Source organism: Marmota flaviventris, chromosome 10, assembly GCF_047511675.1.
Source record: "Marmota flaviventris isolate mMarFla1 chromosome 10, mMarFla1.hap1, whole genome shotgun sequence".
NCBI lineage: Eukaryota > Metazoa > Chordata > Mammalia > Rodentia > Sciuridae > Marmota > Marmota flaviventris.
The window spans coordinates 102,890,663-103,034,841 of record NC_092507.1 but is presented as its reverse complement, the minus strand read 5'-3'; the positions used below and the strand labels follow the sequence as shown (position 1 = coordinate 103,034,841).

Here is a 144,179-nt window from a genome sequence, read left to right as displayed (position 1 = left end):
AGATCACCAGGCCAGGTCTGCCACACTGCTGAGTGGTGGTGCCGATGCAAAAGTCTCCAAATTTTGCATATTAATTAAATGAAGATTTAAAATTTTAGAAGCTGGAAACAAATTTAATGTCCAAGACATTTTTAATAATGATTAATAATCATGGTTGCCTAATTTTTCCATATGATATTTGGGAAAACCAGTAAAATACAATTTTATGTACACAGAATGATCACAACGGTGTTAAAAGAGTAAACTTATGCTTATAAAAGGACTGGAAGAAAAAAACCTTAAAAATGTTAAAATGTTAATATGCAAAGGTTAATTTCTTTTGGGTTTCTACTTTTATTTTTATGACCAACATGCATTTTTAGCTGGTCTTAAAGAGCATTTTGAATGTCCTAATATGCCTCACAATGAAGCCTATTATTCTACATAATTAAAATGCACTAATAAAAATATGTATATATATATATATATATATATATATATATATGTATATATATATATATATATATATATATATATATATATATATATATATGTATATATATGAATGAATATAACATTTTGAAATGAAGACTTCTGAGGCCAAGAATATGGACGGACTTTCCTGAGATGATTTTCAGAAATCATTTCCAAAGAGGATTTTCCATTATTCACTGATTGTCTCAGTATAGGGGAAGTTGGAGTATGCAGAGGTGGCATTTTTAAGGAACTAAATGGGGACCAGAAACTTCTATCAAGTCTTGGGTCTGGTCCTTCTTCGCAAGGGCTGTAGCTGTTTTCTTTCTAGCTGCCAAAGCTGTATTAGCCTTATGTCTTCCCACTTCCTCTTGAGATCAAGCTTTACTCTTGCCAAGTCATGGCATCTGGTTTTATCCTTATGCGGGATAGGGGTGGGAGAGCTACAGGACATAAAGCCATAGACTGACACCAGCCCCAGCTGCAGGGTCAAGTGAAGCGGAACAGGGCTGGTGGCTTAAACCTCCAAATCAACCAACGTTGTTTTCTTCTGTTTTAAAACTAGTGCCTGAACTTCCTGGTTTTGACCTAAAAGAGAACCAGACAGCTTGTGATCAAATCCTGTCATCCTCATGATCTGAGACAACTTATCTCAGGGGACATTTTGTAATTTTTTTTTCCAAAAGATTCTCCTAGTAGTCGTATCACATTAACAGTCCTAGATGCATCCCAGCCCTGCTCCCTGTACATGTGTTTTTTCTCTCTGGCCTCTTGTTGTGATAGTTTAAACATCTCAGAGAAGGACTGTGGGGTGGCCAAGCACATTTCCATGAAATCAGAGCATGAGATATGTTCCAAGGGCTCAGCCTACTCCACTCCTTTTTTACTTAAAAAACATATAAAAAATAGGAGTCATGTCCTAAGCTATCCCAAACTACCTAGTATGTTCTAAGCACATTCAGTCCTGATGGGGCAGCACCCCACGATCTCTCAGCAGAACCAGTGCCCCCTGATTGCTCATCATGGTCACCTCCAGTATTGCTCAGTTTTGACCTTGAGGTGGCCGTTCCAACTCTACTATTATATTCCAAGTTAAAGTTTTGGGGAAACGATGCTCTTGAAAATCTCAAAAGACAAAACAGAACGCAGTAGAAATTTAAATTCTGCCTTGATTCCTGGTACCTAGATATCATATAACTCAGGAAGGAATGACCCTGGAGCAATAAATACTATTTTGGGTTTCTGATAAGCAGCTTTGCAGCAACTTGAAGAAAAGAATTTCAAGTCCTAGGTCTCAGAACTTGTACACAGAAGGGGACAGCAGTTAGGTGGCTTGTCTATCTGGGTTTTTACTAGACAGCCCAGTGTTAGCAATTCCTGAGGGGCCTGGGTTTGGCTTGAGTCAGCCTGGGCGTGACAGGCCCTAGCGCTGATCTCACCTTGCAAGCAAACCCAATTCCCGCCCCCTCCACCCACTCAGCCTGCTGTCAACCACCTCTGCCAGCTTGCTCATTTTGCTTCTATTTTTCTCCTCTCTCTCTCTCTGGGCAACCACCTCCTCTGCTGTTTACCCCCAACACACCCGCTTATCATCAGAGCTCTGCTGTGGAAGTGCGGTGACTCATTTGTTACTTAGGTATTTCGGGTTCATTACTCTTCAACCACTTTACTGAGAAGAGCCGCACTGAGCCAAAACAGAGAACGGAGGAAATGGGGGCGTGCAGATGGGAGCGGGTGGAGCTGGAGTCCAAGGGCTGCTATGGAAAAGTTCAGCTGAGGTGCTGTTGTCAAAGCTAGGACTCCCAGAACAAGGCCACTCCAAAAGCAACAACGGGAAGGAAATGGGGCTTTGATCAAAACTTCATTGAGAGGCCTGGACACATGGCCCAGAGTTCTCCCACAACTGAGAGGTGTGTTCAGGAATCCAAAAGAATCATCATTGCTCTTTGGGAATATTTTTGAACAACCACACCCAAACTGTGTTGCCTTGGCCAAAGCAAAGTGGAAGGGTGCAGTTCTAGGACGGTCAAGTGAGGCCTTGAAAACACAATCCTGCCAGGTGTGGTGGCACACACTTGTGATCCCAGCAACTGTGGAGGCTGAGGCAGGAAGACCACAAATTCAAGATCAGCTTGGGCAATTTAGTGAGGCCCTGTCTTAAAGTAAAAAAACAAAAAGGGCTGGGGATGTAGGTTGATGGTGGAGCACCTCTGGTTCAATCCCCAGTGCCACCAAAAACAAAAACAAAACAAAACATAATCCAATCACTTGCCCTAAACGTCAGGCCCTTATTTCCCAGGATACAAGTGCCTTTGGCTCAACTATCTAGATTTGCTCTATAGATAACATCTGGTATGGAGTGCCTGCTGTTTGACAGACACTGTTTTGCTATGAATAACACAAATCACATGTGACAACTGGACCTGGTGGTACATGCCTACAATCCCAGCAGCTCTGGAGGCTGAGGCAGGAGGATTACTAGCACAAATTCGGTGTCAGCTATTTAGCAAGGCCCTAGGCAACTCAGTGAGACCCTGTCTCTAGATAAAATACAAAAAAGGGCTGGGGATGTGACTCGGTGTTTCAGTGCCCCTGGGTTCAACCCTAGGACCAAAATAGAAAGAAAAAGAGAGAGGGAAGGAAGGGGGGAGGAGAGAGAAAGAGAGAGAGAGAGCGCAAGCACGAAATCACCTGTAACAGGCCCATCAAAAGATTTGTAAATATATGTGTTTGAGAGTCTTCAGAATGTTACTATTTAGAAATTAATTTTCCTTAAATTATTCTCCCCAAGAATGAGCTGTACATGGTACTTCTACTTGCATCATCAGCTTGTGTGTTGAAGGATTGGTCCCTTATTGATATCCTATCTTGTTAGGGAGAGTCCTGAGTTACTGTTTGTGACATTTGCCATTGGTTTCTAGTTTAGGGTCTGTAAGATTAGCTTGCCAGAAGAATTCATTCTTTTCTAATTATGCATTCTTTCATACAACAAATATTCCCCAAATGCCTAATGTTGGAGCCAGCCCTCCAGGTCCGGAGCTGAAGCATGGGATAGAGCCCAGACTTCTGATAAGCAATGCCAGAATGTGACGCTGAACTCTGAATTCTGAATTCTGAGACAAAGAAGCTGATGAGAATGATTCATGATGAATTTTGTGATGTTGAATTTAGGCTGCTTCTCCCTTTTTATGCATCATGGGTGTGCAAGCAGTAGGGTGTGTCTTACAGTCACTATAAGCAAACCATTTCACTGGAAACAGTAAACAATATAAAAAGGGCACCAGATGGAATCCATGTATTAAGATAATGGAACGGAGTGATAGAAAGATCCAGGTCTCTGATAGCATCATGCCACCATCTCAGCCCAGGTAACAAGAAGTCAGTCTCAAACAGATCACATTTCCAGATCAACTAAAATAATAATAATAATAATAATAATAATAATAATAATAAAAACAACAACAACAACATCTTACATTTGGAAATTTTAAAACACTTCTAAATAGATTTGGGAATAAACATGAACTAGGGGGGTAGCTCAATGGTAGAGCACTTGCTTAGTGTATGGTTTAGATCTTAAATGTCTCCCAAAAGCTTGTGTGTTGAAGGATTGGTCCCTTATTGTTAGCACTTTAGAAAGTGATGGGATCTGGTAGAAGGAAGTGACATCATTGGGGGTGTGCCCTGTAGAGGATATTGAGACCCTGGCCCCTTCCTCTCACTCTCTCTTTTTGTTTCCCACCTGCCATGAAATGAGCAGATTTCCTCCATGGTTTGCTTTTTTTTTTTTTTTTTTTTTTTTGGTGATGTACTGCATTGCCAAAGGCTCAGAAGCAAAAGGGACAAGGAACCATGGACTGACATCTCTGAAACCATGAACACAAACAAGTCTTTCCTCCTTATAAATGGATTATCTCAGTTATTTTATCACAGTGGCAGAAAGCTGACTAACATACCCAGTATGCATGAGGCCCTGGACCAAAACCAAACCAAACAAAAACATACTTCTAAACAGCTTCTGAAATTAATCATGATTGATAAGTCAAAGGATAACTCATAGCTAACATTGAATAATATAGAGAACTAAATCACAAAATATATTTCACAACTTGTGTAGAGAAATTTACAGAAGTTTAAAATGCTTAGTTAGAAAAGAGGAAAATCTAGAAATTACTGTCCAACTCAAGAAACTGGATAAAGAAATAATACATACACACAAGAAAGCAGAGTAAGGGAAATAATAAAGAGCAGAAACTAATAAAATGTAAAAATGAAGTTATAATAGAAAAGATGAAGGAAACAAAAAGCTGAGGCTTTGAAAAGACTAATAAAACTGACAGTAAGAGAGAAAATCAATACATAGGTAAGAGTTTTTTTTTTTTTTAAATATGAGGCTGGCATAACCTTTATACAACTAAATTTGAAAACTTATGTAAAAATACTCAGTTTCCTAGAAAAATGAAACTTACCAAAATGGACTCAAGAAGGAAATAGAAAATCTAATTAGAGAACTATAGTTATTTTTAAAAAGTCGCATTGGCAGTTTAAAATCTACCTACAGAAACAAGACAAACAAAGCACATCAGGGCCAGAGGGGTTTACAAGGAAGTTCTGCCAAACTCCTAAGGAGGAAAATAGTACTCTGTACAATCTATTTCAGCATACAGGAAAAGGAGGAATTAAAATGAAAAAAGAAAAAGAAGGAATGACTTATTTTATGATGTTAGCAGACTTTTGATACCAAAATTAGATTGAGTATAAATGGGAAAGGAACATTATAGACCAATCTCTTATAAATGCAAATGTAAAAAATCCTAAACATAATAATAGAAAATTAATTTCAACAATGCATTATAATTAATATCTGTTTAGGCTCATCTCAGAAAACAATATTAGAACATTAGAAAATGTACTGATATAATTTACTGCATTTATACATTAAAGGAGAAAAAAACCAAATAATCATTTCAATGCATGAAGAGAAAACATTTGATAAAATGTAATTCACAGGATACATTCTTAGCAAGTTCATTATAGAAGTAACTTTCTTAACTTGATAAAGGGTATCCATCCAAAATTTACAGCAAACGATATTCTTAGTATACTTAATGGTTAAATATTTGTTGGAAACATTCCATTAAAGTTAGGAAGGAAAGAAAAATATCTACCGTTATTCCACTGCTATTCAACTTAGCACTAGAGGTCCTAGGAAGCAACTATACAATAAATTGAAATTAAATATAAAAAAATTTGAAAGGAAGAAACAAACTAATACATTCACAATCAATAACTCACAAATAATAATTATCTACATAGAAATTCAAGACAATCTACAAATCCAGCAAAATCCATAGTAACAGATTAAAAGGCAAAAATCAATCTTGTTCCCATGTAGGTGAAACAAATCATCAGAAACTATAATTTAAAAAATGTTTCCTACCTACCCAAAATAAAACTCTATAATAAAAATCGGAGTAATACATCTAATCAAAGGTATGCAAAATAACTGTGGAGATAACTATAAAGCCAAATTGAAAGATAAGAAATAATACCTAGGGTTGGGGTATAGCTCAGTGATTGAGTGCTTGCCTAGCAAGTATGAGGCCCTGGGTTCTATCCTTAGCCTTGGAAAAAAGAAAAGGTCTCAGCTTCATTGGAGTATAGATGGAGTACAGAATAATGGTGAAAGATAAGTTGGGATAAATATTGGAGAAGTTTAAATACCCAGTTAAGGTGCTTGGTGAGAAAACAAGCTGCCTAAGATGTACTGCAGCACCTGGATCATTCATATTTAAAGTATTTCAGCTCCATTTAAATTTATTTTACTGATTTTTTCAGATTAAGATATTCTCCTAATGAGCTAGGTTTTTCCACTGCTATTCAACTTAGCATTGGAGGTCCTAGGTCACTAACACCTGGAAACATTAGTAATAGCTGTATTAATAACTAAGTGCAGATAAATTTAGAGAAAGATGTAAATAAATATAGATATCAATTTATAATAAGGTGCCTTTTTTCTACAAAGCTTTTACTGCCATTACTACTTACTCTACCTTGAATATAAAACAAGCCTTTATTCACTTGACCTTGTGTTTAGACTTAAAAGCTCAGTGCTTCCTTCATTCGTTTTTATTCTACTAATATTTATAACATCATGAATAATAATAGATATTTCTTGTTTTCATGGAGTGCATAATCGAGTGCAAAACCTATAAATAAATCAATGATGACAGCAGAGGTGATAGTGGTGTATGTAGTCGTTTTTGTAGCACAAACTAGGGCATCTCATTCATTGAGGAAGGTAAGGAGGGCTCTCTAGAGGAAGAGGTGTTTAAGAAGATGTTCAGCAGGTAGTTAGCTGGACCGGAGATGAGAGGGTGACAGAGGATCCCGGGAGGAAGCTCAGGGGCATAAATCAGCACATGCATACAGTCAAATAGGATCAGAAAAATAAAAAAGTGTTAGGAATACTTGATAGAATAAAGGGCTAACAGTGTAGGCAGGGGCATGTTATGGGGTATCTTTCTTGTTAAGGTGTTTTAACTTTATTTTGAAAGCTACTAGGGGAGCAAATGAAGTATGTTAAGCAGAAAAAATAACATGCTCTGATTTGATTTGTAATTTTGCAAGATTCCTCTTGCAGCAGTGTGTCCCCTGGCAGTAGTGTGGCAGGTAGGAGAAGAAGCAATTAGCAGACCACAGCGATGATTCACGTGACAGAGGGCAAGGGCCTCGGCTACTGTGGAAGCAGTGGAAAAGGGTCCCGGAGATGGTGGACTAAAGACCCCAGAAGACTAAGTGACTGATCAGATAAGTGGAGGAGGGAAGAAATGAGTCCAAGGGGATGGACACGTTTCCAGCTTGACAGCCATGTTAGTCACTGAGGCGGGAAGAGAAGCAGGTTATAGGGGAAGATGATGGGGTTGAGAGCCGTGATCACCAAAGTGGAGAAAAATTCTAGTCAGACTTGTAGATTGGAGGCTGTGGGTCATAAGTGGAGGTTAAGTAGTGTCTTTGGTTGAAGATCATCAAAGAGAGCTCAGAAGTCGATGGGGGAGAGCAGAAGGCTGAAGACAGAGCTGCCTTTTGTCTGATGAAAGAACAAAGCAGAGAAAGACATGAATAAAAAAGTAGGAGAATGGTTTTACAAAAACCAAAAGGGGAGAAAAGTCAGGGAGGAGGTTTTCAATAGTATTAAATCTGTGGGGAGGTCACGTCAGGTAAGGGTAGGCCATATGGAAGTAATTAGTGACCTTTGAGAAGCATTTTATTGGCATGGTGAGCGCGTTTGTCAGATTGTAGTAGACTTTCAAGAGAATGGGAGGTCAAAGTAAAGACAACAATAATAGGAAGACTTAAAAAAAAAACTTGGTTTTGAAGGGGCAAGAAAGGGGTAGAGCAACAAGAGAAAAATGGGGGAGTGGAAGTATTTTTTTAAAGAAGTAGATACGTTAATATTTATCTGCTGTCAGGAAACATCAAGTAAAAGTGAAGCTTGGAATAAAGGAGATAGGATAATATTTAGAGTAAGAGCTTCCTGAGGTGTAGGCAAGACTAAAGTGGTTTTGAAGCAGAGAAAAAAAAAAATTATCCTGAGACAGGAGAGAAAGAGGAAAGGTAGAGTTTTTAGGAGCTGTAAGGGAGCTCAGAGAGTTTCAACCTGATGGCTTTAATTTCATCACCAAATAGGAAGGAAGATGATTTGCTGAACTCGAAGGTGAAGATGTTTCAGGCTTGGGAAAAAAAAAAGAGGGAATGGGTAAGTCAGCAGTTGAGAAGGGTGGCAGAAGGAGCAGGTTAATGGCAGCTGGAGGGCCACCTGAAGACGTGGCTGCTGACCAGCTGGCCACAGGAGTGGGTAGTCAGTGAGCAAGGATGGGACATGATAGAATGGTTGAAAACAAGGATGAGGAGGAAGAGGGCTGCAGAGAGGATAAGAGGTCAAGGCCAAGATCTTGGTGAAACGCAAGATCTTGTTACCTGGAGTCTTCCACATAGGACTTTGTAGTTTCTTACTAGAGGCATAAGAAGTAGAAGGGAAAAAAAAAAAAAGAAAAGAAATGATAACCAGATGCCCATATCCTAGGGGAAGCTTGGGAGACTCATGATTCCAGCCAGCTTTGATACATCAAGACCAAAGTGAGATACCTTTTCAGCGTTCCCAACTAGCTATGCACTTGTTCATTTCTTCTTTCATTCAGTCCTTCAGCAAACTAAAGATATTTATGAAATGCTATCTGGATTCGTCAGTTCTGAAACACACCTGTATCCTCCTCCCACCCCAACCCTGCCCCCATATTTGTAACGTCTCTGAAGTCAACAGGGTTGCTGCTTACACTGACGTAAGTCAGACTTCAGTCATGATGTCATGGTCTGCCCAGGTTCAAACTCAGTCATGGCTGCTCGAATTTGTCATCACTCCGATTGAGTTAAGTATACTGTTGGTAATAACACGGTGAGCTCAGTCGCTGTTTAAATTACCAAAAATTGCACTATGATTTGGCAGTGAAATGCAAAGTTATTGTGTTTTCAGAAGCATGGAAACGGTGGGACATGAATCTTATATTAGGGAAGAAATAGTCATCGTTGGACAAATGATTGTAATCTCACATATTATTGTAAAAAGAAGGAGGAGGGGAAGGAAGAAGAAACAAGAAGAGAGAGAGAGAGAGGCAAAAGGAAGGACCACCAAGTGTTTTATGGGACCTGAGAAAGAAAGCTATGTTTTGTTACTGAGATACATACTTAAGAATTTCCTAGATAAACTGAGCAGTTCAATAAAAAGCAGGAGGAATTTCTGCATGTTTCAAAGCACAAAAGGTTGGAGTGAATGATTCCTGGGTCACAAGGCCTAGTTAAAGCATTGTGTCACAGTCTTGTTGGCGCGATTTTTTAAAATATGTATTTTTTTTAGTTGTAGATGGACACAATACCTTTATTTCATTTATTTATTTTTATGTGGTGCTGAGGATCAAACCCAGGGCCTCACATGTGTGAGGCAAGTGCTCTGCCACTGAGCCACAATCATCAGCCCTTGGCATGATATTTTTCTTTGTTAGTGGTACATAAATAATGATGTGCTTTATGATTTAATGTGTTCCAGAATGGATGCTATATTACAATTCATGTCCTATAACTATCTAAATATTCTTCTTTAGATAGACAGAGTATCAAAAATGACAAGAATCAATTTTTCCTTTTCTCAAATGAGAAAACTGAGTCCCAAGAGTTGGGCGGCTGGTCCAGGATTGTACCCTACTGTTTGTTAAAGGCAGAGGAGGTTTATTTGCTACAGAAGAAATTGTCTTGCCTTGTGGAAAAAATGAGCAAAATAGATAAAAGTTACATAACGGCTTGATAGTTTAGACCTCCATTAAAAACCCTATGATTGCTTCCCCCCACCCTATTGGAAGGATGATAAACAGCTTTAGTAAATACTAATCTTTGACAATGTGCTTCTGATTTATGTCCATCATCTATATCTATTTAATCTCCGTAATCACTGGCCTTACTGGCTTTATAGTTTAAATATTTCACAGAGCAGACTTCTCACTGTCCCATTTTATTTTCTCCATGATATTTTTAAGTTACATACTTTAAAAATAGATGAAGATAGCAATTTATTATTTGATGTGATTTTCCCTCCATATCTAAAAAAAATTAAGTTGCCTGACTGTTAGGCCTCCCCTGGAGGTTGGCTAGTTAATGAAAGCAGGTGTCCAAACCTGAAAGGGAAGGATTAAGCTGAGAACAGAGGAGATATCCATCCTATCCAGTGGATGAGACACCTTGGAGCAGCTAGCAGACTTATCTCTGCCTGCTCATTCCTTCTGGTCCCTACTATCAGAGAAGCCATCTCTCTATTTACCACCCATTGCTCTCAATATTGGTAAGAAAATAAAGATGACAGATGCCTAATTTTCTAGCTTTTCAGCGGAAAGCTGCAGACCCTTGCAGTGAGACTTCTGTGGTCAGCAGCTAGCGTTCGTTCTCTGAGGTTCAGTATTTCAACTGAGTAAGACTCAAATCCATTCCAAACCCCCACTCCTGGGTGACAACAGCTGCTACTCTTTCTGTTCTTATAAAAGAATGTCATTCTGGTCACCAGGCACACAACTCAGTCATAAATGATTCCCTAATAATGAATGAACTGCACTAGAAGCATGGGAAAGACGTAAAAGGCACGACGGGTGAGTCCATTGCTCTCTTGGGCTCCTTTTGTCTTTAAGCATTAACAATAGAGAGGGTGCTCTGGCCTGAAGATTGGTGTCTCCCACAAATCAGAGCTTGGAATCTAATACCTCATATGATAGCATAAAGAGGTGAGGCATTTGGGAAGTGCTTAAATCATGAGGGCTCCACCCTTGTGAATGGGATCAGTGCCCTTCCAGGTTAGGAGAGTTCCCCTTCCCCTTCTGCCTTATGAGGACACCCTTACAGAGGGTGCCAGCTGTGAGGAACGTGTCCTCCTCAGATGCCGAGGCTATAGGCACCTTGATTTTGGATTTTCCAGCTTCCCATCTGTGAGCAGTATATTTCTGTTTGAAAATTCTAAGATATTTTGTCCTAGCAGCCCAAACATACTAAGACAGAGATATTTGGCCTTTTCTGATAGTGAAATTAATCCAAAGTACATCTTGTTGCACATCTTTCCTATCATTTCCTATGTATATTTTTACAGTTAAAATATCAATTGCATATGTGGCTGCGTACCTTGTTTTGCTTATTAAACATGATGATGATGATGATCATTATTATTATTTTTGTGATACTGGAATTGAACTCAGGGCATCATTCATGCTAGACAGGCGCTCTGCCACTCAGCTACATTCCCAATTCTTTTTTCAAATTTTATATTGAAACAGGGTCTCACTAAGTTCCCTAAGCTGCCCTCAAACTTGTGATCCTCCTGCCTCAGCCTCCCAAGTATCTGGGATTACAGGTGTGTGCCACCATGCCCAGCTTCAACATAAATTAATATCATCATTTTCTTTTAATACTAACATTTCCTTTTAATACTAATACTAGGATCACTAATAGTTGAGTAATGTTTCACTGTCAATGTACCACGTATTTTTTTTTTCACTCATTCACCTTACATTTAAGTGGACTCTGTGGTGCATACCTATATGGCAGGAAAGTCATTTGAGCTTATGAACTGGAGACCAGCATGGACAATATAGCAAGACCCTGTCTCAAACAAATAAACCAACAAACAAGCAATGTAGCTTAGTGGTAGAGTGCTTGCTCAGAAATAAGTAAATAAACAAATAAAAATAAACTTACTTTTTTGCTATTTTTAATTCAGTTTTTTTGGACTTTTTTCTTTTTATGCTACATAGACTTTGCCATTATAAATATACTACAACGAATATATTTATACATTAATCTTTTCATATGAAGAGATTTATTCTTTTTTAATTTTTAAAAAAATATCTTTATTTTACTTATTTCTTTTTATGTGGTGCTGAGGATCGAACCCAGGGCCTTGCACATGCTAAGCGAGCGCTCTACCAGTGAGCCATATCCTCAGCCCATCTTTTTTGAATTTTTTATTTATATATGACAGCAGAATGCATTACAATTCTTATTACACATATAGAGCACAATTTTTTATATCTCTGGTTGTATACAGTATATTCACACCAATTTGTCTTCATATCTGTACTTTGGATGATAATGATCATCACATTCCACTATCATTAATAACCCCATGCCCCCTCCCTTGTGTGAAGAAGAGATTTACACAGAAATCGTGAAAATATGACTAGGTATTTTTAAATGAAGCAAAGTGAGAATTAGTGATTTAATGGCCCAAAAGTGATAAAAATTGTGTTTAAATGAACTGTACTTAAAAGAGAGTGATTTTGTTTTTAAGCATGAACATTTACCTATCACCATCAAGGGTGGGATCCTTGTCCCAGAAAGTAATTGGGCATATGTCCAGCAGCCTGGGCTGCATCCTGCCCTTTTGTACTTTCCTAGGGCAGGGAAAGAGTTTGGGTGCAGGAGAGAAGAGCTGAGAGGTTCAGCATTGATCTGTGCTCGGCAACCTCTGTGGTGAGACCAGGACATACAAGAATCCCTGAAAAATACTATGTGAAAATCATTCTTTCCTGCTTTTTCAACTAAATGACATTATCCATGAAGGTAGAGTGATGTCCTGACCTCCATGTACCCTTTGTCCTTTCACAGTTATTACAGGACTCTCTGGCTTGTAGGAGCCGGGGACTCAGAACTGCCAGGAGGACTGGTCTGGCCTGGGTGGGAGTAATCCCCTAGCTTGACACCTAGGAGCTTCAAAGGACAATTTGATCCAAAAGCTCTTAGGTCATGCTTTCTAGCACAGCTGCTCAAACACACACCCAGTAAACAGGAAACGTCAGGAAATACAACTGAGTACTGGTTATTTTTTATTTTTGGAGAACTATTAAAAAGCTTGAGCAGAGGGTGACATTTATCTGGCATTCCCCTTAACAAGGGGAATGAGTTTCTCCCTAATGGTCTTGGTTTTATGTTCTGGTCAACTGTGTGCCCACTGCTGCTTAAACATTCCCAAATTAATCCATAACTCATTATGCCTTATAAAATGAGTGTCTCAGTCAAGGGGGTTGTTTGTCACTTAGCTTGTTTTTGTTGTCATGGAAAAGAAAAAGATTTACTCAACTCTGAACCATTATTTAGACCCCTCTGTGCTTGGAATACTGGGGAAAAGGACAACCATGCAAAACCGAGCATAGAGGAGGCTTTGGTTGAATAGCATCAGCAAAGGCTGCCTTCTAGAAAAGTCTTAGCTGTGGTCCACCCCTCCCATGTGCCATTGGCTTTCATCACACAGACTCCCCAGATAGACTTTCGCACCCCAGGGTGGTTGAATGTGCTCCACATCCGGAATGCCCCCATCGCTCCCTTCTCCCCAGTCTGGCAAACTCCTGCGCATCTTTTAAGGCTGAGATGTCACTTGATCTGAATTGGAGAAGGAAAGCATCAAGCAGTGGAAAGAGCTTGCACTTTACAGTGAGACATAACTGGCTTCAAACCTTGATTCGGTTGCTCACTAGAATGAGTGGCGTAGTCATGACTCGACCTCAGTGAGGCTGTTTCCCCCTCAGCGAGCGAAGCTGGTACCTCTTCCTGGAGTGTGGTGCATAATGTCAGGCAACCATGTAAAGTGCTTGTGTGAAGTGGACACTCAATAAATGTGCACTTCCTTTTTGCCTTCCCATGTTCCCAACGCCTTCTTTGCGTTCTCTGGGCAGCACTGTTTTATTCAAAACTTACTGTGTCTTATCTTTGAGGCTGTAGCATTTACGTAATATTCCAATTCTTGGTGCCATGGTGAAGTTATAGAATTTTCCAGATGGAAAGAGGTGGGAGGGAATCTACTTATGGAATTGCTAATTCACTTATTGATTTGACAAATGTTTATCTGATGACATGACATTTATCAGATGGCAACCAATCCTATCATTTATGTTCTGGTTTTTGTTTTTGTTTTGTTTTGTTTTGTGCTGGAGATAAGACCTGCGGCCTCACACATTACACAAGTGCTCCACCTCTGAACTACCTCCCCAGCCCTCATTTGTGTCCTTGATGTGATTTTTCTTCCTTTAGAATGAGGTTTGTTGACCTCACCACTGTTGACATTTGCCTAGATAGCTCTTTGTTGTGGGGGGACTGTAGGAATGCTGAGTAACATTTCCAGCCTCTATGAACTACATGCTAGAAACTACTTCCTTGCCCCAATTGTGACAGCCCAAATCTCCAGACATTTACTGCTCCTGGTTGAGGAAAGCGGCTATAGAGCTTTCCTCTCTTGGTTATTCCTTCTCTCCAGTCTCCGTATTCAGCCTTTGTTGACTCCCTTCCCTTATAACAATATGTTATTTCATTCATTCTTTATAAATGAAACAAATCAATTAACTGAAAACCCCTGTTTCTTCATAGTCAAGCTCTCCATAAACGTAGAACCCGCATCGACTGTCACTTTTGTCCTTTTTATTTATTTATTTATTTATTTAGGGGTACGAGGGATTGAACTCAGGGGCACTCGACCACTGAGCCACATCCCCAGCCCTATTTTGTATTTTATTTAGAGACAGGGTCTCACTGAGTTGCTTAGCGCCTTGCTTTTGCTGAGGCTGGCTTTGAACTCGTGATCCTCCTGCCTCAGCCTCCTGAGCCGCTGGGATTACAGGCATGAGCCACCACACCTGGCATTTTCATCCATTTTTGTTCCTGGTGAAGGCAGGCTCCTCCCATCCACTGCATGAAATGCTCTGGCAAAATTCCTGCTGATAAATGGCAACCCCCGATTCCCCCCACCAACCCCCATGGTGTCCTGTCTGCAGTGCTCACCTGATTGCCCTCAGATGGTCAACATTTGGTGAATTCCAGGATGTCTCTCTTTCAGGGTTCTTTGATCCTTCTTCACAGATCCTAGTAAGGTCTCCTTCACTGTTCCTTGAATTCTCGCATTCCCTGGCTTTTTCCTTGGTCTTCTCTCCTCTCTCTTCCTGGGGCACATTCACTGATTCTCATGGTTTTGATTCTAATCTAAGCATCGATTCCAAAGTTTCTGGTTCAAGCCCAGATTTCTCTCCTGGGTACTAAGCCCATACATTCCCTGCGTGTCTCACAAACATCTCAAAGAGAACTCACTGTTCCCGCTCTTCTTTCCAAGTTGCTTCTCCTGCCACCTTCCCCGTGCCCCATCTCATCCACCCAGTAGTGCACAGTGGGTACATTAGGCCCTGGTGAGGCAGATCCCTGGTACTTTAGCAAAGGTTGTCTTCGGTTACCTAGTAATGCAAGGCTGAGCTTGCCCTTCCCCTCCACAGGCCCTCTTCCTAACCCTGTGTCTGTGGGCACACTCGAAGCAGCAAACATTAGTATTATAATAAATGAGATAATGTCCATGAAGTTCCTTGCACAAAATAGGCACTTAGTAGTACTTGTTATCTCCCTTCCCTGTGGAGTACCATGTAACATATATCTGGCCTTTGTCCCTGGCTCTCATCAGAGAGCTCCTAAAACTCCTGGAATCTTCTGAGCCATAGGAGTATTTTTGTTGTTCATAACAAGCCCCTTTAATAACACCTGAATTTAGGCTAATGATATGATGTAGGGTGGGGCTCCTAGACTGCCTCAGGATAGGACCAGTCACCAGAAAGACCTAGTGATTAGAGGATTAGAGGTTTGGAATTTTCAACTCCACCCACCATCCTGCGGGAATGAAAGGGCCTCAAGGGCTGGAGAGGAGCTCTATGTAAGCTCTTGAACAACAAGACTAGAATGAGCTGCCCAGCTGAACAGGTGGAGGTGCTGGAAGGTGCTCAGAGATACTCAGCATGCATCTACGCCACCCTGCCTTGCCCGATCATCTGGCTGTTCATCACTGTCCTTTATGACTTCCTTTATAATAAACGGGCAAAGTGTTCCCTGAGTTCTGTGAACCATCCTAGCAAATGAATCTAACCCAAGGATGGTGTCCAGGGAACCTGATTTGTAACCACTTTGTAACCACTTTGTCAGAAACATGGGTGGCCTGGACTTGCTGGTGGCATCTGAAGTGGGAGCAGTCTTGTGAGTGAGCCTCCTGATCCTGGGCTCTGATACTCTCAATATCAGAATTGAATTGAATTCTTGGACACCTAGTTAGTATCTGCTGGAGAATATCTTGCTCCTCCCACACATACATCTGGTCACAGAATTGTTCTATGTTGATTGATTAGGAGCAGAGTGGGACATAAAGTTTGTTTTTCCAGTTTATACCCTGCAGATTTCTCTGGAAGACACATTCCAGAGGGTTGTATATTGGTAGTGAGTTTCTAAGTGATTTGTTTTCTTGTGTTCTCTAAGTTTTTTTTTTTTTTCAATTGAAAAGCTGTTTTTACAATTAGAGAAAAAAGTTCCACATGTACTTGATGGTGCCACTCCCCTCCACTGGCTGTGCATTGTCCTCAAGGTCAAGCACCCGAGAGTGGACCTTGGTCTAGTTTTGGAGCCTTATCTCTTGCTCCACCACCTCCCTGCACATCTCACACTGGCAACTCCAAACCCCTTTCAGCCCCCTGAACAAGCCACATGGTTGCCTGCCTGTGCTGAGCTCACTGTCTCTCTCTGGTTGCCTCCTCTCCTCCTCCCCTTCCATCCAGTGCCCACACACAAATCCATACTTGGACACGCACTCCAGGATACCTGGCCAACTTGTTTCTTAAAATTGGTTCAAACACATCTGGTTTGAACCCTCCTCCAATCTAAATCACCAAATTAAAAGTAAACATGCTCTGCTTTGTCACCCCCTGCCCACTTAGACATTCGTCAGAGTATTTAGGACTCGTGTATTTATCTGACTCATCGTGTCTCCCTCTAAGAGCTCTAAGACCAAGAATTGCTCTTATTTGGCATGTGAGAGATGTTCAATTAAGTTTTAGCTGAGAGTTGTAGTTTGGTGGTAGAGCACTTGCTTAGCATGTGCAAGGCTCTGGGTTGGATCCCTAGCACTCCAAGAAAAAAAATTCTTTTTTTTTTTTAAACGACGGATGGAACTACTAAGCTACATCCCCAGCCCTTTTTATTTTGAGACAGGGTCTCACTAAATTGCTGAAGCTGAATTTTTTTAAAAACTTTTTTTAGTTGTAAGTGAACACAATATCTTTATTTTTATGTGGTGCTGAGGACCACAAAAAACCAGTGCCTCACAGGTGCGTGGCAAGTGCTCTACCACTGAGCTACAACCACAGCCCTGAGGCTGTTTTGAACTTGCAATCCTCTTGCCTCAGCCTCCTGTGTTGCTGGTATTACAAACTTGAGCCATCAAACGTGGCTTCTCTTTCCCTTTTTAGACTGAGAAACATGGTGGTGGACTTCAGGAGGGGAGAAGGAGGAGGATAGAAGTCCGTGGCCCTTTCTGCCTTTAGGGAGCCTGCCATCACATGGTGGGGAAAAAATGTGATTAAAAAGGCTAAAGAAGAAGAAATTGTAATAATAAAACCGTGGATTTATTTTTTATCTCTTATTTAATCCATGATTTACTTGGAAATGAATAATATAATTTTTTAAGTATAGGAAATTAAGACTTCATAGAGGTTAAGTGATTTGCCCGTGGTGAAGCAGTTAGTCAACTTCCCAAGTCCAAGCTTCTAATCTAAACACAACAATGTATTTGATCCTGTAGTTTGAATGAAGCCCTCTCAAATCTCTTCAGGGAGACATTACCATCAGGGATCCTTCTGGCAACTTAATATGTAAGACACCTGGGTTCTTGTAAAAGAATAATACCCAGTTGCGAGCAATGAGTCCAAGATTTCTCAGAAGCTGAAATTTCTACTATTTCTTCTGGATCCATCCTCCCAACTCCAATTCTAGAAAAACAGTGAAAATATTAGCTTCTCAGAGTTGCTGGATCCATTATCTGATTGCCCTGTGGGACTTCCTGGGTCTCAGGAAGGAACATCTGAGTTGTGTGTGGTTAGGTACCTGAAGGGATCACTTCTTGGAGTATAGGGAAGGCCCTGGTGGTGTAGATTTTGGGGGGGCTCTAATGAAGATGCTCACTTTAGGCCACCTCAGGTCAAGTCCATTTTCCCTGTTGGCACTCCCTCTTCCCAGAGTTCTGGCTGCAGGCCCACAGGGAGGCCTACCTCCTGATGGAGATCTGGTGGCTTGCAAGCTGGCACCAAGAGTTGTTAGTCTCTCCAAAGATAAAGAAACCAAACATTAGCTAGCAGGAGCACAAACAGGGCCATAAACACTCCCACACCTTCCTTCCCTTCCCCTCCCCCACTGCCACCGCTGTCCTTATTTGGATAGGGAAATAAGGAACTGAAGACAACCTGGGTTGGCCTAGGTTGTTGTGTCCCAGAGAGAGTGTCCCAGAGAGAGTCCCCTACAGAGGATTTTTTTTTTTTTCCCTATAATGGAGTGCCTTCCTTTATTCCTTCCTGGAATTCTCCAACAATTTCACCTGCCTGAGCACCTTAACTCCATGGCTCCAAATTATATGTATACTTCAATGGTGCTGAGAGCTATAGCCATATATACAGCTAGAGGATCCAGTTTAGAGAGTATTTTTGATATATCTGCTTTTGTGTCTTGTGTAACCAACACACAATCTCTTTAGTGTGGCCTGGTGTTGTCTTCTGACTAGCAAGGCGAGACCACTAGGGGCTTGTTAGAAGTACAGACTCTTAGGCCCCACCGCAGTCCCACACAATTTCAGTTTGCATTTAAACAAGATCCCCAGGTGATTCATACCCACCTTAAAGTTTGAGGTGCCTTGGGCTAGAATGTTGTTTAGTGACTCTTGGAGGATCCCCAGGTAGGAAATAGTATATGGGACAGCTCCCCCAATTTTCTCTGTCCCCAAGGTCCTCAGACATAGGCAATAATTCTAACCCCTTTTGTATGCTTTTTGTACATATTGAATATTTTTGAGGCCTGCTCAGATATTTTTATTAATAATCATAATAAGCACAGGAAGTACTCACCAAGCATTTATGGGCTAGGTGATTTATGTATGTTTTTCCTTTTAATCACAATTTTATTAGTGTTTTCTTGGGGTGCTATGACAAAATACCACAGATGGAGAAGCTTAAACAACATAATTTTCCCATAGTTCTGGAAGCAAGCAGTCCAAGATCAAGGTGTTGGCAGGTTTGGTTTCTCCTGAGTCCTTTCTCCCTGGCTTGCTGTAGGCCTACTGGTTGGGCTGTACCATGTCTGGTGCACATGTCTGGTGTCCCTAAATGTCCAATTTTGAGTTCTCATGAGAACCCACTGAGATACTGTGGGCCAGGACTTCAATGTATGAATTTGGTGGGGGAGACATGATTTAGAGGTTAATTATTATCATCACCACTATACAGGTGAAGAAACAGGCTTAAAGAAGTTCAGTGACTTAATTAATGTCATTCAGGGAGTAATGATGGAGCCAGAGCTGGAATTTGTATGTTGACTAATTTATTTCACGAATATTTATTTGATACCTACTGTGTGCCATGCCTTGCTGTATGTGATAGGAATGTAGAAATCATGACTCTTGCTCTCATAAAACTTACCTTTATTTTTTATTCTGGAGTCCGTTACCTCTCTCTACTGCTATAGATTTACTTTTATGTAGTCACACGTTTATCATTTATCACCAAATTCAAGAGAGCACCATAGCAGAGTTGCTTACCTTCCAATCAAAAGCAAGCTCTGAATAGGACTTCAAAGCCATTGCCCACAGTGACCAACTCATCCTACTTGGCCTGGGACTCTCCTGGTTTTATCATGAAAATTCTGTGTCCCAGGAAATTCATCTGTCCCAGGCAAACTATGATAGTTATTCCTGACTTGGGTCTTGATAGTATAGAAGATGAGGAAGGAGCAGACCTCGCATTAACAGAGCCCAGTTTCAGTAGCAGGATGGATTATGGCGTGGTAAAACTTCACCTTCACCCAGACCTTTCTCTGTGGCTTGCTCAGGCCTTTCTCAGTTCAGGATATTGCTACTCAACAGGCACATTTTGCACACTCCCTAGTATGTCAACCCTTGGAGTGATGAGTTTTGCAAAAGAGATTTTTATTCACAAAACAACCAAACCTGAGAGGAAGAGTACCCAGACTCAAATCTGCAACTCTGAGAATAGGGTTTAGGGATATTTAGGGAATATAAAGAAGCAGGGTAGTCTGAGGTGTGGGGAAAGATGTCTGAAGTTAAGGAAAGTTGAAGCAATCAGTGATCTGTGCCTGTGGAGTCAAACTTCATGGCCTCCCTAGGATGCATGTTCAGACAATAGCGGCATTAGTGATATCTGAGGGTGGAGTATTTGGAGGTCACTTACTGGATACCTGCACAGGCCCAATGGAAGGATCTGTGATTTTTAATCGGTTTGAGACAGCCAAAAGCAACCTCCAAATTCCTGAACAATCACTTGTTATGATTTGGATATGAAGTGTCTCCCACAGAGTGTTATGTGCTGAAGGCTTGGTCTGCAGTGCAGCAGTGTTTAAAGGTGGACCACCTTCCAGGAGTGGTTGGATCATGGAGATTCTAACCTCATCAGTGGACCAATCCCTTGATAGCTGAATGGACTACTGCGAGGCAGTGGAGCCTGGTTGAAGAGAGTTGGTCACTGGGGCATGCCTCGGAATAGTATTTTTTTGTCCCCAAACTTCTCCTTTTCTCCCTTTCTGTGTTTCCTGACTGCCATGACCTGAGCAGTTTTCTTCTATCATGCCTTCCCGCCACGCCATGATGTTCTGCCTCGCCTCAGATGAGCCAACAGTGAAACCTCTGAAACCATGAGCCAAAATCAAAGTTATTTATGTCAGATATTTTGATCACAGTGACTAAAAGCTGATAAACACACCACTTAAACAATTGTCACCATAGTGATCATACATCCCATGTATTACCAATAACAAAGCTAAGAGGTGTGTATCGCTTACCTAAGTAACTGCTGAAATTGGTGATAAAAGTGAGTATAAGCAACTGAAAACTAGAGGATTGTCCAGGTTTTCCTTTGCCTTCACGATTGCGTCCAAAGCTAGGAAGTGAATCAGGGGATAAACGGAACATCTCAGCATTGTTTGTTCTCAGCATAAGCATGAAACAGGTGACCACTTTAGGTAGGTGTTAGCCTGAGGATCCAGGGATTTCTGAGTTCCACATCCAACCAGCTTAGATAATCTCAGTTTTGATTGTCAACAATTGAGACACTCCAATAGTGGGAAGGCATGGGGCAGTACAGGCCATCCTCCCTGAGTTCACCACCTTGGGGAGAAGAGAGAGCCATGTGCTCCTTTAACAAGAGCCCCCGGAACGTGGTGAAAGGGGCTCCTGAAAGGCAGCCAAGTCCTAGTGCATAGTCGGGCACCATGGCGCAGCCCACTGACCTGCTCTCATACTTTCGTGTGTGAAGGCCTCTTTCTATTGCACACAGTGCTTTGTAGCACTCTCAGATGCAGCTTCTAGCAAACTCCCGCATATGGGAATGGCAGGTTTCTCAGCTGCAGGGGCACCAAGGGCCGTGGACTCCAGCCTCTGCTAGTGCCACTCTTTTGACTTGCAAAGCTGCAATGAAGAAGGTCAGGGAGCAAGGGCCAGTCAGGGAGCCTCTTAATTAGCTAGTTCTATAGAAAATGCCAAATAAGAAATTTAGCTCTTATGTGTGTGTTTGTGTGTATGGTACTGGGGATTGAACCCAGGGGTAGGGTAGGGAGACCACTTAACCACTGGGCCACATCCCCAGCCCTTTTTCATTTTTTATTTTGAGTCAGGGTCTCACTAAGTTACTTAGGGCACTTCCTAAATTGCTGAGGCTGGCCTTGAACTTGTGATCCTCCTACCTCAGCCTCCTGAGTCCCTGGGATTACATGCATGTGCCATGACACCTGCCCAAAATTTAGCTTTTTAACAACAACAACAACAAATACAGGCAAATGTATATCATTTTATCTATTCTTTCATAATATTCAAGATTATGTGTGGAATTAAACATAAATTCTCCTGGTAGAAATCAAGGATCTCACAAAATCAAAGTTATTTCACAATCTTTCTGATTTCAGAGAGGGGGGGGGTTGCTTAGCCATTTTTAGTCTCTCATCATGCTTCTTGTGTTCCAAGTTAGTCAAGGAATAAACTGGTACATGTTAAATTAAAAACCTACTCTGTGTAATTTAGGTCTAATAAAAAATATATTTGGTACATGCCTATAGTCCCAACTGCTCAGGAGGCAGAGGCAGGAGGATTGCTCGAGTCTAGGAGCTGGGGCTAGTCTGGGCAGCATAGCAAGATTCCATCTCTTAAACATTCACAGACACACACATGCATGCACACACATACACACATTCAATTACTCTTGTAACAAGGACTTAGAAGCTGCTTTTGCTAAAAGCACAAGATCTTCTCTTGGGCTTACAAATACCCAATGGGTACCTAAAAGCAAGATAAAATCTTGCCATCTCTGCCTCCATTTTGAATCCATCTCCTTTCCTCTGAGTCCTTTTCTTCTACAGTCACCCTGGACTCCAGAAACAACCGATCTAATTGATAAACATCCTGTGATAAGTCAAAACTACCCCTCTGGCAGTAGCAACATTCTTATGCACAAAATAATGATCAATAGGACCACAGACCAAGACTGCTTGATTGTGTGTATTTCTGCCCGTGCTGCCCCCGACCCCCCTCTATATAATCTGGGACCTCATGTCAGTCCCCCAAAGAAAGGGCTAAGAAGCTTGTCCTCTTTTCTTCCCAGTAGAGCTCTACTGATTAAAGTTCCTTTCCTGCCTTTCACCATTACTTTTTTGTTTAATTTCTTTGGACAAGGGGTGGACCTTCTTCATTGGGACCTCCAGAGGTGAGCCTCTGACTCCATTAACATTCTTAGTCCCTTGTTTCTAGCACAAAGTTTCTAAAACTCTTGGAATTTCCCGAGTGACAGGAGTATCTTTTGCTTTTCATAAGGAGCCTCTTCACCTACCCCTGAGTTTCTGCTAATAAGGCAACTCAGGTTGAAGTTCCTAGATAGTTTCAGAATAGGGGTTGGTCTCCAGAAGGACCAAATTTTTGTCCTACTCCCTAACCTCCAGGGAGGAGGAGAGCAGAAATGGAGTGTAAAACTCTTAACCCTGGGACCCATGGAGCTTCTAGGTTGGCAAACACAATGATGTGCTGAGATGGCAGTATCCTGATATAGCATGGATGCTCTTTGTGCTCTGCCCTATATATCTCTTCCATTTGGCTATTCTTGAGTTGCATCTTTTTTTTTCTTTTTGTTTTGTTTTAAGTAAACCAGTAAATGTAAGCAAAGTGCTTTCCTGAATTTTGATAGTCATTGGATAGCTAGTGATTGCACCTAAGGAGGAGTCACAGGAACCCTTGAATTTGTAGTGGGAGAGGCAGAAGTAAATATATTCCGGGCATCTGAAGCAGGGGAAACCTTGTAGGAAGGACCCCCTGAGCTGTTAGTGTCAGAATTGAATTGAAATTTTGGACACCCATTTGGTGCTGGAGAATTGGAGAACTGATGTGGAAAATCCCCACACATTTGGTGTCAGAAAATATCCTGCAGAAATGAAAATACTACGTTATCAAGGAGAAGGCACAAAAGAGAAAGACAGTTACTCAGAGTTTGCAATCAGTTGGGCCTTCAGATGCGCATGAAAAAAATGCATAATTCCAAGCTGTGTTGATAGGTTCCCAAGAAATGAGGCAACCTCTTTAATCCTTGGTTTTGACCTCAAAATCCCTTTCAATTTCAAGGTGGTAGTTTTATTCTAGGATTCTCAGGCATGCAGACAGTAGGGTTAGAAGAGGGAAAAAGGTAAGAGACATCTCCCTGCCGCTCACATGGCCAGAGGCTTGGTTTTGAAGCCTGCTCTCAGGAGGGTCTGCCATACTGCTCAGCAAGGTTCTTGGTGTTTGCTTAGAGAACATTTGAGATCCTATACCAGAATGCAAGGTAGGTTATCACAGGTTTGCATGACCACCTAGGATGTTAAGAAATTTCTTCCTTCTGTACATTCAGGACATAGCACTTAGCAGTTTTCTCCCCAATGATGTGCTCTTTGATTTTTCCCATTCCAGGTAGAAGGAATGCCACAGAACCTCTTATATGTGGGAAAAGACTTCTTAATATTTCTTGTTAATCAATGCCTTTCAGTGAAACCTTTGAATTTCCACATCCCACAAAGACATTTGGGTCAAAAATGCCAAAGAACAAGAGTTTCTAAGACTTTGAGCAGGTGATCCAGCTGCCTGTGCACTCAAAGGTAATTTGAAGATGTCTGGGGAGGCCTCCTGGCCAGAAGTAACTCCTTGTCTTAGAGAATGATTCCTTCATGTGGGACTTAGAGACATTCAGGTCTGAGAGGTCCTCTAGAAAGATAATACAGACATTCCCCCTAATCCAAGGGGATATTTTCCAAGACCCCCAGTGGATGCCTGAATCCACTGATCATACTAAGATCTATGTATCCTGTGTTTAATGTTTATTTTATTAATTAGGCATAATATGTTAGTCAGCTTTCTGTTGCTATGACAAAATATCTGAGAAAATAAACTTAAAAGGAGGAAGGATTTATTTTGGCTCATGGGCTCAGAAGTTTTAGTCCAAGGCCACTTGGATCTGCTCCCTTTGGGCCTGTGGTAAGCAGTACACATGACAGAAGCATGTGATGAAAGAAGCTGTTCACCTCGTGACAGCCCAGAAGCAAAAGAGAGAAATGAGGATATGGAAAATATGTAGTTTGTCCAGAAAGAGAGTGCATTTAAAGGAGGTATGATTACTCGAGATTAGTGCCATTAAAAAGGAGTCAAGTACTTTGCAGTGGGACAGTAAAAAGGATGCCTTAAGGGACATCTCAGGAGTCAGCAAGACCCTACCCATCAAATATGCAAAAGTGTTCACGTGAGAAAAGAGCCCCAGGGTAACCTGCTCACCCAGAGCCACCTAAGGAATTGCTTCCTGGGACTCAGTTCCCTGCATTTAGAAGTCCAGGCACTCAGATGCCACTGCATGGATCAAGTGCACCTGGATACTGCTTGAGATGGTGGAAAACCTTGGTGTCATCTATATGAAGCTGGTTTTGCAGGCATACAGAATGCAAGAATTGCAAGATCCTGGAGGTTTCCACTGAGATTTCAAAGGAAAGTCTGGCAGTCCAGGCAGCGTGTGGCAGGGTTGGAATCCCTGAAAGCAGCCCCAGAGAGGGTGACATGTGAAGTTGTGAGTGATTCCCAAGCTGCAATGGAGACCCCAAGAATTTAGAGATGCCAGAAATGTGGTGAACCTCCCAAGGGAAGCTGCAGATCCAGAGAATGACCATGTGGGCTGCAGCCAGCAAGACCAGACTACAGAGGCAGGGCTACACAAGCCTGTGGGGACCCACATCCCATAACTGAAAGAATTCCCCACGCAAAGACACTTCGCCGGGAGAATTCCAATTTTATTGCAAAAAGCTGTGTGCTTATATAGAACTAAGGGGGAGATGGTAGGGCTTAGATAAATGGCAGGCAACCCGTTTATTGGCAAGTTCTTCCAGATATCAGCTCCGGAGCCCAGGAATTAGTTCTCATTGGAGCTAAGGTTCCCCGCCAGCGAGATTTGAAATTGGCGCCGGCGGGAGAGTTCACACCGGCGGGAACTTTTCCCGCCACTGCAGAAAAGAAGAAGGTAGGAAGAAGAGGTCCTTAGGCGCCATGTTGGGGTTTTTTCTCTGGGGTATGGCTGCCATTTATACTTTTCCCAACAATAACTACATGCTCCAGATACTGAACATATAGCTTTAGAATTTAATGTTCGCCCTGCTGGGTTTGAGTTTTGCTTTAGTCTGTTTCCCCCTTAATATCTTTCTATTCCTTCTTTTATGAATGGTAATGTTGACCCTATGCCATTGTATCTTGGAAGTATGTAATTTGTTTTTGTATTTTTACAGGGACTTACAGCTAAGAGTTTGCCTTGGATCTCAGAGGATACTTTGGACTTGGACTTTTGAACAGTGATGGAACTGTTGACGTTGTGGGGACTCTTGGAGATGGACTAAATGCATTTTGCATTGTGAGGACACAAGACTTTGGAGGCCATTGGAGGAATGTATAGTTTATATCTCTAATGTTCCCCAAATTCTCCTGTTTAAAGTCTTGGTTGCCAGTCCATCGCACTATTAGGAGATAACAGAAACTTTAGGAGGTGGAACCTAGTGGAACAAAGTGAGATCATTGGGTGCATGTCCTTGAAGGGATATTGGGACCCTGGTCCCTCCCATTCTCTTTGCTTCTTGGCCACCATGATGTGAGCAACTTTGCTTTACCATCACATTCTGCTTTGCCACAGAAGATGAGGGTCCATTAACTAAAACCTCTGAAATGTGAGTCAAAATAAATCTTTCTTTTGTACAAGTTGATCATCTCAGGTATTTTGTCACCATGATGGAAATCTGTCTGCACATTAAGAGATTAACAACAATAACTAATAAAAAAAAAACAGAACAACTATATCAATATACTATAATAAAAATTGTTTAGAACATATAAATTGTTTATTTCTGGAATTTTTCCATTTAATACTTTCAGGTTCCAGTTGACCTCAGGTAATTGAAACTTTAGAAAGAAAACCACAGATAAAGAGTAGCTAATACAGCTTAGAATCCCAGAATCACTCAATTAGAAGGGAGGTTGGGAATAATGTAGCTCATTCCCTTCCTTTTGCCATTCAGAGACAGGTCTTTATTTGCCTGGGGTCTTGTACCCAAGCTATTTCTAAATATTTCCAATATTTTTCCAGCATCATGAAGCTGCCTCTTTTATCTATGAATATGACTCTGGGGGAGGACTCTTAATAGTAGTCTTTGAGGGGCTAAGGAAGAAGGAAGAAGAAGTAGGACCCAAGAGATGAGAGGACACTAACCACATTTCTTGCATTTCCCCTGGAAATATTGAAGGAGAGGCATGGTAATACCTCATTACTCTTGGATATTCTGCCTTGGGGCCAGCTATAGTGAGAAATAACCATATTTGTTTAGAGGTCTTTATTAGTCAGGACAGGATACTATAACCAAGTACCAGATGGGTGAAACAAACAGAAATTTGTTTTCTTACAGTTCTTGAGGCTGGATGTTCAACATCAAGGTGCCAGAAAATTTGATTTCCGGTGAAGACTCCTCCTGACCACAGATAGCTTCCTTCTGTCTATGGATTTGTCCCTCACATCATATTTTTCTCTGTGCCCTGCAGATGGATGGAGAAAGAGAGGGGAAGGAAAGGAAAGAGGGGAGGAAGAAAGAAACAGAGAGTCAGGGATTTGTCTAGTATTTCTTCTTCTTCCAATAGGCACCAGTTCTATTGGATCAGGGCCCTACCTTTATGACCTCATCTAAGCCTAACTCTTTAAAGATTCTATTTCTAACTACAGTCACATCGGGTGTTGAGAATTCAATATATGAATCTGGAAGGGACATAGTTCATCCCATGATAGGGTTATTATTTTACTCTGGAGAGAATCCCAAGCTATTAGTAAGCAGTTCATCTTGTTAGCGACATGACTTAGCAAGAACTAGGTTTGCCATTCAAGTCACTTTTACTTTTTTAGCTGATAAGGTTTCCAGCTTCATGGGGCAGAAAATATTACTCAGGTAAATGAGTACCCTTTCTCCCTGCACTCATAACCCCGTGGACAGAGGACTTACGCTTGCATTCATAATGTGCTCCCATGATGATCTTATCCACCTCCTCTCCCATGTGGTAGACTTCTTGAGGGCAGAGCCTGTGTCTGGTCTCATTCACATTTATGTTCCCAACCCTGCTCAGTGCCCATACCCATTAGATACTTGACACATATTTGATGGATGGAAACAACCTCCTACAGTTATTACTACTGAGGCAGATTTGTCATGAAGCTAATGAAGCTTAAATTTCAAGGACCTTCATTTAAAGGACATTCATTTGAATGAGACTAGATGCCTAGTGACTTCAAATTCATACTTCAGTATTCTTTCCCCAAAAGAGACCCACCCCAACACACACCCCAATAAAGCAAAAACTCAAACCCCAAAACAACAAATGGTGATGTAAATTTTAGGCTCTACAAAACTTGGGTTATGCCTCTGGGTTGCTGGGAAGAGGTGTAGTTGTCTGCTATGTTTCCTATTTCTTGTTTGCCATTGAGGTGTGTGGGGGGGGAGCACTTCAAATTCATTTCATCTTCCCTAAGACCATTTTGGAGAGATACAATCTTGCCTCTCAGGCATCCTTTGATAAAAGGAAATGAAAATGCTGGAGCTGTGTGCTTGGCAGCATGGAATACACTGACTTCCAAAAGTCACATTCATTAAAGACAAAACAAGATGCACAAGAACGATTCCAGGAAAGTATTCTTCTCACCGATTATTACTCATAATCCTTAGGGAGGTGGGAAGAGCAGCCACTTAGGTGAGCCTTTTTATCATGTTTCTTTAGGAGCCCAGTCATTTGCCTGACCTCTCAACTTGGAGGGTCATTTGTTTCTTACAGCCTGCAACATTAGGGACAAATCTTTAAGTCCGTTTGAAATTGTTTTTCAAACCTGCTCAAAGGCAAGTTGTAGCCATCCTGATCTCGCCTTAATATCTCTTAATATCCCACTTCTCTCTTCTCCTTGGTCACTGTCTTGGACTCTTTGACTCATTTTTGCACCTAGCACTAGGTAAGTGGTCTTCTTTCTTCCATTCTTGACCACCTTCAATACATGCTCCATGTGATAGCCAGAGTGACCTTTTCAGCATAAGCAGTAGATTGGGTAACTCCTGTGCTTGAATCCCTTGTAGGATGGTTTGGATCCAAGACAGACAACGCAGGAATGTTCAGAAAGTGAATGATTAGATTACGAGAGCTGCAACCGGATCAGTGGACTAATCCACTTATTGGATTGGTATTTTAAAAGGACTACTACATTGGGCGGTAACTCCAAGCTGGCAGGCATGGCTGAAGGAAGTGGTCACTGGGGTGAACCCTTGGGGATTACACCTTGTTACCTGGCTCTTTACTCCCTTTCTCTGCTCCATGAGCCGAGCAGCTTTCCTTTACCACGCCCTTCTGCCATGATCTGTGTCAGCTCAGGCCTGGAGCAATGGAGTCAGCCAACCGTGGGTTGAGACCTCTGAAACCACTGAGCCCAAAAATAAATTTTTCCTCCTCTAAGTTTTTGTCAAGTATTTTGGTTCAGTGGCAAAAGGCTGACCGACACACTTGGTAGCTCTCCATTATATTCAAGATAAAATTCAGGTTCTGTTGCATATAAAAGGCCTCAGACCTGGTTGCTCTTTGACCTTCCTTATCTCCCTCCTTGCGGGCACTTTAGTATGCAACCTCCTGAGCACCTCTCCTTCTTCAAAGGTGCTGTGGTGTTGGGCTCTCTCTGACTTCTGGACTTTGGCATGGGTAGGTTTCTACTCTCCTGACCTGTGGCTTACATTCTCCGTTTAGATTAGTTTTGTCTAATAGAAATATTATGAGAGGCACATATTTAATTGTACATTTTAATTGTAAATTAAACATTTTACAAAGTAAAAAGTTTATGAACAGTAACAAAACAGCAATAAAATCTCCATAAAACAATGGCAAAAGTGGATGTAGCCCTACCCAAACTGTGGACTTGTGTTTAATGAAAAAAAAACAAACCATTTCACATTGCTTGTTTCATATTTTAATTAAGTAATGGTAAAAATTCACTTCCTCATTCAGATTAGTCACATTTCACATCCTAAATAACCCCACTGGGCTGGTGGCCACCTCACTGAATAGCCCAGGTTTAGACATCAACGTTCTTTGACATTCCCTGCCTACATTAGGGGCCCTCATTATTGTACTATGATATTCTGTGCTTAACCTGATCACAGTACTCATTATACTGTGATATAGTTGCCTGTTTGTCTTTGTTTTTCATTAGCCTCTGAATTTCTTGACAATGAAGACTTTGTCTAATTCATCCCTGCATCGTCAGCACCCAACAATTCTGGCCTAAAATAATTGCTTGGTTTGTTTGTTTGAGTGAGTTTGAATGCCTGACCAACAACAATCCTCTATGGACCTACAAGGCACTACAAAATCTGGTCCCTTACTCGCACTGACATCATCTCTTCCACTCCCTTTTGTTCATCTATTTTGACCACACTGACCTCCTTACAATTCCTGGAATAACCTAAGTATGAGCTAACCTCAGGGCCTTTGCACTATGTTCTCTGTTCCCCGGGGAAGCCCTTGGCCAATTCGCTTTGCTTGCTCCCTTATTGCTTTTAGGTACCTCATTAAAGCTGGCTTCCCCCATCAACCATTTGAAAACAGACCCCATTGGTCATTTTCTAACACCTTGACTTTATTTTTCATCAGTGAGCCCATCACCACTTGGCATGTTATTTAGTTAACCTGAATTTCCCACTAGAATTTCATGAGAGCAAGTTGCATGAGAGCAAGCAGGTTTTTTTTTTTTTTTTTTTTTTCCTGTAGCTTGCAGCAATATATTCTCCAAACTTAGAATAGTCCCTGGCACCCAATACGTGCTCAAAAAATATTTATTGACTGCAAGGGAGACTATGCTCATAGAGGAGCCTGGGGAAAGGGAAAAGGACAAGATCCTCAAAATCAGAGTTCCAGAAATTTCAATATTTCTTCCATTTCAAATTTTACAATGTCCAATTGACTTGAAAAGTCATCCAGTGACCAGCTTTTGCCTTGGTACAAACGTTACTACAGGAGAAAAAGGATAACCATGAATTTTAGAAGCTTGAGACTTCACAAGTATGTCCAGTTGTCTGTCCTACAACCACACTGATCCCTGATTCTCTAGAGGGAGGAGGGTTGGATGGATGGAATGTGGATGACAGAATGTTCCATGGCAGTTGGTGAAGACTACCAGTTGGACGGATGGGAAGGACTCCATCAGGATCCACTGAGCAGAGAGGACCAGGTAAGAAGCTGTCAAGAAGCCAGAATGTGTAAATTCTGAGTGGCACTGAGGTGTAGCAGAAAACACAAGGCCCAGGAGGCAAAGATTTGCATTCTGACTGGTTGGTGATTTGGGGAGAGCTACTGAATCAATGCTTCATCCCCACTTGCAAAAATAGAGATAATTTACATTTCACAAGATTGCTGTGAAGATGACTTGACATGATGAATGTGAAAGTGCTCTGTGACTTTTGACAAGCACAAATTATTAGCTCTGGAGGCATTTGCCCATGAGTTAGTTCTCTCGTCTGCCCACCCTACACCTTCAATCACTGAATTTACTGATTGTATACAACCCCAAGGTTCTGTAAACATTTATTTTGTTATAAAACTCAAGCTCTTTCCTCCTTAACCTCAAGATTAAGCAAATCAAATCTCAATCTGGTCTAAGGGAACCTTCATAATTTGTGATTTTAAAAGCCCTATCTTAAAAAAAATTTTTAAAAAGCCCTATCTTAAAAATAAATGAATAAATAAAAATACAAAGCCCAATCCTGGCATTTCCATAAATACTACTTTCCCATAATTTCTTATGTGATTGTCATAAGAAATTCCCTCAGAGAAAATGTAAGCTGCTTGATATGGGCAGAGACTTCTGAGTCATTCAGTGCTAGGTTTAAAGCTTGACTTTGCTTCTTATTAGTGATCAGGACTTCAGGCAGGTTACTTCATGGGTTTAAATATTAGTCTTCTTATCTGTGGTATTACCATGGTAATAATATCCTTTGCAAAAGTGTACCTGTGAAAATTAAAAGAGATAATGCATCTAAAGTTTTTAACCCAAGACCTAGTATAAGGTAAGAGACTAATGAATTGTACCTTACTAAATGTAATTACCAGCAATAAGACTAGGTATATACTAGAAATGGGGTTTTCTCAAAATACCTGATGGGGAACTGGGAATAAAGTAATGGAGGCAGAATAACTCCAGGCCAAACTGGGTGTTAGTCTCCCAGCCTATGAATAGAAACTGAAAGGTTTATGGCTTCCTGACCCAGGCAGAGACTTAAACAGCAATAAAAGGCAATATATTTTCTCGGGTTGACAACTGATAAATCTCATTTGAAATATGACAGGCAGAGAAAGGGATTATTAACAACATTTGTCTTGAAATGTTGATCAGATGCCTGGTTGTGGGACATAGGTATGGGGTGGCATAACCCATGTTTTCGAGGACATTTCCCAATTTCAAATGTTCTGTCCCATTTTCAGACCTGGTATCTTGATTTTTGTTCAGGAAATTTGATGGAAACCAATGTAGGTGCATTACGGTACATCTCCAGAAATTTTAGCCCTGCATTTATTGGTTTGGTGTTTGTTTAATTTAGCCACACCATCAACAGTTCTTAAACTCCTGTGGGTCTCTGTGCTGGGCTCCAGGGTCAAAGATCAGGCACAGTTCTCAACCTCACATCTTGGTTGGGGAGGCAGCCACATGAGCATCTGTACTGAAGCACTGAAAGTGCTCTTTCCAGGGAATGTACAAAACGGTATGGTGCCTGGGAGGTGGGAATGGCGGGGAGAAGTGGCGGGATCAGAAAAAGCTTCACGGAGAAAATGGCAGACCTGAAGAATAGCTAAGGTTTTACCATGTCCACAGACAGAGATCATCTCAGAGAGACAAAGTGGCACAAGGCAAAGACCTGGAGACACATGTGGTGTCACTGAATTACAGGGTGGGTGGCTATCGGGGAACAAGACCAAAGAGTCAATTTGGGTTCAGACTGTGGAGGACCTTGAATTCTATCTTAAGCAGAACTTTACTCAGAAGGCACCATGGGGGTATTGAAGGAGTGAAAATAGGGGTGACACGATTCCAAGGGTGGTTTTTGTAGCAATGGTGAGGAGAAATGGAGCAGGAAAGGCCTTGGGAGGAGTAGGGAAAATGTCCGGGCCATCAACAATTGACCCCAAATTAAGACAAAAGCCATGGGAGAAATAGAGAAAGGGAATTGATTTTAGACACATTTCTAATACAATTACCCAACTCAAGGCCCTCTTCAAATTATATATAAGAGAGAGTCTGTTTCCAAGAGCAACTTTCACAAATGAAAGGAGAAATCACACAAAAATTGAACAGTAGTGAGCAGAGTAGAGAATAGTAATGGCCTATGATTGGCCATCTGCTCTGTCATTGACCTAAATATGTGGCCTTGATGTGAGCTTATGACCTCTGTACTACCTCCCTCTTTCCCCCAACACACAGATGCAGATGATCCACTTCTCTGCCAGATGGGAAATTACTAACCGTGGCCAGCTGTCACCAGATCGTCCACCCAAAGTTAAAGATTGGGTAGGGAGGACTTCTAAAGACCGAAGTCCTGTTATTTTTCTCCTGTGGGATGTGGGCCTCTTTGATCCCTGTTCATGGGACATATGGCCAAGCTCAGCATAGTATGGGATGGGCACTTGGAAGGCAATAGTGCTTTTATCTGACTTTTGGGCCACCCAGAGATCCAGTGAGTTTTTTTTTTTTTTTTTTTTATAGGAGCAGAATAGAGGTGGAGCTTATTGGGCCAGGTGTCCTGAGGCAGGAAAGCAGGGCCTCTCAAAGGTTTGGGAAAATGAAGGGAATTTGGCTAGATACTGTACATTTTCCTCTGTCTCCAAGGCAACCAACAAGTACTTTACCACGTGTTGGCAACCAAGGCCTTCTTTTATTGTGTTCCGCACAATTCATTTATTCATTTATTCAAGTATTCGTGGGGGAACCTACTGAGTGTCAGCACCTGCCTCCGGTCCTAGGAATATGGAAAACAATAAGTGAAACCATCACCATCAACTTCTGCCCTCATTCTCTTTGTTAGTTCACCTCTAAGTCTGGTATGACAAGATGGGGCTCTGGCGGGGATGGGGGTACCCTCTTTTATGAGTCTCACATGTTTAAATGTCTTGAGAGAATGCGCAGCAATTTTGTCAGCCTTGCCCATTAAATTGTAATCTCTGTGTCCGCAGCGCCTGGCTTGTTGTCCAGCACATAAGAAATGCTCAGTTAAAGAGCATTCTAAATATTAGTTTCATTGATGACTAAATTATTTCCTTCTCTTTACTTTTTGAATCAGTTTTACTTTCAGTGTTTCTCACTTCTTAATTGATGCACTCTTTAATTTTCTGGTTTTCTTGCTACTATGGTCATGACATACCTATCCCTCTAAATAATGATTCAGGTTGCACCTCTGATTCAGGTGCAGAGGTGCATGCCTTGAATCCCAGCAGCTTGAGAGGCTGAGGCAGGAGGATCTTGAGTTCAAAACCAGCCTCAGCAATTCAGCAAGGCCCTAAGCAACTTAGCAAGACCCTGTCTCTAAATAAAATATAAAAATGGACTAGGGATGTGGTTCAGTGGTTAAGCACCCTGAGTTCAAACCCCAGTACAAAAAATTTTTTTTTAAAAAAATACTGTTTTAGTAACATCTTCCAAGTTATGCTTCATTTGTTTTTTATTTTTATTTTTGTGGTTCTTGGATGGAAACTGGGGCATTGTGCATGTTAAGCAAGTGCACCACCACTGAGGCACCTCTAGTCCTGTATCCCACAAGTCTTGATGTTATTTTCATCATTTATCATTGAGGTCTACATGTTTTGTTATTTGGAATTTCAAATACATGATTTAAAAATTATCACTTAAAGGCTGATGTAGAACTGATTGCATTACATTCAGAGAACTTGGTCTGCATTAAACTGATTATTTTAAATATATCATGACACGACTTATGATCTAATATATGCTCAGGTTTTTTTTTTTTTCAATTTTTGTAAAAGGATACTCTTCAATTGCAGGGACTACATTTTCTATATAATCGGTTTGATTCAGCTTATGGTGTTGTTTAGATAATCCCTATCGCTATTTTGGTCAGCTGTACTATCAATTAATGAATGAAGTATATTTGTCAATTTTTTTGTATTTCCATTATTTTTTACTTTATATAGTTTGAAACTGTTTTATTAAGTATAGAAGAGTTTAGTAGTTTCTATCTGGGAAATGGAAATGATGATTATGTAGTACTGGCCCACTTATTTTAGTACTATTTTTGTCAGATATCAATATAGCTATACCAGCTTTCATTCAATTAGAATATTGCCTTTTTCCCTCCTGCTGGAGTCTGAACCCAGGGCTTTGCACATTTGTGGCAATTGCTCTATCACTGAGCTACACCATGCATGACCCCTTTATTGACCTCAACTACATGGTCTGCATGATCCAGTATGATCCTACCCATGGCAAGTTCAATGGCACAGTCAAGGCTGAGAACAGGAAGCTTGTCATCAATGGAAAGTCCTTCCCCATCCTCCAGGAGCAAGATCCTGCCAACATCAAATGGGGTGATGCTGGTTCTGAAGATCTTGTGGAGCCACTCACAATTACTAAAAATATTTTGTTTTCAAGAGAAGCTCTCTTACTTTACAATGTCTAAGGAAAGCATAGCTGATCTGGAATTCAGAAACTTTAAGAAAAATTAAAACAATGTTATTAGCAACAAGAGGCACTTTGGGGTCTGGGATAACCAGGATGAAAATGGATGTGCTCTTTTCTTGTTGGATCATTTTAATTACTATTCATTTATCCAAGTGGATTCCCCCACTGTGCCCTTACTATTTTTTAAAAATACTTTCCTTAAATACCTAAGCATTTAAGATTTCAGACCATTTGTTTGCTATTAGTTAGTTTATATGGCATGTTCACAATTTTTTACAAGAATGATTAGATCCAAAAATTGAGCATATCTGAATGTACTAAACATTAATATTATACTTCCAGGCCTAGGGTGGGGGGGTGTAGCTCAGGGATAGAGTGCTTGCCTAGTGGTTGTGAAGCCCTGGATTCAATCCTTGGCAAAGGAAAAAAAAAAGTTCTTCAGTCTCTTCTGAAGTTGAACTTCATATCAAGTATCTACTACAGACAAGCAAGTTGTACCTGAGTGGCTTTTTTATTTATTGTCAAGTCATATGTGGAAGGAGGGTTTGGGCTGGGAATCTCATTACTCATTCCCTTCTTTTTTGGTCGACAAGACAGCAACTGTGAGGACTTTGCATTACCTGGTTCCTTTTGTGTTAAACAGCTCTGAGCAGAGCGTGGGGAGGAGCCCGGGTGAAGGCCTCTCTTCCGTTCTGGCCGCTGAATCCCGGTTGGCCCTTCTGTGGACACCTACACTACACATTTTGTCCTACAAATATTTGCTCATCTTGATTGTCTCAGGAACCAAGCCCATGGGTATCCTTTGAGTTTAAAACCATATTATCTATAAAACAGTTGCAAGTCTACAGTCATCAAAAGGCATTTGGAGAAACATTTTCAAGAACTGAAGTTGCATAAAGCACTGGAGAATAAAAGGTTCCCAGGGCCTCTGGCATTCCTCCAGGAAAGGACAACTACACCACAGAGGAACTGGACTTTTGCCCAGTGGCCTTTGGAGTGACCTGAACTTTATATACCTTTTTTTTTTAAATAGAAGTCCTGTGTAATGACCTGGCAGCAGGGAATTTTCCAAGTCCACTCTGTGGAAGTCAACTGATACTCAGATTCCTGTCAGTGTTCATACACTCCACACCCCAGTGAGTCTGATTGAGTCTGATACTAGAGGATCTCCCCGACTTGGGCTTCCCTTTGCCCCTGGAAGAAATATTCCAACCCTTAGCAACAGGCCCTGGACTTAGAGAGACAAAATTTATTTTAGTTCTGTTAAGTTGAACACAAGTTATCTGTGTGCCAAAAGTTGTGTTTATCCACTCAAAGTTTAAGAAAACGATGCCGAGGAGGGAGAACTAGCTCCTGACTTCAGAGAGTTTCTAGAGAACTGATGTCATATAATGTCTTAACCAAACAGCATAGACTGAGGGCTGCTGGGGCTCAGAAAAGAAGATCTTAACCGAAATTGGGTGTTGGGGGAAAGTTTCTTGGAGAAGATAGCCTATCACATAATAGCTAAAGGAAAAACTGGGAGGAGTCAATCTCCAAAATGTGGGAGGGGTTTTCTGGGCAGAGAAAGCAAAGTAATATAAGGAGAATGGGCCGTGACTAGAAGTGCAAGCAGCTGAGCATTAATGAGGAAATTAGAAAATAAGTGAGAGACAGAGGAAAGGACAAGCTGACACAGGGAAGAATAAACCTACAGAAGACAGGCCACAGAGCACCTTCAGTGACCTGCAGAAGAGTTTGGACTTCATTCAGTGCACAGTGGGGGCCTATTGGTTGTGCTTTGGTTATGGGGAGGCGTTAGGGGATGCAGTTTTCTATTAAATTTGCCACTGAACTGAACTTCTCATGGTTCATGCCCGTCACAAACATGGGGGCATCAGCAGAAGATGATGACCCTTTTGGCACCACCCTTCAAATGAGCCCCGGCTTTCTCCATGGGAGTGAAGACACCAGTGGGCTCCACAAGATCATGGTGACAATATCCATTTTGCCAGCGTTGAAAGCAGCCCCGGTGACCAGGGGTGTCTTGGGAACATGGCTGGCCCTGCACGAGATGAGAAGATGCAGCTGCTGAATGGGGAGGAGCAGAGAGTTTGTAAGAATTTTTTAGTTGTAGCTCTTATGTTTAGGAGTTTGATCCATTTTGAGTTAAATTTTGTCTATGGTATAAGGCAAGGGCCTAATATCATTTTTTCATGTAGTTATTAAGTTTTCCCAACCCCATTTATTGAAAAGACCATTATTTCTTTGAATATTGCCTCCCATCCATCTTTTATCATCTTCCCTTTTAGAAAATGGAATAGATTCATACATAGCTCTTGCATTCATCCTCCATGTTTTTAAATCTTTCTTAGCTTCCACTTATTTCTCTAAATTGAATTCTGTACAGTTTCTTCAGCTCTGTTTTTCAATTTCCTAAATCCTTTTCTGGGCCAGTCTACTATTTTACTTGTCCACTTATCCTCTGAATTGTTGGGTTTTAGGGATTCTTTTTCCTTGTCATTTTTTTTTGGGGGGGGCGGTTCTGAAAATTAAATGCAGAGTTTCAGACACACTAGACAAGTGCTGTACCACTGGCTGACGTCCCCATCCCTGTCTATTGAATTTTAAATTTGATTATTATGTTTTTTTCATTTCCAGATCTATTTGCTTCTTTCTGACATATATCTTATTGACTTTAATAGTCTCTATTTTTTCTCAGAATTTTCAATTAGTTCTTTTACTTTAGACATATTATGCATGCTTATTTAATACTCCATAGGCATTAATACCTACGTTTAAAGTCTTTGTAGGTCATGTCCCCCTCTACATGTTGTTCTGCTGTCTTTCAATTAGGGAATATTGTTTGCTCACATATTTTTTGATTTTTGATTGTGAACTCACATTCTTGGAACTTTATGAGAATTCTTAGAGGCCTAAATAGACAGAATTTGTGTGTGCTTTTGCAACATGTTTTAGGCACAACCAATATGGGGCCACTTTGAAGAAAATTTTTGACTTGGGTGTTTTGGAACATAAAGGAAATCTGGATTCGGGCCCCAACCCTATTTGAATTCTCACCGTGTGGTTAAAAATTCTGAGAAAAGGCTTTTGAACTCTATACCAAGTGCCATGAATAAGGGATAAATTGCCTTTTCACTATATTGTTTTGAAGCCCACACATATGTTTGTTTGTTTATTTATTTATAGTTGTACACAATAACTTTACTTTATTTGTTTATTTATTTTTATGTGGTGCTGAGGATCGAACCCAGGGCCTTGCACATGCAAGGCGAGCTCTCTACTGCTGAGCCACAACCCCAGCCCCACACATATGTTTCTTTTAACTATTCACTGAGCATACAATTCTTGGCAAGGATTCATGAATAAATGTTTGGATTTCTGATCTTCTGAATTTATGTGGCTCTGAAACTTACTGTCCTGTCTCCCAGTGGCCATTAAAAAAAAAAAAAATGCTCTAGATTATCATGGACCAGCAAATGTTCTATAATAGCTACCAACTTTGACATTTGCTCTCCTCTTTAGATTTGTGCTCTGATCCCATTTTGACCTTTGAGTATTTCCTTTATTTTCTTGCCAAACAAAAGATGTTTGTTTTAATGTTATCTGGTAGTTTTGAGAGGTTTATAAGAAAGATTTTTCAGATAGAAATCCTCTCTAAAATTATATTCCTCCACAGATCCTCATAGTTTTAAATTCTGTGAAAATTTTAACTTGATCTTCAGTATTTTCATGTAATTTTTTTTGGTCTCTGTGTGTGAAGTACTGGTGATTAAATTCAACACATTGTACATGATGCTAGGGGTGCTCTACCACTGAGCTATATCCTTAGCCCCTTTTATGTTTGATTTTGAAATGGGTCTCACTAAGTTACCCAGGCTGGCCTTGAACTTTTGATCCTCCTGCCTTAGCCTCCCAAGTAGATGGAATTATAAGCATGTATCAATATACCTGGCTAAGTACATTCTTTCAATTCTTACAAGTTGGTGAGATGAGCATTATCATTGTCATTATGCCTATTTTAAAGATGAGGAAACCGAGGCACAGAAAAGGTAAATAATATGCCCAAGTCACCCAGTCAATAAGTGGCAGGTATTTGAATCTGAGAACTTTGACTTCAGAGTGCATGCCCTTAATCACTCCAGTCAGCCATCCATTCACTCTTCCATCTTATTTCCAACCAGAATGGGCAGGCAACCTTCACCCACTGGAACTGTTCGAAAACAATGTCATATGTACTCAATATGGATAGGTTTTAAGTGTCTAGATATTTAATATTTGCAGAAAGGGAGAACAATGGGAAAGTTCCTTGTCAGATTTGGACTTGAACTAAGTCTAAAGAAATAGATTTGACATAAGTAGGAAAAAAAAGGGAAAAGGAAAAGAATTTCAAAAGGGGATGAAGAGGGGAAATATAAGCCAAATGCCAGATGTAGACTTGAGCATGATAGTGAAAATCCTGTTCATGAAGCAGGTTTTTTTGTTTTTTTTCCAAGAAGAGAAAGACATTGGGATTGTATTGGTGGGAAGGAACCTGAAAACCAGTGGGGAAGTTTAGATGTAACAGGTAAAAATTAGGTATAAAGAAGATACTTTTGTAACAGCATACTGTTACAAAGTAATGTTGTTCCTGTGAAGTCCTAATCTGCAACGTTAAAAGCCAGAGACAACGGACTTTATTACTCACCACACAGCAAGCAGTATGAATGTCAGTTTCACATAAATTCCCCTTCCTCTCAGGTTCCGTAGGGGTGATGCAGAGTGGACACCATGAGATGAACAACTTGGAAAAATCAAATCTTTTATTTCACTTGTTTATTTTTTATTTTTATTTTTTTGTATGTGGTGCTGCAGATCGAACCCAGGGTCTCGCATGTGCAAGGTGAGCGCTCTACCGCTGAGCCACAACCCCAGCCCCTCAAATCTTTTCTAATGGGCTGCAAACATACCTTCCTGGCCTTTGCCCTGGAGGAAGAGATCTTTTATTATACTAGACAACAAACAAACCTGTTCTCGGTCCTAGATGGAGACAGTTCAAAAGTCAAGTCCATCTGTGCTTCTGTTCATAAGATAGAAAGAAACATGAGAGCCTCATGAAAAATTGTCTTCTAACAGAAGTCATCTAAGAAATGGTAAACTGCATATGAGGTGGTGGGACATTTCAGGTAAGCCGCACATAGTAGAAATCTTAGTTGTTGTCAATCTTGTTCCATGTAATAGTCCCAGGTATAAATATTCAATCTCAGTAAATGCTACCTCAGCAAATATTTGCTGAATGCATTTAGTGCCAAACAAATTTTGAGTATTTATTATGTGTCAGACCTCAAACTAATCACTTGTTAACTGTTAACTCTTTTATTCTTCATAACAATAGATATTTTCATTATTCCATTTACAGATGGTAAACTGAGGCATAGAAAATGTTCATTAACTTGCTCCAGGTCAGACTTTTAAGAAATAGTAGAGGGCTGGGGATGTGGCTTAAGCGGTAGCTCACTCGCCTGGCATGCGTGTGGCCCGGGTTCGATCCCCAGCACCACATACAAAGATGTTGTGTCTGCCGAAAACTAAAAAATAAATATTAAAATTCTCTCTTTCTCTCTCTCTCTCTTAAAAAAAAAAAAAAGAAAAAAAGAAATAGTAGAGCTGGATTCAAACATCAACACACAATTCCAGAACCTGTGGTTTTTAAGTGATAGTGATAAATGGCCTTTCAAGGCCTGCCTGAGAGGTGGTGGCAATTATGGTAAGAAAAACAGATAAAGGTGCCTTTTAAAGGAATAGTCATTCTGGGCATAGTGGCTGAGAAAAGGGGTGAATTGTGACCTGAGTGAAAATAGTGGAGAAAGGTACTTCAAAGGTCAATATCTCCATAAAAACAACTAAAACTGTTTTTTTTTTTTTTTAAAAAAACTTGTCAGAATTTTTTCATAACCCTAGAAACCAGTTGAATGTTCACAGAAAAACAGTGGACACATACATATTCACAGAAACCTGCTGAATCCTGTAGAAGAGCAAGTTTATGGCATTTTATTTATTTATTTTTACACTTTAAATGTGGTAGCCATGAAAATAGGCTTTTATATTATTTTATTGATTTTTAAAAATAATAAATGACAGTGGAATGAATTACAATTCTTATTACACATATACAGCACATTTTTTCATATCTCTGGTTGTATACAAAGTATGTTGACACCAATTCGTGTCTTCATACATGTACTCTGGATAATGATGTCCATCACATTCCACCATCATTTCTAATCTCCTGCCCCCTCCCTTTCCCTCCCACCCCTCTGCCCTATCTAGAATTCATCTATTCCTCTCATGCTCCCCCTCCCTACCCCACTGTGAGTCAGCCTCCTTATATCAGAGAAAACATTCGGCATTTGTTTTTTGGGGATTGGCTAACTTCACTTAGCATTATCTTCTCCAACGCCATCCATTTACCTGTAAATGCTATGATTTTATTCTTTTATTGCTGAGTAAAATTCCATTGTGTATATATGCCACATTTTTTTAATCTATTCACCCACTGAGGGGCATGTAGATTGGTTCCACAGTTTAGCTACTGTGAATTGTGCTGCTATAAACATTGATGTGGCTGTGTCCCTGTAGTATGCTGTTTTTAAGTCTTTTGGGTATAGACCGAGGAGAGGGATAGCTGGGTCAAATGGTGGGTCCATTTTCAGATTTCCAAGGAATCTCCATATTGCTTTCTAATTGGCTGCACCAATTTGCAGTCCCACCAGCAATGTATCAGGGTCCCTTTTCCCCCACATCCTCTCCAACACTTATTGTTGTTTGTCTTCATAATAGCTGCCATTCTGACAGAAGTGAGATGATATATTAGAGTAGTTTTGATTTGCATTTCTCTAATTGCTAGAGATGATTAACATTGTTTCATATATTTGTTGATTAATTGTATATCCTCTTCTGAAAAGTGTCTGTTCATGTCCTTGGCCCATTTGTTGATTTGGTTGTTATTGTTGTTGTTGTTATTATTATTATTATTATTATTATTATTTTGGTGTTTAGCTTTTTGAGTTCTTTATATACCCTAGAGATTAGTGCTGTATCTGATGTGTGAGGGGTAAGAATTTGCTCCCAGGATGTGGGCTCTCTGCTTACCTCACAGATTGTTTCTTTTGCTGAGAAGAAACTTTTTAGTTTGATTCCATCCCATCTATTGATTCTTGGTTTTAATTCTTACCCTATAGAAGTCTTTGCCCAGCCCAAACACAGAAACTCTTTGTGTGTATTGCTGGTATCAAACCCAAGAACAGGTGCTAGGCCAACACTCTACTACTGAGCTACCTCCCCACACTTTGTGGCATTTTAACCTGCCTTAGTGCCATCTCTAGCTCTCCAGCTCAGTGTTAGCCTTGGAAATGGAAGCCTCCATCCTAATACCAGTACCAGAGGGAGTATCATGAATGTTACTTGGAAATATTTGTCCTTGATTGATCTGTCTGGTGATTCCCTTAAAAAATCAGCTCAAAAGGCATGGCTTATCTTGCCTCGTAACTTTCCTAGCTCCAAAGCCACTACCTGGGGTCATTTGTTGAAAACATAAACAAAGGCTAAATGTTTTAGTCTTTGCTGCCAAGGCAATAGATGAAAATAGGGGAAAATAATAGGTTAACCAAGTACCTTGGGAGCTAGCCTGAGGAATGAGATGCTTTGGAGACATTTCTGGGAACATACAAGCCCATCTTCATGCTCAGTGCCGTTCACCTGTTCGAGAAAAACCAGAGAAAGTTCAAAGCTCTCACCTCCAGTTGGTCTGTACAGACAGGCAGTAAAGGCCAAAGCGGAGTCGTAAACCACGTGGCTACATGTTGAAGGCATACCCCAATCAAGACACAGAATTTATCTGAAAAGACAGATTTTTTATTGTTGTGGTTATTGTCATTGTTCCAAGTGTTTAAGGAAATCTTTGTACAATCATTAGCTAAACACTAGCAGAGTAGCAGTGCCATTGGTTGCAAATGAAAAGAATATGGAGTTTGCAAAATTAGTTTAGAGAAGTCACTAAACAAACTTGCTGCAGGTATGGTACTTACAGAAGGCTAGACATGTAAATCAATAGAATAGAATTTTAAGTCCAGAAATAAACACATCCATTTGTGAACAACTGAGTTTTCAACAAAGTTTCCAAGATTATCCAGGGGTTAAAGGACAGTCTTTTCAACAAATGATGATGGACAACTGAATCGTCACATATCAAAGACTGAAGTTGGACCCCTACCTCACACCATATATAAAATTAACTCAAAAACAGATCAGGCAGGCCTAGATGTTGGAGCTAATGCCCACAGAACTCTTGGAAAGAAAAATAGTTGTAAATCATTATGATCTTGGATTAGGTTACAGCTTTTAAAATATTAAACAAAAAGCAGCAAGAGAGTAAATACACAATCTTGCACTTTAAAATTAAAAAAATTGGGTATCAAAGGGTATAATAAAGAAAGTGAAAGTAAAACCTATGGAATGTGAGAAAATATTTGTAAATCATTTATTTGAAAAGAGTCTAGTGGCCAAAATATAGAAACAGTCTTTAATGCTCCACAATAAAAAGACAAAAACTCAATTCAAAAATAGGCAAAGGACTTGAATACCTACTTGTGCAAAAAAGTCAATAAACGCATGAAAATATGCTCTAAGAATTAGGGATTAGACAAATGAAATTGAAAACTACAATAAAATACACCTTCACATCCACTAGCATGACTAAAATTAAAAAAAAAAAAAAAAGACAAAGGGCCAATAAGAGTTGGCAAGGATTTGGAGAAATGAAAACCATCACCCATTGTTGGTGGGAAGGTAAAATGGGGCAGCCAGAGTGGGAAAACAGTTTGGCAGTTCCTCCAGAGTTATGAAATGACCCAGCAATTCTGCTTTACTCTGGTCTTACAAAGGCCCAGGTGTTCAAGGCCCAGTCATCAGCCTGTGGGTCTAATAGGAGGCGGCAGAATCTTTAAGAGGTGGGGCCTAGAGAGGGGATGTCAGGTCACTGGGGGCCTCTAAGAGGAATATTGGGACCCTGCCCCCCTTCCCCTTGCTTTTTACTTCCTTGCTGCCATGTAGTGGACAGCTTGCCACAGGCCTAAAAGCAACAAATCCATCTGACACTGAATTGAAACCTTCAAAACGGTGAGCCAAAACAAATCCTATTTCAGCTTTTTAAAGTTGCTTATCTTAGGTATTTTGTTATAGTAATGCAAAGCTGACTAATATACACTTCTCAGTATATATCTAGGATAACTGAAAAACAAATTCACATGAAAACTTGTACACTAATGTTCATCGAAGCATTATTCATAACAGCCCCAGAGTGGAACAAATCAAAATCTGTCAGTTGATAAGGAGATAAACAAAATGTGGTATATTCATAAAATGAAATATTATTCATCTATAGGAAGGAATGAAGCACTGCTACATGCTACAATGATGATTGTAAATATTATGCTAAGTTGAAGATGTCAGATATAAAAGTTTACATACTTTATGACTCCATTTATAGAGATGCCCACAAAGACCAGATTCATAGAGACAGAATGTAGATTAGTAGTGCTAGGATTCGGGTATTTGAGAAGTATCGGTTTTCTTTTAAGGCATGGGGAAATATCCTAGAATTGGAGAATGGTGATGGTTTGTACAACATTATAAATACACTAAAAGTTACAAAACTGTACACTTTAAAATTGGTAAAATCATGAATTTTATGTTATATGGATTTGGTTAAAAAGGGGAATACATCAAAGATAAGTGCATTGATTGATAGTTTCCAGTCTAGGAGAATTAGTGAATAATCTCTCTTGACAAAGATGAATAAGTTTAGAAAGGAATCTTGAATTTTGAGGACAAATGGCAAATTTGACTTTAAACATTGGCTTCAAATTGAAAATTGCATTTGATTAGTAATTTGGCTTCTGATAGGTATCTAGTGAGATTTCAGGCTAGAAATAATATTTGGAAATGTGCAGCACAGAATGCAATGGAGTCTTGGGGCACAAGGTGCTCACTACCAAGAGGCACCCTACCGGCCCCTTCTGTGCGTATCACAGCCTGTTCTCTCTCCTAGAAGGCTAAATGCTTTAAGTTAACTCAATGCTCACCAACTTGAAAAATGCCCCACTCTGGGTTGGCAAGATGAATGGTAGTGCAGGGATGGGGTAATCCTATTTTTATTTGAAGCCTTCCAATCTGTAGTAAGACTTCTTGCTCACTTTTCCTCAAGGCAGGGACCAATCTTTTCTCTTTTTGGGGAGTGTGGGGGGGTACCGGGGATTGAACTCTGGGGCACTCGACCACTAAGCCACATCCCCAGCCCTATTTTGTATTTTACTAGAGACAGGGTCTCCCTGAGTTGCTTAGGGCTTCTCTAAATTGCTGAGGCTGGCTTTGAACTCGCGATCCTCCTGTCTTAACCTCCTGAGCCACTGGGATCACAGGCATGGGCCACGGCACCCAGCGGGACCAATCTTTTAATGATGAAAATCTTTTCACTTCCCTAAGCATTCAGACACCAAGAAATGATTGTGTTAACATTTGGTAAACACTATCCTTTGGGAATTTTAAGCAGAAGAGTGATGTGAACCAATTATGTTCCAAGAGATCCCTCTTGTTGCTATGTGGGAAATGGACCAGAGAAAGTATTTGATAAGATCAGCCGGTATAGTTCCCCCCCCCCCCCCGCCCCCTTTAGACAATGAATCTCCTTTGGAGATAAAATTCTTCAGTTTTTCTTTCAAAATCAAGTTCTCTGGTTTAAAGGTCAAGAAATACATACACACCTGAGTTAACACAGAATCCCTTTAGTTGATCCTTTTTATTCATCAGTGAAAATACCCATAAAAACTACATTTCACAGTTGGGTCACCAAAGAACTCTGACCTGTGCTGTGTGTGTGTGTGTGTGTTTAACAGTAAAAATGTTTATAGAAATGTCCAGGTATTATAACCCAACAGGGGAATCTACACACAGACTTTTGATTTCAGTTTCTCATTGCATTCCAAAATATGGCTTCTATGTTTCCTTTCACCGGGAGGAAACTTTGTGAAGGAGCAGACATACACAGTCTATATAGCTCTTACCTGGCATTGCAACAGGGTTGCTTCCATTTCTTCTAGTACAAGTCCAGGGAAGTGAAATACCAAGAAACCTGCCAGCAATACTTGGTAAGACATCGGGGGAGTCAATACTGTTGTACCTGCAGTTCTGATTAGCTACTCTGGTCATGTTTAGATGAGGCCCTCAGAGAAACAGGAACTTGAAAAAAAAATGCACATAGAGCTGCTAGAAACCAGGGAAATTTCTATACATTCACTTACTACCCATGATTACTGAAAGAAATGTTCATATAATATATATTATAAATATACATAAGATATATTAAATATACATAAGAAATATTCAGGGGCACACGCCTGTAGGGCCACCAACTTGGGAGGCTGAGGCAGGAGGATCGAAAGTTTGAGGTCAATCTGGGCAACTAGAGAGACCCTGTTTCAAAATAAACTAAAAGAAAAAGGGACTGGGATGTAGCCCCATGGCAGATCACTTGTCTAGCCAGGTTCAATTACCACTACTACTACTACAAAAAAAAAAAAAAAAAAGGAAATAAATATATAAGGCAGGTTTAAATCTTAGGTCTATAAGTGAACAAAGATGTCCCATACTATAAGTTTTTACATCAGAGAAATGTTCCTTTCACATTAAAAATCAAACAAACAAACAAAAAAACAGGAAAAAAATGCATTTACGTGGCTGAGCTGCAGGAGATCTGTACTGCTTCAAAGAAAAATTCCCCCAAATTTCCCATCTTCTGTTGACTCTTCCAAAATTTCACTTCTCTCCCCCAACTCCCTACTCAGCCTGCAGCTTCCTCTCTCGGTGAGCGTGCCTGGTACTTCATCCTGTAAACGGAGGCATCAGGCAGCTTCCTGCCCTTCCTGCCTCTCAGTTGGCACAAAGCTTTCAGCCCTGTGAGGAGGAGCCACCCAACCACATCCCCTTTAACCTCTATGCATCATCCCCAAGTGAAACAGCTGTGAGAGAGATTCCTATCTAAGTAAAGGGAATGCTGCCAGACACGGGTGGCTCACACCTGTACTCCCAGTGGCTGGGGAGGCTGAGGCAGGAGGATCAGCAAAAGTGAGGCGCTAAGCAACTCAGTGAGACCCTGTCTCTAAATAAAATACAAAATAGGGCTGGGGGTGTGGCTCAATTGTTGGGTGCCCCTGAGCTCCATCCCTGGTACCTGTGCCCCGCCTCACCCCCCCAAATTCCCCATCTTCTCTTTTCCAATTGTTTCTCTGGAAGTCAGTGGATGTTTTTCATCTCTTTGAATTTTGACTAACTGAATGTCTCAACCTCCACCACATCCAATTTTATTTCAGTCACTCACAGTTTCTTGGGGCTTGGTGATGTCACTCTTTGCAGATTTTAGATTTTTTTTTTTTTTTAGTTGTTGACGGACCTTTGTTTTCTTCATTTATTTATACGTAGTGCTCTGAGAATCGAACCCAGTGCCTCACACATGCCAGGCAAGTGCTCTACCACTGAGCCACAACCCCAGCGCCCCCACCCCTAGGTCTTAGATTTTTTTAGGTTCTTTATGGGTGCCTTCGAATCCACCTGAGTGTTGGGTGCCTCAGGGTCTGCCTTAGCTGACTGCTCTCCTCCCCTCTCCTTTTTCTCATTATCTCTTTTATTCTCATACTAGTGAGGTGAGGTGGTATTAGAGTTTGGATCCGGACTGTCTCTCAAAAGCTCATGTGCTGAAGGCAATCCAGCAATGTCCAGAGGTGGGGCTTTTAGGACATGATTGGAGTATGAGGACTCTGACCTTATTGGTGGATAATTCTTTGGATGGGTTAATGTGAATGGATTACAGGGTGCCCTTGGGAAATATATCTCATCCCTGGCCTTCTTCCTCTTCTCTGTCCTCCCCCCTCCATCTTTCTCCTGGCTGCTGTGAGCTGAACAACTTTCCTCTGCCATTTCCTTTCACCTCAGGCCCAAAGCAATGGAGCTGGCCTACCAGGGACTGCCACCTCGGAAACCACAAGCTTCCTCCTCTGAGTTGTTCCTTTTAGGTATTTTGGTCACAGTGAAAAGCTGACTAGCACAGATGGTTTCCAAATGGACATGTATCCCAGGATTTCAGACTAAGGTATCTTTCAGGGTCCTCTTCATAGAAGAGTTCAGATTCCTTATATGGAAGGACCTTGAGCTAAGAATGTAAAATCCCTAGCTCAGCATTTTCTTGCCCCACGTCTTCCAGCACACTCAAGAAGCAATCAATCCCACTAGAATTCCTATTTTCACTAAAATATCCTCTGACAGCAAATGCTTGCTCTTTTAAAGCTTTACCTTCTATGGCAGAAGTCAGCAAACTCTGCCTCCCAGACAGATTTGTCTTTCTTCCCATTTTTGTAAATACAGTCGTATTGGAACCCAGCCACACCCATTCATGAATTTATTGCTTTTGTGCTACAGCTAGAGTTGAATAGTTGCAGTGGAGACCATATGGCTTACAAAGACTGAAATATTCACTATCTGTCCCTTTTCAGAAGAAATTTGCCAACCCCTGTTCTGCAGGCATCTGATCAAAGGTGTCCACGTGTGCTAATTTGTGTAACTATCTGGCTGCTGAATGCTAGATAATACTAGCGTCCCCTTTGCCATCAGAAACAGGGCCATTCATACCTTTAAGTCTAGTATAAGCAGAGAACGAATCCCAGATAACCCAGAGCCTATTCACCCGTATGCTCCCGTACCTAGAGCTCCGCCATCGACCTTTTGGGTAGCAAACACTGTGGCTGTCGCTCCACCTCCACCTTCAGAGAGAAGGAAACTTCCAGCTTTTCTCTTCCTTTTCAAGATTGTTTTGGCTATTCAGGGTCTTAGTTCTTATTTTTGTTGTTTAGGGTTTTTTTTATAAAATGAAAATTAATTTTATTGTTAACAAAACAGTAAAAGGCAAATTTAATAGAAAACTGCATCCCCTAACGCCTCCCCATAACCAAAGCACAACCAATAGGCCCCCACTGTGCACTGAATGAAGTCCAAACTCTTCTGCAGGTCACTGAAGGTGCTCTGTGGCCTGTCTTCTGTAGGTTTATTCTTCCCTGTGTCAGCTTGTCCTTTCCTCTGTCTCTCACTTATTTTCTAATTTCCTCATTAATGCTCAGCTGCTTGCACTTCTAGTCACGGCCCATTCTCCTTATATTACTTTGCTTTCTCTGCCCAGAAAACCCCTCCCACATTTTGGAGATTGACTCCTCCCAGTTTTTCCTTTAGCTATTATGTGATAGGCTATCTTCTCCAAGAAACTTTCCCCCAACACCCAATTTCGGTTAAGATCTTCTTTTCTGAGCCCCAGCAGCCCTCAGTCTATGCTGTTTGGTTAAGACATTATATGACATCAGTTCTCTAGAAACTCTCTGAAGTCAGGAGCTAGTTCTCCCTCCTCGGCATCGTTTTCTTAAACTTTGAGTGGATAAACACAACTTTTGGCACACAGATAACTTGTGTTCAACTTAACAGAACTAAAATAAATTTTGTCTCTCTAAGTCCAGGGCCTGTTGCTAAGGGTTGGAATATTTCTTCCAGGGGCAAAGGGAAGCCCAAGTCGGGGAGATCCTCTAGTATCAGACTCAATCAGACTCACTGGGGTGTGGAGTGTATGAACACTGACAGGAATCTGAGTATCAGTTGACTTCCACAGAGTGGACTTGGAAAATTCCCCTGCTGCCAGGTCATTACACAGGACTTCTATTTAAAAAAAAAAAAAGTATATAAAGTTCAGGTCACTCCAAAGGCCACTGGGCAAAAGTCCAGTTCCTCTGTGGTGTAGTTGTCCTTTCCTGGAGGAATGCCAGAGGCCCTGGGAACCTTTTATTCTCCAGTGCTTTATGCAACTTCAGTTCTTGAAAATGTTTCTCCAAATGCCTTTTGATGACTGTAGACTTGCAACTGTTTTATAGATAATATGGTTTTAAACTCAAAGGATACCCATGGGCTTGGTTCCTGAGACAATCAAGATGAGCAAATATTTGTAGGACAAAATGTGTAGTGTAGGTGTCCACAGAAGGGCCAACCGGGATTCAGCGGCCAGAACGGAAGAGAGGCCTTCACCCGGGCTCCTCCCCACGCTCTGCTCAGAGCTGTTTAACACAAAAGGAACCAGGTAATGCAAAGTCCTCACAGTTGCTGTCTTGTCGACCAAAAAAGAAGGGAATGAGTAATGAGATTCCCAGCCCAAACCCTCCTTCCACATATGACTTGACAATAAATAAAAAAGCCACTCAGGTACAACTTGCTTGTCTGTAGTAGATACTTGATATGAAGTTCAACTTCAGAAGAGACTGAAGAACTTTTTTTTTTCCTTTGCCAAGGATTGAATCCAGGGCTTCACAACCACTAGGCAAGCACTCTATCCCTGAGCTACACCCCCCCACCCTAGGCCTGGAAGTATAATATTAATGTTTAGTACATTCAGATATGCTCAATTTTTGGATCTAATCATTCTTGTAAAAAATTGTGAACATGCCATATAAACTAACTAATAGCAAACAAATGGTCTGAAATCTTAAATGCTTAGGTATTTAAGGAAAGTATTTTTAAAAAATAGTAAGGGCACAGTGGGGGAATCCACTTGGATAAATGAATAGTAATTAAAATGATCCAACAAGAAAAGAGCACATCCATTTTCATCCTGGTTATCCCAGACCCCAAAGTGCCTCTTGTTGCTAATAACATTGTTTTAATTTTTCTTAAAGTTTCTGAATTCCAGATCAGCTATGCTTTCCTTAGACATTGTAAAGTAAGAGAGCTTCTCTTGAAAACAAAATATTTTTAGTAATTGTGAGTTCATACTACCTTCCTTCTAATTCTTTAAAATAATGTGTCAAAAAAGAAAGTCTGATATCCCTCTGGTGCCCTGGGATAGTTTGTCTTAAGACGATGTTTCAAAATACCCCTTAGACTTTTGAGGCTCATTGGCTTTGTTTTCCCAAAATGGAAAGTTTCCCCTTTAAAAAACAAGGTTCTATGAGCCTCTTTTTATGTCATAATTGCTGTTTACATGCCTGCCTGCATCCCTGGGCGATGCTTTGATGTCAGCGATTCTTCACTAAGCACTTGTGGAGAACTGTGCTGGGCTGGGGTCTATTGGTTAATCTGATGAAGGCATTTACTGAGCACCTATGCCCTGCTGGACGTTAGAATACAAAATGAAAAATACATTTCCAGAGTTCAAAAGACTCAGAATCCAGGCAAGGAAAGAGCCTGTGAGCAAATAAGCTCACAGCAACTTGAGCAGTCTTGTACTAGAGGTGAGTGTCTGGGGGAGAAGTGACAGGGAGCCATTGCTCTGAGAGTGCGGAAGAAGAACTTGACAGAGTGTCGGTGGTACGTGATCCCAGGCCTTGAAGGATGAGTGCCATTTTACCAGTTAAAGAAGAGTCAGGAGGGGAGAGTGGGAAATTAAGTTGGGATAGACGAGTTGGTTCCAGGAAAACGTGACCACCGGTGGAAGAATTTGAAGCTGAATTGATAATTAATCAACAAGTAATCAACCGTAGGCTAAGGAGCAGAAGCAAGGCATGACCTGGGAGTTATCTAGGGAAACTTAGACACGGCATGTTGGTGACAGAGAAGTTGGCAGGTAGGTCCTGCAGCACCAGTCAAATGGAAGGTGATCAAGACTGGAACTGGGGGACAAAAGAAGGAGTGGAGATGTAAGGAAGGTACCCCAGCAGGAAGGGACCAGGCTTGCCACGGAAAGAGACAAATAAATGTTTGTTGAGAAAATGATCAATTTTTTAAATGAATGATTAAACAGGACTTCTTGATGTTTTAAAAAGCTGTGAACATGAAACACGAGTCCACTCTAAGGATTTGAATGCGAATGACAAAAAAGGATGGCTTATTGCTGCATCGATGGGTGCTGGAGGGATGAGAGATGAAGTGGATTCAAAGACTTCCTGGGTATGATGGTGTGCACCTGTAATCCCAGCTACGTGGGAGGCGGAGGTAGGAGGATTGCAAGTTCAAAGTCGGACTTGGGCAACTCGCTGATATCCCATCTCCAAACAAAAAATAATTTTAAAAAAAGGGCTGAAGATGTAGTTCAGTGGTAGAGTGCTTGCCTATCATTCACAAGGCCCTGGGTTTGATCCACAGTACAGGAAAAAAAAAGAAAAAAGAAAAAAGAAAAGCAAAGAAATTAACTAGTCAGTGTCAACTCCTGCAGGGTAAAGTTTTGCTCCTTCTTCTGAGTACAGACATGACTTAGTATACAGTAATTTATTAGTAAATGTTAATAAGTCAATAGTGCAAGTAAACAGGGGAAATAAGGGCATGGCTTTTGACCTCTCTGGTGACCTTAGATGGCTCATATGAAGGAGCCTTCCCAAGCACTGTTTTTTTAACCTCTTCAGCCTCAGTTTCTTCATCTAAAAGACTCAGAAGGTGACCTGTACCTGGCTAACATCATTTTAGTGTTGATCATTAGTGACTCTGTATTCTCTTGCTGATATTGATGTTCCTTCTCCTTCAAAACAACTTAAAAGATAAAAATCCAATTCTTAAGGCCTATCCCTTCCCTCCAATATGAGCTGAGGAAATGAGTGTTTGAGGCACCGAGAATCTAAAGGGCTTGGGAGCTGCAGGGCTATGTCTGGTTTGGAGGATCCCATGGCCATAAATGGAATGGTGTTTGGAGTGTTGTTTTTGCCATGTCTCCTGGACTTAAATGGAACTAAATTCTCTTGCAAAGATGGAGAGGAGAGGAGGGGGTGCCTGGGCTGGGAGCTGGCTGCTAGTCTGTGCACTGGAGGTCCAAGTTCAGATATGCTTGCGGGAAAGCTTCAGTTCAATTTTCTGTACTCACACAATGAAGCTGTTGTGTCCAGAGGCTGGAGAAGGCAGCTGGATTTCTCGAACTCAATGGCCAGCATCTTTTTGATTCCCTTTTGATTCTCCTCTGTTGGAGACATGATCCATAGGACACAAGTATTTCTATTAGGTCAGTCATGCTGTAAATTCTAGGTAACAAGCAGCATATCATGAATAGACGTCGACAGCTCCAGGCCCTGGCGAGGTGCTGAGCAATATGTGAATAAAAGCTTTGGGTAAAACAGGAGTAATTAACACTTTCCCTCCCTTTAAACATTCGCTCTGCCTTTGGTTGACCATTTTAGGAGGGTAGGTTCCTGGACTGCTGGGTCCTTTTGCTGTGTTAGCTTAATTTTGTAAACTACCCCTCCAGGAATGTGCTGAATAAATGCCCATCTGATTGCAAAAGGCCAGAGGGATTTCTGTGCCTACTGCTTATAAGATCTAATCAGATGGTTCCTGAAATGGCTCTGGCCCTCTCTTTGGGAACAATTTCTAGAGTGAGACTTTTTTCTTCCCACTAAGCCTCTTGGTGGGTGATAGTTGTTTTTTTTTTCAATTGTTATTTCTTTATTTATTTTGGAGACCAGGGATTGAACTCAGGGGTGCTTAACCACTGAGCCACATTCCCCAGCCTGTTTTATTTTTTATTTTGAGACAGATTCTCACTAAGTTGCTTAGGGTCTCGATAAATTGCTGAGGCTGGCTTTGAACTTGTGTTCCTCCTGCCTGGGCCTCCTGAGCCATTGGGATTACAGACTTGTGCCACTGTGCCCCATTGCAATTACTTTTTAAACAGAGTGAAGCTTAAGCAAATGGGCACCAAAAAAACAAAAACAAAAACAAAACAAAACAAAAAAACTGGGGTTTAGAGGTGGGAACTGGTGGATGTACTTAGATACAGTAATAATAGTGGACATTTATCTGTGACTCTGGCTAGGCACTATTAGATGAACTTTATGAATTTAATTTATTCAACCTTCAGTGTGACTCTACAAGTATCATTATCTTCATCACCTTAAAGAGGAGGAAACTGAAGGCACAAAGGAGTTCAGGTGGTTGGACCTGGTACTTATAACCAGATACTCATTTCCTCTGAGCAGGGTATCCCCCTAGCTTTTAGGCCGCTTGGTTTCCTGACAGCTATGTTGTGGTTTGGTTCTCAATATAGTTTTTAACTCCTCATTGACTTGGTACTTTTATTCCCCAGCATAAGCAGAAAGTCATGAGAGAGGAAATAGGGGGAAGAGTAAGGGAAGAATCCATGACAGCTTATCCACACTCACACACGGGCACACACCCCGTGAGTGTGCACAACAGGGGCACACCCACACCCACACCCACAATCTGGTCCCTTGATTTCATCTTCTCATTCCTCATGGGCTCCCAGAGGCTCCTTTCCTGCCAGGTTATACATAGACCTTCCCTGAGGGATCAGTTCTCCCCACTCCAGGTCATGGGAAGGGGCAGAAAGGCGATGACTTCCTTTCGAAGGGCCCCGTCGGAAAACCATGTTTGGAGAGGAACACATAAAAATTGATCAGTCAGAATAGCAACCATAAATCCCAACCTCTCAGAGTGCCGCAGTGCGGCCAAGGGCTCTCAGATCACAGAAGGAAATCAGGGCTATCCTGTAGGAGGTCAGTGCTGAGAAAAGCAAACACTAATTCTGATGTGTCTTCCCGACGTGTACGTAAAACCAGCCAGGACCACGAGAGCATCATCTTGGGACATTTTGTGAGATGCTGTCATGCATGAAAGGCCTTTCTTGAGTTCTGAATTCAAAAATAGCTCCAACTTTTATAATCATACCATTGAAGACCATGTTGTCATTGTAATTAATACGGTTATATGAATGTTGAAAGCTACCCGTGATGTTTAGTAGATGATATAAGCTTGAAGAACAGTATTTATAGAATGGTTTTATTTGTGTAACAAAAAGGAAAATACATATAAAATGCATTATCATCATCATCATCATCATCATCATCATCATCATCACCTATACAGTGCTTATTATATACCAGGCATTATTCCAAGTGATTTAATTTTATCAACTTATTAATCTTCAGAACAACTCTATGACATAAACACTAATATTATCTCAATTTTGCCTGAGGAAATCAAGGCATGGCCAGGTGTGCCTGAAGTCTCAGTTATTTGGGAGGCTGAGGTGGGAGGATTGATTGAACCCAGGAGTGTGGGACCAAAACTCAAAAAGAATTCAAAAAAATGAAAAACTATAGAGAAGTTAAGTAACTTGCTCAAGGTTACCCAACTTCGTACATGGCTAACTCAGAAGTCCATCCAGGTGCCCTGATTCTCAAGTACCTATTATTAGGCAATATGCTGGGCTATAAATGGTGTGTAAGCAGAGAACAATTCTAGATAGGTCCACAACAAACCGCTAAGAATGATTTGCCTAGAAGGTGTGGAAATGGTGGGTGGGATAAAGGACAGGAAGGGATATCTTATTTTTATAGCATGCACTTTATACTTTGGGGCGGTATTCTTTAACTATTTAATTGTTCACAATTTTAACAATGCATTAAGGGATACAGACTGGAATCTGTGGGGATCCAACAGATTCCGTTTCTAGGAGGAGGGGAGAACTGGGCTGGGTTTCTAAGAGGCAAGGAAAGGGTAGGAGAAGACTTAGAGAAGAGGGAGAAGAGGCTGAGGCCGAAGAGGAGGCATCAAAGAGGGGAAAGAATTGAAATGTGTGTCCACGTGTGGCAAGGAATATTGGCTATTTAACGCAGCTTTAATGATCCACATTTGAGTATAAAGTCTCAACGGAGGGAGACAAACCTGTGTTCTCCAGGAACAGAAGTGAAGAATTTTTCAGTTAACAGTAATTGAAATCCTTTTGCGGGGCAGTCGGAGGGTCCTGGGGAGAATGGCAGCCATAGCAGGCTCCTGAGAGCTATCCTGAGAACAGGGTTCTGTTTTGAGGGGAAGGTTGCTGTTTTAATGCAGCAATGAGCTCTTTGTCTCTGAAAAAGACAAATTTGGATGGATCCTCTTCTCTGCAGAGCATTATGGATAAACAGGGTTGCCCACTACTGTCTGGCCCACAAGAGCAGGGATCACACTTGAGCTGTTGGGACACCTTGCTGGTCTGCTCACAGGCATCTCCGAGTTGGGCCCACCCTGGCAGATCTCAGTAGCTCTTTGACCACTTATAGCCCACCCACCTTCACCCTTGAACTAGACTGAGGTTTCTCAGAAGAAGGAGCATGCTATTTCCTTTAGTATCAATACAGGGCATTCCATTTATGTATGAAGTGTCAAAATACATTCTACTGTCACATAGAACTATTTAGAACGAATAAAAAATATACATTAAAAAAAGCCGGGCACTGTGGCGCATGCCTGTAATCCCAGTGGCTCAGGAGGCTGAGACAGAAGGATTGTGAGTTCAAAGCCAGCCTCAGCAAAAGTGAGGCACTAAGCAACTCAGACCCTGTCTCTAAATAAAATACAAATAGGGCTGGGATGAGGTTGGGTGTTCCACGGTTGAGTGCCCCTGAGTTCAAACCCCCCTGCCCAAAAAAAGACAGGGCAGTGATGAATCCCCAATGGTGTGCCAAAGCCTCCTTCATCCCTACCAGCGGCACTATTGTAGGAGATTCTGAGTCTCTGGAAAAGGTGGGTTTGAAATGATGGCAGGTCCAAGGACAGCCATCCCCACTTAGAATACTTCTGACAATTTTGGTTTTCTGAAGACTTGGACATGGTTTATTTGGACAAATGAAAAGATGCCACTTCCAGATGTTCTTCCTGTGGTCACTGTTTCCTCTCCATGTAGCTACTCTGATAGTGATTACAACTGTAATGAGTGAACATTATGTGCCGGGAATCATATTACACACTTCTCGCAACAAAATGCTACCATAGGGAAGATTATCACCATTTAATAAATGAGATCAGAGAAGTCAAGAGTTCTCTCTGGGGCCACCTGTTTGTGGTTGTTGGGGGATCTGAACCTAGATCTGTTCAACTCCAAACCTGGTAACTTTATACATTATGTTAGATTACCTTTTCAAATGCAAATAGGAACTATTTTCTAACCGAGCAGCTCCCTAGGAAATAGGTGAAGAGAGCTATAACATAAACAGACTTGCATCTTGTGGAACCTAATGTCTCAGATTCTTCTTCTCTTACCATGTATGAATGGCACTTGCACATGTGTCTTTGAAAGCTACGTTTACTCAGCTACTAAATATCCTGAGGAGCTAGAAGAGTTCTTATGTCCTCAGAGATTCTCATTTGTGCCTAAGATATAACTCTAGCACTAAGAAGGATTTGCTCTGACTGGGTTCAGAGATCTGTAGAACAAGCCAAGCAGATCTGACCTCTTTCCCACTCCAAGTCCATGGCTGGCTCTCTGAGCTCATCACCACCCGAAAAGAAGGTACAGTGAAAGAAATATTGACGCTCAGTCAGGGTTGATAAGCATCTGAGAACTGCTCCTCTGCTGATAGAATTTCCTCCTGGTAAAGGGGATCTGTGTAGATTGTTTTGGCTCTTGGTTCTGCACCATTTCTCATTTTTTCTTTTGTACATGATCTTAATTATTTAAGCTACTTGAACACAAGCCCAACCTTTGCATAATTACTGACTCCCTGTTATGGTTTGGATGTGAGGTGTCCCCCCAAAAACCCACATGTGAGGCCATGCGAGAAGGAGAAATGATTGGGTTGTAAGAGTCTTAACCCAATCAGTGAATCAATCCCCTGACAGGGATTAACTGAGTGGTAACTGAAGTGGTAGGGTGTGGCTTTTGAGTATATATTTGCATCTGGAGAGTGGAGTCTCTGTCCCTCTGGCTTCTCATCACCATGTGAACTGCTTCTCTCTGCCACAGTCTTCCGCCATGTTGTTCGGCCTCACCCTGAGCCCCAAGGAATGGAGCCTACCTTCTACGGACTAAGACCTCTGAAACTGTGAGCCCCCGAATAAACCCTTTCTCCTCTACAATTGTGGTGGCCAGGTTCTTTAGTCACAGTAGCAAAAAAGCTGACTAAAACAGTCCCCTAAAAAGATAGGTTAGGGTTCTGTGAGGTTCTGTAAGAGAAGTGGTTTCGTAAAGCTGGTTGAGTCTTTGCCTGGATAGAAATTTTATTATTCAAGGAAATGTGTCATTGAAGACAGGGTTTGAACACACCTCCATAACCTACAAAAACTGCAGTGTAGACGGCCGACCAAGATGGAGTATGAAGAACCAGGTCTACCTTCCTGCCTCAAACAAGTAATACGCTGGGCAATGTATGACACGGCAGTGTTCTGACACTGATTTTATCAGATGGTGCCTGGAAGTGGTCCCTGAGAGAGGAAAAACAGATGAAGCCAACCCAACAATTAGCCCAGCCTACTTCTGGGAGAGTGTCCCATGACAGAGCAAGAGCACAGTCAGGGACGTGGGCATGGGAGTCCAGAGCGGCCCAGAGCGTCAGAGCTTGCAGAACAGAGCACGGGCCAGCAGAGAGCAGGGCCCAGAGAGAGCAAGCCCCCTGGGCCTCAAGGAGGTCTCTGAAGTCTTCAGCTGGTTGTGGGTCAGCGCAGGCCTGGGAGGGAATGCCTCCAAGCTAGAGAAAGAATCACCCAAAGGATCTGACTGTTCCTGTTCCTCCCAGGCAGAGCAGAAAACTTGGAAAAGATATTGCCTCAGTTCAAGGACAGAATTAGCCCAAGACTAAAGGGTGGCTCTGATCTCACCAGTTTAAAGGCAAGGTCAGAAAGGAGAAAACTTTCCAAATAACTTACCTGTGCTCTAGAACACATTCAAGAATATTATGGAAATATAAAAATATTTAGCACTGACAATATAAAGCCCACATGCCTGGCATCTAATTAAAAAGCTACCTTAAGCCTGTAATCTCAGCTACTTGGGAGGCTAAAAAAAAGAGGATTGAAAGTTGGAGGCCAGTCTGGGCAAATTAGCAACACCCTGTCTCAAAATATACTTTAAAAAAGGGCTTAGGATGTAGCTTATTTGGTGGAGCACTTATCTAGCATGTGCAATGCCCTGGGCTCAATTCTCTGCCCTGACAAAAAAGTATACCCCATATAATCACAATAATGCTTGATCATGATGATAAATGACTATGTTACTATTTTATGTATTTACTGTACATTCTATTGTTATTTTAGACTGTACTTTGTCTACTTATTTAAAAAAAAAGAAAGGTTTACTGTTAAACATCATGTTACACACTGATAGTCTCAAATGTCTTGAGTTTACCACGTCTCTTGACTGAATCGAGGTCATGTAGAGTGACTGACTGACTGACCCATACCATACCTAATCTATGTTTGTAGAAGTATTATCTATGATGTTCACACAGCAGGGAAGAAACTGCCTAACCAGATACCCTTTGTTAATCAATGCCTGGCTGTATATGCAATTTAAATGAGATGCTACTAGATAAACCCCTAGAATGTCTAAAATGAAGGCAACTGACCATTCGAGGCATTTGAGGGTCTATGTGGAACAACTGAAATTTTCATTCATTACTGATGGGAACGTTAACTGTTAAAGTCACTTTACACTATGATTTGGGAGTTTCTTAAGGAGTTAAACATATAGCTACCATAGAATCCAGTCATTCCATAACCACGTATTTACCCAAGAAAACACCTGCCCAAGGAACAACATGTACCATGTTTATAATGAGTAAATTTTGAAAGCCATGGTTTTTTTTTTTTTTTTGGAGAGGCGTGGTGTACTGGGGATTGAACTCTAGGGCACCGGGCCACTGAGTCACATCTCCAGCCCTATTCTGTATTTTATTTAGAGACAGGGTCTCACTGAGTTGCTTAGTGCCTCACTTTTTACTGAAGCTGGTTTTGAACTCGTGATCCTCTTGTCTCAGCCTCCCAAGCTGCTGGGATTACAAGTGTGTGCCACCACGCTTTGCATAACGATTATATTTTATGTTCATGACAACCGTATTTGTAATAGCCCCAAAGTGGCAACCACCCAGATGTCCATCAACAACATGTGAATGCCTAGCTCATGTGATAGACGCACATGGTGGGTTCTGCTCTCGATGACAATGAACACAGATGCACACCATGGCATGGGTGAGCCTCAGAATTATATAGAGTGAAAGAAACCAGATGAAACAGAGTGCCTATTTACTTAAAGACCCCATTTATGTAAGTTTCTAGAAAGTGCCAACTGGTATCTATAGTGACAGACAGCGGCTCAGGAGTTACAAGGTGGACTGGGGAGGAGGGGGAGGAAGGGATTACCGAGGGGTATGAGGAGACTTTGGGAAGCCAGGGACATGTTTATTACATTGACTGCAGTGATGGTTACGCTGGTGTCATTCATCTGCCAAAATGTCAAATTGTGCACTTTGTGTGCCATTTATTGCATGTTAATTTTACTTCAATAAAGGTGTAGAGCAAGAGAAATTCCTACTTACAATCAAAACAAAGAATAACTTTATCATCTGCAATGCCACCTGACATCCATTTTATTCCACTTCATTTAATTGAAAATACACCCTGGTCCATGATCCACTAGGTTGACTTCACAATTCACTAATGGGTGATACCTGTAGTCTGAACACACTGCTCTAAGATATATTTGGAAAGCTAAGGGTTGACATCCTAAGTGGTCTCTTAGTTACATGGACAAGTGCCAGTGAGGCAGTTTCTATGTCTTTACCATCAAACTTCATCTCCTTCTCTTTGGATGGTTGAGAAATCAGCGAGCTTTAACTTACATTGAAGTCCTGATCTTTCACATTCTTGAATTGGAGATGGAGACTCACCCTTTTGTCCACATCTTTCTGTTGATGTGTTTGGGAGATATGTTGGTTTTGCAGTTTCACAAGGGAGATTTTTCTGTGGTGACTCGAGTCAGGAGGATCACTGATAGGAAAGTGAGGAACTGGGAGACAGGTAATGGAGAAATGAAAGACAGAGACCAGGCAGAGATGCACACAGAGTCTGTCAGAGCTGACAAATGAAGGCCATCTCTCCATAGGTGGAGAGAGGCAAAACAGGCTTGGGGTTTGGAACTTTTATGGGGCAGGCTCAGGGGTGGGGCAGGCTCAGGATTAGAGCCGGGCGGGTCCTAATGCAGGTGGTGAAGGGTTGGGTTGGTGTGAGGGAGTGGTGAGCCTTTCTCAGAAACGCTCTTGGGTGAGAAAGAGAAATTTTTCTTAAAATGGCGGCTGTCACTTAAGATGGCTGTCCAGATGCTAAGCAAGGACTTTACAATCACCATGGGGAGTTGTCAGGGACCACCAAGGTGGCAGGTGGCAGCCACCTGATTGCTGACTGCATGGTTACTAAGGTAACCATGGCCTTTGGACTTTGCTAACCTGGGAGCTGTTGCTATTATCGACATTTCCCCATAAAGAAAAGCAAGCTGGCTCCGGCAGTGAACCCATCTTTGCAACAATAACTTCTTAGTTTTCTAGGAGAATTTATTTTCAGTTGTTGTTTTCCTTTATTTGGTCCTGGGGATTGAACTCAGGGGCACTTAACCACTGAGCCACATCCCCAGCTCTTTTTTGTATTTTATTTAGAGACAGGGTCTCACTGAGTTACTTAGGGCCTCGCCATTGCTGAGGCTGGCTTTGAACTCGTGATCCTCCTGCCTCAGCCTCCTGAGCTGCTGGGATTACAGGTGTGTATCACGGCGCCCAGGAGTCATCATTGTTTTTTGCCCATGCATTGAAGACATGTGGAAAGAGAATTCTGCTTGTTAAATGTCCAGTACCTTAGCTTGGCTGACTATGTCTGTGTACCACAGGGCCCAGCAAAGAAGAGAAGAAAAAAAAAAAAAAAAGTCACAGCGCTAGAGGAAGAAAGCAGAGAATAAATGATGAAAAAAAACCCAGGCTTGGGGTGGCCTCCATTCTGTTGTCAGTTAGTGTCCCTGCCTGCAACTCGGTGACTATGTGCCTAGTGGTTTCTTCAGTCACCCATCTATCTCTTCAGGTCATGGAAGTGTAAATTAGCAAATCAGATCCATTTTTTTTATTCATAAATATTTTAATAAATTAACCTGGAACCAAAAGAAGGTGGAACTCAGGCAGAATGGAGTTACAGTTCTGTTCTTGGCTCTTTTTAAATAGTGGCTGAAGATCAGCAACGGAAGAGCTGCCGCTGCTCCCCACGACCTTGGCTTTCCCAGTGATCCCAGGACCAGTGGAGTGGACGCTCAAATCAAACCTCGAGGCACACTCGGGGGACACAGGCAGGATTGTAAGTGAGAGCTTGAATTTCTAGGTTTGGCAGAGTGGCCTAGGTCACAGTTGACTTCACTCTGAAAACCTTACATCTAGATTGGGCTCTGATAAGCAGCAGCCAGCAGTTGTGAATTCAGAAATTCTAAACAGTTTTGGGGAAGGGCAATCTGCATGTGTCGATACTATTGCTTCTGGGCAGATAGATTTCAGTACTGAGCTCACATCTTCTTTTTCTTTTTCTTTTTTGAGGGGTACCAGGGGCCCTCAACCACCGAGCCACATCCCCAGCCCTATTTTGTGTTTTTTTTAGAGACAGGGTCTCACCAAGTTGCTTAGCTCCTCCTTCTTGCTGAGGCTGTCTTTGAACTCATGATCCTCCTGCCTCAGCCTCCAGAGTTGCTGTGATTACAGGCATGAGCCACAGCGCCTGACCTCACACCTCCTTTACTTAGGAGCTAAAGCATGAAAAATATTTTGGCCCGGTGTTAGGCAAACCTTGGTTTACATTCTATTTTTTTTTGTCAACCTTGTGACCTTGGGAAAGTTGCTTAACCTCTCTGAAGATTAGACTTCCCATTTAGAGAAGCAGTTCTCAACTGGGAGTGATTTTTGCTCCCTGGAGAACATTTGGTAGTATCTGGAGACATTTTTTTATTGTCCTGATTTGAGGGTGAGGGTTGTTATTTGTATTTGGTGGGTGGAAGCCATGGAAGCTGCTGAACATCCCATAGTGCAAAAAGAGCCCCCTCAGGACAAAGAATCATCCAATCCAGCTGGGTGTGGTGGCATTCAACCATAATCCCAACAATTTGGGAGGCCGAGGCAGGAGGATCACGAGTTCAAAGTCAGCCTCAGCAACTTAGTGAGGCCCAAAGCAACTCAGCAAGACTCTGTCTCTGCATAAAATAGAAAAATAAAGGGCTGGAGATGTGGCTCAGTGGGTAAGTGCCCCTGGGTTCAATCCCTGGTACCAAAAAGAGAATCATCCGATCCAAAATGCTCGTCGAGCTGAAGCTGAGAAACCCTGGTTTAAGAGATAATGTATGCAAAGTGTCTGGCATAAATCAGGTAGGTGCTGAATCAATGGTGGGTCTCATTACCAAATGATCAGTTCGATGTGGCTGATTAAAAACAAGACGCTGGAAAACCAGGGGCTAACCCTGTGTTAAGTTCACCAAAAGTCCCTAACAGCGGTACCTGCAGTCTGTTCAACAGTTAGCACAGGTCTAGCAAAGAAATTAAAAGTGCCTCGGTCCAAATCCTGGCTCTACCACTCACCACGCATGAATTCTTGGGCAAATCCTTTGACCTCAGCCAGCTTACCTGTAAAATGGGTATAACAGTGATACCTGGCTCTTAGGAATGTGTTAGGACACAAAGGACCATTGTGCACTGACCAGCTGGTCCTCAATATGTGCAGTTATGACAGGGGAAGTAGTCATGCAGTAACCGCTGAGCAGGATGCTGATCTTAATAAGAAGCTGTGAAGTTTCTGATGTGGAGTAAGAAGGGGAACACAAACCAAGCAGGAATGGGTAGCAACGGAGAGCACATCAAGCTGCTGAGGACCCGCGAAGAGCTCCCGGTCAGGTGTCTGTAAATATTATCTCATTGACTCCTCCCCCCATCTCTTCGAGGTGGCTTTTATGAACCTACTTTAGTCTCATTTTACAGATTGAGAAGTAAGCTCACAGCACTTCAAATAACTTGCCTTGGCTACACAGCCAGTAAGTGGCAGAGTCGGGCTTTCGGGTCCTGGTGACTCCAGCCTGAGTTCTCACGGGCTGAAACTCAGGGTGAATTCCCAAAGAACAAAACATTCAACTATTGGGGAGTTTTCTACATTTAAGAAAGGGAAAGACGATTTTAAACCCAAGTCTCTGTGTCTTGACTGGGACAAACAGCCTGGGGTAGGTGGAGGTGAGACGTGGGAGCAGGATAAACAGACAGGAGCAGCCCTTGCTGTGGTCCAAAGACAGCTGCTGGATCCAAGGACGTCACCCTGCGGTGCCATGGCAGCACAAGGCCACTCACAAAGAACATTTCTGGGTAATGTCTAACGCCTGCTGGCCTAAGAGAAGGGCTGTTGACTTTTATGTTACTCAGTATTGGTACTTCTGCTCCATGAGGATAGATCTTCTAGAAAGTTCCTGTGGTACCCCTCACCCATACCAAATGTTTCATGAAGCTATTTGTGTGTGTTTGTGTGTGTGTGTGTGTGTGTGTGCGCACAAGGGTGTGGATGGCAAGATGGGACCATAATAGCCTGGGACCGAGGAGCCAAAGGAGCCAGGAAAAAGCCTTAGGCTGATGGTGTCACTTTCTCTAATCAAACAGCTCTGTTCAGACAAGGTTGGGAATGGTGCCCAAAACGGCCAGGAGGTCTGAACGAACCCAGGAGAGCTCTGTGGAGAGAGGGTGTCCACCAGTGCTCAGGCCTGGGGCTGTGAGAAGATGCTGCTGCCCACATCTCTGGTTTTCCTGAGGATCCCCCTTCACCCCAGCAGGCGTCAGAGGGCATCACCCAGGGCTCACATTGGGACAGCATCTGGGACGACCTCCCCAGCCACCCGCCCACCCGCCATCTACCTTGGGCTCTTGCATTGTTTAGTTTTGCTGCTTATTGCACAGAATTATGGGTCTTTGAGGTCTTCTTGGGACCCATGTGCCCCACTCGGCCACCAGAGACTGCAGAAGAGCCACAAGGCCCCAGAGTCACTGTTTGCCCCGTGTGTTCTGTGGCAGGCCCTGTTCTTCTCAGGCAGAGATGCTCTCGCAAGGGCTGGGGCTGCGGCTCAGCGGTAGAGCGCTTGCCTAGCATGTGTAGGGCACTGGGTTCAAGTCTCAGCACCACATATAAATAAATAAAATAAAGATCCATCAACAACTAAAAAAAAATAAAAAAAGATTAAAAAAGAAATGCTCTCGCAAGTTCACTTACCCGGTTGTTTAAATATAGGAAAGGAAACAGATGCCGGCTGGGGCGGAAGTCTCTGAGGAGAGCAGGCTTTGGGCAGGGGCTTGCCTAGGCTGATAAGAGCTTGGGGTAGGCTCCAAGTGCAGCGGCTGCTGATTGCCTTGAGGCCCTTCTGACATTGTCCTAAGCCAAGCCATCCCCAGCAGAACTTGGCTCCTCTGCAAGCTCCTCCTCGTGATTGACAGGGAGGGGGTTATTTTTAAGCTGATCTTTGTGACTTCCTTTTGGCTCCCCTCCCACTCCCCTTTCTCAAATGCCCTGAGAGCAACTTCCTCTGTAGGCCAATTCCAGCAGAGGCACAGTCTGTCCAGCCCCGGGGAGGACAGGCTGCCTGCATATGGACAGCAGGGGCATGACTGAGGAGAGGACCCAGGGCACTGTCCTGACAGGTAGTGCTCAAACTCTATGACATGAGAGGACTGTGCAGAGGACTCCCAGCCTCAGGCCCAGGTCCTGGCCTCAGAGTGGGGGGACAGCCAAAACGATCACTCAAGTGGCCCAACCTGCAGCATCAAGATTAATGGTGGAATGCCACTGTGGCGTCACCCAGCCGACCCTCCAGGGAGCTCCCCTTTCTGGACTCAGGCTATGCTGACTCCTAGGCTCTGCAGGGACACCCTCCCTCTGGCGTCCCTAGGCTGGCGGAGTTCCGGGGGAGCGTGTCCGGCCGGGTGCACCACCAGCATCCTCAAATTGTGTCTCAGATGAATCACAGCGACAGCCCCATCGCCTCCACCCACCGCGGTAGAGCAGGGGAGATGAGTTGACGCCACTGTGACTTCTGAGACTGCCCAGGCAACGAGCCCCTGTTCAGAGGCTTTCTCAGCACTCCGCGTGGCCGCCTCTGCCTTCCTCTGGTTCTCAGCCCACAGGGGAGTGTCCCAAATGCAGCTGGAGGCAATGATTGCCTGGGACAGCCAGTGCCCGTGGCCTTTGGCATAAGGGACAGTTAGCTTCTGGCAGAGAACTCCTCTTTTGTTATCGCTAGAAGGAGACCAACAGAGTCCCCACGGTGGGAACAGGAAGCCCCCAAATCTCCCCATCTCCTAGGTTTTCTCTCTGGCTCATCAGACAAGCAGGGCTGAGGCCCAGCAGGGTACAGATGAGGAAACTGGTGCTTCCTGTCCAAGGCACGAGGAACCCAGGCTGTCTGCTTAGCAGGTGGGAGTCCTGGTTGAGTGGTCCCTGTGAAACCAGGCAGGAACAGACCGTCTATGTCCCCTCCACAGGAAACATCCATGTGATGCTCAGAAAATTCTGGCCATGTTTGAGTCTGGATCAAGAAGTAGGTTTCACTCTAGCGATTCCCTCCATCAGAGAAGAGCTCTCAGCTGCTTTCCGTTGAATTTGAAATTCTAAACTCTCACCCTCTGGTATGCATCTGCAGAAAAGAGCAAAACCCAGACCTCAAGGTTGCAGTTGGATTACACGAGCTGCTCCCCAGTAACACAGCAGTCGTTAACATAGAGTGAGTGCCCAACATCAAGGCTGGCTCTGCCCCGGGCCGGCAGCGCAATGTCGGGTCGGGCAAGCTACTTACTTAGCCTTGCTTATTGTCAGTTTCCTTACCTGCAAAAAACAGATGTCATGAAAACCATAAGGTATATCCTAGGGCTGCACCAAGGATCCACGGAGTGTCTGAGGTAGGTTAGATGACGTGCAGCATTGTGTCAGGCCCAGAGAGCCAGGAGAGTGGAATGTTCTTAGCATGCCCTTAGCATGTCTCAAGCATGGCACCTGACTTTGAGAAAGGCATGACTCGTCTTAGCATGATTTTTAAGGGAGATAGCCTAGGAAAATACGAGTGTGTGCACACACTGTCTTTTTTCACACACACACACACACACACATACACACACACGGGGTAGGGCTGGTGCTGGGCAGGAGTTCAGATTTTGCTTCTTTGTTACTACATCTGTTCCTCTTTGTTGTCACCTGTTAAAAGAGGAGTCAGACTTTGTTTTCTAAGATCTCTTTCAGCTTTACCGCACAGAGTTGCACATCTAAAATGATATTAATTTATTTAGGTACTAGGAATTGAACCCAGAGCCTTGTGGATGCCAGGCAAGCACCCTACCATTGAGTTACACCCCCAGTCTTTTTTTTTCTTTTTGTTTTTTATTTTTTTGTCATGCTGGGGATTGAACCCAGGGCCTTGCACAAGCTAAGCAAGTGCTCTACCACTGAGCTATATCTGCACCCCTCCTTTTTATTTTTTATGTTGAAGAGAGGATCTCTCTAAATGTGATCTTCCTGCCTCAGTCTCCCAAGTTGCTGGGATTACAGGCATACACCACTGCATCTGGTTAAAAGGATATCTATAAAAAGAACTACACGACTCCTTTCATTTGATTAAGACGTAATAAAGAGCTCCAGCAAGTCAAAGGAGGCGACGGTTGTGAGGACCTGACTGGTTGCCTTGCTTCACCCTGTACTGCCCTCCCTGGGGTTCTCTGACCTTCCTCCCACAGCCCCTTCCAGCAGCTCCCCTGAACCCCCCCACCCCCCGCCAGCGGCTGCCCTTGCCTCCCTGCAGATGTTTCCAGTTTGCAGATGCCATGGAGTTCACGTTGGTCACTTGTTCCATTTGCTCAGAAACAACAGCCAGCATTATTGGCAGGAAATGGAGAGAGTGCCAACTCCAGGATGACACAAAAAGCCCTAGTCATGGGCACTGGTGGGGGTGGAGGTGGGAGTTGGGAGGGCTTATAGGCTGGGCCATCTGCAGGGACTTAGAGTTTTGTTGCCCTCGTTGAAGTCATGGTCACTGAAGCGGCGTCTGTCTAGATTTCCTCTGGGAATGACCAGAGCAGGTCAGTTGACTCATCTTGGAGGGACAAGGTCGAAATGAGATGCTATCTTGGAGGCCTGGGAGTGACTGGAGAGCCTGGCTTCATGTCCCAGCCCTGAGGCTAAAGTCTCAACTCAGAGCAAATTCTAGTCCCTTTTGAGAGAGAGAATTTTTTTTTCTTAAATATTTATTTTTTAGTTTTTGGCGGACACAACATCTTTGTATGTGGTGCTGAGGATCGAACCCGGGCCACATGCGTGCCAGGCGAGCGCGCTACCGCTTGAGCCACATCCCCAGCCCTCTAGTCCCTTTTGAAATCAGAATCGATGCTGGGGTTAATGAAAGATTAGAGGATATTTTGTTATTTAGGGTCAAGAGCAAATATATATATATATATGTATATATATTTGCATTATATATATATAATGCAAACTAAATTACAGGCCGCATATGCCCCGTGTCTGTCATGCAGCTGTTTTGGTAGGACGTGGCTGGAATATCCCCCTGTTATTCAGTAACCTTCACACTCTGCACAGGAGGTGGCCCCTTTACAGCAGTGAATGGTGCCGAGTGATCTGCCAGGCCCTTCAGAATGAATGACACGTGAGAAACGGAAACTATGATTATTGCTCTGAATAATCTGACTCTTGAGATCCGGCCCTGAGAGGTTCATCTGCAGAGACTGAGGGGGCCCACGCAGCCCTTGGGGGCTGGTGGCATTGCAGTCTATGTGCTGGGAAGCGGCAGTGTCAGACTCAAATGTGCCTCTCCACCGGGCTCACAAAGGAGTTGGAGGAGGGGATGCTGGAGAGTCAGCCCAACGCCTTGTCACGCTGAGGAGCCACCGACTTCCTGGCAAGTGTGTGGAGAAAGGAAGTCGTCACTGCCTCCCCAGGACCTCCTCTGGACACATCCTGTGTCTGAAGCCAGGTGCACACTGGGGGACTTAAAACAGTAAAAGAGCCCCTCCAGCAAGAGACTGGAGAGTCGGCCCTGAAGAGACCCTGGGTCTAGGGAACAAGCACATCATTGTGGGTTCCCAAAAAGCCTGTAGCTCAGGGTTTAGGAAAGAGTAAGGGGAAGATTTTCCTTTAGTTCGGCATCTGCGCTGCCCAGCACCTGGTAGGTGGAGCATTTACTGGGCACCTGAGAGGCCCTGATGGTGAACTGTACAGACTCATGTTCTGGTACCAGTCTGAGGTGGTGCTGTGTGGAGAGACCGTGTCCTGTGCAGGCCACAGTCCCTACAGGAGTCCCTTCTCATTCACCAGAGGGGAAATGAAGACACAGGGAGATTAAGCAATGTGGCCAAGGTTATTAATTTGGAAACAGACATCAAAACAAGAAAGATGCATCAGGTGCTGTGGCACACACCTGTAACCCCAGCTACTCTGCAGGTCGAGGCAGGAGGATCGCAAGTTCAAGGCTGGCCTCAACAACTTAGTGAGACCCTGATTCAAATCAAAACTAAAAAGGGCTGGGGGTGTGGCTCATTGGTAGACCTTCCCTGGATTCGATTCCCAACCAAGCAAAACAAAGCAACAAAAAGATGTTCTGAGACATAAGGATGGAGTCTGACAGCAATTTCTCCTCTGGAGTATATCAGGGTGAGAGCAAAGTGGGACAGGCCTGACAACCAAAGGAAGAGGCACCGTTTGCAGGCTGGGCAGGCTGAATCAGCAGCTGCTAGCATCTTGCTGTAGCTGGATATGTGTTGGCACAACTCCAGGTGGGGTAGGTCTGGAAAGGCATTGCCAATGTAGGGTAATGTCACTGATTAGCACCCACTACTGCACCCATTAGCATACAGTGACAGGCAGACTGGCCGAGGAGCAAGTGCCATGAGGTAGAGGGAAGGGCTGTGTACTTGGTTGGTGGGACCCAGGTTGTTCAAGCTGGGGATTCAGAGATGGGGACCAGAGTGAGAAAGGAGCAGTGAAGGGGCTGGTGAGCCAAGAAACCTGGCTGCAGCTTCCAGTTTTGACAGTGAACTAGCCACTTTGGGTGTCCTTTTCCTCCGGTGGCCCATCCCACTCCATATCCCTGGTGTCCTAAAAACCTCACCTTGGGGAAAGGGGCATGTCAGGCTAAGCAGCCCACTAGGGTCAGCGGGGCTCTCGGTCTTTTAGACAGAGCATCAATGAGACAAGCAAGAGAGAAGAGCAAAGACCATAGGAGTTCTGACTGCAAAAGGTGAAGCACAAGAAACATCATCGAGAGTGGGCCTGCTCCAGGACTGCCTGTGGGAGGGGGAGGCGTTTCCGATAGATCACAGGAAGGAGAGAAGGAAACAGGCTGTGGTAGGTAAAAATGCGGAAATCACAAACTGCCATGCAAATGTTAGACATTCTCCCTGAGGGTCCCTTTAACTAGACCCAAATAGGTCACATGATGTTTTCTGCCTGTACTGGTTTGGAACTGAAATTAAAAGACAAAGAAACATGTTAGTGCAGAGGAAGAGGTCTTTCTGTATCCCTCCTGAGTCCTTTTTGAGCATAGAGAGGTCTGAGTAGCATTGTCCCAGGTAGGAAGGAGACACACCTGAGAGTAATACATTGTATACATTCAACTACAAGTAATCGCAGGTCTCCTCGGTATCAGGTACTAGATCAAGCTCTTGGTGTTTTTAGGATAAAGGGAGTGGGAGGGAGATAGAAAGATGAACAAGGCATACTTGTAAGAGGGAGATGCAGTCATGTAAATAAATAACTCCAAAAATAATGTAAAAGTGCTCACATCCCGGAGGAATGTGATCCCATTCCAAGGGGGGAGCTTGGTGTTTACTTTGATCCTCTGTGAATGGGGTGCCTGTAAGAGCAATGAATTCTACCTGGGGGAATCATAACATTCTGCTCCATACGGCACCATCCCTAAGGGACTGTTTCCTAGACACTGCTAGACACTGGTACCCCAAGTGCTGCATCGAGACCCTTCCTTAAATACTCAAAATGAGATATCTCAAAATGAGATATCATTTTCCCTCCCCTTTGACCCAAACTGAGAATATAAAATGTGATCATGGATCACTAATGGGAGAAAAAAAAAAAATCCTCACCTTCACATCAAGAAGGGGACTGACAAGAATCCCCATGTGACAGACTGGAGCCACCGACCAGCAGACATGCTGGAAACAGGTGCTAGGGCTCCTCCTGATGTTAGTTCTGAGTACTTACTAGACACCTCACATAGTTCCGAAAAGGATGTGGAGCCACTCATAATAAAAGAACAGGCAGGACAGAATCGCTAGAAGACTTGGAGCCAAGGGATGAGACAGGATATCCAGATTGCCCAGGAAACATAAGCAAAGCATGGTCACTGACACCAAGCCCCGCTCTGGACATCCCAGTTTCCCAAGCAAAAATGAATAGTTGAGTGCGATGGTGCTTTCCTGTAATCCCTGTGACTCAGGAGGCTGAGGAAAGAGGGTCCCAAGTTCAAAGCCAGCCTGGACACACCCCCAGATCCTTAAAGAACCAAAATTTTTTTGAGACAGTGTCCTATCTCAGAGGTTAGGGCACCTCTGGTTTCAATGCCTGGGACCAGAAAAAATTCTTTATACAAAGCTCTTTCACTAACTAGATGAACAAAACCAGACTGATTCATTAGCAAAAGCAGCCTCCTTGAATAAATAATTCACTATCAAATGACAAATGGATAGCAGAAGAAATCAGGGGTGATATTTTTAAAAAATTTAGAAGTAAATGAGAATAGAGATACAACATATCAAAATCTCTAGGACACTATGTAGGTGATTATAAGAGGAAAGTTCATAGCATGGAGCTCATACATTAAAAGAATAGGAAGATACAAAATAAATAATGTTGGATTATTATTTATCTAACATTATTTATTCCAAGGCCCTAGAAAAATAAGAACAAATCAATACCAAAAATCAATAGAAGAAAGAAAATAATTAAAAATCAGAACCAAAATCAATGAAATTGAGATTAAAAAAATTCGAAAAATCAATGAAACAAAAAGTTGGTTCTTTGAAAGAATAAACAAAATTGATAAGCCCTTAGCCATCTAACCAAAAGAGAAAAAATTCAAATTACTAAAATTCTATAATGAAAAAGAAAATATTACCACAAACAATACTAAAATATAGAGGATAATCAGAAACTATTCTGAAAATTTATATTCCAATAAGCTAGAAAATCTTGAAGACATTGATAAATTCCTAGAGACATATTACCTACCCAAATTATATAAGGATATAGAAAATTTAAGTAGACCAATTTCAAGTAAGGAAACTGAAAAAGCCATCAAAAGCCTACCAACAAAGAAAAACCCAGGACCAGATGGATTCTCAGCTGAGTTCTACCAGATCTTTAAAGAAGAACTAACACCAATCCTCCTCAAAACATTCCATGAAATAGAAAAGTAGGGAACTCTTCTAAACACATTCTAGGAAGCAAGTACAACCATGAAACCAAAACCAGACAAAAACATGTCAAAGGAAAAAAAACTTCAGACCAATATCTCTGATGAACATAGATGCAAAAATTCTTAATTAAATATTGGCATGTTGCATACAAAAAACATTAAAAAGATAGTGCACCATGATCAAGTGGGGTTCATTCCAGGGTTCAACATACAGAAATCAATAAACAAAATTCATCCCCTAAATAGACTTAAAGACAAGAATGAACAAGAATCAGAAGATGATCTCAATGGATGCATAAAAAGCATTCGTCAAAATACAGCATCCATTCATGTTCAAAATTCTAGGAAAAACAAGGTTAGAAGGAACACATTTCGACATTGTGAAAGCTATATATGACAAACCCAAGGCCAATATCATTCTAAATGGAAAACTAAAAACATTCCCTCTAAAAACAGGAACCAGAAAGGGATGCTCACTTTTACCACATCTGTTCAACATAGTCCTTGAAACTCTCACCAGAGCAATTGGACAGAAGAAAAAAATTAGAGGGATATGAATAGGAAAAGAAGAGCTCAGACCACCTCTGTTAGTTTGAGCTAAACTCAAACTCTAAATAGGGTCATGTCCTATATTTAGAAGATGCAAAAAACTCTACCAGAAATCATCTGGACCTCAAAAATGAATTCAGCAAATTAACAGAATACAAAATTAACACCCAGAAATCAATTGTCTTCCTCTACTCCAATGACCAATTGGCTGAAAGAGAAATTAGGAAAACTATCCCATTCATAATAGTTTCAACAAACAAAACAACAACAACAACAACAACCCACAAAACCTTGGGAATCAATCTAACAAAAGAGGTGAAGGACTTCTACAATGAAAACTACAGAACACTACAGAAAGAAATTGAAGATCTTAGAAGATGGAAATAACTCCTATGTTCTTATAAAGGCAGAATTAATATCATCAAAATGGCCATACTACCAAAAACACTGTACAGATTCAATGCAATTCCTATCAAAATTCCAATGATGGTCTTCATAGAAATAGAAAAAGCAGGCATGAAATTCATTTGGAAAAATAAGAGGCCCAGAATACTCGAAGCAATCCTTAGTGAGAAAAAGCAAAGTCAGAGGCATCCCAATCCCAGATCTTAAATTATACTGCAGAGCAATAGTAACAAAAACGACGTGGTATGGGCACCAAAATAGACACATCGACCAACAGAATAGAAGACACAGAGACAAACCCGTGTAAATACAAATGCCTCATACTAGAGAAAGGCACCAAAAACATACATTGGAGAAAAGATAGCTTCTTCAACAAATGGTGCTGGGAAAACTGAAAGTCAATATGTGGTAGAATAAAATTTAACCTCTATCACCCTGCACAAAAGTCAAAGTGGATCAAAGACCTGGAAATTAGACCAGAAACCCTACGCATACTAGAAGAAAATGTAGACCCAACACTACACCATATTGGCTTAGGAACTGACTTCCTTCACAAGACTCCTAAAGTGTAAAATCAATAATCAACAAATGGGACAGCATCAAACTAAAAATCTTCTTCATGGCAAAGGAAACAAGAGCATGAAGAGAGAGCCCACAGAATGGGTGAAAATCTTTGCTACCTGCACCTCAATAGGGTGTTGATTTCCAGGATATATATAAAGAACAAAAACAAAAACAAATAATTCAATTAATACATGGGTAAAGGAATTGTACAGACACTTCTCAAAAGAAGAAATACAAAAGATCAACAAATATATGAAGAAATATTCAACATCTCTAGCAATTAGAGAAATGCAAATTAAAACTACACTGAGATTTCATCTCACTCCAGTTAGAATAGCAATTATTAAGAATACAAGTTAAGGGGCTGGGGATGTGGCTCAAGCAGTAGCGCGCTCGCCTGGCATGCGTGCGGCCCGGGTTCGATCCTCAGCACCACATACAAAGATGTTGTGTCCGCCGAAAACTAAAAAATAAATATTAGAAATTCTCTCTCTCTCTCTCTCTCTCTCTCTCTCACTCTCTAAAAAAAAAAGAGCTAATACAGACATAATACAATGCATTTCACTTGCATTGTATTATATAACACAAGAATACAAGTTAACAATAAATGTTGGCGAGGAGGTGGGGAAAAAGATACACTCATACATTGCTGGTGGGACTGCAAATTGGTGCAACTACTCTGGAAAGCAGAATAGAGATTCTGCAAAACACTGGGAATAGAACCACCATTTGACCCAGTTATCCCACTCCTCAGTATAGGTCCAAAGGACTTAGAATCAGTCTACAACAATGGCACAATGGCACAGTCACATCAATGTTTATAGCAGCACAATTCACAATAGCTAAGCTATGGAGCCAACCCAGGTGCCCTTCAATAGGTGAGTGGATAAAGAAAATGCACATACACACAATGGAATATTACTCAACCACGAAAAGGAATGGCTTTATGACATTTGCCAGTAAATGTATGGATCTGGTGACTATCATGCTAAGGGAAATAAGCCAGTCCCAACATACCAAAGGCCGAGTGTTTTCACTGATATGTGGAAGCTAACCCATAATAAGAGGGGGTGGTTGAATAGAAATTCAGTAGTTTAGACTTAAGGGGAATGAAGGGAAAGGAGGGGAATAGGAAAAGGAAAGATTGTAGAATGAATATGACATAGTTTATATATATATAAATTCAACACAATTAATCCCAACATCATGTATACCTATAAGAACGGGGTCCTAATGAGAATAAGATATAGTTCATGCTTGAATAATTATATCAAAATGGATTCTATTGTCATGTATAACTAAAGAGAACCAATTTTTAAAAAAGCAGCCTCTCAGCTTCTTCACTGGGAAATTAAATTTATCAATTTATGTTATATGCATGTATAAATCTTTAACGATGAAATCCACTATTGTGAACAATCATAATTCACCATAAAAAAATAAACAAAAAAGCAACCTCTTTTAAGCACTCAACTCCACTGAGAAAAGTATCCTATCAAACTTTATTTTATTGAACTGCGGATTGAACCCAGGAGCACTCTACCACTGAGCTACATCCCAAGCCCTTTTTATTTTTATTTTTTATTTTAAGGCAGAGTCTTGCTAAGTTGCTGAAGCTGGCCTTGAGCTTGTGATTCTCCTGCCTCAGACCCCCAAGTTGTTGGGGTTACAGGTGTGTGCCCCCGTGCCTGGCTTCCCACGAAGCATACAAATAGACCTAGCAACATGGTATCTTTGATTATGAGGAAGTGCTGAGATCTATTTTCTAGGGACAGTTTTCTCTATTAACCTTTAATAAAAAGCAGGGGGAGTAAGGTCATGTGGGAAGGCATGGTCAGGATGCCAGGGTCCGGTCCTGGACTAGATGCAGGAGTATTGAGCGGAGAGCATAGAGGCACAGAGGCCGGCTGCCTTCCACTGGTCGGTACAAAGTCTTAGCTGAGCTTTGGCAGCAGCTGGAAAGCAGACAATCGACACAAAATGTGCTGCCCTCAGTAGCTAGCCCAACCTGTGAATCAAGTCTTCCTCGTTAGGACAGCTGAGTTTCTGCCCCAAACGGATAATCCGTACTAGACTGTCCTTCTATGGTTTATTGGAAAGAGCCAGGGTTTGAAGCCAAGATGGACTTGGATTTAGGCCTCAGGTCTCCCACTTGATTCCTTTGTTGCCCAGAATAAGCCACTCAACTCTCTCCAAGCCTTTGTTTCCTCATCTGTGGAATGGATGTCCTCCTACTTACTTGCAGGGCTCGTGTAGGATTGTGATATGTGTAAAACACCCAGCAAGGTGCCTGGTACATGTTAGCTGGCATCCTGTCAATGGCAGCTCTGAGGATTATAACAACAGAAGGTCCCTGTGGAGTGGGAGGGGAGGACACACGCTATTAAAGTAGGGGAGGTTACTTGTCTATGTGACTATGGCAGGAGGGCTTGCATCAATTCATTAAGGAGTTGTTAGGTCAAAAGTTTAAAAAGGCCCGGGGGAGAGGCAGGACATGCCCTTGCTATAAATACTTAGGATCCGCAGTTGTTCCATTCAGAGTTCTTTCCTGCACCTGCTGGTGTTTAATCGTCTGGGGAATGACATTGGGATCCATGGCAGACCATGCGAAATCACAGGATGAGGCTCTGTCACTGTGGGTAACATCTGACTGGGCTGGAGGAGACCGAGTGTGGGTGATTAGGAGCCTGGCCTGGGAGGGGAGACCACAGGGGGCTGGTGAAGAGACCCAAGGGCATTTAGAGAAATCATGGGCTCAGAAGAAAGTGCTCCAGATAGGCAGGAAAAATGACCAGTGGGCCTGTGCCCAATGAAGGAAGAAGATAGGTCAGAGATTGGTGGGTGCCAAAGGAGGGACAATAAGGTACATGTGGCAGGTTCCTGAAAATTCCAGTAAGACCTCCTAATGGCAACCCCCTCCCAGATTGCCTCCATCTTCACCTTAAGTCAGGATGCCAGGGCCTGGGCTCCCATCCTGGTGCTGCTGCTTATCAGCTGTACAATCCCGAACGGATCACTCAACCTCTGCCTCAGTTTCCCTCTCTGAGATGTGATTACTACTACCTGTATTATGGAGTTTTGTTAACTTAATGAGGTGGAGTGTGTGAAGAGCTTTGCACACTATAAACCAAAACACCAATACTGGTTTGTTGTTGTTTTGATACCAAGGATTGAATTCAGGGGCACTTAACCACTGAGACACACTCCAGCCCTATTTTGCATTTTATTTAGAGACAAGGTCTCACTGAGTTGCTTAGGGCCTCGCTAAGTTGCTGAGGCTGGCTTTGAACTTGCAATCCTCCTGCCTCAGCCTCCAGAGCCGCTGGGATTAACAGGCATGCAACCACGGCGTTCGGCCCAATACTGTTTTTGGGTCTGAAAGGCAAAGCAGCTTCTCAACCTTCCTGAGTCATAAAGGATTGCACTTGGTACCGTCCTGGATCATTATGTGGGACTGGAGTGCATGTAGGCAGTGGCCTATCTGCAGCCTCTGAGGTCGCTGGCTGTGTTTGAAGTTCTTGGCAGTGGAAAGGTGCTGCCATCTGGTGGCCACTGCTGAGCATAGCGCGTCAGCAAGGACGCGGGAATACGCTTTTCAGAGGCTTAAAACTGATACTACTGCTTAAGACTCAAGGTAGTGCAAACACTTCCTCATTTTTTTTTTTGAGTGCCTAGAACATGGAACAACTTTAGGATTAGCTGAACCCTCTTCTAGATCCTCCACTTGGAGTAGGAGACCTTAGGATACGCTCCATGTGGATGGGTGGATGGCAGGTGGGGGCTGGGCACCCATTGCAGGTCCCCTTCTCTGGGCAGGGTTTCTCCTAATTTGGGGCTAAGGACCCTTGACCTGGCTTCCCAGGCTTCACCTCTCCTTATGCCAGCACTAAGCTCTACTTACGGCCTTGCAAGTCCCAGCTCCACTTTCCAGCTGGAGTGGCTGGAAAGACTAGGCCGGAGTAAGAAGATCCTGGTGGCTCCAGATCAGCCTCATAGAGGAAGCTCGGCAGAGAGGCAGAGAAGGGAACATGGTGAGGAGCGGGCACGCGGGCGAGCTACCTTCGGGCATGACTCTGAGCCCTGGTTCTTTGGAAGCCTCTGCTGTTGGCCAGCAAACCTAAAGCTGTGTAAAAATAAGAGGTTTTGGGGAAGTGGTGATGGAGCCAAGGGGAAGCGAGCAGGCTGATTTTGTGCAGTGCAGTCAGCAAAAGAGCCCTGGGGAGCAGCTGCCACCTCCGCCCCTGCCGCCCGACATCCTGTCTCGACAGTTCTAGGGCTCCAGAAGTCCTCCCCTCGAGTTTCTTCAAACACTGTTCTTTGCAGTTTGGGGAGGTGAGCAGTAAAGTTTTCTAGTCTTTTCTGGGATGCTTGCAAAAGATCCAATGAATTGTCTCTCTGGCCAGCCCTTCAGGATGTTAAGCAGAACCCCAGGGGCAAAGTTGCAGCTTCGCCTAGGTGTGTCAGGCCCCAGGAGGCTCCAGGCCCGAGTGTGGGACTAGTGAGGCCTTTCCCTGCAATTCAGGGCCTATGATTCCTCCAGATTCTTGCTGCTGCAGTGTAATGGAGGTTTTTTTTTTTTTTTTTTTTTTTTTAACACTTTAAATAATATATATATATATATATATACACACACACACATATATATATATATATATATATATATATATATACATATATATATATATATATATACACATATATATATATATATATACACATATATATATATATATATATATATATATATACATATATATATATATACACACACACACACACACACACACATGTAGGAAAGAAATTAAGCTCATGAATATTCACAATATTGACTGACTCTGGCGCCCCCACATGGTCTGATATGAGGTAGTTAGGATACCCAGGGTGTCCTGAGAGCAACCCCAGCAGCTCAGAGTTGTTTTCACCCGTTCATGTGCTTTGTGTGTATTGCAATTCAGTGCACCTTCTTAAATAAAAATGCCTGGTTTTAACTTAACAAATCCTCTCCACACAGGCAAATTTTAAAAGATCCTCCCAAACAAAAAAGATACTAAAATGCAAGTTAAAATGAACATTTTTCAGAGCTGTTAATTCTCTGAGTTCAAGTAGAAGCTATTTGCAAACCCTGGAGCTGAGTTCTTCCAGTAGAGCTAAAAACTGGCATGGCTCTCCTTTTAGGTGGGGAAATCTCCTGGATCACACTTCACTTATACTCTATTGCTCTATATAAAAAAAAAAATTATTGTTTTGCACTTTTATCCCATAAATGGTTTTCTTTCTGGCCCAGAACTCCCCTTGAGGCCCAGCCTCACCAGCAGCTTGATTGTGCAATCGTCTCTGGTTCTGCCATCTCTTTTTAACTCTGAGCAGTTGCCAAACATCTTACGCTTTTGTTTTGTGCCCATAATTGTCGGGGTCACTCTCTTTTCCAGATCTGAGGATATTGATCTGATGTTGGTAATAGAGCAACATCAAAACCAGGGGCTCCTTGTACTTCTGAAAGCTCCTGCCTATGTTTGTTCGTGTGTTCCCCCACTTCGGAAAGGCTATCCTTCAGAACCTAGGCTCTGAAGCCACCAGCTTGGGTTTGAATGCCAGCTTTGCCACTTCCTTAGCTGTGCTCCTGGGACAAGTGATTTAACCCTTCTGAGCCTCCTCTTATTTGGCAGTAATGACAATGTCTTTTCCACCAGAGAACGTTGAATGAGACTGTGAATTAGAAAATGTTTAATATGGTGCCTGACTTCACAGAGAGGACCTGACAGGTCCTAGCTGTTCTATGATTCTCCTTATATACCCACGGCCAGTTTATTTTCTAGGCAGACTCCAGGGGACCGGCCTTCTGGCCAGGCCAAGAGAGGGTGTGTACAGGGGAGAAGAAGTGAAAGAGAATGACCCAGTCACAGGTTCCCTGGTGTGGTGGAGTGTATGGTTTCTAGGGGAGAAGCAGGTGACAGGAGCCTGCAGAGACTGTGAGATCCCATTGTGGAAGGGCTTCTACTGAAAGCTGTTCTATACCCAAGGAACGTGGACTTGAATGGCAATATGGAGGCACTATGGAGATAAAGTGGCTTTTAATTTGGGGACTGGCGATGGGTGGGAGCGGTTTCAGCAGTATCATTCTGGTCACCTCAGGACCAAGGCCAATAAGGGAGAGAAGATGCAGTGAAGTTAACACTTAACCAAGCCTGGGGGTGGGCTGTGAGTGCAGGTGGAGGAACAGGTAAAGGAAGCAACCAGTGCCCTGGTTCCTGTCTGTTCTCTCTCCCAGCTAGCCCTTCCATTTTTAATCTAGAGTGAACAGGACGCTCAGGGCCCATTCATGGGCTGAAATGGAAAGTGACTGGTAGAACCTTGACCCTCACCCCTCAAATTACCCCCGTGTCTCTTCAGAAAACACCAAGGAAGGCCCTGCCTTGTTCACAGAAAAGCCCCTGAGGTAGGTGCACAGGTGTTGGGGCAGAATTCCCAGGTGGGAAGAAGTGGCTAGGTTGGTGGCCCCAAGTACGTCTCCTGCCCTTCCTCTTCCAGTGGGTTATTCGCTCCTGGGTGACTAGTCTTGGACACATACCCCCTTCCCCGGTTTTTCTACCCCAGCAGAGATGGGCTGGTTCCAAAAGAACCTCCCCAGGTAATGAAGGAGAACAAAAGGGGAAAGAATGTGAAAGCACAGACTGACCAGGTTTCCAGATCCACGTACCAGACACGTTCCTGATAATGCCAGTCCACCAGTCCACTTCCAAGGGCTGAGCAGTTGCTCGTGCACTGTTCCTGACCTTGACCACCTTTGCCCCACTCCACCTTCTTCACCATGACTACACACCAGCCATCAGTTTTTCTTCTTGCTAGATGTAGGAGTTGCCCATTGCATAAGCAACACCCCTTCGCCAGCAAAGTCTCTGCTCCCGTCTTGCCACCAGGCCAGGGTCCATCCATACTCAGCCTCACAGGTTGGACTGTGCTAAGGCAGGCCCCAGGAAGCCAGCTCCCTTCAGGAAACCACCCATTACCTGCACAGTCACCAACAACCAAGCAACACCACTCATCCCTACATAGGAAGATCTTTGTCTCTTATAAGGTTATTTGGTACCACTAGATAGCTGGGGGTGAGGGGGTGTTAGGGAACTGTTTGTTTTTTCTAACTGTGATTGACCAAGATTCAGAGTACTTTATGGTAAGAAAGGCTTTTATCATGCAACAGGGTAGAAATTTCTTTCAGTAACTTCCTCTTCTGACGCAGAGAAAAAGAAAGCAGTTGAGGTAGAATCATGAATGAGAGACCACATGGGAGGCTGGTGAATTTTTGCAAGGCCCCCCCTCAGTACAGGGGTGTGGGCACAGCAAACATTGGAAATATGGCTGGAGAGGACTTCCCATGAATATCTGAGGAGTTTGTTCAAGGAGAAATGACACATCTGGGATGGGTGAGCACGAGATGGGTCAGCTGGGACCAACTTGGGACGTTGAAGGAGGATCAGTGGATTGTGCAGAAGAGCTGAAGAAGAGGAGCCTGACAGGCTCTTACTCAAATGCCTCATTGAAAAATGTTGACTGGAAAACATATATAGGTGCCTAAGGTGAAAATTACGAACTCTTCATCCCACTTCTGTGAGCTTAGGTCCAAGTGTTCCTTCTTGCTGTCTCTCTAACTTGCCTGGTTGAAATGACTTCTGTGGGGCAGCTCTGAAAAGCACCTGGACCAAATAACAATTGCATCCAAGCATTTGGTTTCCAGAAGCTGGGGACCAGGTGATCAGCTTTAGAGAAAGGGGGTTTGGTTCCTGGATAGAAGCCTGTTCCTATTTGGGCTTGGGGAGCAAGAGTGGAAAAATTTGCCAGCTGATTATGTACACACCTTACCTTTCCTCTTTTTTCTGCACAACTGGTGGTCCTCTTGTCTGGCTGTTCCTCAAATAGGTCTGACACAGGCCAGTGCAAGTGAGAAGACATCTGAGACTTTTCTGGGGGTGTAAACTGCAAAGGCGAGATGGAGGCTCTGCAGTGAAGCTCCCTGGACATGCTGAGCTTTTGCTCTCCTGAGCGGGGATTCTTTGCTGGTCCCTTTGACAAAGGATCCTTGATGCAAAGGCTGGGTACCAGCTGTGCTCAGCAACGAGTCTACACTTGCAGCTGAATTCTCCGTGCTTGCTAGTATGCACCAAGAAGGAATAAGTTCTGGCTAAGGTTAGGGGGCTGTTACCAAAATCTAATTCTTATTCCTCTGCTTCCCCTGTGTGTGTGTCTTTATCACGGGATCTTTCTTCGAGGAAAGCGGAAAGCAAGGGTATCATGTAGTCAGTGTTTCCAGCTCCTCCTCCACCCACCCACTCTCATCCAGTGCCTGAATGAATGGATTCTGAAATGTAATCTCATCTTGAGCCTCTTCTGTGCTACTCACGCCACCTTCTACTGTTCATTCCATCTTTTTGCTTAGAGTCCCTGGCTCTGTACTTCCTCTTGGCCTATCTCACTTCCTGAAACACCCTGAAGAGGGTTGCTTATCTTGATGGGGCTTGAAAAGCCCAGGGAGGGGGTGGCGGCAGAAGAAGGCACAGGCCTTGAGTGTGTCCTGTCTCAGGAACTAAGAACAGCAACACTTTCGGATTCAGTACACAATGAACTGTCCTCCGGGTTTCTGGGAGATCAGGGATGTGTGGCCCACAAAGGGGCTTGGAACCGGTCATCCTGTGATGGGTTCTGTCTAAGGAGAGGGTCTCCAAGAGATTGCCCCACCGCGGAAGAGAAGCAGTGAGTGAGTTTTGAGTTTCAGACTTGCTGCCTGTAGACTTCCAGGAAGATGTCTGGCAAGAGCTAGGTTCACTGGCTGCGAATCCTGCTAGATACGAATCCTGCTGGCCCACGGGTCACCTGGGAGGTTCCTCTGGGAGAGGATGATGTCTGACAACAGCACTACCCTGCCATGGGTCAGAATTCCTTACATCGCCTTGGAGGTTTTTATTGGACTCTCTGCCATGGTGGGCAATATACTGGTCATCTGGGTGGTCAAGCTGAACCCCAGTCTGAGGACCACCACCTTTTTTTTCATTGTCTCCCTAGCCCTGGCTGACATTGCAGTTGGGGTGCTGGTCATACCTTTCGCCATTGTCATCAGCCTGGACATCCCAATGCACTTCTACAGCTGTCTTTTCATGTCCTGCGTGCTGCTGATCTTCACCCATGCCTCTATCATGTCCTTGCTGGCCATTGCTGTGGACCGATACCTGCGGGTCAAGCTCACTGTCAGGTAACCTGCTTGAAGAGGGATGGGATGCTGCAGGGGTCTGGGTTCAAATCTCTGACCTTGCCATCTGACCTTGAGCATGTTATTTAACTTTCTCAATTTCTGTTTCCTCATCTTGGTCAAGGGGCTACAAAGTTCAGATTGCAGGCTTTTCCAGTGAAAATGAATTCAAATTAGCCTTTGACGTTGATAGAAGACAACAAATGTCTTCTCACTATATGGTGAGAGTTTGTGAGATTTTAGCAATGATGAGCTGAGACTTATCATTGAGAAACAGGAATGTTTTCAGAGGAATGCTCTAAGCCCTTCTCCACTGACCCTGGGTTGTGTTCAGTCCCCAGAGGAGCTAAAAAAAAAAAGTTTGATGCATCTTTAATAGAAAATGCTGTTGAGTTTTAGAAATGAGTAAAACCTACAGCAAAGATGTTTTAGGAGAAATTGGAATAATTGGAATAAGAGGAAGACAAACAGAAGGTTGTGTTGCTTTGCAAACGTAGGCTAGTATTTTAACTTTGCTTCCTATTCTCTGCCTGCCATGATGTTGAGAAAGGGGTTCTTAGAATGTATATTGTCTTTTTCTTCTTCTTGGGAGGTACGAGAGCTTTCCCCCTCCAAAAAAAGTTCTTCTTTGTACAAAGAACATGCGACTCTGTGAGGAGAACACACTGCTAAGTGGAGAAATTGAATTCCCCACGTGTCCTAATTGCATTGGTCTTGGGGGGAGAGCCTGGTGAGGGAGCTTGCAAAGCTTTGTAGGTAAACAAGTCTGGGTTCAAATCTCTGACCTTGCAATCTGACCTTGGGCATGTTATTTAACTTTCTCAATTTCCGTTTCCTCGTCTGTGTCATAAGATGATGCTCTGATTAAGATGCTCTGAGCCAGACTCATCTCCTTTCAATCACAAGTCCACCATTTCCAGCTTGCTTATGTTACTTGTCTGTGATTTCTTTTATTTATTTTTTTCACCTATAAAATGGGAATAATAATTGCACCTTCCTCATCAGATTCAATGTGGTAACACATGCGAAGTCCTTAGAAAATTCCTGTTCCATAGACTGTGCTCAATAAATGGTAGCTACAATTACTATTCTTTTCACCATTGCCATCCATGAAATGGAGATTATCATAAACATATCTCCAGTTGGTTGTGAGTGTTAATTGAAGTCTACTGAGTAGAGAGCACTTAACAATATTAGTGTCCCTCTTGCAGTCTGTGTAGATTGCTGCCAAGAGGGACATTTCAAGGGGGAAACGGGGACTCCCTGGATAGTCTGGTAAGGGCTCTAAAGCACTTTGACATGACCATGGCGACTATTCTATGCCTGCCACAATGTTGAGAAAGGGGTTCGTAGAATGTATATTTTCTTTTTCTTCTTTTTGGGAGGTACGAGAGCTTTTGTCCCTCCCCTAAAAAAGTTCTCCTTTGTGCTAAGAACATGTGACTACGTGAGGAGAATAGACAGCCAAGTGGAGACATTGAATTCCCCATGTGTCCTAATTGCCTTGTCTGTGATTCTTCTCTTTTCTCTTGGGGAGAGAGCCTGGTATGGACGACTCTGTAGATAGACATACAGGGGCAGATTCGGGGAGAGGGAAGGGAGGGAGAGGCGTAGTGTAATTTATGAGCCTCTGCACAATAGCCAGGTAGGTGATCCCTGGAGACTTCGATACATCTTACACGCTAGGCATTGAAGAATTCCTGAGCTGCAAATGGAGCCGTGACTGGAGTGTGCAGACACCAGACTCTAGACAGCATATCCCTGACCCATTCTAAATTGTTGTTCTTTAGAGAAGTCCTGCTGAATTGTTCTCTAATCAGTGTCTGCTCGTCTTGTCTTAGAATCACCATAGACTATCAGAGCTCTCCTCTTTTAACAGAAGATTGAGGAATCGAGAGGGTGTGTGCTGGGTCCCCCCACCCTCACCTCCTCCCCTATCTCCATAATTCCTGCTGTGAATTCACTGGTTCTTTTCCATTCGAACAGATACAGGAGGGTCACCACTCAAAGAAGAATATGGCTGGCTCTGGGTCTTTGCTGGCTGGTGTCCTTCCTGGTGGGATTGACCCCCATGCTTGGCTGGAATGGGAAGCAAACCTCAAGGTACCCCCAAAATGACACCTTGCATCCATGCTGTTTCCGTTCTGTCATGAGCATGGAGTACATGGTCTTCTTCAGCTTCTTCACCTGGATCTTCATCCCTCTGATAATCATGTGCACCATCTATATGGACATCTTCTATGTCATCCGGAACAAACTCAATCAGAGCTTTTCTGGCTCCAAAGAGACAAGTTTGTATTATGGGCGGGAGTTCAAGACAGCCAGGTCCCTGTTTCTGGTTCTCTTCTGGTTTGCTCTGTGCTGGCTGCCTTTGTCCTTCATCAATTGTATTTTGTACTTTAACATTGAGGTGCCAGAGTATGTGATGCTCCTGAGCATCCTGCTGTCCCATGCAAACTCCATGATGAACCCTGTCATCTATGCTTGCAAAATAAGGAAGTTCAAGGAAACCTACCTTTTGATCCTCAAAACCTGTAGAGTCTGCCAGTCCTCTGATCCCACCAACCCAGGCACTGAGCAAATTTCTGGGTAGTTGTCCAGGAAAAATGCCTCTGTCTCATTGACCTTTGGATTCAGCATCAACACTGTGGGCCTATCCTTCTAACCAGGTACCCTTGATTCCTTCACTAGGTCGGGAGCCCAGTGAAGGCTAGTTGCCTGCAATGATACCATCACTACTACCTTCTTCTTCCACTCCATTATTTTTTCCTTGTTCTTCTCTAATTCAATTTCCTGGAGGCCCTACTTGAGGGATAGTGTATTAATGACTGTGTTCCTCCTTCCCAAACAGAAGGAGTCATGGAACTGGAAGGGTGTCTGCTTGACTTACTGACAGGAGGTTCTAACTGGGATGGACACCTATGTGATGGTGTCTGAGTTCTAGAAGAGAACCTGCTCTCAGAAGATTCCCAGAAGAGGGTGGGAACAGGAGGATTGAATTGAGCTGAAGGGGGTCATACACTGCTGAATTCACCCGGAGATGTATTTGTGTAAATAAAAGATGATCACTAACTGTTGTATGGCTCTTTGCTGGTCAGTTGGGGCTTGAAGACCCAGCCAGCTGCTTGGGCCATTCAGCCTGCTGGTTACCTGGAGCTAGATGGCATGCTCACCTTCTTACCAGTTTCCCCAGGACACCCTGCTCCTGATTCCTGGGCTGATCAGAGCACTTGCCAACTTTATAAACTATTCACCTATTGTTCGAGAAAGAGCCCTGATCATTTCCCCTAGCATTTCATTCTAAGAGGAGTAGTGGGTGTAGGGCAAAAAGAGACAACCAACAGTTTATTCATTGAATACTTTCTCTGCATCAAGCATTCCATGTGCACAGTCTCCTTTGGTCCCAACAATCTGTGAGGTAGGTACTGCAACTATTTTTTTTATCTCCCTTTCACAGAAAAAACAGACTGATGCAACAGAGAAGTTAAGTAACTTGCCTGTGATTCACATGATTAACAAGTAGTGGATTTAAGCTCAGGCCTGCCCTAGGGGAAAAATCCAAGCTTCCTGCCATCTATTCTCAGACACTAAGGAAGCGCTGATAACTTCAAATCCAAACTCTCAAGCTCACCTTATGTACAATTAACAGATGGATGGGTTCAAGCTACAGTGTATATATGTGACAATTGGTGGGGGTTTTGCCTTAGCTACTTTTGCTGATCTTTAATTAATCAGGATATTGACAGGACAGGTGTCACTCATTATTGTTCCCACATTGAGTGTGGCTCCAGGCATTCCAGGAGCCTCCAGGCATCTCTGGCTTGGCCTCCAAATCTGCAGCTGTGTGTGGACGCTCACTCCAGGTGTATTAACTTGACAAGTGCAGCAGGATGAAGGTTCCAATTAAACCAAGAGCATAAGGGTATCTCAGCCATTCCTGGAAATACTTCCTAAACCTAATCTTGGGCCAGAGCCTGGTAACCAAATTTATCTTGCTAACATTGCTATTTTAGCAAAGGGTCCTTATTTCTCTTTCTTTCAAGCCAGGAAGTATCAAGTTTGAACTTTACCCCTTTCTTAATTTTTGGTTTTAGTTAATGAACATCCCCAGATAGAGGTCCTGAGTTTATAAACTCTACCCTGTTGGAGAATGAAGGGGAAGTGCTGTCGAGCTCTGTTTCCTGGTAATCTTCACACTATGACTCTTAATTTACTCTCTAACCCAGTTGCTATAGCAACATGTAGCCCCTGCCCGCCCTTTATTTTTTGGAAACTTGATTTAAAGTCACTACTTCCCTCAAGTCAGAGCACCTAACTGTCCTGGTCCTTTGATATCATTCGACGAGCCTTAGTTCCTGGGTTTCAGAACTGCTTTTTTTGTTGTTGTTTTTAATACCTTTATTTTTTATGTGGTGCTGAGAATCGAACCCAGGGCCTCACAGATGCGAGGCAAGCGCTCTACCACTGAGCCCCAGCCCCAGCCCCAGCCCTCAAAACTACTTTTATTTTTTTCTCTCCCTTCCCCTTTTCTTCCCTGAACCCCTGATTGCCACAACAGCTTGCATTTTTTTGCCAAATAGGAATCTCTTGAAATAAGGTGTTGCACTAGCCCAGAGGAAGTCCTTAGAGAGAAAATATCCTTTTTAGAGTAAACTCAAAAAGACGAACCAAAAATCATTGGTGAGGAGGTTGGTTAGACATAGGGAGAGCCACCCTGGTTTCAGGTTTAGAGATTAGTGTCACGGGAGTCTCCTGTGGGTCCTTGTGCAGCCAGATAGTAAAGGGTAGCTGTGGGCTTCTATTCTAAGAGAGTAGGTTAAAGGACCACCCAGATAAAATGGAGATTTGCTTCCATCTTCTCCATAGGAAGAATCTAGAACGAAGGTGAACGTTGAGTAACTGGGTTTGCTTACCTTTTAAAATTATTATTTTATTGAGTTGAGTGTGAAAATAAATAAAGACCTGCTTAGTGAGAAGAAGCAAAGTCTATTTATTCTGAGCTTGCTGTAGCAAAGAAGATGACCACCATCGCTAGCCTTTGGAAAATGCTCACAGGCAGGCAGAGGAGTGGGAAGGCTAAAGGATAAAGATAAACACTAAAATTTTAATGAGCTTATCTGAGCATTCAACTGGGCTGCACTAGACAGCAAGTAGTTGAGGACGACCCTGAGAGGGGTTGGGGTGGGGGGACTTTTAGAAGGCATTTGAGGAAGCAAGACAAATATATTTGTACATTATTTGTATAACTGATCAAGTGAATTTTGATTTGATGTATTTATCGAAGTCCCACATTAGAGGCCAGTTGGGTGGTTTCTGATTAAAATTAAGTGCTGTTTTATGGTTTTACACTGAGTTGGTTTCAACTTGACTATGGAGAAACTCAAGGTGCTGAAGCCACTGAAGTCCAGGTAACTTTTTTTAACAGAGGGTAAAAGGAAAGACTTCAACTGTGTCCTGATTGGAAGGTGTTAGGATGGGGAACTTGTAGGCTAACTGAAGTGGGGGCATTTTGTATGATTGGTTGAGGGTGCATATCTGGTTGGTCCTAAGTTGGAAGTTGGGACAAAAATTGGGGAATGGCTGGGTGCAGTGGGGTACGCCTGTAGTCTCAGCAGCTCGGGAAGCAGAGGCAGGAGGATTGTGAGTTCAAAGCCAGCCTTGGCAACTTAGTGAGGCCCTCAGAAAGCTGGTGAGACCCTGTCTCTAAATAAAATACAAAAAGGGCTAGGGATGTGGCTCGGTGGTTAAGTGCCCCTAGATTCAATCCCTAGTACAAAAAAAAAAAAATGGGATGACATCACTTATTAATTAACTCCTAGCAATTTGTGGGGATTGTTATAGGGTTTATTTTTGGCTTCCTAAATTGTCACTAGAGATAATAATCTGATTTCCTTTAAGCCTAACTTAGCACAGGCTGGTTTATTGTATATTATAGATAAGGTGTTGGCTTTTGAGCGGGTTGCTGGAGGTTATGAGTCAGATTTCTGTTTTTATATGGTCTCGCCATTGTGTGTATTCAGTTTCTTACAACTAAGTGCACATTTTCTACAGAAACTCTGCCTTTAGATACTAGAGCTGAGTGGAAGGAATAAGAAAGTTTGGGCCACATCTTGCCCCAGTCACTCAGATGACACAGTATGTAAAGTCTTTTAGTAAACTCTAAAGTGCTCTACAACTTTATATATTGCTGCAGTTGGGGAAACAAGTATACTATAATGGAAAGAGGAATTTTTCTTTTTACTTGTTCCCCTTACCCTCTCCAAATGTAGCATCAGATCCCAGTGGCTTTACTGGGTGTGTGAACTTGGGCCAGCTCCTTAAATTTATGAACCTCCATTTTCCTCATTTGACACTCAAGTCAAAGTGTTTTCGTTTTTTACTTTTTAATATACAAACTTGAGTAACTACAGTAATGAGTCTCAAATATCCGTTATCCTGCTTTAAAAATGATCAATTTATGGTCAACCTTGTCTCATTTGTGGCCACACCCACTTGCCTTACTCTGTTGTCCTGACATGAAATGATTTCATCTGTAAACATTTTGGTTTTTGTACTTATTAAAGATGTTTTAAAGTTCTCACTCAGCGTATTCTTAGTTCCCATTTGCCTTCTTATTGACACATCTAAATAGAATAAAAATTAATTCTACCCTGCAGGTAGAGCAGTGGAACTCACAACAACAAGCTGTACTCAGCAGGCTAGGACACACATCGGTCATTCTCTGTAACTCTAGCCCTTTCATTTGCTTTACATGTGACATTTTCACATCTTGGGCATTTTGCTGTTATGTATCTGCGCACAATCTGTTCCTCTTTCTGCCAGCATTTTCTTTGGTTTCATAGTAACGTTTCTGAGCAATATTGAGCAATAGAGCCTTGACAGAGGAAAGAACTGCTTTTAAAAAATAGGACTATGTGGGGCTGGGGATATAGCTCAGTTGGTAGAGTGCTTGCTTTGCATGCACAAGGCCTTGGGTTCAATCCCCAGCACCACCCACCCACACACACACACACATACACACAAAAAAAATAGGACTATAATATCTCTATTAATTATTCACTGTAGCATGAGGGATTATCCCCCCAATTTAGAGATTTATGACAATTATATCTTGTGCTGTCCTGTCCGTGAGTCAGGAATTCAAGGGATATTTTGGTTGGATGGTTCATGCTCCTGGTCTCTCATGAGGTTACTGGGTCTACAGTCATCTGAAGGCTTGATTGTGGCTGAAGGATCTGTTTACAAGGTGGCTCTCACACGCCTGGCAGATTGGCTTTTTTCTGCCTGAGCTTCTCTATAGCCTGTTTGGTCCTCAGGACATGGTGGTTGACTTCCCCAAGAGGGGTCAGCATAAGAGACTAAGGTAGAAGTTGCAAACCTCTTATGATCTAGCATCCAAAGTGTACACCATAATGTCTGCCATGTTTTGTTGCTCACACAGACCAGCCTGTATGATCAATTTCAGAGTGACCATACATATGGGCATGCACACCAGGAGCCATCTTGAAGTCTGGCTATTATAATACCATGATCACATCTGAAACAAAATTAATAATTATTTCTTAATATTTCTTATCCGTATCAACTACCTAATGACATGAATTATTTTAAAACAGGATGCAAATAAGTATTTGTCCCTATGTCTCTTTAATCCAGTTTAATCTATGGGTTCTCTTTCTCTTCCTTCCACTCCACCCCGACCCCCCATGCAATTTGTTTGTCAAACTCATAGAGGTTTTTGAAGGAGTAAATGAATTAATGTAGGCAAAACACCTACCATGATACAAACTTACTGCTGGCCCAGATGCTGAGTTCCTGTGTGTTAGAGGAAGGCTCTCCTTTCTTGAGGGAAGACATTATTGCATGATCTAGAAAACCATCCACATCCGGCCCTTGGTGAGAGTGCTAGCTCTGGAGTGTGATAAGTAGCAACCAGCTTCAAGAAATTAAGGTGGTTCAAGGAGTCAAACTTAAAATGAGTGGTCAGAGGATGAGTCCCATTAGGAATCAGAGGAAGCTGCTGCCGTTGCTGCTGCTTCATGGACAGACCTCCCTGATTTGTCCCGGCTCTATCTAGGAAAGCTCTCAAGAATACTGAAGACTGCTGCCCGGGCTGCTGACACCTCTGCCTGCTCCCGTGTTGCAGATTCAGACACAACTGCTCCTGACAGCTGGCATGCTCCACTCCTAACCACATTCCCCAGGTGAGCCGGCAGCATTCCCCTGGGAGTTAGGTTAGTTAGGAATTTTGCTGGGATTCCCCCCCCCCACCCCATCTGGATAGGCATTTGGTCTCAGGAGTGGTGAAGGGGCAAAAGCAGTGGCCTCTGATAATACCCAGAGCATTAGCAAGACAGGGTGTGGTTGCACACCTAATGTGTGCCAGCAGCGACGTGTGTGTCTGTGTTCTTCTGAGTGTCGGCACAGCGCCATGTGCCAGAGTAGATTTATCCAGGAGGGGTGTCTCCATGGCTATTTTTGGCTCTGCTGGGAAGCCCAGAATATTCTTAGTTGCCCCATAAATAATAAGTTTGTGTTGGTAAATGTCATCCCTCTGATGAGGTGCCATCGTTCAGTGGACAGTTGGGCTAGCTATACACACCAGTACTGCTTGCAATAACCTGTGGTTCCCACTTTTCACTGATCTCTCCAAAGAGGGGTAAAACTCTTAAGCCCAAACACACCTGTTTTTCCTTGAACAGATCCAGAAATTCCTGAGGTCCCTGGGTTCTTCCTGTCGTTCCAGTTGAAGGTCCAGTCATGGGACCTGCTCTCCTTGGCTCTTCTTTCAGGTAAGACAAGAGGAAGGAACACCTCTGCCCTCCAGGCTGTGACCTTCCTGGAGACCTTGCATTTTCTTCTCTCTTCCTGTTTGGAGTCCCTACTTATTAGCTCGAGCCACTTAAATGAGTGGGGAAATAAAAGGTGAAAAGAGGTCTTGTCTCTATTAATTCTCGAACCTACCTCTGACAAGAGGATTGTTGGGAGCTTGGAACCCTTGGTTAAAATGAGGGCTCTGTTTTTTTTCTCTTTTAGTTTACCCAAATTCCCCTTCCCTTCCTTTTTTTCCCCTCAAAAATATCTGTGCAGATGTGTCCACACTACTTTTTCCTTCTGCCTATGCCTGACAACGAAGATGGGACTCACTCAGAGCATGGGGTGTGCCCTGCTGTGTCACCGCTCAGCGGTGTCACCTTTGGAGTTGCTGCATTGGTCTCTGGGTCAGTGTCAGTGTGACCCCCCCACCCCCAACCCCGAGGATCATGCGATCCTCCCTGTGGGTTTTTTAGGAGAACAAATGACATCTAGGATGTGAGCATGCTTTGCAGGTTGGTGACACCCCACGCCTAGCACACAGCAGCTGGAGGGCTGAGAGGGATGAGCTCTGCCGTGCCATCTCTTTTCTTTGCTGGACCTGTTGTGCATGAGTTCCTCAGTAGGCAATATCCTGACGTGATAGAGGTGCCCATGGCCAGTCTTGCATGGAGGAGATAGTAAACTCCTGGCTCAGAACCTGAGCCCCTCTGACTTCAGCCCCATGCAGCCAGTAGAAGCCTCCACAATTTTCACTTTCTATTTGAGGCTGCCAAGGTAGGGTGGGTAGCCAGGGACAGAGGGTGTGCTGACAGAGAACCTCCGGCTCTTCCAGGCTCCCCACCAGGCAATGGCAAGAGGCCTCTAGTGCACTGTCCCTTAGACCAGGAATAGAGACTTCTCTGGGGTTGCCATGTTGGTTTCCTAGGGCGGCCGTAACAGAATACCACAGTCTATCGCTTAAACAACAGAAATGTACTTCCTCACAGTTATGGAGGGTAGAAAGAAGTCCAAGACCAAGGTGCCTGCAGATGTGGTTTCATTCTGATGCCTTTCTCCTTGGCTCATTGTAGGCTATCCTCTTGCTGTGACCCCAGATGGTCATCCCTCTTTCCATATCTTAATCTCTTATTCACTTATTAAGGATGCTAACCATATTAGATTAAGGACAATCTCCTGTGATCCTACTTTAACTTGATTACCTCTTTTAAAGACCTCTGTCCAAAGATATTCTATAACCAATTTTAGCAGGACACAGCTCAGCTGTCTACCGAAAACAGGCAATTAAAAACCAGCCTCCAATTCTTTAATTATCTTTCAGGTGGACAGGCGGGGAGAAACTGCAGCATGCTTGGAAGAATAACAGTGTGTGTGTGTGTGTGTGTGTGTGTGTGTGTGTGTGTGTGTCTTCACAGATGCCATGGTCATGGACAAAAAAGTGAAGGAAAGCTTCATGCTAGGCACAGCTTCTGCCAGCTGCAATTACGACGCCCACTATAAGCATCATACCAAATATTGGTGCCGAGGCTATTTCCGGGATTACTGCCACATCATTGCTTTGACCCACAACAGCACGGACCGTGTGGCCCTGAAGGACACAGGAAGCCAATTCATCATCACTGTGTCCTGCCTGACCAAGGAAGACACGGGCTGGTACTGGTGTGGCATCCAGCGAGACTTTGCCAGGGTTGACATGGATTTTACAGAGCTGATTGTGACTGACAGCAGAGGAGGCCAGGCCAACGAGTTTTGGTCTGGAAAAGGTAGAGGCTGTCAGTGGTTTTACTTGGGTAACCCAGGGGGCTGTGCATTTGTCGGTGTGGTAAAAACTCAGAAGATGGGAGTACCAACTCAGGCTCTCCCCTGGTTCTCTGGGGGTGACATGGTCTCTCCCTCCAAGGTATGGTAGTCATGCATGGTGCTGGGATTAATTGGGAGTCTGGGGAAAGCGAGTGTGTCTGGTCCCTGGGACCACTGTCCACTGTTGGAACATCCCTTCCCTTGTGGCAAGCCGGTTGATAGGCCTTGGAAGAGGCTAGTTGGGGGCAGATGCTCACTCATGAACTCCTTCTGCTGAATCCTGGAAACTTCTTTTTGCACCTAAAAGCCTTTGTCTTTGGGGGGAGGGCTTCTTATTGTTTTCACTTCTAGAAGTAAAGACTTTAATCACAATCTGGAGCACAAGGACAGTAGGAAAACAGACCAGAGGACTTAAGGGATCCCCACCCTACCCCTTCCTAGGCTGGAAAGAGATCCTTGTTTACACTTGACCTGCTGGTGCTTGACCTAGCCAATGTCACAGGGAATGTGTGGTGTCATTCACTGTGGTGTCTTCCTGCTTTGTGTGCTTCTGCTTTTATTTCACTGTAGAGCACGTCCTGAGTTTGAAGCTCAGGATGACAGAAGTCCATCTAAATGTGTTCCTCAGTTTAGATGAACACGCCCCTTCCAAATCTTTTCAGAGGAGGCAATGTGGGTGACTGTGGTGGGACTTCTCCCACTGAGTTCTTTGTGGTTGTCAGAAGCATGTGACAGTTACATCACCTACTGATCTGTTCCTTAAGCCGAGGACTGGCCTTCTGGTTGTTCCCACCTATGGGAGTGGCCCTCAGCCTGGGTCTGTTACCACGGGCTATCTGTAGTCCACGTGGGGCCTTCATACAAACCTGGAAAAGGTGCTTCAGGAGCATGGGGTCCAGTGACCACGGCCTGGATTCCACTCCCGACCTGTCCTCTTAGTCTTGATTCCTGTGCAGGGCACATTTATACAACTGTGCTTGGTGCCTATGCTTTGCTGGAGGTCAATAGGTGCTCGCTCTCTGGAGATTGTGAATGGCAGGTAGAGCTGCAGCTGGAAGGCTCCGAGGAAGGACCTGGGTATGGGCCCCACTTACTCAGTAATCCTTTGTGATTCAGATTCACCAGGCAACAAGAACAGAAGCTGCAGGGCTTCCAGAATCATCCACAAGGCCGACCGCTCCAGGTGAGTCTTAGAAGACAGATGGGCTTGGGAAGGGAGTGGAAGGAAGGGATCCAACAACATAATACTACTTTCCAGGTGCATATTACTTTCCACCTGAACTACCTATCCTCAATAGGACTATTTGGTTTCTTAAAAAAAGAATAAATTAATTACAAAAAAAAAACAAAAACAGAGCTCTTGTCTAACATGCACAAGGTCATAGGTTCAATCTCTAGTACCTCAAAAGAAAAATATCTATATATAAATAGTTTAGGACTCTTGTTTGGAAGCAGCAAAAATTGCCTTTAGCTACTTTAATTTAACCCGGGAGGTGGGGGGGGCATTTATTTTAAGGAGTGAGCAGTGTCTCAAATGCTGGGGCTGGGATGAAGCCACCTCTGAAATTGCCAGGAGTATCTGCAGACTTCATCTCCCCTTGTAATCGGCTACTCCTGTATGTTTTTTGCTTCTTTTTCTTTCTGTACTGATCTTTGATATTTCCTTTTTTCCTCCTCCTCCTCCTTCTGCCACAAAATAAGGCATCTTGATTTATCCCTCTCCGTTCATGAGACTGGCCAGTTTGAGACTTCATCTTCCTAATCTCAATTCCCAGTTGATTTCTGAGGAAGGGGCTCACTGGCCCAGCCTGATCAGATGTCCACTAGGTCTATGCATGTGTGGTCCATGGGAGACAGGGTCACTCTAAAGCAATACAATTCCCAGGAGCTACTATGGCTGGGTTGGGAGTGGCGGTTGCAGATCTCAGAAAAGGCGAAATGGAGCAGAAAACCAAATGGTGGTTCCTTCCAAGGGATGTGAAATTGGCTCTAATTCCTTCCAGGATGTCCATCCTTATCATTTGTGTACTGCTTACCAGTTTGGGGATCATCTTTATAATCAGTCATTTGTCCAAGAGAAGGAGAAGTCAAAGGAATAGAAGGGGTAAGTAGCCTTTGGCAGTGGGGATAAGGAAGACAGGAATTAAAGCCTATGAAAGAGGTCAAGGAGCAGTTTTTCAATGAATCAATGTGGCTCCCCTCTTATTGCCTGTGCACCTAGAGACCAAGGTGGCCAGTCCATGGGCTGGGGGAAATATCTGTGTCACGGTGACAAAGATATCATGAGAGGAGGCAGAGGAGCACTGTAGCCTTCTTACTGGAGGTGTGTGTAGACAGGGCGGAGGGAAGCCCTGAGACCACCACAGCATGCCCTTCTTATCTGGAGGGTCACCTGCTTCCACAGCACACCAGCTTTTGGTGGCAGCCTTACTCCTTGATTGAAACATTTTGTTTAGGAATTTCTGGATCCAAGGCTCCTCCTGTCAAAGGAAGGAGATTCTGAGACCCCAGGTAAGCAGGCACAGAGAGGTCTCCTTGAGAAGGGGTGGGTGGGAGAGGACAGTCTCTGGGGTCTTAACCCTAGTCTTGAGGCAAGGAAGTTGCCCTTTAGCTTTGTGTCTCCTGTTCTCTTGGGTGGCTACAGGTAAAGGCCTTGGTAGAGGCCCCCAGAACAGCCAAGCTTCTCCTGTGAATTCCACGTCCTTGGTAAGTTCCATTCTTGATTCTTCTGTTCTGGGTGCTGTGCCCCACAGCGACCTGATCTTCAGGTCTCTCCAGTTCCTAAATAGAGAAGAGACTGCGTGATTTGTTCATCTTTCCCTTTGGGAAAGCATCAGAAACACCAGTGCTGGTCTCAACTGTCTGGAAGATCCTCTAGCCACCATGGGGTGATTCTGCTAAGCTCTGAAGTGCACACAAAGCAAAAAATAACAGATGCAAGTGCCTCTGGCTTTTTAATTTTTTTTTCTTTTTATGCTCAGACACATGTTAGGCAATGAAGACTGTAGACATAATTACAAAATAAACCCCAACCTCCTCTGGGTACGAAAGTGTAAAAGGAACATTTCAAGGAAAGAGGGAAAAAACAAAACATAACCCGAGACACAGGGTGACACACGAGTCTGTGGCCTGGAGAAGCTGAAATCCAAAGCCAAGGCTGTAAGGACTTGTGCTCTCCCTGGGGTTTTCTGACGGTGGCCAGAGCAGGAGGCCTGAGAAAGCAAAGTGGTAGCTCCCATGGTGTTTCTGGCTGTTAGTCCTCCAGGACTCTGGGATCTGTGGAGGGTGGGGGACATGGGCAGAACAACCAGCGACCACTCCCTCTGCGACACAATCACGATCTATGTTTTTGCAAACCAACTTCTTTGTCACTTCTTTAAGGCATGCCCTTGGGCAGCTCTTTATGTTTTTGAACCTGTTTTCTTCTCTGTAAATTGGAACCCCCATTCCCTTACTACCTAGGATTTTCCCTTCATTTCTTCATTCATTCATTCATTCAATAAGAACCATGCTGGATGCTGGATATAATGGTGAGCAAAAAAAATAGCATCAGCCTACATGGAGTGGTATAAAATGCGAGGGAGACAAACCACCACCGAAACACACAACTATAAGGTTGTCACTTGGAGTAAGGGGAAACACAGGGTGCTATGAAAGGTGACAGTGGAAGCCAGCACTATATGTTTAGCAAGGAGTTGAGCAAGCTGTTGCTGTCAAGGTCTGCTTCCTCCCACTAGGGCAATTAAAATGTGGTAACCTGAAGCAAGGGCCCTGCTACTTTGACATTCTTGGGTTCTGGAGAACCCAGTTGCATTCACATCATCTAAGCTTGGAGGAGGCCAACACAAGGCCCAGGGGCCAAGCTTCCACATTGACGGACCAATGAGTTTTGCAGTCATGACATCAGATTTCAGCCCTGCAAACCAACTTTGGTCTTAGTCCCCAGGAAGCTCCCATGAGAGAGTTTGCAATTTTTGCTGCAGAAGCATTCAGGTAGACAATAGATCTCAACTGAATTTTCCTTTTTCTATTCCCCAACAAAGTAGGCAACTCTTGGAAGGTCCTCCTATATGTCCTGACTCCAAAGGAAATGGCTCATACTGAACAGATGTGACTGAAGAGATTTCTTTTATTTAGTTCATAAATAAAGTGATGATGCTACAATAGTATCACCATGACAACTGGCCCACATCTCGGGGACTGATTCTGATCTTTCAGGCTTTCTGAAGGACTTTCTCAACTCTCCAGCAAATCATTTGTGATGAGTTAACAACGGTGACAGTCAGAAGAGCTGTAGTAGATCACACTGAGCGGGGCTACAATCAAACAACATCTCCAGACGTTAGTTCTCCTGCATCTGGGTCAGGGGGTCAGAAAGTCATTTTTATTTGTTATCCAATAAATTTCTGGTCCATGTTTAATGAACTCCAGGGTATGACTAACTCCTCCTAGGGTATTACTGGAAAAAGTATTTCTTGAAAACTTCCTTAAAATGTGTTATATTCCAGCCGGGTACTGTGGCATATGCCTATAATCCCAGTGACTTGGGAAGTGAAGGCAGGTGGATTCCAAATTCAAAGCCAGCCTTAGCAACTTAGCAAGGCGCTAAGTAATGTAGGGAGATCCTGTCTCAAAAATAAATAAATAAATAAATAAATAAATAAATAAATAAAAATGGCTGGGGATGTGTCTCAGTGGTTAAGCACCTCTGGGTTCAATCCCTGATATATATATTTCTGAATTGGTATTAAATGCTGTTCCACCCCACCAAGGGGAGTTAGATTAAATCAGTAGATCTCAGATTCTCTTGAGGAAAAGACTGTTGGCCATTCATCATAACCTTTACGGGAAACTGCTATCAGAGTGAAGGGATGCTGCTTCTGATCAATGAGGAACCAAGAGGCGGTAAGTGACATATCCATTCAAATCAGAAAACTTGAATCAAGATCATGGCATTAGCAGCCATGGGAACATGAGAGATGATATTGTCATTAGGGCCAGACTCTCCAATACTTGGAGCTCTCATCTGCGTAGCTGCACTTCCCTTTCCGGTTCAGTGCCTCTCCTGCTATTTCCGGGAGTTCATAGGGCTCCCCATGCCTGCGTCAGTGGTCCTCATCAGAACCCCTCTCTTCAAAATTCCATAGTTCCTTCTAATGGGGGTGCTGACCAACCTCAGTCTTAGCGATACTCAAGCAGCCCTGATGTGAGCAGGGTTAGGACAGGGAGATTGGCTGTTGATAGGACTCTGCATGTGCCCTTTGTGATTAGATCCAGACTCTTGAACAAAAGTCTTTCATGAGCACAGTGTGTCAGTCTGCACCCTGACTTCTCTCTCCATAGGCAGGGAAGTCAAACCCCTCAGCAGTCTGGGAAGGGATGAGGGTGTGAATACTAAGCCTGAATGATTCCATACAGCCTCCCTCCCTGCCCGTCTCAAATAACATCAAAAGGGCTCCCTTTCCCCTGCACCAAAACAGAGCTCCAGTCCCCCTCTGTGGCCATATGTGGAATTTGCAACAAGGGCCACTAGCCCTCTGGTTCTGCAAATGGCAATCCAGTTCAGGCTCAGTTAGGACATCCCATTGTACAAGGTGAGAGGCAGACATTGATCGATCCAATTCAGGACACATTATTAAAAATAGGAAGCTTCAAGAAAAAGAATGATCAATTTGGTACAGCACATATAATTGATGGCCACAGGACACTGTATACCTTTGATCTTGGGGCTCTGAATGGGAAAGCCAACGTGACTTCTAGCTGTGGGGCTGGCAGACGGGTTTCATATCAGCGTTTTCCCTGAGCTTCCTACAGTCAGCCAAAGGGAGATGACAATTCCCGGGGCTCTGCTGCCCTCGTGGGGCTGGCTGCTCTGTTCCTGCTGTGGCCTCTTCAAGGGATTATTTGCCTAAACCAGACTTTCTCCTAAACCTGGGTACTCCCACCAAGAGCCTCCGCCTTTATCAAACCCTCTTTTACTGGCTTTTCCCTCAAATCCAGCTGCTTAAAGCAGCTGCTCTATCTTGGAAAGACATAGGCTCTCGAAGGCTCTATCACGCCACCTGACTTTGCCTTTCTGGGTCCGCTGCCACTAGTGCTGTGGGGCAGCTATGGTACTGAGGCAAGATGCGAGGAATTTTAGTGCAGAGGACTTGATTTAAATTTTCGTTGTCATTTACTAGCTGTGTGATGTTGAATAAATTATTTCATCATCTTGAACCTCAATTTCTTTACCTTGATTTTTAAACATCATGAATATTTTTTTCTTTTCTTTATTTTTGGTGCTGGGGATGGAACCCAGGGTCTCCATTCGTGCTAAGCAAGCGTTTCACCGCTGAGCTACACCCCCAGCCCTAATGGATTTTTCGAGCGATTTGTGATTGCTGCTTCTCTCTCGCCCCTGCTTCCTTCCCTGTAGAAAGGCTCCATTGGTGTAATACCCCTTGCGGACTCCCAACTGGGACGTCCTGTCTGACGTGAGACTGAGAGTAGGAACTGGGCGTATGCCATCTGCCCTTCCTCTTCCTTTTTAAAAATCTTTTGGGTGTACGTTTCAAAGAGGACGGGATCTCTCCTGGGAGTCCTTAGGGGCAGGCTGAGCCACTGAATTGCTTTTATGGAGCAGGGAAGACTTTCTTTGGTCCAGCTGAGTTGATTATGGAGCTCAGAATTCTGATATCCTCTTCTTTGCAGCTACAGTATAAGCTACGTTCTCCCATGTTGGCCATATTCATGATAAAGATGATATTTTGATTTTTATCTTCTGAGTCCTCTTATTTCTCAGGTGGTTCAGGAGTCAGGTGTGGGGCCCCCTGAAGATGCTCAACATGATTGTAAATGAAGAACTCCAAAAATTACAAAAAAAGGCTTCTAAGGGAAAGCAGGCCCCCTTTCCATCCCTGATCCTCAGTCCCCAAATACCAAGTCTGGTCACCCCCGGCTCATTACCAACTGATTGTATTTTCTTCCAGAGGTATCCTAAATATACAGATACACACTGGCATGTACTCACTACAGGAATAAAGCATATGCAGAGTTCTGTCCAGGAATTTTCATTTAGTAGTATACCTTGCAGATCTTTTATTTATTTATTTATTTTTATTATTATTAGTTGCTCAAGACAATACAATGATCTTGATATTTCTTATATTTGATTCAAATGGGGTATGAATTCTCATTTTTCCACGTGTACAGATTGCAGGATCACATTGGTTATACATCCGTGTGTATACACACAGCAATCCTAGTGTCAGTTGTATTCTGCTGCCCTCCCTATCCCCCCTCCCCTCCCCTCCCATCACTATTCTCTACCCAGATCGACCTTTATTCTCTCTAATGGCTGCACTGGACTTTGTGAACCAATCCCTTCTCAATGGACATTGTTTCAGTCTTGCTGTTATAGAGTTGAGCATGATGAATAAATGTGCAAAATCTGGTACCAGCCTACCTGGGGCTGACTTCCAGGGCCACTACTTACTAGCAGTATGAACTTTAGCAAGTTATTGACCCTCACTGTGCCCCGTTTTTGTATCTAAAATGAGACTGATTATGACCTCATGGGATTCTATGAGGATTCCACGAATAGGTGCCAAGCACTTAGAAGAGTGCCTGGAGTATCAGTTTCAACCAACTTGATTAATGCTGCAATTGAAATTATATAGTGAATTTTCCATGTATTTAAGAAGGGTAAATTCTTAGCAATAGAATTGTTTACAAATTCTTGGAAACAGAACTTACAATATCATTAGCTGTTGCCAAATTGTCTTCGATAAAACTTGAACTGTCTTCGGTCCCCACAATCTTGCCCCCACAGATCTTTAGCAACTTTTTGAATTTTGCTAACCTTATTGATATAAAACATCATCTAATTGTAGTTCTAATTACTATTGCTTTAATTATGAGTGAACTCGAGTGAGTATCTGTTCATATGTTTTTAAGAACCATTAGTTTCCCTTTTGACCAATTCCCATGCTGCAAAATGGTTAAACTTATGTTACAGATTTTTTTTTTATATTCTAAGAAAACTAATCCTTCAACTGTGAGATGCTTTGGAAATGTTTTGCAAATGTGTCATTTGTCTTTGTGACTTTCTTCTAATGGTATTCTATAAATCAAATAAATATATTCTGACTTCTGGGGTTTGTGTCATAAGTTTAAAGACATGACCCACTCTGAATTATTTTTACTCTTATATTTATTACAGTACTTTAATGATCTTTTACAGTTTAGTTTCTGACATACCTGGAATTTATTTTGACATAAGGAGTGAGATGGTTCATGGTTACTTTTTAAAAATCTGAATACCATTTACTGAATAAACCAAATTTTCTCAAATCATTTAATAAACCATCTCCCAAATCTAAATGTCCATATGTATTTTAGTTTAGTTCTGGTCTTTTTTATTCTATTCTACTGATTTATTTATTCATGCATCATTAGCATATTAATTAATCGTACTTAACAAAACAGGTACTTTAAGAAACTAGTACAGAAATGTTATTACAGCAGCAATGTTCATAACTAAAAAGTGGAAACAATTTGAATTTCCATCAATTGTTGAATGATCAAACAAAAGGTGGCATACCATATAAAGCAACTGTATTCAATATTAGAAAGGAATGAATTACTGATACATGCTGCAAAATGGTTAAACTTACGTTAAGTCAAAGAAGCCAAATATTGTAGGATTCCACTTATGTGAAAAGTTCAGAATAGGCAAACATATAGAGATAGGCAGCATATTAGTGATTATTTAGGGGCCTTAGGGTGAGAAAATGAGGATTGACTCCTAAAGTGTGTGGAAATTCTTTTAGGAAGTTGATATTCTAAAATTAGATTTTTGTGATAGTTGTACAATATGGTAAATACATTAAAAACATTGAATTAGTGAATGGATAATTATGAATATAATGCACTCCACTATTGTCATGTATGTAAGAAATAAATTTAAAAAAAGAAAAAAACCCCATTGAATTATACTATGTAAATAAGTGAGGCATGCGTAAATAATATATTAATAAAGTGTCTTTAAAAAATAAAACAAACAGGTGCTTTAAGTTAGCTGCTAGGGCTAACTTTCCTATATAAATTTTATTTATCATTAATTTGTCTTTATGAATTTTTCTGATTTGCTTTCTTATTTAAGTGGGAATTTTAAGGTAAGTGTACCTAGAATTTTTTTTATTGGGATTGATATCTTTAATGGGATTGCCTATATGATTATCCATTGTGATTGGAGGGGAATTAATGTTTAGATTAATTTTTATTTTTGGTTCTCATGTAAGGTTGTTATGCATATTGCATATGCCATAGGAAGGATATGGAAACCCACATTTGAATAGTGCTTTATACAGTATGGATTTTGTATTTGTGTAGAACACTGGTCCTGACTTCTGGAGAAGGTGACTGTGATAGACTAATTACTGATGAAGAAGAATTCTTTTTTGGAATTCTTGATAGATTGTTCATTGGGTTGACTCCTCCCTAGTTGATCAATGACACTGGGGGATTACGTTTTGAACACTGAGCTCTGTCTCATACCCTTTGGGAGGCTACTGGGGAGGCCCTCAGGGAGCTGTCCGTCTGTTGGTTCAAGTAGGAAGGCTAGCAACCTTTCCTCTGGCCAGGAAAATAACTGACCACTGGTCTTGGAGACTTCTGGATCATACTGTCAGATCATGCCTAAACAACTCTGCAGTTTCACATGGCTGCAACCAAAAAATTGTAGAAGACCAGAAAAGAATATGTTGAGATGAGAGGAACTGGAGTCAAGCCTCACTGGCTTGTCGCTTTAACCTGAGCGTAGACGACAGGGTCTAAGTCCGCAGAATGGTTTGCAGTCAAGCTGTGGCTCTTCTTTTCCAAGGGTTGGAAAGACATGCTGGCGTAGGTTAGCGGGTCCTCTCCTAGGGATGAACGCTTCAGAGGGATGGAGAGAAGGAATGAGTGGATTCAATTTGGAGCAAAGTGTGTCTCTTTAGAAGCAGCTGTAACCTTGCAAAGAGGGGACCCAAAGAGATCAGAAGAACTCTTAAAAGAATCCCTTGGAGAGTCCAGGAAGCAGTACAACTACCCCAGTCAGTAATGTGAAACGCAGAGGGAAAGCCTCAGTGCCTGGGAAAAACACAATCATCCTACCTTGGCAGGAGAGTCCGAGTGAGGATCTGGGACCTGGGGACTGTAGTGACCTGCAACAAATACCAGGAAGAAGAGGGACAAAAAGTCTCACCATTGGGGTCTGGAGGAGTGGGGAGCCTCTCCCTTCAATCTTGGGTGAAGGGGAGGGTGGGAGGAGGGGCTGGGGAGTGGGGAGGACAGGGAGGAAGAGAAGGGGAAGGAGGGCCGTTCTGATCTGTGTTAATCAGGTTTTATCTCACACACCCTTACTCACTCTTGGCTATCTCTGTCCTCAGTAACAGACAAGGCTGCCCCATCCCTCAGACACCACTTACATCTTCTGCAGCTCTTAATGATGAGGAAGACCATGGCCGTCAGCAGCAGTGTCAGTAGAACCCCAGCAAAAAAGACCAAGATTAAATCTGCTGTGCTTTTTGGTAGAAAAAGGAAGAGGGTCAACTGTTGAGCTTTTGATGGCTGTTCCTAAAAGCCACAGCGCAGCCTTCCCCACCTGCAGGAGAGCCTGGAGCAGATGGCACCCCGCTTAGTGGGCTGCTGCCCTGACCCACTGGCTGGCAACTTTCTGCTTTGGCGTACCAGAGGCATCTGAGGCCTCGATGAAAGCTGCCAATTCTCCCCACCCTTCTCACCTCAACACGCATTTTACAAGCTTAGGAAACAATTCTTTGTCTGTTTCTGTTCCTTTCTCTCCAGACCCTCCTCCACTGTCCCCAAGCCAAAGCTGTCAATACAAAGTCAAATGCCATGTGGTCACAGGATGAAGCAGACGAGTAAATGTTCATTTACTTGGGACGGCTGGAATGACAGGGTGCAGAGCTAGTGGTCATCGGGGCGATGGTAGAGGAGATGTCTACGAGAGAACATGAAAGAAGTTAGTGTAGCTGCCATTTGTCAAGTAAATGTCCCAAGTGCCTCTCTTACCCAAGTAACCAGTGGAGATTAGTAACTGGGTGACTCTACGTGGGAGAGGATACTATGTCATTTAAAGTGAGTATTTAAACTGGAACTTAAAACCATCAGCTATGCAAATAAAAGAAGAGCCCAGTGTCCTGCTGTGCCCTGTGTCCTCTAGAGAAAACAAAAACAAAAAATGTATGCTGTGACTCCTTCCTCAAAGATTTTCGCAGGAAGCCCTGGGAAAATATGCTCCTTCTGATCTAAGCAAGGGTCTCCAGGCTTGGAGTGAGAACAAGCAGTGAAACCCAGAGCCAGTGTTTCCCCAAGCCCTCAGGACCTTGACCTTAGGAACTGCTGCCCTTTTTGGCTGGTCATTTTGCAGGGCAGCTGATAACAATGTCCTGCCAAAAGCAGCCACAATAGTTTCCCCCCAGTGTCTAGAAAACAAATAGGGGAGGAGGAAGGGAAGTGAGTTAGATTCTCATGAACTGCCCAGGTGATCTATTCAGATTTGGAGGGTTAGCAGTCCTTTCTGGATCCCCTTTTCATTTCTGAGGCACTAGAGTCTGTATTGTGATAAAAGATGATTTTCCCAACCTGAGAAATGCACTAGCCGGTGGTGTCCCATTATAGCCCCTTTAGCACAACATCTTAATCTCCTAGTTTGTTTTTACTTTGTAGTGAGGCCCGTAACAGTTCCTGTTCTGAACTCACCATATTGGGGCTTAGGTTTGGAGTTCCTTCCTCCCATGCTGTCTTTACCTGAGAATTAGAAAAAGGAACCTCTTAGCTTAAAAGGGGCCAACCACGGAGGGACCCACTCCGAGACTGATGCTAACATAAGGACAATAACAAGGAGAGAAAGGTAAACTGTGGATGTTGAGGTGCCATCACAGGTCAAGCCTTTACCTGGTATGCTTTGTAGGTCCAGAAATGAGAACTTATCACCAAGAATTGACTGATTGCTCTAGAACTGATTCCCATTCACAACTCACAGTAGACTGAGGTACAAATTGACATAGGAATGTGTTGGTGTAATCGGTGCTTACTATCAGAACCCGTATGAGCTCCAATTAAAACCAGAATTTTGCTTGTTAGGCATTGAATTGAAGTAAGCATAAGATGAATGAATGATTTTAATACTGAAGTGTCTTCCAAGTCTGAGGCATCTACCTCACTTTTCCCTGGCAGTGTTGGGTAAACTTTGACAGATTCCTCTTAGAGGCCCTTCTCCAGGGGCCAGCAGACACTTCTGTTCACATATTGTCTTTTCAAGTATGCTGATATCCTTGTCTAGATTTCTACCTGTTATGTTAAGCCTTCTTTATTTGTGTTTTTTTTTTTTTAGCCAGAAAATATAAAATATCTAAAGGCAGAAAAGTAAAAGCATCTAAACCCCTACTGTCATTGTTAATATTTTAGTAACTTTCCTTTTAGTCTTGCTCCATGCATTCTATTAAAGCTGCATGAGATACTTCTTTAAGATGTTGTATCCTTTTTCATTTTGCTACTGAGGATTGAATCCAGGGGCACTTTACCACTGAGCCACACCCACAACCCTTTTTATTTTTTTATTTTGAGGTAAGGTTGCTGAGGGTGTCACTAAATTGTTGAGGCTGGCCTTGAAATTTTGATCCTCCTGCCTTAGCCTCCCAAGTTGCTGGGATTACAGGCATGCACCACCACACTCCGCAAGAGGTTATATCCTTTGTTTTCACTCAGCATTTTATCATACACATTCTCTCATACCACTAAAGACTGTAACATTTTTAGTGATGATTGGCATTTCTGTTATACCTGTCCCCCTTTATCTGTGAGGGATTCATTCCAAGATGTTCTGGAGATGCCTGAGACCTTGAGTAGTACCAAACCCTGTACAATAGATATAATATCTTTTCCTGTATACATGTACTTCTGATAAAGTTTTATTTATAAATTAGGCATAGTAAGAGATTAACACCAATATAGAACAATTACAACAATATGCTGTAACAAAAGTTATTTAAAACGTATGATTATTTATTTCTGGAACTTTCATTTCATACTTTCAGACACAGTTAACAGGAAGTAAGCAAACATCTGGCAAGTGATAGTTTGGGTAAGGGGGGATACTGTGTATAACTTGCTTTACCAGCTCCCCACTTGCTGATAGAAATTATTTTCAATTTATTTAATTAAAGGACAATGAAACAGAAATTTTTGCACATAAGCCTTTATATGCATCCCTGATTATATTTTAGATGGCCATGATTTTACTTCATATTTAGATAAACATGTGCTAAAACTTTTTGGCTCTACTTTTTCTGCTGAATTTTAATATAATTTATTATGTTATATTATACATAATATAATATATGATATGATATAATATAATGTAATATATTATATTTAGGCAATCAATGTCATCAATTGTTGATGTGTTTTCATTTTTCAGTTCTTAAAAGTTAATTTCCAAGTTCCTGGACCCGGGGAGGGCTGGGAAAAGAATACCTCATTGTCATTTACCACCTACAACATCAGCAATAGCATCATTAGCAAGTACCTTACAGTTCACCAACATTTTTAAATAATCCTGCAATGTGTAAGAAAGGTGCCTACAGGAAAATTTGGTGAGGAGTATTAGCCATGAGACACAAGGCACACCATTAAGTAGCGCTATAATATGTATACATGTGTGGACGTAGTATCTTATTATATATATTAATTCATTGTGTAGAATATAATATTTTGAAGGTATTGAGGTATGTGTTTGTACTAAAGAGGGAATTCACTTACACTAGATCTTATCATTAGGGAGGTGGAAAAGGAGAGCATGGTAGGTCTATGTAAAATTCTGATCCTTACATTAGTAGTTCTCAATGAACAACCATTTCAATGAAGTGTTACTACCTAAAATAAGTTAGAACAACCCACCCGGGAAAGCAAAACCCATCACACAATGCCAAAGGGAAATAACTACTTACAAATTCAGGCCAATAAAAGCAGAAAGCATATTTCCCTTTGAAAACAATATTTTAAATGTTTAACAGAAGCAAAAAGTTACAATAGAAACAGCTGTATCTGGCACTGGAGAATCTTGCTCATTGCCTTAAAATTCATCAACTTTCTAAATGCAGCCATTCAAATACAATCCTTCCCCCACCTAATTAAAAAAAAATGATAGAAGCTAGTAACAAGTAGACGGCGTTGTCTTTTGGTGAGCGATTATTTTACCCAGATTAAAATTTTGTGAAATGCATTTACCTTTTAAGAAAAACTCCAGACATAAGAGGCAGTTTTCTAAGACTGAGCCTGCTTCCGTTATGAGTCCCGTTTTGCAGAAATGATGAAATAAAAATTACCAGCACTGTCACTGTTGCCTTTAAGCTGTGTGTCATAAAGATCCTGTCTAAACTCAAGGATGGACTTCCTCTTTAAGGCCAATGCTACATTAAAAAAAAATCCTATAAATAGTTAGAACTGCTTTTATGTATTTTGACACGTGAACTTCAGAACATAAGAGGATAAGGTGAGTTCATTTCTAATTGTTTATTGTTCACTTTAATCACCCTGCCAGATATTGCAGAGGTCACCACAGTAGGACATTATTATTGTCATCAAGGACCTAATGATCATATCAATTCCTACCAGGGAAATGAAGCTGATAAAGAAAAATGAAGAACAAATAGTGTTAAGTATGGCTGTGCAGATGTCAAATGTGTTCAGAGGGCTGAGATCCCTTTAGAGGGAAGGTGATTCATTTATGTATAAATATTTATAAAATATTATATTTATAAATATTCATAAAGTAGTATTAATTAGTACACACATCAGATAGACTTTATGGACCCTACAGTGGGCTATGTACTGAGAGCAAGGCAGAAAATTTCCTTACCTTGTCTCATTGTAAAGGGGCATAAGATATAGAAGAGTGACAAAGACATAGAAGAGTGACACTTGGTTAAGGGACATGAAGGAAAGAGTGCTAGCCAGAGAGGGAGTGATGGGAAAATGTCTTTAGACAGGGTGGACCACTGGGGAAGGCTTCTTTAGTCGTGGGCCTTTCCACTGAGAATCGAGAACGTTGACATGAGAAGGGGTTAAATCAGGCAGCCCAGGGCAGAGGGCAGAGGGCAGAGGGCAGAGGGCACAGCCGATCCTGGAATAGAAGCAAGAAAAAGCTGCGCAGCTAGAGAAAGGAGGCAGTGCAGGTGGACCTTGAGCTGGGGTGGAGTCTGACGCACAGATGGGGTTTGGATTCAGGAAAGGGAATGTGGGAGGGATAGATGGCCCAGGACCAGGATGGTTTGCTGGGATTCAAGTGATGCACCTTTGGGATATCAGCATAATTCAAGAATGGGGCATTTGTAGAGGGTGGGAGGTGATAGATATATTAGAGGCTGATGGTGAGGTTCTTTAAATTCAAGCAAAATGTGTACAATTATGCATCATTTAACAAGGGGACTGCGTTCTGAGAAATATTTTGTTAGGGGGTTTCATTGTGTGGACATCATAGAGCATGCTTACACAAGCCTAGATGGTCCAGGCCAGTCACTCCTTGTGGCCCTTGACGCAATCAAGAGAGGTGATTAAACACAAGATGCATCCTATCATGATCTCTTTTGCTAAAGTGGCTGGGGGGGTGTTAATGGTAGAGACCCCAGGGTCTTTATATAAGCTATTCCCTCAAGTGATCTCTTATCCTTCAGATGTCAATTTAACTACAATTTGTTCCAGAAGGCCTTTTATGAGCTCCTGGATCAGACTAGTTCACTTATTATATGTGCCCCGTCACGTTTTAACATTAAGAACACTGATGTTGTTTAGTGTCGTGATCGCTAGACTGTAAGGTTTGTGGATATCATATTTTCTCATCCTAATTTCTAGCAGTGCCTGATCCACGAGGTGCTGTTTATAAATGACTAATGGATGAGCTTCCTGTTTTCCCAGTGGAAAACTTCATTCTTTGAAGATCCCTCCTTACTTTTCTCGTGTCAATGGAGGAAGTTTCCCTCTGTGGAATGCTGAATGTATTGGCCCACTTAGGGATTTTACTACCTCTATCTTCCTGTTTCTTTTCATTTTCTTTTTCCTTCTGTTGACTTTTCCTTCGCTCCAGCCTCCCTCATTTTAGAACATTCCCTTGAGTCAACCTTTTGCTCTCTCTGGTTACTAGAGGAGTAACTTTCTGGAAATTCTTCTCCATGAGTCTGTTTCCTCATTGTCCTCTGGTCCTGTAACCCCGGGGCAATCTTTCTTCTGTCTCTACCATTCAAACAAAACTACTCTGAGAAGGGCCATCAGAGACTCCTGAGCTATTATCTGTAATAGACACTTTCAGTCCTTTCCTTCATCTTCCTGCAAAATTGGTTACTGTTGACTCTTCATAAGTGCAACTTCACACTCTCAATTTTATGATACTACACTCTTCTCATTTTTTCCCAATGACTGACCTTTCTTTCTTTTGCAGGATGCTTTACTCTGCCATCCCTCAAACACTGATGTTCTTTCATACTTTATACTTAGCTATATTTTTCCCTGAAAGTTTCTCCTGTATTCTGAACCATAGTAAATAGTACTCCCTCCTCCCCCATTTTTAACTCTCTCTCGAGCAAGAGACTCAAATTGATGCTTCCCTTCTTCCATTTTCTCCTCAGGCAAGTCTTCAACTCTTGCCTTTAGTACTTCTCACCAATTCCTTCCTTTTCACCTGCCAAAGCCTTTGGTCAAGGTTTTCAATATCATTTAGCTAGCTAGAATGACTCAACCTGACTAGTTGTTCTCTCTCTCCAAACTGTCCTGTGTTTACTAGTGCTATTTCTTTTTCTTTGGGGTGGGGTGGGGTAGGGTGGAGGAAAGAACTGGGGATTTAACCCAGGGACAATTTACCACTGAGCTACATCCATAGCCCATTTTATTTTTTGAGATAGCATTTTACTAAGTTGGTTAGGACCTTGATAAGTTGCTGAGGCTGGTCTTGAACATGCAGTCCTCCTGTCTCAGCCTCCTGAGTTTGCTGGGATTACAGGTATGTGCCACCACATCCAGCTTACTAGTGATTTTTCTGAAAGGAAAATCTAGCTATCATTCCTTCTGTGCTTAAAACTGGTGGTTGTCCCCTGGTGTCCTTAGAACAAAATATAAGTAGGCGCAACATTTAAAGACCTATGATTTGTATTTTATTCTTGATTTCTTTAGAGTTTTAAAAATATTACACTACATCTTCTCTACAATCACAAATACTGCCCTCTCTAAGATAGGCTAACTTCCTCTTCCAAATGTCAGCTCAAACACCATTTCCCCTCTGGCCTGTCATCTTTTTGCTCTGTCCATGTTTTGTTGAACATTTCCATTGTCTCTCTGTGACTGGAATTTTAAAATACTATTCATTCAAGTTAACATTTATTGATATGATACTTATTGTGATGGTTTATTATGTGTTAACTTGGTTAGATAGAACTATTTTCCATAATTCTCTTCCCTGACTGTTTTGGTTAGGGAAGACAAGATTTTTTTTTTTTTAAAGAAAAATACTTTAATTTAAAATTCTGATTTATGCATAAAATTTTTATACCATGATTTTAGTACAAACTATAAAAATGTTGACACTGAAGTTTTCAACAGAAATCTATTCAAATACCTTAGAAAAATTACTTAAAGACACAACAGCAATAAAATTTATACATAAAGTATAAATTTTATACATAAATTTTATACAGTATAAAATTTATACATAAAGAAAAAACAATCACACATTTTACTGAAATTTTCAGTAAATTTTAGCCATTACTACTTATTGCGAAATTAAAAGTTCAAAAGTTGTATGTGTGTGGCTCTATAGGAATTACAATTTGTAATGAAAACACTAAGCCAAATCTCTCTGATCTAACCAGAATAATACAAATTTATAAAAAAAATTAGTTGAAATTTGTAACTTTAAGGAAGTTACCAAATGTGACTAGAATAGGTGTATCATAACTTAGCACAAGACTCTTGAGCAAGATTCGGGGGTGGGGTGTGGTTGTGAAGTTCGTACATGTTGTGTTGGCTCAAAAGTGGTAGCTTGGCAACTTCCCATACTTAACCTGGATCATAACTTCAGTTTCCTCTAACTTTTGGAACAGGCGTTTGTGATGAAGGACAACTACATCACTAAAATCAGAGACAATAAAAACTGACATGGGCTTCAGTCTGGGCTGTGATCTTTCCTGATTCCTATCATTCCTACTGCCTTCCACTTTGCATCCATCTTTCCTTGATGGACTTCAGCATCAGAAACAAAGACAACAGTCTAACTTAAGTAGCTCTCACGATAGTGTGAAGTCAAATCCCTTAAACATATATTCTACAAGTTTGAACCTTGACCTGACTTATTAATACAAGGGAAATGACTAACTTGGTTAGACTGCTTAAAATGGTGCTTGTCCTCTTAAAGCACCCTGTGCTTAAATCTGTTATCATTGCGAATTCTTATTGTGTTCTCAGATTTTTAAAAAAATTTTTGAGGTAGTTGTTTTTGTCTCTGTATGACCAGGGCAGTTTGTTGCTTAGCACAAATAACTTTTTTTTTTTTTTTGTATCAGGGATTGAATTTAGGGGCACTCAAGTACTGAGTCACATCCCCAGTCCTATTTTTTTAATGTAAATTTTTATTTATATATGACAGTAGAATGCATTACAATTCTTTTTTTTAAATTTATTTTTAAAAAGTTGTTGATGGACCTTCATTTTATTTATTTGTATGTGGTGTTGAGAATTGAACCCAGTGCCTCATGCATGCTAGGCAAGCGCTCTACCACTGAGCCACAACCCCAGCCCTACAAATCTTATTACATATATAAAGCACAATTTTTCATATCTCTGGTTGTATACATAGTATATTCACAATTCGTGTCTTCATACCTGTACTTTGGTTAGTAATGATCATTACTAACCATCATTAATTACCCCATGCCCTTCCCTTCCCCTCCAACCCCTCTGCCCTATCTAGAGTTCATCTATTCCTCCTATGCTCCCCGCTCCCTATCCCCCTATGAATTAGCCTCCTTATAGCAAAGAAAACATTCCGCATTTGTTTTTTTGGGGGATTGGCTAACTTCACTTAGCATTATCTTCTCTAACTTCATTACCTGCAAATGCCATGATTTTATTCTCTAATATTCCATTGTGTATATATGCCACATTTTTTTAATCCATTCATCTACTGAAGGGCATCTAGGTTGGTTCCACAGTTTAGCTATTATGAATTGTGCTGCTATAAACACTGATGTGGCTGCGTCCCTGTAGTATGCTGTTTTTAAGTTCTTTGGGTATAGACCTAGGAGAGGGACAGCTGGGCCAAATGGTGATTCCATTCCCAATTTTCCAAGAAATCTCCATACTGCTTTCCATATTGGCTGCACCAATTTGCAGTCCCACCAGTAGTGATGAGTGTACCTTTTTCCCCATATCCTTGAAAAACTTATAGCTGCCATTCTGACTGGAGTGAGATGAAATCTTGGAGTGGTTTTAATTTGCATTTCTCTAATTGCTAGTGATGATGAACATTTTTTTCATGTATTTGTTAACTGATTGTACATCATCTTCTGAGAAGTCTCTTCAGGTCCTTGGCCCATTTATTATTTGTTTTTTTTGGTGTTTAGCTTTTTGAGTTCTTTATATACCCTAGTGATTAGTGCTCTGATGTATGAGGGGTAAAGATTTGCTCCCAAGATGTAGGCTGTCTATTCACCTCACAGATTCCAACCCCTTTTTTTTGTATTTTATTTAGAGAAAGGGTCTCACTGAGTTGCTTAGCGCTTCACTTTTGTTGAGGCTGGCTTTGAACTTGTGATCCTCCTGGCTTAGCCTCCTGAGCCACTAGGATTACAGGTGTGCACCGCTGTGCCCAGCTATATAATGTTTTATAATTCTTTGTTAAATGAATAGTTTGGATTATTGTTAAATGAATAATCTGTTGACCCAATCAAAATCTCTTAAAGGTGTCAAACTGATTTCTATATTAGATTGATACATTAGTCATCAATATTGACCCAAATGATTGGATTATAATTGGTAAGTCAATGAAAATAGCAATTACATGATCCATATTTTCAGCTGCTTCTTATCTGTGTTCAAAACAGATGAATGTCTACTTCAGTACAAATAAATCTTTGGGTAAGTTTAGAAGACTTAAATGCAGACAGATCTACTAAGAGAAGAAATTTAAGATTTATCTGCTGGATTTTTTTTTTCAATTTTTATTATGGTAAAATACACATAAAACTTAACCATTTTTAAGTGTACATTTGGTGGTGTTTTACCATATTCATAATGTGAAACCATCACTATTTTATTTTCATAACTCATTTTGTAAAACAAAAACTCTGCATGTACCCATTTAACTAACTCCCTATTCCTTGGCAATCACCATTGTATTTTGTCTATGATTTTGACTGGAAGTAACTCACACCAAGTAGAACCACAGACAGGGTCTCACTGAGTTGTCATTTTTGTATTGGTGTATTTAACTTAGCATAATATCCTCAAGGTTGATCCAAGATGTATTAAGTGTTAGAATTTCCTTTTAAGGCCAAATATTCTATTGTATAGCTATACCACATCTGGCTTTCCATTTATCTGTTGATGGGCACTAAGGCAGCTTCTGTTTTAGATATTGTGAATAATACTACTAAGAATTTTGAGATCCTTTATTGATTTATTTTTTTTGAAACTGGGTCTTGTTACGTTGCCTAGGTAGACCTCGAGCTTTTCAAGTGTTGCTCCTGCTTCAGTCTCCGAGAAGCTGGAAGGTATGTACTATCACATCGAGACGGCTGGATCATATAGTAATTCTATTTTTAATTTTTTGAGAAACTTACTTTTCTATAGTAGCCATTCCATTTCATATTTCTATCAATGGCACACAAAGGTTACAATTTCTTCACGTTCCTTCCAACACATTTGTGATTTTTCTTTTTATAAAAAAATGCTTGCTATTGAGAATAGGGTAAACTCCACTATTAGGAGTGGGGTTTCTTATTTTTGTAGTGCTGGAAATCATTAAGTGATTTCATGACAGTATACTGGGTCTATAATATTTTCTATAGGCATTCTACTGAAATTTTAATAAAGTTATTGATATGATTTGATTTATAATATTTCCTTTAGTTATTTTAAGTCTGGGTACTTAAAAGCTTTACATTTCTCATAACCTATCCATTAGCTAGAAATAGCTCACCAACAGTTTTCTAAGATATTAATCAATGACATCTTTAAGTTTTACTCATGATAAATGCTGAAATTATACCTCAGAGAATTACAAAACTTGAAAAATCTTGTTTTAATCATCAATTTATTATAAGATGATGGGATTAACTATAGATTCAAATTGTTACTTGGTAATTGTTCACCAGGCAATGTTTTAATAAAAGCATATTGCTTTTTCAAAAGTAATCAAAGAACAACTCAAAATGCAGGGTAATGATGAGAACTATCTGACTGGCCAACAGATTTAGCTTTCTCATTAAAAGAACTTTTCTTTTTTAGGAAAGGTAAACTGTAATTTCAGTAGATAGCAATAGAGAAAGATTTTGTCATGTAGACTAGTTTTCATTTATTCAGTCAAATGTGTGTAGCTGTCTCAACTGGGACAGATACATTTACATAACTGGCTGTGCTTGAGCCTTCTTTGCTAGCAGCTGGAGATCTGAAATGCACTTGGCAATTGTCTCCTTTTCCTGTGATAAAGAAAGAGAAATCTAGTTAGAACCTACATGGCAGAGTATAAATATTATAATTCTAAAAAACACCTTTCCTATAAGACCAGAAACTCAAGATGATACTGGTTTAATATAGTTAAGACCACTAGAAAAATTTAGAAATAAAATTAATTATTTTAAAACAGAAGAGATGTAATTTATTTTAAAAGTAAATCCAGGGAGTAAATTAAAGTTCCTTGGCTCACAACTTTTGAGTGAAATCTATAAAGAATTTGAAGACAGATACTCCTATAGTCAACTGTCCCTAATGTTGGCTTGTAACTGATCCTTGAAAAAAACAACCCAATAAGCACTAGTAATACAAAAAATGCTAAGAATGAATGAAAATAATTATTAGTTTTCTGTTGAGAGCCACAGCCGAAGTGGCCCCAGCAAACTTCCAGCTGATTGGCTCACAGCAGCCCCAGCAAACTTCCAGCTGCCAGCTGATTGGCTCCTCTGAGTGATGCTCACTGGGCTGTTTCCCTGCCCTTTCAGACCATGGAGCTGCTCATTGGGGGCCTCTTTTGGCTCCGCCCATGCGACCCAGCCAATGGGCCTCAAGAGTGGGAGGAGTGGGGGTTGAGTGGCTCGCTGGAAGGGGTTGGTGGCAGTTGGGCTCTGAGGGAATTCCTGAAGAGCTAGTGTGGTGCCGTGTGTGCGTTCTAAAAATAAAGTTCATTTCTGCTTGACAAGTGGCTCCTGAATTGTGCCCAGCCAGACTGCAGTAGTTTTCTTTTTTGTATTTTTCTTTTTTTTTAAAGGAGGGTACTGGGGACTTTATTTTTTGAGACAGGTCTCGCTAGCTCAGTTACTGAGGCTGGCCTTGAACTTGCAATCTTCCTGTGTCACTGGGATTATGGGTGCGTGAAACTGTGTCTGGCTATTTTTTCAAGTTCTTTGAATAAGCATGTATGTAACTTTTACGTAAAAACAATTTATTTAAAAATCAATAAATAAAAACAGCCCATCAAATTTTGATAGGCTTTGTTTTTGGATTGAATCTGGTACACCACACCACTGAGCTATATACCCAGTGCTTTTTTTATTTTTCATTTTGAGACAGAGTTCACTAAGTTGATAAGGCTGGCCTTGAACTTGTGAAACTCGTGACTCAGCTTCCCAAGTTACTGAGATTATAGGAGTGTGACCTGAGCCAGATGATGGCATTGTTGTTCTGATTTTGTATAGGTTATGTAGGACATGACCAGAAATGCCTGGTCAATATTCAGTGCTATTATCTTGGAAAGAGGAAATCAAGTCCTAAGTAAATAAAGAACACAAACAGCAACAACAACCAACTAACCCCCTTCAAAAAGAAAAAAAAAAAAAAGAAAGAAAGAAAGAAAGAAAAGAAAAAACAAATACGGTTTAAGCAATTAACAGAAAACATTTCTGTTCAATAGTAGAAAACATTTGTGTTCAAAATAGATGAATTAAGACTTAGCTAGAAAAATGGAAATGGAATGGAGATTGTGGAATTAGGAAATGGAAGGGGCTTATGTTACATTTTAAAGAGAAATAAAATGTTGGTTAATGCTACCTACAACCAGTATTCTCAATGACCTGTGGTAAACAAACTTTGAGAAAAGGGGAAAGCCTTGGAATTTGTGCAGATACCGTCTAGACCATGACCATCCAAAAATGTTATAAACGAGACTCACCTTGCTATTTCTAAGCTAAAAGACTCATTTTTAGCTATTTCTACCTTTAAAAAGCATTATCAGAAACTTGCTTTGAGAGATACTAGAAAAAGCTACAAAATCACATACCTGCTGTGCAGAGATGCTCTGTACCACGTGCTTCTCTACCCAGTTTATCATGTGCTCCTGTTCCTTTCGATGCATCATATTCTGCACAGAGATATGATAATCCAGGCGATTCTTTACCTCCTTGTATACTTTATGTAGCCGTTCCCGGTAAGTAACCTCCAAGGCCATAGCAATGTTATTCTGGAGAAAAATTAAGAAATGATGAATAATGTTTGCATGTTTAAAGTAATACTTCTGCTCTGAGGATACAGTTAGAATGTCTCTCTCCTGTTATTTTAGATATAATTATTTTAATATAACATATAGTAAAAATAATTATAACAGCATGTGGTAAAAATGTATTTATAAGTATAGGCGGTTAAGGAAAAAGTCTTCCCCAGCTCCCCCACAGGCTACCATTTTCCTTTATTTCTTGTATTCTTTCCCAGAAATATTTACTAAACTGGTATATGTACTTCACTTTTATTAGCTATGAAATGCAAGCCCACTTTAATTTTAAGTTAATTGGATTTTACCATATTGGTGTTCTATGACTCATGTAACCAAGTTCTATTAATAAATTAGGTCTTTTAATTTTTTCTCAACAAATAATGCAGCAAAGATTGTACATTTGTCTTTTTACTTATGTGCAAATACTCGATTAGTCAAATAATAGCTAATCGTTTTTGAGTACGTGCCATGTTCTAAACACTCTTGTGTGTCAATTCAATTAAATCTTTTTGTTTTGTTTTGTTTTTCGGCGGACACAACATCTTTATTTGTATGTAGTGCTGAGGATCGAACCCGGGCCACACGCATGCCAGGTGAGCGTGCTACCGCTTGAGCCACATCCCCAGCCCCTCAATTAAATCTTAAACCACTTATGGGATAATTACTGTTATATCCATTTTAGAGAGAAAACTGAGGCAAAAAGTTGAGGAGTTTGCCCAAGGTTACAGAGCTAATAAATTGTGAAGCCAAGATCCGAATACAGGCAGTCAGGCTACAAAGTCTATCCTCTGGCCACTCTCTTCCTTACTTCCTTTTATTCTTCCCGTCACTCATCCTGCCTTAGCTGCACTGACCTCCTGACCTTTTCCAGGACTATACCAAGAAAACTTCCAGGTTTAGGGCCCTTGCACTTATTTTTTCCTTCTTTCTGAAATATTATTTCCTCAGAAATTCACATAGCTTGTACCACCATTTCTTTCTGCTCAAATAGAGGCCTTTCCTGACCACCCTACAAAATAGTAACTCCCTCATCCTATAATCTCTTTTGCTTTAACACTGATTTAACAACACTAATTTACTGTCCTTCCTGGTGCTTACTACCCATTGATATTTACATCTACTCAACTATTTCTGTTCTTCCCCGATTGGCTAGAAAATAAACTGTATAAAGTAGAAATTTTGTTTCTTTCTCCAATATATTTTCTATACCCTGCCTTAACCACCACAGTATTCACATAGGAAGAACTCAACAAATATATATTAAATGACTGTCATATGACTTATGAAAAAGCTACAAGTTCTGACTTGGTTTTTAAAAAAGGGTACAATCTACATATCCGTGTGTGTGTGCTGAAGCAGTATTATACATGAGACAAGAAGCATTCTCTAATTTTAACCTCAATATATATAGAAAGAGGCTTTAATATTTTCTAAGATTTTAAGACATTTATGTGCTTTAGGGACCCTATTTAAAAGAATACAGATTCTTAGCCCCTAACAGAGGTTTTGATTTCATAAGTCTTGGAATTGGCCCAAAGACTTACACCAACTCTGATGCAAAGGGTACTGAAACCAGACCAAAAAATTATTGACTTATATCTTTAATATTTCAGATAACTCACCCTATTTTAGCACTGCATTGTTCATTTCAAAGGTGCTTCTATAATATAAAATTTCATTGTGAGAGCATCTTTTACATATTAGGCATAAAATACAGGGCTCAACAAAAATAATGACAAAATACTTGAATATGTTCCTCATTTTGGAAACTGTTAAACATTTTGGATTCTAAATATGCTGTCAACATCATAAAAAATACCATTATTGGGCTGGGATTGTGGCTCAGAGGTAGAGCACTCGCCTAGAACATGTGAGGCCCTGGGTTCGATCCTCAGCACCACATAAAAATAAATAAATAAATAAAATAAAGATATTGTGGGCTGGGGATGGGGCTCAAGCAGTAGCGTGCTTGCCTGGCATGCGTGCGGCCCAGGTTTGATACTCAGCACCACATACAAAGATGTTGTGTCTGCCAAAAACTAAAAAATAAATATTAAAATTCTCTCTCTCTCTCAAAAAAAAAAAAAAAAAAAAAGTACTAATACTACCTGAATTTTCTTTGTGAATTTGAATGTAAGGTATCAGGTTTTCTTAGAGCACATATGTAAGATTTTCTTATATCAAGTTTGTATGAAATACTTGGCCTTTCTTAGTGTATGCATTTTTTAACTAGCTGTAACTTCATGACTGTTTTCCTTTTGTGTGGAACCAAAATGTGTTCTTTTAGAACTTCTACTGTTTCTAACTTTAGAATAACTATTTAAATTATTTTTATAATAGTTTAAAATTATTTTTTGATGACAATCCTTAAATGTCTAAATGGCTGTAATTGCCAACTTCTATCCCAATCTTCTCTTTTCTAAATAAAATACGCCCAATATAGTTATTAAATTATTCCTCATTAAGAGATTGTGATTTTTCTTTTCTTTTGCGGTGTTGGGGATCAAATCTATGGCCTAAGCGCATATTAAGCAAGTGTCCCACCAATGAACAATATCCCTAGCCCTGAGTTTCCTTGTTTTGTTTTTTTTTTTTTTGGTACTGGGGATTGAACTCAGGGGCATCACAAGACCACTGAGCCACATCCCCAGCCCTTTTTTGTATTTTATTTGGAGACAGGGTCTCAAATTGCTTAGCACCTCACTAAGTTGCTGAGGCTGGCTTTGAACTCGCAACCCTCCTGCCTCAGCCTCTGGAGCCATTCAATTACAGGTGTGCGCCACCGTGCCTGGTAGCTCGTTTTTTTTTTTTTAACGCATACAAATGAATAATTTCATTTTCCTTAGAAACTAGTGAAACCTACCCTCTGGACATCAAAAAGATAGTGGCGCTTCTGAACCAGTGCCTGCTGTGACTTCTCCAACTCAATTGCATCCTGGATTTGTTTGATGGAAGCCTGCTTCACCTCTTCTAGTTGTGCAATTTTTTGCTGTAATTATGATATTAACAAAAAAGATCAGTGAAAGCACCAAGGCTTACAAAACTAGATTCATTTTATGCTTCCCCAAAGTTATACCCCTCATATATGAAAAAACATATGAAAAAACCCACAAAGAAACAAATAGGAATACATAAATTGTTAAAAAGAAGTGTCCTAACATAAGAGTTACATAGTATCTTGTTGAATGAACAAAACTATGGAAAATTTGGAGAGTTTAGTAGGTTTAAAAAAAATTATCTCAGATTGATAACTAATACTAACACAGATTTTTTTCTATATGTTCTTCCTCTCCATTCATATAAAAAATATCATTAGAAGGCCTTGATGTTTCTGCTATAGACTAAAATGGGAAATAAAGTTTATGATTCTTACCTCATTGAGATTATCAATAAATTCCCCAATAGAGGCACCATATTTTTTAATTACATAGACGAGTAACCCCACTACTGATATGGTAGAGAAGGTCTCTGGGGTAATCACATATATTTCTTTGGATAGAAAATACAAGATAAGCCCAGTTCCAAGCATGTAGGGTCCTAAAAGAAGAAAGAGTTATATTTAAGTATGTTAAATATTTAAATATAAATATAAATAAAGCAGGGTATAAAGATACTTCTACATTTAATTATTTGAAAGCAAAATTTAGTAATGATTTAAAATAATCACATTCAAAAACAAAACACCAGAATTGAATGGATGAAAGGACTGATGAAAGTGAGAAATAAAGTATATGAAGCACTTAGCAGAATAACTTAACAAACAGGAACTATTTCTACAAAGATGTCAGGATACTTTCTTGAAGTCATATGTCCAGTAAATTGTATTATTTATTGAATGGGAACATTGAACAGGACAAAGTTTATCTACTCCTTTCCTATATTTTACTAAATTGCAATCTGACATAGGAAACAAGCAAGAAACAACTAAAATGAAGTCATATGTACATAAAAGGAAGACTATCAGAATTCTGCTCAACTTCTACAACATCTAATAATAAAGTTTCAAATATAGTTATCTTTAAAACAAAAAACCAGACCAGCTTATGAGTTCTGAAAAGACACAAACCACATTTAGAACACAAACATTTCTTTAGGCTTTTTTTCTGTGCCTCAGAAGATGTCAAGCTAGGACAAGAAGGCTTTAGAGTAGCATTTTACAGTGTTTCTGGGCAGCACTAGTAATAACAATGTTAGGATACATTATAGGAGTAAAAGAGTTACAGTCTCAAATACATTTTACCTATTTCTCATACAAAGTTCCAAGTTTCTTAAAAAAAAAAAAAATCCCCTTTAGTACATAAGTTTAAATGTAAATTTGCAAGAAAGGCCTATCATATATAACATTTTAATCATCTAACACTAGGGTTAAAAAACACCTTTGATTTCTAATGCTCTGGTCACAACAGTACTTACTTACAGCAAGAAAGGCAGTGCATGTAACAGAAAGAATCCTAAACTTAATCAGACACAATAAGAAAGGCAGTATAGAAAGAAGGCTGGGCTGGGGATGTGGCTCAAGTGGTAACGCGCTCGCCTGGCATGCGTAGGGCGCTGGGTTCGATCCTCAGCACCACATAAAAAAATAAAGATGTTGTGTCCACCAAAAACTAAAAAATAAATATCAAAAAATTAAAAAAAAAAAAGAAAAGAAAGAAGGCTGACTTAATCAGGGAACCCAGGTTCAAGAAAACAGCCTCAGCAAATTATTTTTCTAGTTCTTCTAGGTAATAAAAATGTCTTCATAGAAATCCTGTAAATCCTCAAGAAATCTTGAAAGAATTTAGTACTGTTATGTGAAGTCATATTCACTATAAAGATATAAGGTTTTGAAAGTTTCTGCTTTTTTATAAGAACTGAAAATGATGGTACAATTTGTTTTTGTATGCACACAACATTTAGTAGTCTCTTCTGCTTTATTTGATTATATTTTTATCCATAGCTCTTTTTATTATCTGACAGTGTGCCTAGAATAGTGCTTAGCATTGAACTGGCATTCAAAAAATTTGGTATATCACAACAAATGGAAATAATGTTATAAAATTAAGTTAAAAATACCAAATAAATTCATTCCAAAGACAAGTCAGAGCACCTAAATGTCATACTAAATCACCTTCAAAATTTCTTTTTCAAAAACAACTGACCAGAATGGAAGCAGGGTATATCGAAATAGAACAGGTCAGAAATGATGGCAGAGGGGAAGAGGGAGAGAAAAATGGTTTGGAGATGGACATATTTTGGAATTATAGTAGTTATGACTTCCTGAGAATTGTTTTGTTGGAATTGAGTAAAGAACAGTATAGAGGATGATTTTTTAAGTGGATAGTGCAACATCCAATAAGAGATAACCCCAGAAGAAATGAACTTAGAAGGCAGGATCTGGAAGCATGAAGAGAGTTCTGATTAAGTTGTGAGTATCTAAGCTCCAGGAAACAGCCAAATATGCAAATGTCAGGATGACCAGGGTAAAAAGCAGTTTGGATGGTATTCCACTTAGTAGAGGACTAAGGATAAAGTCTCATTCAAAACCTGCTTTCCTATTGACTAATAATACAAAACCAAAACTAAACAAAAAAAACCCAACTGACCAGATTTTAGTGCTACCATCCAAATATACTATTAAACACTGGACATATGCTCACCTGTTACACCAGTTTTAGGATAAAGAAACTGGAAGAATTCCTCAGGGATCAGCCCAAGACGAACTTTTCCTCCATATTCAGGAAGAGGTGGTAGAGGAGCAAGACGTGGCTGCCCAGTATGAAAGATCCTTGTTGCCTGCAATACCCTATGGGTAATAATTGTACAAATTTTAAACCTCTTCTTCCAAGAAAATACAATGTATGAACAATCAGCAGAAACAATGAGTGGGATTGAAGACTGAGGCAATTTCTCATTATCATAATGGGAAAAGAATGGACTAAAAATAAAAGGGTTAGGTGTGACAAGGACAATGACTTACACTCTGAAACTAGCACCCAATACTGGAATCCCTTCTATAAGCCTCATAGATCACCCGTCTAGCACTTTGTATGTCTATTATTAAGCAGTAAAATACATAAGAAAATGGATTCTGTAGGTAAGCTCTCTGGGTTAAGATCCTAGACCTGCTACTTGACTTTTAGCAAGTAATTTTAAGCTTTCTTTTTAAAAAATTTTTTTAAAATTTGTCTTAGTTATACATGACAGTAAAATGCATTTATGCACTTTGATATATCATACATAGATAGGATATAATTTCTCATTTTTCTGTACATGTTGCAGAATCATATTGGTCATGTAGTCACATATATACATACAGTAATAATGTCTATTTCATTCTACCATCTTTCCTATCCTCACATCCCCTCCTCCTAATCTAAGGTAACACTATTCTTCCCTAGTGCCCCCACCCCCCACACCTTACTGTGAATTAGCATCTGCATATTAGAGAAAACATTTGGCCTTTGGTTTTGGGGGGATCGGCTTATTTTGCTTAGCATGATAGTCTCCAACTCCAACCATTTACTGGAAAATGCCATAATTTTATTCTGCTTTAAAGCTGAGTAAAATTCCACTGAGCATATATACCACATTTTCTTTATCCATTCATCTATTGAGGGACACCTAGGGTTGGTTTTATAGTTTAGCTATTGTGAATTGAGTTGCTATAAACACTGATGTGGCTGCATCACTATAATATGCTGATTTGAGTTCTTTGAGTATAAACCAAGGAGAGGGATAGCTGGGTCAAATCGTGGTTCCATTTCCAATTTTCTGAGGAATCTCCATATTGCTTTCCATAGTGGTTGCACCAATTTGCAGTACCACCAGTAATGTATGAATATACCTTTTTTTTTTTTTTTTAACCACATCCTTGCTAACATTTATTGTTGCTGTATTCTTGATGATTGCCATTCTGACTGGAGATGAAAATTTAGAGTAGTTTTGATTTGCATTTCTCTAATTGCTAGAGATGATGAACACTTTCATATGTTTGTTGATCAATTATACTTCTGTGAAGTGTCTGTTCAGTTCCTCAGCCCATTTATTGATTGGGTTATTTGTGGGGTTTTTTTTTTTTTTGGTGTTAAGTTTTTTGAGACCTTTATATATGCTAGAGATTAATGCTTTATCGGAGGTGCATGTGAGAAAGATTTTCTCCCATCTAAAGGCTCTCTCCTCACATTAATTGTTTACTCCTCAAAGTATTCCATGAAATAGAAAAGGAGGGAACCCTTCCAAATTCATTCTCTGAGGCTAATATCACCCTGATACCAAAACCAGACAAAGACACATCAAAGAAAGAAAACCTCAGATCAATATACCTGATGAAATTCTGGCAAATTGCACACAAAAACACAATAAAAAGATAGTGCACCACAATCAAGTGGTATTCATTGTAGGGATGCAGGGTTGTTTCAACATACAGAAATCAATAAACATAATTCTTCGTATTAATAGACTTAAAATACAAGAATCATGATTATCTCAATAGATGCAGAAAAAGTATATGACAAAATACAGCACACCTTCATGTTCAAAACACAAGAAAAACTAGGGACAGTAAGAATATACCTCAACATTGTAAAAACTATATATGCTAAACCAAAGGCCAGCATCATTCTAAATGGAGAAAAATTGAAAGCATTCCTGCTAAAAATTGGAACAAGACAAGGATGTATTCTTTCACCACTTCTATTGAACATCATTTTTGAAACTTTAGCTAGAGCAATTAGACAAAAGGAAGAAATTAAAGAACTCCAACTACAACTATTTACTGATGACATGATTCTATATCTAGAAGATCCAAAAATTCCACCAGAAAACTTCTAGAACTAGTAAGTGAATTCAGCAAAGTAGCAGGACAAAAATCAACACCCATAAATCAAACACACACCTATTCATCAGCTATGAATTCACTGAAAGAGAAATTAGGAAAATTACTTCATTCACAATAGCCTTAAAAACAAAACTAAACAAAAACCTGGGAATCAATCTAACAAAAGAGGTGAAAGACCTCTACAATGAAAACTACAGACACTAAAGAAAGAAACTGAAGAAAGCCTCAGAAGATGGAAAGATCTCCCATGCTCCTGGATACGCAAAATTAATATCGTCAAGTAGCCATACTAATAAAATCGTCATACAGATTTAATGCAATTTCTATTAAAATCCCAATGACATTCTTCACAGAAATAGCAAAAGCAATCATGAAATTTATTTGGAAAAATAAAGAGACCCAGAATAGCTAAAGCAATCCTTAGCAAGAAAAGTGAAGCAGGAAGCATCACAATAACAGACCTTAAACAATACTATAGAGCTATAGTAACAAAAACAGCATGGTATCGGCACCAAAAATATACTTGTAGACCAATGATACAGAATAGAGGACAGAGACAAACCCACATAAATATGGTTATCTCATATGACAAGGGCTCAAAAACATTTATTGGCGAAGATAGCCCTATTCAACAAATGGTGCTGGCAAAACTGGAAATCCGTATGTAGCAAAATAAAATTAAACCTCTATCTCATCCTGCACAAAAATCAACTCCAAATGGATCAAAGACTTAGGCACTAAAACAGAGACCCTGTGCCTAATAGAAGAAAAATTAGGCTCAAATCTTCACCACATTGGCCTAGGATCCGACTTCCTTAACTTTAAGCTTTTATAATCTCAGATTTCTCTTATGTAAGCTGCAAAAAACAAAAAAACAAAAACCAACCAAACAAACAAAAAACCAAAACCCATTGTTTTGAGGAATGAGTTAATATATAATGTGCTTAGATTGATGCTTAGCCAATAGTAATGTTCTATTTAAATAGATAGCTATTCCATGCCTGCTGTGTTGTAAGTTCCTGAACTTTGAACTTTTTGAATATTCCTTTTGTTGGGCTGTGAATCAGGAAACAATGTGTGAACTATGTAAAACAGAACTTTCAATGTTGGGCTTTAATTATGTTCATCTTTAAATTCAGTTACATCCTTGGAACTTCTATGTAAGATAATACTCATATATCTGGGTTAAATATCTCAGTTCCATCACAATCCTGACTACTTACCACAAAAAGGAATCTACTTTTTTTTTTTTTAAATGAGGTATACAGAACTGAACACAATTGTTAGTATAATTGCAGCCATCTTCCTTCTTCCCACCCCCACTTTATGAATACTATTCTTATTCCCAAGATATATAAAGTAGCCCAAGATAAAACCTACTGGCCTGGAGACATGCTGGTCTCTCCCTGTTCTCTTAGTGAGAGATAGGAGACAACTTACTGGCCCCTGAGATGGGGATGTACTGCTTTCCCTGTTCTCTCCTTGATAAGATAAAGAGACATGCCAGTTTCCCTGTTCCCCCTTTGAGACAGGAAAAGTGCCTGTCTCTGTTCCCAAGAAACAAACTTGCCTTCCACAAGATCAGGAGATGCTTACTATGTCAGTCAAGACTAAACCTGCCTCTGGCATGTGGCCATAATTCTAGCCTATAAAAGTAACATTCAAGGGGGTGTTGCCACTGCTCTCTCTTGCTTGCTGATGCTGTCCCTCTTTATGTGCAGAGCTGCCTTGTCAGGCTCCTGAGAATAAATCCACTTCTTATCCCAGGTGTGTGTGATCAGTCCTACCCCACTTTTCTTCCAACAATATTCTAAATATAGCCAGTACTGGGCTTGAACCATTAATCAATAGATTTGTAAACTATTCTTATGTCCCGTGGAGAGCAAAACTTCCCCACATTTAAAACCACTGACATAAATTATAGCACTGGAGAACTTGCTTTAGGTCACACAAATCCTCTCCCCAATTGCCTGCATTAGTTGAAGGTTGTATCATCTCTTTCTCAATTTATTGTAAGAATCCAAAATCTGATCTCTCTGCTTCTTGTTAAATATTCCTTAAATCTATCCCCTTTATATTATCTGCCAATGTTTCTAAAATGCAAATTTGACTTGAAAACTCTTCAATGGGCTCTCTTCTACCTACAGAAAATAAACTAAATATAGCATACATGACACAGTACCTGTCAAGTTTTAAACCTCATTTTCCTACCACCATCCGTATGGAAATACTTAACATTTGCCTTATGCTGCTCCTTCTGCCTGGTATGCCTTTTCTTTAATGATGATTGCCAAAATCAACCAGTCTTCAGAACATCTCAAGCATATACTTTATAAAGGCATCCCCAAACCTCGGCTAACATTTATTCACTTAATCAACAAAACACTGACTTTCTACTTATGCCAGGCACTAGGAACATAGCAATGAACAGACTTAAGTCCTAGTCTTCAACATTCTCATGGGGATGTGAGAAGTATGTGCATGTCCATATACAATTTTAGACAGCTATCAGTGCTGTGAAGAAAATGGAAAATGGAAGGTTAGGACATAGGAAGCAAGGGAGGAGAAAGACTTTATGGTAGGAGGTCAGATGACATTTGACAAACTGGGGAAAAGAGAGAACAACGGACACAAAGACCTTAAGGCGAGGATGAGCTTGGTAGTTCAGAGAAACAGCAAGGCCTGTATAACTTAAAAATGAGCTTAAAAAAAAAAGTAATAAGATGAAATCAAGAGGTAGGATGGTTCTGATTCATGTTGGGGTTTCTGGGTTATGCTTAGTTTGCATTTTATTTCAAGTGGAATAGGAGCTCTGAAGGTTTCAGATGGAGTCTGACATAATCCCTCTAGTTAATGTAAAAATGGGTTCTACTGGGACAAGAACAGAGACACAAAGTCAGGTGTGGTGGTGCACACCTGTAATTCCAGAGACCTGGGAGGCTGAGACAGAAAGATCACAAGTTCGAGGCCAGCCTCAGCAACTTGGTGAGAACCTGTCTCAAAGTAAAAAAAAAAAAAAGGGGGCTGAGGATGTAGCTCAGTGGTAAAGCAGCCCTGGGTTCAATCCCCAGTACAAAAAAAAAAAGCTATTGAAAACAGGCTAGGTGAAAATTATGATGGTTCACACTTCAGTACTAGTGGTAATGGAAGAAGTTGTCAGTATCAAAACATAATCTGAAGGAAGAGGCTTGCTGATGTGCTGGAGATGGAGTGTTGAAAGAAAATGAAGGATGTTCTTTATATCTTTTATACACAGTTATTTAACCTATTACCTATATCACAATAATTTTAATATGTTCTTTTTCTCTGATAAATTAGAAGTAGCATATTATAGCTAAAAGGTAGTTATCAAATTTTGCAAGCTTTAGGATTAAGTCTGGGAGTTAAAAAAGAAATCTCAAAGAAAACTGACATTTTTCTGGTGGTGCTGGGGATGGAACTTAGGGCTTCATATGGTATGCAAGGGCTCTCCTACTGAGCTGCATCCCCAGTTCCAAACTGACATGTTTGAGGAAATAATTTTAATAGTAACACCTGCTAATATTTACTAAGCACATACTATGTGCCAAGCACTGTTTTTAGTTTCACAGGAATCAAGTCTCCTAATCCTCATAAACCACAATGTACTATTATATCTTATTACAGGTGTGCAAAATAAGATCTCACAATTACTAAGTGGTGAGCCAAGTATAACCTTTTCTACCTTAGGAACCCTCATTCTAAAACAGTACTCAATAGCTGCCTCTATGCCTAGATTGCCGGAGAGTTCAGCCTTACACGTTACTGCACTTATGGTTATGGAGTGGAAACATTTACTGAATCAATTAATGATTTCTCTGATTCTTAGGATCCAGCAGTAAAAGCAGGAATTGCGGGGGGAGGGGGCACTGAAAGCAACACGATTCACTTTATTATTTTACAAAATTTGGCTTGGGTACGCTCTATTTAGGCTGTGTCAGCTATGTGTAGCTGAAGGTCACAGGGAGAGGGGCGGGGCATAGAAGACATCAAACAGTTTCTGGTCTAGTAAGATACTTATTCTCTTAAAGTCTTTGTCATTAGGTGATATGATAACGTTCCTGGCAGTTACAGGAACATGTTTGAAGTGTCTCAAAATTATGCAAAAAGGTAACATCTGACCTAAAGCTAAGAGGAAGAAACAGAGAATGGAATGAGGTGGTAAACAAGGGCAAAAGAGAGAACTACACTCCTCATACTTACCCTGGTCCTAGGACTGCTGCATTCTTGAGACAGGGAGCTGCAGATACAGAAGATGCAGGTAAGCAAAGTCAATATGAAATTTAGTTTGCCCCGTGCTCAGTCTCCGAGCAGCCGGAACACTACAAGCCATGCACCATTTTCCAGTGCCCCGAGACCCTGTACCCTCTTCCCAGTGCAGCGATCACTCCCCACTCAGGCCCAAATGTCGCTCCGCTTTTCTCACCCACTTTTCCCCTCCCTGTGACCTCTAGACACTCTTCTTTCCAATTACCCCGCTAGCCCAGACCCGGGTCTACACCTCTCACCTGCTTTGGCGGCGGCAGAAAATACCACCCGGGAGAGCATGGTCACCAAAAGTCCCCGCACCAGGCTTCGTGTCCCTGTGACCCCAAGCAGAGACTGTCAGGGGCAGGAGGAAGATGGCCGATTACAAGTCTCGCGAGAAGAGAATATCGCGCCCTCTTCAGCTTTCCTCTGGCGATTCCCCACCCCCCCTTCTTCTTCTCGCGAGAATAGACACAATGCTCTGAGAACCTGTAGCAGGAGGGCGGCCGACCGAAAGAAGGATGGAAGTATAGAAGCAATTCTCGCGAGAAGTAGAGTTGCCGTCGCTTCCAGAGGGGCGGAGGCCCGGAGGTGCACCACGTGTGGGTTGCTGCTCGAGCTGAATAGCTGAGACTTACAGTTTGGGTTTAGGTTGGATTTGGAACCGTGGAGATGCGAAAGGAAACGCCGCCCCCCCTAGTAGCCCCGGCTGCCCGGGAGTGGAACCTTCCCCCTAATGCGCCCGCCTGTATGGAACGGCAGTTGGAGGCTGCGCGGTACCGGTCTGGTGAGCCGAGATCCCGGGCCTGGGAGCTCCCACGCCCCGGCCCCGGGGCGCCCCACCCTGGACTGACCCTCCCAACCCGCCCCATCCCACGTGCCGTCCTGATCCTTGCTTTGCGCCTTCGAAGTGTCCCAACCCCGCCCCACATTCCCGAGCTCCGATCCAGACCCGGCCCGCGTGCTGTTCTGTGCGGTCACCATGGAGACGAGCCCATCCACCCCGTCACGCTGACAGATTGTACCCCCCCTAGATGGGGCGCTTCTGCTCGGGGCCTCCAGCTTGAGTGGCCGCTGCTGGGCTGGCTCCCTCTGGCTTTTCAAGGACCCGTGTGCTGCCCCCAACGAAGGCTTCTGCTCCGCTGGAGTCCAGACGGAGGCCGGAGTGGCCGACCTCACTTGGGTCGGGGAGAGAGGTATCCTCGTGGCTTCTGATTCAGGTGAGGTCATTCCCTTTATCTTCCCCACCACGCCCCGCCCAGATGGAATGTAGGCTTAGGGTCCAGCTGGGATCAGTCTTTGATTTCCCCTTACTCAGTGCTTGGAGGAGCTGACAGTGTTGCCCCAAACGCGAACTAGGTGAAAAGCAGCTAAGAATGTTGTTCCAAACGCGAACTGTAGTGTAGATGAAAAGTATGTTTTTCCAGTTCTAAAATTGCCTGATGGAGGTTCCTAGAAAAATCCATAACAAAATTAAGAAACAGTTTGTAATCTGTCTGACTTCCGCAGTCCAGACCAAGGATAATCTTGATTTTGAAGATGGTGCTGAAGTCAGACTGTGCTACCTGTCATCCCATTTCTTCCCTTTTTCTTTTACTTCTCTCCATTCTGCTGTTTTGTTTTGTTTTGAATGTCAGCCTCAGCAATGGAGGGTTGGCATTTAAAAAACGCCACATTTAGAAGTTGGCAGGCATTGATCAAATGGAGAAGTAGGACACTAAAGATCGAGCATCTCTGACAGTTGAACTTGAACATGAAGACTGCGTGACATTTATTGAAATAGTTCAGCAAATATTAGTGTCTGATTAATTGGGAAGGGTTAACATCAGTGGACTGTGTAGACAATTATGTAGACTTTATCCTTGTCCCCTGGAAACTGATTTTCCAGTGTTTTCTCACTGGAAGGAGAAGAGTGGATTTCAAAGACTAGTTCAGCATTCCCTGCCTTTTTCTAGCAGCTTTCCCCACATAGTTGACTAGGCTGTTATTTGCAAAACAGAAAGGCAGGATAAAACCAAATGACCTGGAAGTTGGCTAGCTAAGTCCTCAATGTCAACTTTGCTGTTATAGGAATAACTTTGTTAGTTTAGTGACAATGGCTGCTTGAATCCTAGATGTGAATTACTGTCTTTGTATGATCCAAGCTAATGTATCCCTCACCCCTTCATCTCACCCAACTCCATCCCCAACAGGTGCTGTTGAATTATGGGAGCTGGATGAGAATGAGACACTTATTGTCAGCAAGTTCTGCAAGTATGAGCATGATGACATTGTGTCTTCAGTCAGTGTCCTGAGCTCTGGCACACAAGCTGTCAGTGGTAGCAAAGACTTCTGGTGGGTCTCAGTCTCATCATTCCTGTTTCTTAAGCTTCCTTTGGGTGTCTTTAGTATCCTTAATCTCATTAAGTAATGTTTAGCGCTCAATATAAGAACCCAGTTACTAAATTGCAGCATGTTTATAAGATTTCCTTAGAGATTTGACAATCTATTGTAAATAGACAATGGTGGGAATCCAGGAGGCAAAGACATGGGACATGTTGGGTAAAGGATGTTCATATTTGCATTGATAGTATATGTCAAGATTAAGTTTCTGTTTCCTGTTTCTTTTGCTTTTTAGCATCAAGATTTGGGACCTTGCTCAGCAGATAGTTTTGAATTCATATCGAGGTATGTATTGCTTCCTTGCCTGGTCTTAGCTGTCTTGTTTTTATTCACTCATTTAGGATCTTTAATCTTTGCTTAGATATTAGGATGATTTTTGTTTTTCTGCCTGGTAGCTTTTTCCCTAAAACTGTAGTCAGTCTCCAATACCTACTCCATATCTCTTTCTCAGTTACCTTATTTCTGTTGACTGTCTTTACTACATAGCTACATAAGGTTCACATTCTGTCCTCTTCTGCTCCTCCTATTTCCCCACTATCAGCTGTTCACCAAGGTCTTTTGAGTCTTTTTCAATTTGGTAAATTACCTTCTTATCCATCTTTTATGCCTGATTCAGTTTTAGGCTTTGCCTCCTACAGATGGCGGTTCATCTCTCCATCTATAATCTTTGGCTTGTTGGTCCTTTATTGTTTTCTTGCAGATTAAAGTCCCATTTTCTTGTTGGGAAATTCAGGCCCTTTTGCTGTCATTCCTCCTTCCAGAATACTGCAGTAACTTAATTCAGGTGTAGTAGATTCTTGACACTCTCACAGAATAAGCCCTGAGATTTTGAATATTGAATTTTTTTGAATATTCATTTCCATAAATAGTCTGCTTTTTGGAGTGTGCCTTTAATGTGTGTGCTGTTCTTTAATGTTGCTCTTTTTTATTAACAGTGTTAGCAGTTGACTTTGTTTGGTTAGCCATTTTTTCAATTGTTTTTTAGTTATAGGTGGGCACAGTATCTTTATTTTATTTTTATGTGGTACTGAGGATCAAAGCCAGTGCCTCACCCATGCTAGGCTAGTGCTTTACCTCTGAGCCACAACCCCAGCCCCAGGTAGCCATTCTTTATAAAATAACGGCTAGAGTTTTAATGTATGTTTGGCTATGAATTTAGAATCATTGTGGTTCTTTCAAGGGCTTAATTCTTTTACCTTCTACTTCTAGTTTCTAAGTGTTTAATTCAGCATGGGCCAAAATAAAATCACAAACTCATACATATCCTGTACTTGAAAATAGTGATAGGTAGTCAAACAATAAGTGTTAGTGCTCAAAATCTCCTGTACTTTTTTTTGGTACAAGGGATTGAACCTGTGGCGCTTAACCACTGAGCCACATCTTCAGCCCTTTTTGTTTTTTCATTTTGAGGCAGGGTCTTGCTAAGTTCCTTAGGGTCTTGCTAAGTTGCTGAGGCTGTCCTTGAACTTGGGATCCTGATCCCCCTGTCAGCCTCCTGAGCTGGAATTACAGGCTGTGCTACAACACCCGGCTTGCTTTTTATTTCTTGAATATATGGTATATTCTTGGTTAATTTGAACTTTTTGGGAGCACATTCCCCATTTCATCTTCTTCATCAGTACTTTGTGTTTATGTCTTATTCCCCAGTGAATTCCAAGTTCTTTGAGGTAGAGGAATCATATATTCTTCATCTTTTGTATACTGCCATGGTGTTTGTCCAGAGCTTTGCCTTTTTTCAAGTGAGCTATATGTTCCTTCTGACTTAACCATCCTGTTGTCTTTCCGTGGCTAGGAAACAACTATGGAAGGTAGTTTTATCCTTGAGACAAGGCTACATTCAGACTACCTTGGAAAATTTGGTTAAATGACTTTAGATATGGTAGTTTTTACAACCTCTAGTTAATAAGTAGCAATGATTTGAAAATTTTTCTGCATGTAGATCTCTTAATAAGATTAAAAGCTACACTTCCTTATATATTTTTTAAATTGATACTTGGAAGATTTTAAGTTTAAGTAGTTGCAAAGAAGATAATTTCTGGCATATGATTTATTGTATGCTTATTCCAAGCATATGTTTGTCAAAATTTTGGATTTGCAGAGTAAACCCATTTATGTAAAACATTTATCAAATAACCTAATGGCAAAAAACAATCTGCATTGTTAAATCAGTTGGCCAAATTCAACTTCATTTTCAATCAGAAAAAGTCTGACTTCATTTGTAAAAAGAGAAGCTTGTTAAATGTGTCTTTATGACAACCATCTATCTTATTTTTCATTTCTCATCAGTAGAAACAGGGAGATAAGTTAAAAACTTGTGGTGTTGCTGAAACAAGATCAGTCCCCATTTACTGAATTTTACCTAGATACTTTTTTTGTTCTTTGGCTCTTAGGGAAAATTTCCTTTTGACGCTTAGTTTTGGACTTGTTAGATTTTTATACACCTGAGCATTGTACCATGGGAAGATATGGGCTAGGCAAGAGGTATATGTTCCTTTTATCAAGTGGTTGGAGCGTGATTTTGAAAGTATAGACAGTTCAATTTTAGGAAAAAGAACATGGGAGGAATTGATTTGCTTAAAACTCTCAACATCCACAACTGCCTTGAAAGTTTTTGTATATTACTCGAGGTATGTGTATTCCAGTATGAAAACTGCTTTCCTGGAATTATTTAGCTCCTACATTCATGATATTCTAATTGAGAATGCCTTCACTGTTCTTACCAAGGCTCTAATTTCTCCTTCGTCATCTCTACTAATTCACTTTTCTTCTGGCTCTTTTAGGTTGTATAATTTATCAACCTTTCCTCTTAGATTTGTCTAATCCATAAGCCCCCACAAAATTGTTAAATTGGATCATGAGACCAGGTCTGTTTTTCACACCCTCTTGCCCCTTGGTTTTATCTAGGCTGGCCTTGTAATATTCCCTGTCTCTTCTCTGTCATGATTCTCTCTGTCCTTTACAGCTCATGCTGGACAGGTCACCTGTGTTGCTGCCTCTCCCCACAAGGACTCCATGTTTCTTTCCTGCAGTGAGGTGAGATATAACCTCTTTCCTCCAACTACAACCTGTCCAACAGCTGCTTCTTTAGATTCTGAAGCCTTTTTTTCGGTTTCTCCTCATAGGATAATAGGATTTTACTATGGGATACCCGCTCTCCCAAGCCAGCATCACAGATAGGTGAGTCTGAGAGCCAGAGGTGGGAGGCTGGGACTAGAAAGCTACCTGGAAGAGCCTTTTTTTTTTTGCCAGAATCAAAGCAAAGTTTCGGTACTCAGTCACAGTGACATAGTGATATGATCTCCTTTCTTGCTGAGGCTCTGCTAGCTTCATTCTGTGCAATGAGTACCAAGAAGGGCTGGTTCCTGGGTGGGCAATTTACTCTGCAAAGCTGAACAAAGAGGCTAGAATTGTTATTTTATGCATTGTGCTTGAAACTTTCCTGTGACTCATGCCCACAAACAGCAGAAAACTGATGGATAAATATAGGTTATTAGATTCAAGGATGAGGACATGACTGCATGAGGGATTGGGAAAAAGAAAAGTAGTGCTCCTGGGATTTAGAGTGACTGCTTTGAGAAATTGCTTCTTCTGAGTTCTGAGTTCTGTTCCAAACCTCTCTTCTCTTTTTTTGCAGGTTGCAATGCCCCTGGCTACCTTCCTACCTCCCTGGCTTGGCATCCTCAACAAAGTGAAGTCTTTGTCTTTGGTAAGGCAGCGTGCCGGATTGCATATTGACTCTGGGAAGGGGAGGATGAGGAAGAGCTAATCCATGTTGCACGTACTGTTGCTATGTGATGTCACTGATTCATTTGGACACTAGATAAATTGTGCTCATTTTAGTTTAACCTTGGAGATGATGATTTTTTTTCCCCAGTTGATTGGATTCCTGATTACTCTGGCTCCCCTATTCTGGGCATGGCTAGAAATTAGCCACAAAGTGAGTGGATTGCTAGGTAGTGTATTTTGTTCTACTGTGGGTGGTTATGGTGCTGTGATGGGAAGGAGGCTTGCATATTGTAACAATTTGGGACTAAAATCATAACTACTTCATCTTAATTTTCATGGCCAGCCAGTGACTTATTGTTTCCACTTTGCTAAAGAGGAAACCAGTGCTCAGAGTGGTTAACCTATTCAAGCTTGAGAAAGTAGGATTCAAATCTCATTCTGGCTTACCCCAAAGCCCATACTTTTAATCACTTGTGACATGCTCTCTCATATAGGTGATGAGAATGGGACTGTCTCCCTTGTGGACACCAAAAATGCAAGCTGTTCCCTCAGCTCAGCTGTGCACTCCCAGTGTGTCACTGGGCTAGTCTTCTCCCCACACAGGTACTGTTCTTTGTCATCAGAGGTCTGGTGGATATGAACGGGCTGGTGAGGGGGTGGGGGGAATGCATATGTTGGCAAAGCATTAGATGATATGGTTGTTCTGTAAGGTAGGCTGTGCTCTAACTGAGGTTTCCAAGTATCAAAGATCTCTTGAGACTGTAGTTGCTTATTTGGGTTGTACAGACTGTAGGTTCCTTATTTGGGTTTTCTGAAAATGGCTGAAATATGGTCTCATTCTTGCTCAACATCCAAAATGATTTTGGGGTTCTAGGACTGTGTGGTTGAAAAAGCCTGGGTTCTTGCTAAAACAGTAGAAGGACCAGATGGGATGGTTCATTGCCAGGATGATTGTGAACCCTGGTTTTGCTCCATTTCCCTTATCTTTCCCTGGAACTTGGTAGTGAGACTTTAACCAAGAGTGAGAATCAGGCTGCCTTCTCCTCTGGGTCAGTTTACAGTTGGCTGGGACCAGCCCATTTGGGGCTTTGTCTTAGAGTCGTGGACTTTACTTTTCATGTCCTTCTGTGCCCTCTCCTAGTGTTCCTTTCTTGGCCTCTCTCAGTGAAGACTGCTCACTTGCTGTGCTGGACTCAAGCCTTTCTGAGGTGTAAGTGTAACAGGAGGGCTACACATCTGGGAGGGGGAACAATGGACAAGCAGGTCCTTTTTCTCTTTAAAAAAGTGCATTGCCTCTTTGGAGGGATATTTCTCCATCTGTATTTGAGGGTCCTTGGTGCTGGAAGCAGGCAGACTATAGACCACCTCTCTAGTCCTGGGCTGATTCACAACCAGCTGTATCCCTAATAGAGGACTATGGGTGGTGGGTGGAATTTCTAAGAAGCATTCCAGCCCTCTCCCACAGTGGGGCAGTCTACCCTTTTCACATGGAGAATGTGGATATGAAATGCATCCTGCTCTAGGGTAAAAGGCACTGGACAGATGATCTGAGTTGTACATCCCTCTTTGCCGTGATTTGCTGCCTAACGCTGGCCCACATCACTACCTCGCTCTATCCACCATTTCTTCATCTATGAAAATAGAGGACTGGATTGGATGACTGATGACATCCACTGTGGATAGCTACACTACTCTCCTGATGATGAGGCCATACAGATGGTGAAATGTATCTAATACATCAAAAAATGTGCCCTGGGTGTTGGGTTCTCTTTCTTCTTCAGGTCTGCTTTTTCTTCTTGTTTCAACCATGTTAAACATTTTCCCCCACTTTTCTTTGTTCTAGGTTTAGAAGCCGAGCCCACAGAGATTTTGTGAGAGATGCTACTTGGTCTCCGCTCAATCACTCCCTCCTCACCACAGTGGGCTGGGACCATCAGGTCATCCACCATATTGTGCCAACAGAACCTCTCCCAGCCCCTGGATCTGAAAGTGTTGCTGAGTAGATTGGATTTAAGAAAGAAAGTAAACCCCTCCTAAGAATCCACTCCTTTGCCTCTGACCCCTCCGTTTGTGAGACAACAGAGGAGCCTTGGATGTTTATACCCTAGATCTGTGTAGTTCATAGGCATTGTTTCTCAGTGTGAAGGAGGCTGGATTTTGGTATCCTATAGTCACAGGAAGGAAAAACTTTCTTGCAAAAGGATATTATATGTGTACCTCAGTGTACATGAAGATCTATAGTGTTTGGTTCTGGGGGAGACTAAAAAGAATTGATTTCCATCTTTCTCAAGCACATCCCTTCCCACAAAAAAAATCGACAAAAGGATTTTATGCTTCCCGTGTAGTTTTCTATGAATTGGCTGTGTCTGAGTTGGGTATGGGATGTGGGCATCCCTGGGTTCTTGGAAGCTCTTAGGCTACTTAAAGATAGGTACAGCTTTAAATTTTTTTAATGGAGCTTGATTTACCATTATTACAGGAAATGCTTCCATTTGCAAAAATCCAGCCCAACTACTTGACAAAGAGATAGGATACACTCACCGTAGTTTTGCACAGCTCCTTGCCATTAAACTGAATTGAAGTCCATTTTTTCTGGCTGAATAAAAAGTTTGGCTAGTGCTGGTATAATGCCTCCCTGACCCCCATGGCTTTGTGTTTATGAAATATGTTTTCCTGGCATAGCTTCACAGAGCAAAGTTTAGGGTGGTGGAGAGTTTAAATCATTTCCATGAAGTTAGAAAACTGACATAGACTCTTACAGAGACATCTTTGTCACCTTTGCTACCCCAAAGCAGCCTGAGAACTGACCTGCCTCTGGGCCCTTTCTCTGGATATAGGAAGTCTGCTGTATTTGTAGACTCCTAAGATTTTGAAATCCAGCATCAGGGAGAGGATTAGAAATACTGATTGGTTAAATAAAGAGTTTAGGCATTGTTTGCCTGTCTTTTTTGAAGCTTTTATGTTATCTGCACTTAGACACATTTCACTTCTGTGAATTATCAGTATCAGCTTAGCCCACAGCTCTTTCTCTGCTTCCTCAGTTCCCAGAATAGTTACTTAGAGATGAAGGTAAATGTTTCTTTACTCCTTGGGTTGGATTTAACTGGCCACTGCCATTTAAAATCAAATAAATTACTGATTGTATTGAAACAAAATATAATCAATTATATACTTAGGAACTTTGCAAGTTTAAATTAGGGAAAATCACGTAAAACTGGGGCAGTTTGAATATGGGCAAAATATTTCTAAGTAAAGCTTCTGTATTTCATTCTTGCTAATCCTGAACTCTGTTCTCATGGGAATGTGTAGTCATGTGATCTCCCAGAGTTAGGGCAGGGAAAGAATACATTCTTCATAGTTCTTAACTATTACTTCCTGGGGAGGAGTAGGATGATTAACTGGAATTAAGTTCTGCTTCTCTTTTGTGACCTTTTTTTTTTTTAAACAAACCAGCTCCTTAAACTTGGAGATAATGATAATTCCTTCTAACCATAAAGTCTGTAAGATTTTATGTTTAAGAGTCCAATTAGAACCAGTCAGCAGATAAAGCTTAAATTCTGTGGTTACTTAGAGGAAATAAGGAAGGGGCATAACATGGGCATTATATTTTCAAGATTCTTTTCCTCTTAGACTTAAGAATAGTGGAGGAAAAAACTAAGTGAAAGAGATGAGACTCCACGGAAATGTGTGTATATGTTAAGGTGGCTAAAACAACATTACAGAAGGAAGAGTTTTACAAGAAGAAAAACATCTTTGGCTTCAGACGTATCTGTGCTGATGAGAGTAATTCACTTCTGTTAATGATTACCACAAGACATATGAAAACATAATCAAAGTAACGCAGGAGGGACCAGCACAATTTTCAGTGTATGTTATGGTGAGCCAAGAAGATAGTTCAAAATAGAAGGTGACCTCAAAATAATCAGGAGTATGATGTCATTTGGGGCAATTGTCTACTAGGTCTTTGTCATGAGAAGAGTTTCAGTAGAGTGAGCATGGAATTTACCTACAACAGGGAGCAATGGAATCGCTTTGTTTAAAAGCATACAAACACCCTGATCTTGGGGAGGGGGTGCAGGATTACCCTTCTTCCCTATCTAGGCTGAGTAATCTTGTCCTGAGGACACCCACCACATGAAGTAGAAATCTCCAAAATTAATAAGTGAATTTTGACCCCTGTTAGACACAAGGTGGTGGAGGGGTGGGTGTGTGGGTGGTAGTGGTGGTGGTGGGGATGTTGCCTTTAAATCACCTCTTTGTCCTTGGGTGTTCACCCACCACATGAAATAGGAATCTCCAAAATTAACCAGTGAGTTGTAACCCTACTCAGGCACATGGTGGGGTCAAGGGCAGTGTAGCCTTTGAATCACCTCTTGAAAAGCTCTTCTGTTCTCCCCGATAGGTAGAATGGCAGACTCTGGGACAGGTGTCCCCAGTGTATTTCCTTTAGTAGCAAAGCAATAAAATTTCTTTAGTTCTCAAGGAAAATACATTTGTAAATGTCGGGAGAATAGGCTAAGCACTGAGGAGGGATATTTTCCAAGTATCCAGGTAGGAGTATAAAAAAAGCATTAATTGCATTTATTTTTCCCTTTGACAGCAAGAACTCAAGGGAGAGGATTGTGTGCAAACAGAGCAACATGACACTGATTTTCGACATAAAGCTCATTCAGCATTTTATTATTCATCATTTGCTATACACACAAAGTTGTAATTGCCAACTCTGGTATTGTCATCCCTGAGTTAAGCAGAGGTCATTTTTCTAAAAAAAAAAAATTGTATATATATACACATACACACAAAAAAGGAAAATGTCTTGCATTTAATTTCACTGATTGAAATTTTTGAATGTGAAAGTGAATCAATTCAATTTAATTATTCTGAAGTCCACTATTGCCTAATCCACTGTATTCCACTGCTGATTTCTGGCAAGGACTATTCAAGGCTCACTCCTTGAGTAATACTTGGAACCAAAGAACACTGAAGAAGGTTTACCCAGATTCAGCTGGTGTCAGACATTGGGCTGATTCTCAGGGATCTCACTAGCTTCAGGGAATGTAACCAGTTCACAATCACATTACAGCATCAGAAACACCCAAGCTCTAATTGCTGGAACCTCTAGTCATGTTTCCTCAGGACAGCAGTTAGAAACGACAGGAGATGTGGGTGTTAGGGAACAAATGTCAGTGGTGGGAACACAGTTCTGTAAACTGGGCTTACTGTGCTGGTCCCCCACATGCTTTCTTTTGCAAAAGCAATTTATCTGCAGCCCTGCCTGGCTTAAGTGAACAGGATATGTTACATTCCCCAGCAAACTACCTGTTAGCCATAGGAGAAATACAGGCCTGAAATAATGTCAATAAGAGGAACCAAGTTAACCTGAAGGGGGAGACTTTGTGACCTTTTTTTTTTTTTTTTTTTTACAAACCAGCTCCTTAAACTTGGGAGATAACAATATTTAAACATAAATAAATATATGTTTAAGAGTCCAATTAGAACCAGTCAATATGAGCCTAAGCGACCTAAAGTTGTCATGGTAGTGGAGACTTGAAAGTCTAATACCATTCTGCTGTCAGTCAAAGGTTAAGAGATGAATTTGGGTGGGCCTCTGGAAACTTATCTGGGATCCCCAATAAAATAAGTGCAGAAGAGGCACACATCCCTCTTTTTATTTATTTTTTTGCATTACAATTCTTAATACACCTCATTATACAATAATTTATTATATCTGATTATATATAAGGTATGTTAACACCAAATTCACATCTTCATACATGTATTTTGTATAATGATGAGGGTGTCCTTCATCCCTCTCTAAGAGGACCCACTCCTCCTGGAGAGTGCCCCCTTTCTCTTTGCCTATCCCTTCAATAAACTCTTGCCAGTTACTCTGAGCTACATGTGTGAAATTTTTTACTTGATTGTAAGAATTTCTTTAGTTCTCAAGTAAAATACATTTGTAAATGTCGGGAGAATAGGCTAAGCACTGAGGAGGGATATTTTCCAAGTATCCCGGTGGGGTAAGAAAAAGCATTGATTGCATTTATTTTTCCCTTTGACAGCAAGAACTCAAGGGAGAGGATTGTGAGCAAACAGAGCAAGATGACACTGATTTTCGACATAACCCCCATTTAGCATTTCATTATTCATCATTTGCTATACACACAGAGTTGTAATTGCCAACTCTGGTATTGTCATCCCTGAGTTAAGCAGAGGTCATTCCTGGGCTCCCATTGTTAGATTTTGGCAGTCTTGGCATCATCAATCACTTTTTTTCGATAAGGAGAGGTCAGGTCTGAGATCCAGGCACAAGCCCTGCAGTAGGATAGGAGCCCAGAGAACCCACTCAGGTGCAGATGAACGAGGTTCAGATTGGCAAAGAAATTTGGCTTCTGTGATGGATAGAGCATTAATGGCTGGTCCTGGCCGAAGTGTGAGTATAAGGGCACAAACTTAGTAGGGAACCTCAGTGATGTGGAATCTCTGGTGGCAGGGGATGCAGTGTGGGGTAGGGAGCCTGAGAAGTAGAGAGAGGCAGGCTTTCCACATTAAGAAGGTCTTAACAGCCAGTGAGGCCTCAGGCTGTTCAGTAGAAGGAGCCTGGGATGACTCGGGCCCCAGACCCTAGGAACCAACTGTGAGCTAATGGTTGCAGAACAGGAATAGACATCAAAACAGACCCAGTAACAAGAATTAGGGCAGGCAAGTAGGAATTGGAAAGCAAGTAAGAGCATGGTCATTGGAGTTACTAAACACACCAGGAATCTTCTTCCCAGTGGTAGAAGTTGTTGCCAAGTCTGACCCAGTATGGACCTCAGGAGGTGTAATTCTCATCTCTTTATTCAGGCTAATAGTAGTTAAAGGTATGGAGGGCACAGGTGAGACTCACTTGGCCCCAGGTATGGTATATGGTAGGAATGGGATACCATGTCTGACAAGAAAACTTTTTGTTGTTGTTGTTTTCCTCACTGCACCCATAATGCTACTTCTCCAAAAAGACACACACCAGCTCTGGGGACATGATCAATCTGTTCACTAGACCACAAGGTCATTGAAAGAAGAAGCTAAGTTTTTAGTACCCAGCAGGGCCTGGCACAGGCCCAAAGAATATTTTTTGAATTGTTTATTGAGTATATAATGGAAGGAAAAGATGGTGAACAAATGGACACATCATCTTGGTTGGGTGCAGTCCATCAGGATTTCCCAGAGTTTCAGTGAAATATCCCCTCCAAACATTCTGTACTATTGATTATCTTTATTCCATTGTATCCAAGCAAGCTACTGATTTTAAAACAACGGCTTTCCTGGTTTCTTCATACTAGAAATGAAGATAGATATTTTGGAGATTTGATCACTGTCATTATTATTCCCTGTCGTGTGTTACACTGACATCTGCTTAGTACCTCATGTTGGTACACGTGGATTAGCAGCACCAGTCTCTGAGAGGATGTGTACATGGTTGAGAACTTCTGCATCAGACAAAGAAAACTGATGAATCCTCAAAGCATCTGACTGACAGATCTGTTTTGTTTATCTTCATACTGTTTCTATATTTTTTAAAAATTGATTCTCAGTTATCCGGTATCATATTTACCATGTTCTTTTTTTACCTTGTGAATTCTAGATTTTTTTTTTTATATTTAGCATCCTCTTGAGATTCATGATACATACTCATTACTGACCCATATACTAGCTCAAACACTGTTGATTCATACAAATGCAGGTTTTTGTCTTCTGTGGAGAAGTCAAAGGATCTATCAATCCTGGGCCCATTTCCCTGCAGGACAACCATTGCGAGCTGCTCAGAGTTGCCTCTGATCATACTTATCTCCGTTGTCTCCTAAGAGGCTTCATGTCTGTAGATATTGTCTCTGGGTTCAGCTGCTATTCAAATAATGTAAAGAGTGCTCCATTTGACATGTTTACATGACCTGCCTGGTGAGTGTCAACATCTGAGTTTGAGAATCCAGCTCTTTTGGGTAACCCTTTTGACATCCCTAATAATAGCAACCATTCATTGAGCCCTTGAGTGCAAAGCACTGAACTAACAATTTTCATGCATTACTTCTTTAATCTCTATAAACCCTGTAAGATTAGTATGAGCTGTTACCTCCATTTTATAAACTGAATCTCACAGAGGCTAAGTAACTTGTCCATGATTATGAAGCTTCTAAACAGTGACAGTGAGATTCAAGTCTTGGATTCAAAAGTCTGAGTCCAAGCTGAACTTTTAAAGTTTATATCACACTGTTTCCCCAACCAAT

The 144,179-nt window shown here is 41.7% G+C and overlaps 4 protein-coding genes and 2 long non-coding RNA genes across 9 annotated transcripts; 2 read left to right on the top strand and 4 right to left on the bottom strand.

Annotated features, from left to right (window-relative positions):
• Positions 1–41,923: 41,923 nt before the first annotated feature.
• On the bottom strand, positions 41,924–81,124 carry LOC114096759 (uncharacterized). The gene is made up of 6 exons (XR_011708902.1): positions 80,834–81,124; positions 78,038–78,259; positions 65,406–66,822; positions 53,245–53,337; positions 43,115–43,215; positions 41,924–42,158 (listed from the first exon to the last, which is right to left on the bottom strand). It is a non-coding gene; the product is annotated as an uncharacterized lncRNA (long non-coding RNA).
• A 1,215-nt stretch (positions 81,125–82,339) lies between these two features.
• Adora3 (adenosine A3 receptor) lies at positions 82,340–98,413 on the top strand. Its single transcript, XM_027940244.3, has 8 exons — positions 82,340–83,377; positions 85,361–85,963; positions 86,473–86,633; positions 92,077–92,166; positions 93,604–93,951; positions 95,105–95,171; positions 95,992–96,092; positions 98,032–98,413. The coding sequence occupies exons 1-8, from the start codon at positions 83,025–83,027 to the stop codon at positions 98,100–98,102; spliced, it is 1,794 nt and encodes a 597-aa protein (XP_027796045.2). The 5' UTR covers positions 82,340–83,024; the 3' UTR covers positions 98,103–98,413.
• Positions 90,404–91,578, bottom strand: LOC114096758 (uncharacterized). 2 transcript variants are annotated; one of them, XR_003583481.3, is made up of 2 exons: positions 91,152–91,578; positions 90,404–90,911 (listed from the first exon to the last, which is right to left on the bottom strand). It is a non-coding gene; the product is annotated as an uncharacterized lncRNA (long non-coding RNA). The 2 variants fall into 2 exon arrangements; XR_004618741.2 differs by having other exon boundaries at positions 91,168–91,578.
• A 2,640-nt stretch (positions 98,414–101,053) lies between the features above and the next one.
• C10H1orf162 (chromosome 10 C1orf162 homolog) lies at positions 101,054–105,821 on the bottom strand. The gene is made up of 5 exons (XM_027940309.2): positions 105,737–105,821; positions 104,912–104,975; positions 104,440–104,534; positions 104,126–104,175; positions 101,054–103,906 (listed from the first exon to the last, which is right to left on the bottom strand). Exons 1-5 carry the CDS (start codon positions 105,771–105,773, stop codon positions 103,763–103,765), a joined length of 390 nt encoding a protein of 129 aa, XP_027796110.2. The 5' UTR covers positions 105,774–105,821; the 3' UTR covers positions 101,054–103,762.
• Positions 105,822–115,317: 9,496 nt separating this feature from the next.
• Atp5pb (ATP synthase peripheral stalk-membrane subunit b) lies at positions 115,318–130,201 on the bottom strand. The gene is made up of 7 exons (XM_027940234.2): positions 130,068–130,201; positions 129,763–129,799; positions 123,362–123,507; positions 121,096–121,259; positions 120,586–120,711; positions 117,513–117,692; positions 115,318–115,719 (listed from the first exon to the last, which is right to left on the bottom strand). Exons 1-7 carry the CDS (start codon positions 130,105–130,107, stop codon positions 115,642–115,644), a joined length of 771 nt encoding a protein of 256 aa, XP_027796035.2. The 5' UTR covers positions 130,108–130,201; the 3' UTR covers positions 115,318–115,641.
• Positions 130,202–130,248: 47 nt separating this feature from the next.
• Positions 130,249–138,851, top strand: Wdr77 (WD repeat domain 77). 3 transcript variants are annotated; one of them, XM_027940233.3, is made up of 11 exons: positions 130,249–130,594; positions 130,842–131,027; positions 132,000–132,141; positions 132,425–132,474; positions 135,152–135,222; positions 135,312–135,366; positions 135,824–135,895; positions 136,410–136,518; positions 137,057–137,125; positions 137,759–137,834; positions 137,890–138,851. In XM_027940233.3, exons 1-11 carry the CDS (start codon positions 130,480–130,482, stop codon positions 137,950–137,952), a joined length of 1,008 nt encoding a protein of 335 aa, XP_027796034.2. In that variant the 5' UTR covers positions 130,249–130,479; the 3' UTR covers positions 137,953–138,851. The 3 variants fall into 3 exon arrangements, with proteins under 3 accessions (XP_027796034.2, XP_027796033.2, XP_071474283.1); XM_027940232.3 differs by having other exon boundaries at positions 137,759–138,851; XM_071618182.1 differs by lacking the exons at positions 137,759–137,834; positions 137,890–138,851 and adding an exon at positions 137,439–137,639.
• Positions 138,852–144,179: the final 5,328 nt, after the last annotated feature.

Coding starts and splice junctions, on each gene's coding strand:
- Wdr77 (XM_027940232.3), top strand. CDS start 130,480: ATGCGAAAGGAAACGCCGCCCCCCCTAGTAGCCCCGGCTGCCCGGGAG. Junction 131,028..131,999: donor CCTCGTGGCTTCTGATTCAG/GTGAGGTCATTC, acceptor CATCCCCAACAG/GTGCTGTTGAATTATGGGAG. Junction 135,367..135,823: donor CAAGCCAGCATCACAGATAG/GTGAGTCTGAGA, acceptor CTTTTTTTGCAG/GTTGCAATGCCCCTGGCTAC.
- Adora3 (XM_027940244.3), top strand. CDS start 83,025: ATGATGTCTGACAACAGCACTACCCTGCCATGGGTCAGAATTCCTTAC. Junction 83,378..85,360: donor CGGGTCAAGCTCACTGTCAG/GTAACCTGCTTG, acceptor CCATTCGAACAG/ATACAGGAGGGTCACCACTC. Junction 86,634..92,076: donor TTATAAACTATTCACCTATT/GTTCGAGAAAGA, acceptor TTCCTTGAACAG/ATCCAGAAATTCCTGAGGTC.
- C10H1orf162 (XM_027940309.2), bottom strand. CDS start 105,773: ATGGGAGGAAGGAACTCCAAACCTAAGCCCCAATATG. Junction 104,976..105,736: donor CAAACCTAAGCCCCAATATG/GTGAGTTCAGAA, acceptor GTTCTCTCGTAG/ACATCTCCTCTACCATCGCC. Junction 103,907..104,125: donor ACTCGGACTCTCCTGCCAAG/GTAGGATGATTG, acceptor ATCCCTCTGAAG/CGTTCATCCCTAGGAGAGGA.
- Atp5pb (XM_027940234.2), bottom strand. CDS start 130,107: ATGCTCTCCCGGGTGGTATTTTCTGCCGCCGCCAAAGCAG. Junction 129,800..130,067: donor TTCTGCCGCCGCCAAAGCAG/GTGAGAGGTGTA, acceptor CTGTATCTGCAG/CTCCCTGTCTCAAGAATGCA. Junction 120,712..121,095: donor TTATTGATAATCTCAATGAG/GTAAGAATCATA, acceptor TCATAATTACAG/CAAAAAATTGCACAACTAGA.